The sequence below is a fragment of the Mercenaria mercenaria genome, chromosome 6, assembly GCF_021730395.1.
Source record: "Mercenaria mercenaria strain notata chromosome 6, MADL_Memer_1, whole genome shotgun sequence".
Classification (NCBI taxonomy): Eukaryota; Metazoa; Mollusca; class Bivalvia; order Venerida; family Veneridae; genus Mercenaria; species Mercenaria mercenaria.
This window is the reverse complement of record NC_069366.1, coordinates 77,592,177-77,693,800: the sequence shown is the minus strand read 5'-3', so window position 1 is coordinate 77,693,800 and position 101,624 is coordinate 77,592,177. Positions and strand designations below refer to the sequence as shown.

At 34.6% G+C, this 101,624-nt stretch overlaps 2 protein-coding genes and 1 long non-coding RNA gene across 6 annotated transcripts; all 3 read left to right on the top strand.

Moving 5' to 3' along the window:
* Positions 1-9,792: 9,792 nt before the first annotated feature.
* Positions 9,793-48,695, top strand: LOC123548466 (neurogenic locus Notch protein-like). Of its 4 annotated transcripts, XM_053546382.1 has the most exons (15): positions 9,793-9,905; positions 10,343-10,385; positions 14,254-14,336; positions 18,950-19,057; positions 19,726-19,836; positions 23,349-23,459; positions 27,835-27,948; positions 28,465-28,578; positions 28,820-28,933; positions 32,846-33,016; positions 44,520-44,636; positions 45,632-45,772; positions 47,440-47,600; positions 47,982-48,180; positions 48,585-48,695. In XM_053546382.1, the coding sequence occupies exons 1-15, from the start codon at positions 9,884-9,886 to the stop codon at positions 48,587-48,589; spliced, it is 1,614 nt and encodes a 537-aa protein (XP_053402357.1). In that variant the 5' UTR covers positions 9,793-9,883; the 3' UTR covers positions 48,590-48,695. The 4 variants fall into 4 exon arrangements, with proteins under 4 accessions (XP_053402357.1, XP_053402358.1, XP_053402359.1 ...); XM_053546383.1 differs by lacking the exon at positions 19,726-19,836; XM_053546384.1 differs by lacking the exon at positions 28,820-28,933.
* A 21,229-nt stretch (positions 48,696-69,924) lies between these two features.
* On the top strand, positions 69,925-72,380 carry LOC128557863 (uncharacterized). Its single transcript, XR_008371457.1, has 3 exons — positions 69,925-70,023; positions 70,596-70,638; positions 72,289-72,380. It is a non-coding gene; the product is annotated as an uncharacterized LOC128557863 (long non-coding RNA).
* A 1,254-nt stretch (positions 72,381-73,634) lies between these two features.
* Positions 73,635-88,101, top strand: LOC123549070 (fibropellin-3-like; the record flags this gene model as incomplete). The annotated part of the gene is made up of 10 exons (XM_053546913.1): positions 73,635-73,752; positions 74,253-74,363; positions 74,839-74,949; positions 75,561-75,674; positions 76,704-76,817; positions 80,442-80,555; positions 81,803-81,952; positions 87,118-87,231; positions 87,556-87,711; positions 87,947-88,101. Coding segments are annotated over 8 exons (846 nt in total), but the record flags the coding sequence as incomplete, so codon positions are not given.
* Positions 88,102-101,624: the final 13,523 nt, after the last annotated feature.

Here is a 101,624-nt window from a genome sequence, read left to right as displayed (position 1 = left end):
TGTCCAAAGACCAGGTGTAGGACAACTTAAAAGACTATCGAAAGATTTCATATGTGGTATACCATATTGCAAAAGTCAATATAAGAATTTGTTTAACGCCGATTCCGAGTAAAAAGAAAAAAAAATAAGACACAGAGAGGAATCCAAAAACATTTTTTACCATAAGTGTGCAAAATGAGAAAATTTTAGAGTTACTGTCTGTGGTAGAAAGTGAAAACATTGGCGACAATTTACATTATTAAATTTACGTAAGACTTCTAGACATTGTTAACTTTGATCTTTTCAGCGGAATGAAATTTCTTCACGTAGACCTACATGGATAAACGCTTAAAAGTCTATGTCACGGGAGCAATGGGGCCACCCCGTCCCACTTTGAAAATATGCTTTGACCCTAAACATTCTGCTCCAAAACATTTGCACATACAAAATAAAGACCAGACATAATAGTTTACGATACATTGCAAATATGACGTGAGGCAACATAAACCAAAACAGATCTAAGTGATGAATTCCAAATTACATCATGCAGATTCGAAACTACTCTGAAGCCACATGATCCATGCGTTTATGAGTTCAGTTTGCTTCCGTCTTAGCAGGCTTTATTTAATGGCCCCATGCTTTCCCAATGGTAAAACTTAAAATTGCGAAACAGCATCAGTTAATAAAACTTATGGGATTGTTCCTGTTGTAAGTAGAGTAATTTTTGTTTTGTCTTGTTTTACGTTAAGATATTTCGCTCGATGATGGTAACTGGCACCAGACCAGAAAGAAAACGTCACTGTTAACGTTATACCTTACCTTGAGATATACTAAAGGAACCATGGTTATGAACGGGAGAATAACCCATTTCAATATACTAACCCATTCTATCGCACATTTCCGTCCTAAGCACACAGTTCGGAAAATGGGTACAATGTGTATTGAACAAGTGGTGATTTATTTATCTTCCGTCATATGTTTATGTATAGGGCGGCTTGACACATAAAGTATGTGCTCTTCACCACTGTACCTATGAGTCGTGCAACATCAAGTTGTAATAATGAAATGAATGAACTAGCACGCAGAAAAGTGCCATTCAAATATTCCACATGAAAATGCAAACACAACTAGCCGTGTCCAACTGTATAAGAACATTTTGGTTAATTCTGACTAGATACTGAAATAGTTTAATACAATAATTTAGCACAACCATTCTAAAGCATCAAATACCACCACAATCCGATAATGTTACAATATGTAATTAATTCAGAATTAACAGTTCTATCAATTCAGTATTCAATATAATATTCAAAAATTATAAAATTATAAAGGTGGGGGTTTACCTACAGCGGTCTGCATATATTTAAAGTATTGAAATTAATATTTAAAGTAGCAGTCCTAAGGCAGTGAGTTTCATATATTTTTAAAGTATTAATTGAATAGGAAACAAAAATAAAGTAAAATAAGGTGTCATGCATCCTTAGCCAGCACTACAGACACTATCTTTCGGTTCAGCCTGTGCTGGAAAACGACCCAAGAATATATGACATTATACATTCCTTGTGAAAATGTAGTGGTGCCTTAAACATGTTTTACTCAGCTGAAACACTCGGCACTCTAATGTCCCACATTCAAAATGCAATCAGCACAACAGACATTATTGACTAAGGAGAAGACACAAACAAAGGATAATGGAATATTTAATAAAGTAAAGATTCTATTTATATTGTTTAGTTTTTTAGTGAAGAATGTGCTCATCTTTAATTTAAATTCCCAGTTGTATGGGCAATAAAAGTTGAAATTATCATCTATATTTTTTAGTTTCTCTTAACAATAAGACAGGGGGGAGTGTTGGTCTATAAAATTTAGTTTCATTTAAGTGCAGACTGTGCAGTTCTTAAAATTTAGTTCCCAGTTGTATGTGCAATAAAGTTGAAATTATTATCTTTAGTTTTTTAGTTCTCTTGAAAATAAAACAGGGTGGAGTATTGGTCTATAAAATTTAGTTTTTATGAAAATAAAACAGGGGGAGTGTTGTTTTATAAAATTTAGTTTATCTTAGTGCAGACTGTGATATTATTTAATTTTAGTTACCAGTTTTATGGGTAATAACAGTTGAAATTAATATCTATATTTTTTAGTTTCTGTAGAAAATAAGACAGGGTGGAGTGTTGTTGATTAAACCGTAACGTATAACACAATACATAAATAATAGTCCATCTATCTTTTAAAATATTTTAGCCATGTGCACAGACACTATGAAAACTTAAACACCAGTCTGCTGTACTGAAACACATGTCCGAGAAACGAATGTAACCCATGTAGCCTGTTGTATTCTTGAATCTTACAATATTTACATAAATATTTCATCCCAGCCCTAAATAAATAGTTAAAAAAATGAAATGGCACATACCTCTGAACAGTTTCCAAAGACATTTTTACTTCTAAATTTCTATATCATCACATTCAGTCCATTTCTATAATGTATCCTTTCTTGGCGGATTATATCCGAACATGACTACACTACGGCGCAGTGTTCACAGGGGCATCATGTACATTTCACAGTCTAAATAGACATTTCTAAAGAAAATTTAACTATAACAATTAGAGCAAATAGCAATGAAATTATAATAATACCATTCAATTCAATTCATAATACTTTACATAAACTTGGATCATTTCTATCGTCTGCTACGTACACTGGAAGGCACGGAGTGTAGCTTTCCTGCCGTACCACAACCGTATTTCAGTATGAGTAAACTGTATACTGACCTAGGGGTCTATATGAAAATTTTACAAATATCTTTAGGAAATGAACATTATGATAAGAAAACCGACTGATGCAAAATGTAATACAGTCTGTATTAGAAAATTAGCTGTACAAGTACCATTTAAGACATAACTGGATACTGGATCAGGTATTATAACCGTTCATTATCACTTATAAGTCACCGACTATCGAATTGTGACGATAACCAATGTATTCTGGTACAAAATTAATGAAGAATTAAAGAGAATAGTGAAATTTTTACGTTATCGGCTGATATGATACAGAGTTAGAATGAATATAGAAAAACAAAACAACCTACGTTATGAACTAACCAAAACTGTATAGGAGCTCAATACATTTATAAATTATTACGTTCAAGGGTAGAACGTTTTATACATATGTTAGTACCCGGTATTTTGGTCGATGATGGCACCAGACCAGAAAGAAAACGTCGCTGTTAACGTTATACCTTACCTTGAGATATACTAAAGGAACCATGGTTATGAACGGGAGAATAACCCATTTCAATATACTAACCCATTCAATCGCACATTTCCGTCCTAAGCACACAGTTCGGAAAATGGGTACAATGTGTATTGAACAAGTGGTGATTTATTTATCTTCCGTCATATACTAGACATGAAATATTAAGACATTGTGACTGGTGCACAATGACAGATAAATTAGTACTTGTTCAATATGTAAAGTATCAAACTGCACATTTCAGATGAGAATAAAATAGTATATTACATTTTCTCATTTGATGGTATACCAAGGCGAGGTGATAACATATACAGCGGCGTTTTCTTTCTGGTCTAGTGCAAATGGTAATAATGAAAGCCGAATGCTTTATCACTTTAGGATCAGCTTCCTGTTAGGACGGAAGTAAATATATTTAATTTTCTATAAAATAAACAACATTCTGCTGTCAACAAATCAGAGTTTGGCCCATTTTAAAATGAATTACAAAACTTATATTCGTAAATAACCTTTAAAACATAAATATCATCAAGCAAAGTAGTGGCTACGTATCTTCTAGGAGATATAGCTGAAATATTGCCATGGACGCACGTGTATTTAGCTTTGTTTATATTTCTATAAATGCAAACATAATCTCTATACTCTATAAAATACTCCACGACATCAAGAATAGGTCCACGATAAAACAAAAACAGCAGCCAGCTTATAGAAAAAAATGAAATTGCCACTTTTGTCCTTCCGCCGGTATCTGATTAGCCTGTATTTCTGACTGATTACCTATATAACAATTTATTCCTCATGGAAAAACAGTACTGGTCTAATAATTATCAAAATGTGGGGACGTTAAGCAAGTTGGGTTCTAACCCACGACCTTCAGGTTGAAACACCTTTTTGGAAAGGGTGGGGGGTAATTGTCTTTTAGCGCAAAATAACTGGACGTACAATCGTGAAACCAAACAGTGTGGAGTATATGGTAGATAATTTCAACTCTCTGGGGACAGTCGTTCAGTAATAAGATTACAATAACATTGGCATCTTTGACTATCTAAAAAAACTGAGGAAAAGTGGAAGGACAGACACTAACTCACATAAGGTCTGTACATGTCTTCATGTTTTATTGGGGTTCAGAACATGTTCACTATAATCAATAAAATTTTAAAACAAATATGTTGAAAAATGAGAGAGTTTATGGTACTCAATCTTGATATAACACTGAGTGCTGTACTGGCTAATATCTTTTTGAATATATGCAAAGGTAACCATTTCGATGTCATTTGGGCATAAAGGTTTTATAAACAGATGAATGCAAACACAGCTTTTCCTGTTTTGATCTAATTTAGAGTACTCCGAACTTGGATTCCAAACATATCCAATAGACTGTATCGTCTTTTTCTGTCAACATTATCTCTATTTAAATCCAGATAAAAGGTTTAGAGGTCATGGTCAACATTAGACATTGCAAAGGATCATATGTTAGTGCAGGCTGTACGCCGCTCTTACATATCATATTACCATCACTTTTAAAATGTTCAAATAATTTTTCTATCGTGCGTTCTCAAGCTCTGTTTCATCTTCTGTCTATATTCATCTATAAATGAAAAAGGAAAATAAGTTTAAGGGCAATTTTGTCAGAGATCCGTAGAGGCGAAAAGATAAAATACAGAAGTGTTTCGTGGTGTATGACATAGCCTTACTTACTTCGAACCAGTGTTGCTATTGATTTTCATCCTTTGATTCCATGTAGTCCATTCAAAGTTTCTTTACAACAGAGATCCGCTGAAGCCAGCCCTTCGTAGAGACACATTCTCTCAATAATAGACCCAATCAAACCGAGCAAATATATAGACTTCTATTTGCCAATTTTGACCTCGTTAATAATTTCGTACTAAAACGTATTTGTTGTTTTACAGTCAAGGTCAGTACTTAGATAAACATCCTTAGACCGATACTATAAATTTATCCGGATGGCGATCCAGTAAAAAGAAGATGTCTTCAAGACGTCTTTTTCTGTTGTTTCATGTTCATAACGTCTGCGACCAAACAACGACAGCTAAATGACGTCTTTGATCAAACTTGATATAGTACAAGGTATCGCACTAAGACAGAAGAAGTTTATTATTGACCCTTTCGCTGCCGCACTGTGAATTCAAAATATTATTACCGACAACGTTCACGAAGTATGGTGACCAGATGTGATTAATCTGTAATTAATTTGAAAATCTTTAGTTTTAGAATTTTTGAAATCCGTGAACGGAAATAAAATTTATACTTCAACTACTCTTGATTAAACGTTTTATTCTTAAGTTTGACATTTAATGACATTATCACGGGTAGGAAACGTTGCCTGCGGCACAAAATGTGCCGCACTGAAATGAAGGCATCGATCGCGCTTCCGACGGCGCAGGCATTGCGCAGGATGTTTACAAAAATAACGAGCACGGTGAGTAAAATTGAAAGTTTTTGGGTCTTGTCTTTTTACAGTAAAAACTTTTTAGAAATCGGGGTATGCAGCGGGATGTAGTTGTGTCTTGCCGACAAATCCATGCCCAGTTTGTGAAGAAATATTCAATATTGTTATTTTGCGCGTGTTTTTCATCGGATACAGTAACGTGAGAATTACAAAGCAGTGAATATTCCGAGTTATTTCACATCCTGCAGAAAAAGGAATGATGTATTTCTATAGTATATTATATAAAGACATGATATCTGATCAATTGAGATAAAATACATGTCAAAGAAAAGGCAAATGCCTCGTTCTGCCGACTTTTCAGTCCAGTGCCGCGGGCATCTCGATGGTGCCGCAGTCATTGTGAGGTGCGCAGTCATCTTGAATACTATTGTAGTCAGTAGTACGTTTAATTTCGACCTTCTAATATGTAATAAAGTACAAAAATATCAATAGCAATGTTGTTCCTCCAGTTATTGTGTAAGACAAATCTTCTCAATCCGAACTTTGTAATATTAATAGCTATTGTAAGAAGTTTGCAGTATTTTTTCCCGCTGTTTTTGGGAATGGGGCCAGTGCCCTTCCAGTTGGGAAAATCACGTCATTCTGTATCGATTTGAGATTATTTTCTCCCGTAAAATAACAATATTTAATTATCAAACATTCCCAATTTTTACAATTATTGATGTTTAGTTCAAAGCAAGGTATGAAAACCAGAATTGGAGCACAAAACCGTCATAACTTTTGTCATTTTACAACCAATTTTAATGTTTTTGTTTTCAGCATCGAGGTTTTTTTCTTTACAGTTTGGGCGTTCCTTTCTGATAAGCGATGAGCTTAATTTCGCCTCCCTCCATCCCCGCCTCCCCCACCCCACAATAAATAAATAAATAAATAAATGGTGAGAATAGCTGTTTTGGCGTTCCGAAATAAAGGAACACAAAAAGACAAAAAAAAACAAAAAAAAAAAGAAAAAAAAAAACACAACTTAAAAGCATAAAATTCCCCTTGATCCTCTCACGCAATGTTTTTCTGTAACAGTATACAATGTATCAGCACCAAATTCACTGTTAAGTCAAGATATTTAGATACGTACGAAGAATATTTAAAACGATACTGTTCCCAAGTTTTGTGTGGAAGAGAACCAATGAAGTTGAGATATTTCGAAAAAATTGTCGAAAATGGGGCTTATAATTAACTTGTTCTAATTATTTCTGAAATTCTACAAAATTAATGTATTTTCCTCACTCTAGGTCTGTGCACTGACTGTACACATAAAGTGTACGTCTGACCATAAGGAGAAATGATATTTTTTCCTTTTAATATACACTGAATGCATGTACATCCATCTGAAAATATAATATGAACAAGATACTTAACTATCGATAACTTCATTGCTTCTTTTCCACACAAAACATGGGAACAGTATCGTTTTAAGGGAAGTTTAATGTTTTTGTCTTTTTTCGTTCCTTTTCTTCGAAAAGCCAAAACAGTGATTTTTTCGCCATTTTGTTTTTAAGGGGTGGGGGCGAAATTCAGCTCATCGCTTATCAAAATAGTACGCCCAAACTGTAAAGAAAAAACAACTTGATGCTGAAACAAAAACATCAAAATTGGTTGAAAAATGACAAAAGGTATGACAGTTTTTGTGCTCCAATGCTGGTTTTCATACCTTGCTTTGAACTAAGCATCAATAATTGTTACAAATGGGGATGTTTGTTAATTGAATATTGTTATTTTAGGAGAAAAATAATCCCAATTCGATACAATATGACGTGATTTTCCCAGCTGGAAGGGACCTGGCCCCATCCCCAAAACAGTGAAAAAAAATATTGCAAACTTCTAAAAATAGCTATCAATATTACAAAGTTCGGATTTGGAGGAACAACATTGTCATTGATATTTTTTGTACTTTATTACATTTGTTTGAGCTACATTTTGATCGCCCGTTGTGTGCTGACATTGTCATCAACAGTTGCTTTTTGGATACACCTGACGCCTAATGTCTGTACCATAAAAACTTGGTCAGAATGTTTGTCGATATGAAAATGTTGAATAGTTAAAACTACCCACATGGTCACTTGATCTATTAAATCGATACCTGTAAACTCTACTCAGTACAACACAATACAATACAATATCCATTTATTTTCTCATTTCATTTGAACACATGACAGAATGAGGATACAATATGACAAATGTTTGTACGAGGCTGTTACATGTGTTTACATTACAAAATAATGAGAGAAAAACGAAGAATCAAATATTCTTCCAGCATTTTACAAAATAGTACATATGTGTAGGTACTATACTTCGAGTGAATTCTCATTTCGCAAAAAAAATGATATTTTATAAAAACGAAATATTTTTTTCGTAAAAACGAAATATTATTACGTTAAAACGAAATGTTATTCCGTGTAAACGATTTTTGTTTTGTTTATAAAACGAAATAAAACCGTATATATAAATATTATTTCTTAAAATCGAAATAAAAATGTTTCACATGCCACTTTACGGGTTCTATATATAAGAGATGACCAGCTGCTGCTTGTACACATTTTATCCCATTATGCGAAACACTTTTCTCCAAACCATTTGCCAGAGTGATCCATCAGGCTTATAGACCTGTACATTGTAACTATCCAACCTTAATACTGCATCTGAATACAACCGCACTGATTCAAAACAACCATGTCCTCGGAGCTGAATCATGCAGACCAGTAGTGTTGCTGCTCTTTTTACTTTTAAACAAACCTGATTTACATTTTAATATAAACATAAGTATTAACAGACAGTAAATTCCTTTGCAAGAATAAAATATATAAAAATTCAATCGCCAGGAAATAACAGCATTTATATTAGATATCTGAAAGGTTGCTCTGTTTTTCACTGAAAGCGCTGATAGTAAAACATATCAAAAGTGTTTTCATTCCATGTTCTGTCCGTCCAAAGTCATCTCGCAGACGTTGTTTTAAGGATTTTACAAAACAGTATTATAATGTTAATTGTAATTTAGAAATATGATCCCGCACATTTCAGTAAAATTGCTTGAAGAACACGTGAGATATGCCACCCGTATTTATATAGGGTATTTCGTTTTAAATTAATGGCATCCTAAGGCCCATTTTGTTAAAAGATGTTGTGACTAACAAGTCTTCTTTGAAACTGTTGTACGGTATGCGTTCTTGTCACTAAAATGGAAAATTGTTCCTACACAATAGCTTCAGTTTAGACCGAACTTGGATTTAGGAAGTTAGCACGGAGGCCGTGGATTTAGTTGAATTTTGGGATGCTTGGGTCATGGTCAGTATCATTGTCCTTTGTTTTCTCACAATAACTTAAGTTAGGTATGGGGTAAACAGACCAAACCTAGTAAGAGGTAGTTTTCACAGAAACCAATGCTTTTGTATTGTTTTAGGCAGCTTTCGTTAAGGTAATTACTACCGAATACACCAAAATGGTTATAATCATATAATTCAATAAAAACTAGGTAGTTTTCAAAGAGATCGAAATTTAGTGGCATTGCTAATTGTAGGCAGAGAATGCTTTAAGGTTGAAACCTTAATCCCGTTCGGCGGCGGATACATGTAATTGAATTTGTTATAAATAGATTTAAAGATTGAAACTGTACCAATATCTTTGAATAAAAAAAACACAGCCACAAGATGTACTTATCAGTATCATTACCATTCTGTTATAAACCCCCGCTTCTGGTTTATCTTTCCTATTTGAACATTCATCTTTCCTGCAACCCAAGTCTGAAGAAAACTTGCCGAAAATATGAACGTGTTTGTAAGAATCTGACAACGGAAAGTGCTGATGGTTACGTTACATGGATTATTATGATCATCATGCGTGAAGAACACTAGCTGTGTCACTACTTGTCTTTTTTGATCAAGTTCGACGACTTTTTTACAATATAAAGAAATGTATAAAATCAAATCAGATGTATACCTGTTGTTGTCGAGAATCTTCTTTCATGAAAGCCAAATTTTATGTCATATAAAAAGGTTTCGAACCCTCGACCTCCGTGTTGAGCGGTAGACACTACTAGACCACCTTTCTTCTCGTCATTACGTAAGTCAACATATAAAATGTGCATTTTTAATGGTTATAAGTATCCTTCATGCGGTGAACTTTTCTGCGTTATATACTTACGGCAGAAATTGTTATCAGTTGCACGATACAGGATATTATGAAAGGACGAAATGTTTTCTCTGGGAACAAAAAGTAAGTAATATGTTGTTTAGTTCTTCTTTGTATATTTTTGTTTGTTGATATTGATCTGGATAAAAAAAAGGTTCCGTATAGTGAGGTCTTTGTAGAACTCGTTAATAATCATTTAGAATAGTTCTGCTCTTTTAAGATGAACCTTCGTTCATGTCAGTGCTAGAGTCAGGTTGTATGTTACTGGTTGTGTTCTATATTTCTAAAGGATATTATTGTGTATCAGTATTTTACAATTACACATGTATATAAACTTCAAAACTGTTTGAGGGTACGTTTGTACTGTTTAAACTGTTTAAAATAGTTTATTGGTACTTAAGAAACTATTCAATCATATTTACCCTTGTTGTACAGATCTAGTCTAAATATGTAACTTTGAAATATTTGATATTAATATATAGTATTCTTTAAATGCTGAATACTAAATATCTATTTTTCAGAGGTCATTTCTTTTATTTCCATCGCTGCAACGTTGCTACTAAGGTAAGAAAATGCTGAGCAAAAATTTGCTTTTAATATGATTAAATTTGAAACAGCATACTTGTTTGACAATTCATACGGAAGCAATTATGCAACAGTAAAGATATCTAATCGTGTATTTGTTTGATTGATTAGTAAATGTGGTTTAAGCACCACTTCAACTGGCATGTTACCGTTATTATCATCGTTTTATAGAAGAAAGTTAAAATTATCTCATCAAATATCTCCAGATTATCACGAAATGTTAAAATTTTCCAGCTTCCCACAAGTATCGTGGGAAACTGACTTGCTCGCTGTTCGCAGACTTCAGAAATATGACCTGAAGGTCGGACCAAAACATCAGTAAATAAACAGAAGACAAAAATAAAGTTGTTACTTTTTTTGTTATAAATAAATAAATTTCTTTTTAAACACCCTGGTTATTTTTGTTGTTTTTTAAACTCTTACATATATCTTGTTTTCGAAAAAGCAATGTTTTCTTTTGTGATACTTAAGCGTTGCAGTTGTTTACTGGTGCACACTTGCTTAATTTTGGAATTCACGCTGTTGAATGCATGCTGAAGTCGATTACAAGAAAGTTTCCTGATTTTCATTAAAAGATTTTTCTGTTTTTTATTCTTCTTAAAATGTCCGATTTTAATAAATGATACCTTGTTGCAAAGGGCAAGCCAGTACCTAGAGAAAACCGGCCAAGTCAGGTTCGAACCCGGTCGGCTAGGGGTCAAGGTCATAGGACAAAGTCCGGTAATATTCTTAAAATATGAACTTTTCAGAGCTGTCAAGGCAGTCATGAAAACTCAAACACTATCTTCACTGAGTCCAGCGATACCATTGGAGGAATTCTCATGGCTCCCTGGGTCGGGCCAGCTTAGTCTTGGCCAGCGCCCTGTAGCACGACATTCAACTTTTTTTTCGAATGTCGCACACGGAACGACAATCAATTTTTGTTTGTCAAAGTTCGAGTGTCGTATGTCCCATGTCGTTTTTTTTTTGCACGACATTCATTTTTTTTTAATTTTGTATTCAAATGTCGTTTTTTGCACGACATTGAACTTTTTTACAAATGTCGTATGTCGTATGTCACGTTATAAACGACATTCAAATTTTGTGTGTCAAAGTTCGAATGTCGTATATCTAATGTGGTTTTGTAAATTTTTTTCGTATGTCGTATATCGCGCAATGAACGACATCCAAATATTTGGGTGTTAAAGTTCGAAATTCAATGTAGTATGTCCAATGTCGTTTTATGCGCGACATTCAATTTTTTTTTCGAATATCGTAGGTCGTATGTCGAGCACTGAAAGATATTCAAATTTTGTGTGTCAAAGTTTGAATGTCGTATCTCTAATGTCGTTTTTTAAAGGACATTCAAATTTTTTTCAAATGTCGTATGTCGTAAGTCGCGCACTGAACGACATTCAAGTTTTTGCTTGTCAAAGTTTGAATGTCCTACAGATCAGCTCACGCGGAAAACCCACTTTCCGTTTTTCCTCGAAGGAAAAATCTTGCATAGCGATGAATTCCTCCGAGTACTGCCTAATTCTGACTCGGAGTACCGACTGTTATAGTTTTATTACTTTAGCGGAATTTCGTCGAGTCACTCCGAGAAATTACTTGACGGAACTCCGAGTCGAAATTATACAGGTAACACTATAATGATTTCCGGTATTTTATGGCTACTCCGCGCGACTCCGAGTCTGTAATAAACAATAAATCGGTCATTTCGAGTGCCGCGAGATTATTTGACGAAACTTCGAGGCAGTATATCCTAACTTGGACGGATTGTTTTTATATAAATAGCTTGTTCTTTTAATTGGATGTATGAAACTGTTGTGAATTTTGATATTGAAATAGTTTCTGACCATGCGAATTAGATTAAGAAGTATATTTATGTATAATAAACTAAATTATTAATCATACGAAATTAAACAAGCTTTCAAATCACCGCCGTTAAAGGCAAGTGATTTGTTAAATTTTGATATTTAAATATTTTCTGTCTTTGCAAATTGAATTTAGGAAAAAAGACGTGTAATAATTTATGCACTAAATTAAGAATAATTTATAAATAGATAAACTTTAAAATAACACCCGCTAAAAGTAAATTGTTAAGTATGATATTGAAATACATGCGAATTAGATTTAGAAGTAAGTTTATGTAGAACGGACTAAATCATTAATCATATATAATTAAACAAATTTCCAAATGAGCGCCGTTAAAGGAAACTGCTTTGTTAAATTTTGATATAGAAATAATTTCTGACTTTGCGAATTGTAATTTGGAAATAAAGTCATGAAAATGCACTAAATAATGAATAATTTATAACTAGATAAACTTTAAAAATGCGCCCGCTAGAAAAGTAAGTCGTTAAGTATTAAGAATTATATAAAACAAAACAAAATTTCAAATAACTGCCATTAAAAAATAGTGATTTGTTAAATATTATATTGAAATAGTTTCTGACAGTGCAAATTAGATTTAGAAATAAACTGATGTAAAATGGACTAAATTAGAAACTATATAAAACTAGATAAACGTTAAAATAATTGCCGTGAAAGAAAAGTGACCTTTATTAATTAATGAAAATTATAGGAGAAATGATTAATTTTCATTATGAAAATGGTCTTTTTTTTAATGTATTTATTTGGAAGGAATTATAAATAGGATAAAACAATACTACTGCCGTATCCACTCAAAAGTGATGAAATATCATAAGTAAACAGAAAAATATGGTTTATTTTAAAGTAAGATAAAAAAATACTACAGTATTATTTTTATTTACAAATACTCTATTATTTCGTTTATCACTAAGTAAAATATAATCACCCTGCTCCGAGTAATCTGAAATCTGTCCTCAAAGTTACTCGAAGGCCCTTTTAAATTTGTATAGGTAATTAATTATTCGTCTCGGAGTCACTCGAAGGAATTCCTTCAAGTGACTCGGAAACAAAAGAAACCAAGACAGGTGTGTATTCCGCCAATTGGATTTCATCTCGAGTCACTTCGAGGATTTCCTTCGAGTGACTTCGCATAAATCCTCGGAGTCAGATAGCGAAATTCCTTGACGGAAAATGGCTGACACGAAGAAACTTGAGTCGGAAACTTGGTACTCGCTTTGGCCATCCTCCGAGGATCGAGTAGAATTGGCTTTCCGCGTGAGCTGATCTGTATGTCCAATGTTGTTTCTTGCACGACATTCATTTTTTTTTTCAAATATCATATGTCGTATGTCGCGCACTGAACGACATTTAAATTTTGTGTGTCAAAGTTCAAATGTCGTATGTGCTATGTCGTTTTCTGCACGACATTCAATTATTTTCGAATGTCGTTTGTTGTATGTCGCGTACTGAACGACATTCAAGTTTTGTTTGTCTAAGTTCGAATGTCGTATGTCCAATGTCGTTTTTGGACGACATTCACTTTTTTCGAACGTCGTAAGTCGCGCACTGAAGGACATTCAAATTTTCTTTGTCAATGTCGTATGTCGTATGTCCAATGTTGTTTTATGCACGACATTCAACTTGTTTCGAATGTCGTATGTCGCGTAATGAACGACATTTATGTTTTTTTTAATGTCGTTACTCGTATGTCGTTTATTTAGCCAACATCACAAAGCTGGCAATACTAACAGTGGCGCAACGATACAAATATTCATATCAAAAGGCTAGTGTAACTTTTCGGTTATTATCAATCTGTGTAGAGCCTGCCTATTTTCAAACAAAAATCAGCTTTAATTGCAAACAGCTGTCAATGATAAAGCCTGTAGTTTGAGCGAAAAATATACAGGTAAAAAAATGTACATATACTTATTTGTCATAATATTCATATAAATAAAATTTAAGAAAAAACCTGAAACAAAATCTATTACTTCAGAGTACAATTAACGGAAAGTTCACCATCGCATGAAACATCGCAGAATTTACAAGACACACAGACTAACACAACTAGTTCTGATGGTAAGTCAGTTGCACAAACGATGGTATTGCACATTATATTGTAAGGATAACGCATGCATTACGTTAGAACTTTTGCAGACTCTATAAGAATTAGATTGTGGACGAGCATGAGACACGGCATCCGCTAATAACAAACAGAAAATAAATACTAAGTATGTGATAACGCTATTCTAGACTGTACGACATTTTACAGCTGTAAACGACCTGTATTTTCGTTCAAATTTACAGTAAAAAATATTTCAAATTTACATCTTTAGATTTTTTATAACACCATCAATTTTACAGATATAGATTACAATTCACAGCTGTAAAACGACTGTACAACAGTTCGAATTATGCAAATGAGATATAGCTGTTAAAAACTTACAGCTGTTAAAATGAAAATAGTTACAGCTGTAAAAATGCCTCAACAGCTGTAGAAATATTACAGGTGTTGAAAAAAAGAGGACATTATTTCAAGGGACGAAAACACAGGTACAAAAAGTTTTAAAATAGAAAAAAGTGAAAACTTCACAGGTCGCCCAACACGACAAAAACGAAAATGTTGCAGGATCGGTTTGATTGAGCCTGTTCATGAATTGTAATTCTCTTATAAAGTGTAGCAATTACTACAAAAATGGCAAAATCAGTAATGTATATTTCTTTTTTTCAAAATTCAAGATTAGAACATAAAGTAGAAACTAGACATCAGATCGTGTTTATAAAACTGTCTTTGTTACAAAAACTTGTAAGTGTTAACCCTTTGTCGAATAAGGAGGGATATATGGATATATTGCTTTGAAGATGCCGGTCGGTCGGTATGTCGGTCGGTATGTCGGTCGGTATGCAGACCAATCGGTTTAACGGATGATAACTCAAAAACTCTTAAGCCTAGGACCATGAAAGTTAATAGAAAGGTTGGTAATGAGCAGTAGATGACCCTTTTGATTCTGAGAGTAGTGCGTTAAAGGTCAAGGTCACAGTGACCCAGAACATTTAAACCATTTCCGGACGATAACTTGAGTACGCACGAAAAATAATAGGCAGGTTGATCATGATCATCAATCGATCACTATTGATTTTGAGATCAGTAAGTCAAAGGTCATGGTCACAGTCATCCGGAACAGTTAAACAGTTTCCGGATTATAACATGAGAACGTTTGAGGCTAGGATCACGAAACTTGATATCAAGTTTGATAATGACCAGCAAATGACTTTTATTGATTTTGAAGTTATTAGTTTTAAGTTCAAGGAGCGCATTGACCTCGAACAGACAGTTAAACCACATCCGGATGATAGCTTGAGATCGCTTTGGCTTACGATCACGAAACTTATTATGCAGGTTGATTATGACCAACAAATGAACCTTATTGATTTTGAGTTCGGTATGTCAAAGGTTAAAGTCACAGTGATCCGGAACAGTTAAACCATTTCCGGACAATAACATGAGAACGTTTGAGGCTAGGATCACGAAACTTGATATCAAGGTTGATCATTACCAGCAAATGACTTCTTTTGAGTTTAAAGCTATTTGGTCAAAGTTCAAGGTCACAGTGACCTGGAAAAGTTAAACATATCCGGACGATAGCTTGAGAACGCTTTGGCCTAGAATCACGAAACTTAATAGGGAGTTTGATCATGACCAGAGTGAACCTTATTGTTTTTAAAGTCAGTAGGTCAAGGTCAAGGTCACAATGACCCGTGACATTTAAACCGTTTCCGGACGATAACCAAACATGATAGAGAGGTTGGCCATGACCAGCAGATGGCCCTGTTGATTCAGGGGTCAGTAGGTCAAAGGTCAAGGTCACACTAACCCAGATTAGTAGAATGATTTTTGCCAGATAACTAAAGAATGCTTTGGTTTAAGATCACATTTTATACAGAGGTCACTTATGACTGGTAAATGACCCATACATACTGACTTGAGGTCTGTACGCCAAACGTACAGTGCACAGTGACAAAATAATTTCTATTTTTGAATGCATTAAGGTGGATATTTCGTGTTTAACGAGTTCTTGTTTCTTCTGAACTTATCAGTTTCAAATACAGTTTAAAAATTTAATGAATGTACTTATACACGTCTTTTAACAACTATAATAGATAATTAAGCAGTTACGCTTACTCCACTAGGGTTAAAATTCCAAAATCTTAGAAGATTTGTGTGTCTCTGTAAACTTCAATTTTATACCGAAATACATTTAAAGAGAATTCCTATAGTTTTTTTCCTTTCATAGATTTTTTTTTCAAATTCATATATATGACAGGAAAATTTATCCTGAAAGCAAAGAACAAATAAAATCAGTGGGTGACCAGGCTTGTTTATGCAAAAAATTGTTTTGAACACACCCTCTGTTTCTGAAACTTCTAGAGGTTTTTCAACATCTTCAGAATTTTAAAAAATATGCATCAGGACAGCTCTTTTAACAGATTTTGTTATATACTTTTTTATATCATAGCCATGTTTGTTTTACTATACCATTACAATAATTGATAAAAGAGTTTTTGTTTCATGTTCACTTTTGTAAACTTTTTTCAATGATAATTTCTCATGGTAAAGAATATTGTTTTTAAATTTTGAAAAAATACTGTTTCATAGATTTTTTCCTGTTTTCCTTTCATATAGATAATTGTATCGTGAACATAAAAAATGCCAAAAATGTATGGGTCACCAGGATAACTTGTATGTTAAGACCGTTTCAATACAACACCTGTTCAGACGAAAAATGGCGCTAACCTGACCAATTTGATTATATCTGCTGGAAGTTAAAAAATAAGTTAAAACAGTTGAATACTAAATGATCTGAAAGGAGATACTGTTCTAACAATACAAAGTTAATTGTTAAACATATTATGAACAATACTATCTTTGCACTAAAATGCGCTGTCTAAACATAGCCACAAATGGCAAGTTGCATCATACATGTCAGGGATGATATATGCCAATACAATAAAAAAAAAAAAGAAAACAGTATCAACATTTGATTACAGATAAAACTTACTGAAAAATGTTATTTTATTCAAGATACTTCATATTTAAGATTGTCTGTCACATTTTTCAACAAATGTTGACTTCACTTCAATTTTCCGTAGATAGCGTCGGCTACGCAGAAAGATGCACTTAAAAAACTTTAGAAATTCTCTTTAAAATTACTGACAATACTGTTTCCCTTCAAAAATGTTACAGATGTAATTTTAAGACATATTACAGCTGTTACTTTCAACTGTGAATTTTACAGCTGTATTTTTGATACTTGCACGTTTTACACTGGTAATTTTCAACTGTTTTCTAGTCATTTTCCACTTACAGGTATTTTACAGCTGTAATTTCAAAATAAAGGACTTTTTCAGGCGTTTTGACAGTTTCTACTGTTGTAAATCAGTTGTTAATTTCTTAAAGGAACAGAAAGGAGTTAAAATATGTTGCTGGTAAGCATTCATTTCCTATCCGTCTTGATTTCACTATGTGTAATAGGACAACGGTTTTAAGGTAGTTCTGCACGTTTGGCTCGAAATGTTTTACAATGTAGAATTTGATAAAACTCTGATTTTTCAAAACTTCAGATTATACCTAGGAAATCTTCAGCAAATAAAAAAGAGAGGGTCGTGTGCTTGATTTTTTGCTAGAGTGATTTGAAAAAAAATGGACCTCACGCAATTTTTCATAATGGAAGCCTATGGGAAAATTGCAACTTTCATAACATTTTCGCAAATAGGAATTTTCCTACAATGTAGATTTTCATGAAACTTCTCACGGTTGTAAATAAACAAATGGCCTATAATCTGGTGAAGTAAAATGTATATATCCGTGTGCTTATTTTTGAGATATTTGACCATGATTAAAGTGAACCGACTATTCCACACTAATTCTAAGACGTTATTTTGAATTATTTAGCATCATTTATGTTTTAATATCCTATTTTGACTTTAGAAATATAGTAAAAGTGCCATTTTAATACATTTACTCACAGGTTGTCATTAATTCATAAAATGATTTTCATTTCCGTACGCCGATTCCAGGCTTTATTCTACGTTTTCCGGATAAATGACGTAACGCCATTACTTCCGGTATATCAAACGTGCAGAACTACCTTAATGTTATTTCCCTTTCAGAAGCTACCATTATACATTGTATAATCGTCGGTTCGTCTTTGATCATATGTCTTTCTAGTCATCGGTCGGTTTGACTGAAATCCCGACAAATTGAAGAAGGACAGAAAGTCATCAAAGACCTACTCAATAGGGTTACGTGGGTTCAGAAAACAACGAGTCGGTAATGATATAATATACAACATGAATTTGTTAAATAAAGCAGTCAAACAACTCCGTAATTGTTACTGTAATACAACACCTTTTGTGAAGAAAGCTGAAAGCTAAATTAAATCGCTCTTGAGCCCGCTTTCTATGACGAAACAATACTAGTTCCATAGGTAGTCATACAAGGCCGTGAAACAAATGATTTTGAACTCACATCTTCCCAGTTCGTTATCTTTCCGACATAACAATCCCACAAGACGAGGACGGATGGCTCATATATGTACAAAGATAATAAAACATGCTCATAATATAATATCTTTAGGACGTGTTTCAGATTTTTCCTTTTATATGTCTTCAAAACTATCATATTATTGTAGGGGATGCTTGCAGTTCAAATCCATGTTTACACGGGACATGTTTTGGAAATGGGACAGAATACCATTGCTTTTGTCTTTCTGGATTCACTGGGACGAATTGTGAAACAAGTTAGTAAAGTAACATTAAAATGATGCTTGATTAATGAAGGACCCATTTTATGTTTGTTTGTTTGTTTGTTTTGGGTTTAACGCCGTTTTTCAACAGTATTTCAGTCATGTAACGGCGGGCAGTTAACCTAACCAGTGTTCCTGGATTCTGTACCAGTACAAACCTGTTCTCCGCAAGTAACTGCCAACTTCCCCACATGAATTATCAGAGGTGGAGGACGAATGATTTCAGACACAATGTCTTTTATCAAATCGTCACGGAGAACATACGCCCCGCCCGGGGATCGAACTCGTGACCCCGTGATCCGTAGACCAACGCTCTCCCTACTGAGCTAAGCGGGCGGGCTAGGACCCATTTTAATTTCAGATATATTTGTATTGCTTAAAGATAACAGACGCACTAAACAATGTGTATCTCATCATAGAGATAACTTACTGCACAACCATGTATAAACGCAAAAGCGCAGAATAAGCAAACACATCTTTTTGAAATGCAAATTGTGTTCACAAATCACATCCATTGTCTGAGGGACAAACAATGATACTAACTGGCTACTGTGTGTTTTTGCTAGGCAATATTTCAAATTTGAATATTTTGTCTGACATTATTTTGTTACAAATTTGGTTAAGCTTTCTTAAAACATTTTTTGTTTTGTTTGTTATTTCAGCTCTTGATGCATGTAGCACTAATCCCTGTCTGAGGGGTATATGCCTCCATCACCGTGCAGACTATTATTGTGTTTGTCCCTCGGGGTACACTGGTAAAAACTGTGATGCAAGTAAGCACAATATACAACATCAAATAATGATTATAATGTTTCAGATGTATGTTGTTCTTTTTTACAGCAGGCTTTGGTATAAGTTTTCAATTAAGCACAAAACCTCTTTATAACAACAACAGTTTCCACATTCTGAAACTAACTTTGTACTAATCTTTCAGAATAGTGTCTAGTAACTGTCATAGAAAATACTCAATGTTTTTCTTGGGGAAGCGGAATCCATATTTTTCACGTATCCGTGACCTCAAAATGAAGAGGTCTACACTTTTTCCTCCCTCAGATTGTCTATCCAGTCTTTTTAATTACATAAACCCTATCAGCTCATTTGCCTCTTTAATATCTTTTCAGAATGCCAGCACTGCGAATAAAAAACTAAAAGACATATCGAAAATTAAAAAAGATACTTGCAACTATTTTCTGGCTATTTGCGATTTAAAGTTGACAATAATGTAGTCTGACATAAGTTATAAAAAGTAGAATAAACAAAAATATGTACCTACGTACCAGGTTACTTTATAGTATTATTTTGATATCTATAATGTTATACAGGAAGTTAACTAGTTTGAATATAAAAAAGTTAAGCAGTCGGATTTCCTTTCAATTTCACTTATTTGTTGTACACTTGTCAAGTCTTCTTTGACCGCACTGACTAGTTGTTTGATAATAACTTTTTCATTTTGAATAAGCAGTTTTGAAATACCACACACATTTAGAAAGATATACTGATCATTACATCAAAATGAAGTAATGACATATAATTCCATTGAAAAAAATAATACCTCAGCTAAACTGCAAATTGATAAATAATTTGCATCTCCTTAAGTAAATCGTTCCCAACACAAATAACTAGAGGGATCTTAATCATATCTGACAAACTGCATTTTGGAAAAGGTTAGTAAGTCAAAATATTTTTGAATGAAAGGAAACTCATCCTTAGACAATTTTGAAAAGCTAAATAAAATGAACATTTGTGTCTACTCGGAGAGTATTTCTGTAGAATTTCGCTTCGTTTGTTATTTCTGTGTTAAATTCTCGCGAACCAGTTTCTACGAAATTGGAATCTTAATCATCAAATTTATGTTGCTAACATTGTCAGTGTTTGCACTTCCTTTTAGATAATTTGATTCAGCTGTTAAAGTATAAGCATCAATTTCAGTTTTTTAAATTTTCATGTTTACTCAGATATATATCAAAAAAGTTTCTGACTAAGCAGAAATAAGAATATATTTCTTTTATCCTCTTAAGGACGTGATATCACCTGCACTCTGAAACAAATACAGTTTCCCCTCTAATTATGTCCAAACCATATGGTTGTAATTAACTTATCAGACTCGTACATTGACCTCACGGATAATGTAACAAACATAATTGATCTACAAACACTGCTGAAATCAAAGCTCTTCGAGAACATCTTTACAAAACGATTGCAATCTATTTCTTCTGGCGAATATTATAAGTTACACTGCTTGTTGATGACAGAGTGCGGGATATACGCTGTCGATGACATCTATATCAGGCAAGAGCGAAGAATACAGGTCTTTTACAGCTATAAAATTTCGTACAAGATGTGAATGATAATTATTGCACTAAATCTAAACCAATAAAATACTGCACAGAATTTGTTTTCAGTTGTAGATTTTTAGCTCGACTATTCCAAGAATAGGTAGAGCTATTGCACTCGCCCGTGCGTCGGCGTCCACGTCCCGATTTGGTTAAGTTTTTGGTTATTTAAGTTTGTATCTCAGTAACCACTTGTGGAAATGGATTGAAACTTCACACACTTTTTCACTGTGATAAACTGACTTACAATGCACAGGCTCCATAACTTTATTCCGCTCTTTTACAAAATTATGCCCCTTTTTCGACTAAACATTTTTCTGGTAAAGGTTTTGTTCGTGGGCTGGTATTTCAATACCCACACATGGGAAAAGATTGAAACTTCATACACTTAGTCTAGTTAACTGTCATAATTTGACATGCACTATAAAGGTCCCATAATTTGCAAACTTATGCCCCTTTTTCGACTTTTTTTTTTTGCAGTTTTTGGGCAGGTTTTGGTAAAGTTTTTTATGCCAATTGGTATCGCAGTATCCACTAATGAGAATAGATTGAAACTTAACACTCTTGTTGACTGATATGACCTGACATGCATTGCATAGGTTTAATAACTCTACTTTGTATTTTTACAAAATTGTGCCCCTTTTTTCAACAGTTTTCGGTTAAATGTTATATGTAAGCTTATATCTCAATACCCATTAAAGGGATTGGATTGAAACTTCACTGTCATGATATGAGATGCAATGTCACGTTCCATAACTCTACTTTGCGTTTTTACAAAATTATGCCCCTTTACTGACTTAGTAGTTTTTATGCCCCCGAAGGGAGGCATATAGTTTTTGAACCGTCTGTCTGTCGGTCTGTCCGCAATTTTCGTGTCCGGTCCATATCTTTGTCATCCATGGATGGATTTTCAAATAACTTGGCATGAATGTGTACCACAGTAAGACGACGTGTCGCGCGCAAGACCCAGGTCCATAGCTCAAAGGTCAAGGTCACACTTAGACGTTAAAGGTCATATTTTATGATAGTGCATTCATAGGCGTGTCCGGTCCATATCTTTGTCATTCGTGGATGGATTTTATAATTTTTTGGGCATGAATGTGTACCACAGTAAGACGACGTGTCGCGCGCAAGACCCAGGTCTGAGCTCAAAGGTCAAGGTCACACTTAGACGTTAAAGGTCATATTTCATGATAGTGCATTGATGGGCGTGTCCGGTCCATATCTTTGTCATTCATGCATGGATTTTAAAATTATTGGGCATGAATGTGTACCACAGTAAGACGACGTGTCGCGCGCAAGACCCAGGTCCGTAGCTCAAAAGTCAATGTCACACTTAGACGTTAAAGGTCATATTTCATGATAGTGCAATGATGGGCATGTCCGGTCCATATCTTTGTCATTCATGCATGGATTTTTACTACGCATGAATGTGTGGCACAGTAAGACGACGTGTCGCGCGCAAGACCCAGGTCCGTAGGTCAAAGGTCCTAAACTCTAACATCGGCCATAACTATTCATTCAAAGTGCCATCGGGGGCATGTGTCATCCTATGGAGACAGCTCTTGTTGGTTAAGTTTTTGTATGTAAGCTTGTACTCAGTACCCACTTATCAGAATGGATTGAAACTTCACGCACTTGTCCATTGTTATAAGCTGATAAACACTGAGTGCAGGTTCCATAAAATAGAAAATGTGGAAACTTCACATAACCCTGTTTTGCATATTACAAAATGATGCCCCTTTTTCAACTTTTGTTTTCATTCATTTAACAAGGCTGTTGAATAGTCGAGCGTTGCTGCCTCTGACAGCTCTTGTTTGTTTACCCCTTTTTGCATATGGGAAATACGCCTTAAACTCGGCCTTAGTACAGAACACAATCCGTGCTTCATCTTTATTTTCATCCGTTTCTTCTTTGTTAGAATATCATCATAGTATGTCGATACATTTCAGCTATAAACGCATGCAAGTCTAATCCATGTGAGAGAGGTGTTTGTTACCACTATCATAAACAGTTCCGTTGTGTCTGCCCTCCAGGCTACTCTGGCAAACTCTGCGAAATAGGTAAGAATTGTTTAACTTGAATAGCTTAAGAATAGCTCAAAATAACTGTCGGTATTTGTATTCAATATGCCTCTTTGTATTTATAAGATAGTCAAGAATCTCCCAATATGACTGTCGTTCTTTTAAGGTAAGAATCGGTGAGCGTTTAGGTAAAAATCGTTCAATGTGACTGTCTATATTTTGTAAGGTAAGAATCGTTCAATGTGACTGTCTGTACTGAAGTAAAATAAGACTCGTTCAATGAAACTGTCTGAACTTTGTCTGTAAGATACGGTGTTCCGTTTGGACAATCGTGACTTCTTATTTAATACTAAACCGCGATGCACGATGGTACGATGACGAAAACGCGATGGCGCGATGGCACGATGGCACGATGATGAAACAACGACGGTACGATGGTGAAAACGCGATGACACGATGATGAAATCGCGATGGTGCGATGGTACGATGGTGAAATGTCGATGTAATATCGCGTTTTCATCATCGTACCATCGGGTTTTCACCATCGCACTATCGTGCCATCGCGTTTTCATCATCGTACCATCGTGCCATCGTTTTTTCATCATCGTACCATCGCGTTTTCACCATCGTACCATCGCGTTATCATCATCGTACCATCGTGGTTTCACCATCGTACCATCGCGTTTTCACCATCGTACGTAGTAAGATGAAAATCATTCAGTAAGACTGTCTATATCAGTGAGGTAAGAATCGTTTAGTGTGACCTTCGATATTTGTAAGTCTTAGGTTAGAATTATTCAAAGTGAATGAATGAATTTGTAAGGTCGGAATTGTTCAAAAGCGACTGTCGGTATTTGAATTGTGAGAATCGTTCAATATGATTGTCGGTGTTTACAAGGTTGAAAAGTAAAGGTAGGTAGAATCGTTCAACGTGACTGTGGTTAGGTCGTCAGAAATCGTTCAATATGGCCATCGATATTTGTAAGTTAGAAATCTTTCGGCATGATTGTTTGTATTTGTAAGACAGGAATTGTTCAATGTAAATGTCTGTATTTGTAATGTAGGCATCGTTCTATTTGACTGTCTGTATTTGTAAGGTGAGGTATTTCAATATGAATGTCGGTATTTGTAAGGTTGGAATCGTTCAATGTGATGTCTGTATTTCTATGGTTAGAATTGTTCAGTATGACTGTCTATTTTTGTAAAGCGATTATATTTCAATATGATTGTCAGTACTTGTAAAATAAGAATCGTTCAATGTGTGACTGTCTGTATTTTTAATATGAAAATATTTCCATATGACTGTCAGTATTTGTAAGATGAGAATCGTTCAACGTAACTGTCGGTATTTGTGAATCGTTCAATATGAATGTCGGTATATGCTAAGAATATATCAATATGACTGCCAATATTTGTAAGATGAAAATCGTTCAATTGACTGTCTGTATTTGTAGAGTGAGAATTGTTCGATATGTCTGTCTAATGTGAGAATATTCCAATACGACTGTCGGTGTTTGTAGAATGAGAATCATTCAGTGTTAATGTAAGTATTTGTAAATAAGTTGGATACATTTCAATGTAACTGTCAATATTTGTAAGATAAGAATCGTTCAATATGACCGTCTTATGTATTTGTAAGATGTGAATTGTTCAACATGACTGTCGGTATTTGTAAGATAAGAATCGTTCAACATGATATCTGTAAAATGTGAATCGTCAAATATGACTATCGGTATTTGTAAGATGTGAATTGTTCAATATGACTGTCAGTATTTGTAAAATAAGAATCGTTCAACATGATTGTCTGTATTTGTAAGATGTGAATCGTTCAACAAGACTGTCGGTATGTAGAAGATAAGAATTGTTCAGCATGACTGTCTGTGTATTTGTAAGATGTGAATCGTTCAACATGACTGTTGGTATGTGGAAGATAAGAATTGTTCAACATGACTGTCGGTATTTGTAAGATGTGAATCGTTCAACATGACTGTTGGTATGTGGAAGATAAGAATTGTTCAACATGACTGTCGGTATTTGTAAGATAAGAATAGTTCAACATGACTGTCTGTATTTGTAAGATGTGAATCGTTCAACAAGACTGTCGGTATGTAGAAGATAAGAATTGTTCAGCATGACTGTCTGTATTTGTAAGATGTGAATCGTTCAACATGACTGTCGGTATGTGGAAGATAAGAATTGTTCAACATGACTGTCGGTATTTGTAAGATAAGAATTCGTTCAACATGACTGTCTGTATTTGTAAGATGTGAATCGTTCAACATGACTGTCGGTATGTGGAAAATAAGAATTGTCTTACATGACTGTGGATGTTAGTAAGATAAGAATCGTTCAATATGACTGTCGGTATTTGTAAGATAAGAATTGTTCAATATGACCGTCTGTATTTGTAAGATGTGAATCGTTCAACAAGACTGTCGGTATTTGTTTGGTAGGAATCGTTCAACGAGACTGACGTTATTTGAAAAATTAGAATCATTCAATATTACTGTCTGTATGTAAGATGGTAATCATTCCGCATTGGTCTGTACTTGAAAGACGAGAATCGTTCAATGGAACAGTCCGTTCTTCTACGATGAAAATCGTTCAATATGACTTCTGGTATTTGAAAGGAGAAAATAAATTTGATTGCCGGCATTTGTAATGTTGGAATCATTCAGTGCTGGGCTACTCTGGCAAATTCTGCGACATAGGTAAAAACGTTTAAATTGACTGTCGATGTGTGCAAGATAAGAAAAGTTCAATATAACTGTCGGTGTTTGTCGGTCTTTGCAATGTGAGAATCGTTTAGTGTTGCTGTCTGTTTTAGAAGATTTGATTCCTTCAGTATGATTTTCGATATTTGTAAGGTAGGAATCGTTCAGTTCGAGTGTTGGTTTTTATAAGGTGAGAATTTGTCATTGTGACTGTCAGTATTTGTAAGGTCAGAATCATCCAAATTGAATATGACTGTTGGTGTTTGTAATGTTAGTATCTTTCACTGCTATTGTCGGTATTTGTAAGGTTAGTATCACTTAGTATAACTGCCAGTGTTTGTACGGTTAGAATTGTTCATTGTGATTGTCGCAGTTTGTCAGGTGAATAGTTCAATATTCAATATAATTGACTGTAGTTGTAAGATGAGAATAGAGTAATGTGATTGTCTGTATTTTAAAGTCGAGAATCGTTCAGTATAATTGTCTATATTTGTGAGATAGGAATCGTTAAATGTGACTGTCGGTTTCCGCGAGATGAAAGTTGGTTTATATGGCTGTCTGCTTTGAAAGTCGGTTTCGTTCAATGTGGCTGTCCGTATATCTATAATGAGAATCGTTCAGTAGAAGAGTTTGTACTTGTAAAGTAGGAATTGTTCAAATTGACTGTCGGTATTATGTAGTTTTACCAAATATTAAATATTTGTAAGGTAGAAATATTTCGATATTATTACTGACATTGTAACAAATACTAATGTGTGGTTTGATCGAACCGAGCCCGCAACATTTTCGTTTTTGTCGGGTTGAGCGACCTGTGAAGTTTCCACTTTTTCTATTTTAAGTCTAATTTCAACGTAAACACGTGTACCAGTTATTCTGATACAAACAAGCTCTTCCGGTTCCTATTAGATAAAACCTAATAGCTGATTTTTCAACGTCCTCACAAATTTTCACACATTCAGTAACCGTGATACAAATATTTATTACTTAATTAGCTTTAAGAAACAACCGAACCCATTTCAATGTTCATGTGCGCACAGGTAAAAACAGTCTGAATATTTATTATTTATTCCTTAATAGTCAATATCTAGTTTGCAAAATAGTTTTGTTATTTCAGACATCTTAGATCATTATATGCATCATAGTTGGGACGAGGGCTGTGTACTCAGTGATGTACTTATTCTTGGACCTTTTAGACCATTTAGTTCGTTTCATCCTTTTTCATAACATTTTCCATTTGCCCCGGTGCAATGGTATATGGGGTAGGTATGTTGCCTGAGAGGTGGCGCATGCCATAATTCTCATAAACAATGACCTGAGAAATTCTTCATGCATGTTTTTAAATGATTCCGTGCTACTTCACCAAAGTTGTAAATAATCATAAATAATCACGACGTGAAATAACTTCAACTTTAATTAAACTAGACATTTTGGGAACCATGTTGATACACTCCAGCGAAAAATTATCAGATCGTTGTCTAGGTATGTTGCAAAGTATTGTTCATAAATGTCATAATGACGCCATTTTCACCTAAAACATGAAAGGTTAGTGTTTTGATATATGCCGTTTAAGAAAAAAAATGAACATCTATCATTTCGGTAGCCTTTCCAATCACTTTGTATGTAACTGAAAATGTGATTGTCATTTGAAGAACATCAAGCGTAGATTTATTTTTTATTTTTTTATTTATTTATTTTTTTAGATATTAACGAATGTTTCTCACAGCCGTGTTTGAACGGAGGAATTTGTAATGATGAAATAGCAGGCTTCTCGTGCAATTGCTCATCAGGATTCACCGGAGATCATTGTGGGACAGGTTATTTCGTGTTAGATTATTATGAGATAAATCTGCATATTTTATTTTCATTGAATAAGAATACAATATTTGTTTTACCAACTACTCGATAAATAAGTCGTCTGTTACATATTTATAATTACATCCACATGCTATTGTGTACAGACAATTTTGGCCACACCTTCTAGGGAAATTCAAATTCAAATTATCTCCTGACATGCTAAATCTAAATCTTTTCTATAAGTCATCTTTGCAAAATAAAACAGAACAAGATTGACTTTTGAATAATATGTTGTAAAAATCACAATGCACAAATGTGCTAATTAAAAACATCTTTCTACTGATTTAAGATAATTTAAAAGAAGGATTCTCTATGTAGTTTAGTTTACTTGATTTTGTTGATTGATGAAAAGGGGCTCGGACTTTTTGATGCAATATAATATATATAATGGCCGTTAAATTCCGAAATAGGTCAAAATAAATTCTTAAAAAAAAATGTTGCTTAATCTGTTGCTTAATATGAATCCAATATTTCAGACATAGATGAATGTTCATCCAGCCCTTGCCTCAATGGTGGAGTATGTAAAGACGGAATAAACCGATATGTCTGCCAGTGTTCGACAGGGTATGGTGGAGACATTTGTCAAAAGGGTAGGTTTCTTTACCCAAAAGTACAGCTCATACATTGTTTATCAATATATTCATAAAATATTTGAAAGCCTTTTTGGAATTGTTGTGATCTCAAAAGTAACAACTTAAAATCTGAAAACTTATGATACTGACTCCGTGTTATGAAAATTAACAGAATTTACAGATAATTTATTTTTGGATTAATGTTATGTCAGTTAATACTTAAACTATCAGATAATCTTTTTCCAACCTTACTTCGCAGTGACTAACCCATGTAAATACAACCCTTGTGTCAGAGGCACGTGCTTTGCTCACTTGTCGCAATTCATCTGCGAGTGTCCTTCAAGATATACTGGAAAACTCTGTGACACTTCCAGTAAGTCTCTCAGTTTGATATTCTAAATGAACAATCTAATTCGTTCGAACTAAAACTATTTCATTTAAAGCAATAGGTGGAATAGTGGGCGGAAAATATAGAAACAATGTATTTTTCACGTTTATTTATATTATGCTAACTTAATAAGACGGCATTTCATATTTTTCTAACCTGACTAACGTATACCAGATTAGGTAGGCACCTTAGAATTGATAAATGACTTATTCCGCATGTCGTGTTTCAATTACTCACTGTTACCAGACTTGTTAGAAAAAAGTTCATGATTGGGCGATGTGTCATATGTGTTCTCGACTCTACGTACAGGCATCAAAAGGAACAATTAGCATATCAAAACGTTATTCAATAAAAGAGCATACTTTCTCTCCTTTTGTTGAATGGGGAGAACCGTGTCAAAAGTCTTGATTATGTTTTCTAAAGAACAGCTGGATTACCCTTTTTATAGAAAAATACTTTATCCGGAACTAATCCAGAAGACAATGAAAAAATGTTGTTGTTTGATCCATTTAAGGGATTTTCAATTTGCAGAAATTTCTTTGCTTTCCAGTTACTAGTATATTAAGATACAAATGTGATTTGTACATAAATGTAAATATCTACTGGCTTGTTGTAGGACCATTTTCAGTTTTTAAAATATCAATAATGTCAATTGCATGATTGGGCATACGAATTTGAAGAAGTCAATTGTGTGACAAAAACTGTGTTTTTCCATTATAATAACCACATTTTGACAAGAACAATTCAGAAAAAAATGCATTTTTGCATGAATGTTTTTTATTATGATGACTGAGATACATAAGAATAGCTCACCTAGGTACAAACGATCAGTTGTTGTGTTCATGTGGCGTCATTCGTCCAAACAGTTTTACGTCATGACTCAGCATTTACGGTCAAACATTTCACCTAAATAATTAGTGGATGACACTCAACTAAATTTGGCTAGAGAACTACGTTTTTTTTTAAAAAACAAAATTAAGGAGGTAGGTTACCTTAATATTTGTATGTGCGCATGTGCAACTGGAAGCTAACGTGACGATTTATGACGACGTTTACGACAAACTAAATGTGTTTGTATATCCATTTTACTGAAAACAAATCATGAACCTGTCTACGATCTGATGCTTTATGGTTTAATAATGCAGAAATAATGAATAAATTGCCGCAGAAACGCTTCAAAACAATGTTGCCTAAAAATGACGTTATTGACGTCATGACGTTACGTGTCAGCTACCGCGCAAAATAAATAGCTTTTATTTTGAAAGTACGTAATTCTGTGCATTTTCTTCATTTGAACTATTTACAAACAGCCATTATTTGCTGAAATATTTTTATGAGTCTTTTTCTCTGAATTGAAATCAATATTTTGCTTCTTCCATGTAGTTATATTGAAATGTTATGCGGAATGTAAGAAAATGGATGATGGTAACCAATGTAATTTTGAATATAGCTGGGTGAAAGGTTACTTGTTACGGCAATTTTCAAATAAAAATCTTTCAGTTTGATTTGAAATACCTATATTTCACTTTCCGTGATAGTTTGTTACATATATACTAAAACTAAGCTCTAAAATTGTTCAAATTTCAGTAGTAAAGTGTGGTTTCTTGAATTGAATTGATGTTACCATGGAAACGAAGCCCGTGACCTATATATCTAAATGTAAAATTCAAAAGCGTTGACATTGGTCTATTGAAGGAACACAGCTTCGGCTTTTTATTTTCATTACAACAATTGCAGCATGCTGAACGATTTTTTCCATGAAAAATGCCAGACGAAGGGTACTACTGTTAGTATTTTAAGCTGTGAAAATTATTTTAGTAAATGCAAATAACACGAAAATATAACTTACGTTAGGAATAATATGTTTTAAAGCCACATTAACAGGAAAAATAATTTTATTCAATATTTTTATAAGAAATTACGACAAAGAGCATGATATAAGCTATTTTAAACATCTCTGTTGCCTTGGTTACTTTAAACTTTAAGAAAAATATGGTACCATGTAAAGTGCTTGGTAGTTTGCTAATAATATTACCCAAATATTCCATGTTGGTCTTTACCAGAATTGCACTGAAGCCGTCGAAAACCCCGTTTTTTATACATAGTTGTTTAAAAATGAGAGAAAATGCGTTACCATGGAAACACGAGCCCCGCGACATATACATTTTAAGCTTATAATAGAAAGCTAACACGCATACAAGTAAAATTATCAATTATGCAGACTTCTATGGATATCAATGAAACTAAAATACACTGAAAAGTGTTAAATATCCGTATTTTCCTTCTTCTTTCAATATAAAATACCCTTGGAGGGTCCTGTTCTTCAAACCTGGATAAAAACTGAACTTGAAGGAACAGAGGTAAACCGAATTAAGATTGTAGCAGTTAAAACATCATATTACACGGAATACAAAAATTTGCTGCGGTTCAACTAATTTGAATTACCCTGGTAACAAGGTAACCTACCTCCTTAATAGAGATTTCCTTAAACTATTGCCGTTTGTTAAAACGACATCTTTGTCAGCATCACAGGACTGAATTTACCCAAATGAGCTGAAAGTTTCCACCAGTGACCTTTTAAGAAAGAAATAAATTTTCCACGTTAACTGTACTTTTGAATAACAAAAAGGCTGAATTATTTTTGGTCAGCGTTAAACACATATCATAAATTTGAAGCGATACAGACGACCCTCTGGTACTTGTTTAGCCTATCAGAAGACAAAGTGTTCAAGATGGGCTATAACGACCTCACACAGTACCACCATCGAACATCATATTGTTGTTTGATGAAACGTGGATGATTCTTGTATCTCACAGGAAAACAGTACCAGTAGCGGACAGTTATTCCGATTTGTAAAAAACAAGGCCACCAATGGGGTATATTGTATAAATAGAGAACTTTAAAGAAAATGTCTTTTCCGAAACTGCTGGCTTTATTTTTTTTTAGATAATATGACACAAATGATCTTTGGGCGGCCCGCTTCCAACAAAAATTCAAATTATTCTGATATGTTAAAAGCATGGCAGCCAGATGACATCGTCACTTTTCATGATTATAGCAGAAATTTCAAATCTGCCTTTCAAAACTGCTGACCGTCGTTTCAAATGATTTCGCAAACTCATTCTTGGATGACACTCCAACATTGTTCAAATCATTTTGATTTCGCCGCCAGAGTGGTGGTGGGGTTATGGGGGGGAGGGGGAGGGGGATGATCACTTTTTGCATATATGCGAAATAGTTCAAAATCGCCTTGACTGACCCACTGACAAGAATGTTTGACTTTGTCAAAATGCATGGCCATCAGAGCTTAAATGAGTAAAATGAGAAAAATATTCTCAGTCGAAATAAAGTATTAGTCCAATATTAAAAGCATTTCACAAAAAAGGGTTGAGTGACTCTCTTCCAAGAATAATCACATTATTTCATTTTCTAGTCGCCAGGGCAGATCACTTTTTCTATATGTATATGCACAAAAGATTCTTGGGTGACCTACTACCATAAATGTTAAAATTATTTCTGTTCTTTCGGAAACGTGACGATAGAGGGTTTAATTACTTTTATATCTTATATATCTTTCGCAAAATTTAAATTTTATTGTCAGTCCGATTTTAGAATTCAGTTAGATAAATGTTGTTCAGTTATAAGTAAGAGTGTTTAAATTATTCTGATTCGTCAAAAAACGAAACAGCAGACCACCAGCGTATAAAATAGAAATGATATCTTGGAGCGCTTAGTAAATGTAGTGGAAGATTTAAAAATCTTTTGTCAAAAACTTCTGGCTCAATTCTAAAATGAGGTTTCACTAACGTACATTTGGTGACCACTTATTTATGTTTTACATTTACATCTAAAATATTATATAAGTAAATATTCATCTTTTTACATTAACCTTTCAGTACAACTGATGCTCAACGGACCTAAGGAGATGTTTATCACGTTACAGGCTGGGAACATGTTAAACTTACAATGTAGTGTGTCTATGCCTGATAACAGGTACTATTCCTACCGTGCCTCTTTTGAATGGTCAAAGAGAAGACACTGTGGTGGATCCTTCAGCTCACATAGTCGTTTGTATTATATATTCATTTTTAACTTCATCAAATTTGTTTTAAAAGTAAAACAATAATTTATTACGTAAGGAATTACTAGTACGTAAGAAAATGCCCCATCTCCCATCCCCTGAAACAAAGTTTTGGAAAATTCAAAAGGTTGAATCAGTTGAAATACATTGATGCCTACTCTAATGAAACAGGTCATATGAAACAAACAAATTTTAATTAGATTTACCTAAACTGTTTTCGATTAACAATTTCGATTATACAAGAATTATAATCTTTTGCTGTAAAAAATTAAAAAAAAAACATAATAGGAAATCTTCTTTGGATTTTAATTACTTTTAACCCACTGTGCGAAAATTGCCTTTGCTTTCCAAGAATCATTTAATAGTGTTATCAACTTCTGACTGTGGGTTTCGTATTTTGTGATGCATGGCTCTTTTAGATTAAATTTTGGTGATGAAAGTCCAATTCTAGGTGTTTTTGTTTCTATAGTCATTCGGAAATGTTTTTTATGACTGTAATTAACATGTGTTTGCTTTCTGCCACCTGTTAAAAATAGCTTAGACAATAGTATATAAATGGTCAGACATTCAGAATGCTGCCATTGCTTTTGCAATTTCCTAATATCGTTTCTTCTTGTAAATCCTACATACCCATTTTTAAGATAAGAACTTCTGTTTGTATATATATTCATGTTTACATTGGCGCTTATGTGTTATAGGGTTTTCTACTTGCTTTAACTTCTGCAATGCACTATATATGCTCATCATTAGATGTTAGTAGTATAAGAATTTCTTTGGGGTCAGAAGTGCGCATGAGCCAGAATGACCTCACAGCAGGTATGCGGTGGCCATTTTACATTCCATTTTTAGAACGACATCACAGTTTTGTTTCAGGAATGAGCTCACTATGATATATATGAGAGAAACGATCCTTAGGCATCTATTTTTAGAAGTTGACTCATATACCCTATCTCGGGCTTGTTCGCTGACATTGATGGTCAGGTCCTCGGCCCGAGACGGGGAAATGTAAAACATATCTATAAGACCTCATAAGGCTATTTGTATTATAAAGGATCATAGATTGATTTCATAAATGACAAATTGTGTTTCCTTTAGAAGTAAACTATATACATAATGATACAATATTTTTAATATGAAAAGATAAATGTACATGTATAAAATAAGTAAAATTTTAGATGAAATCATCATCTATTTACAGTATTTCGTTTTGAACTTGGTGAATGCTAAATGCAATGTTTATGAAGATTGTTCAATATTGTGATTCGTCGAAGAGTTTAGACTATTTCAAGCTATCAATTCTAAACTTTATGGAGTGAATTTTTGTTGTTTTCACAGTGGTAAAGAGGTCATAACTGGTATTAAAATTCACACTCAAATAAATGATGTAGTCTACCCAGTCTTGGTTGAACTGGAACTATATTTGAAAAAAATGAGAGAGAAGAAGTCATTAGACAAACATGAATCAGTCTCAAGTGTACCGTAAACTCAACTTTCTTCTCCAAATGAAAGATGCTACTATAACAATCAGTAAAACATGATCACCAATATGACCTCAGGTAATTTATATGTTATAGCTGAAAGAGTGGTCAATGGAGCAATAAATTCAGCAAGAAGACATGTTAAGCTACTTGAAAGGAAAAGATTCTGCTACGGTCTCTTGATTCTAAAAATGTGTTATTGACTAGAAAGAAAACATTATTAAGATCTTCCCATCTTTTTGACACTATGCTATATGAACTCCTGACGACCGACGGGCAAGGAAGATGCCAAATATCAGACAAATCTTAGCAGTAAGGACTTGCAAATCATACGTAAGAGCAACAGTCCCTCAAATTTTTGCATTCAGTTTCCGAAGTCTTGTTATGTTGTTATTTCGAGAGTCTTGCGTTAGAGACGCTTTGTTACCCGTAATAAGAAACATACTAGTAGAAAAAGAAACGAGATACAAGAAACTTCAATTCATAATATATAGCCCTGTAGCCAGTAATATGGCACAGTTAAAAACAAGGAAGAATATCCAACATGTAAAGCCACGTTCCAAAAAGCATCCTCCCAAAAGACACACACGAACAACACTCGCACACCACACACAAAATAAACACACAAGGACAAAACAAACAAATACAAGAACACGGTGTGGCACCGCCTTGAAACGGTCAGTGGCAAAATTTTTGATTTGCTAGAAATATTAAAAGGCCTATTTTTACACCAAAATGTGAACTAATTATAAAAACAAACAACACGAGTTATATCATACTGATTTTCACGTAAATATAATATTGATCATTATTTGTTTTCACGTCAATAACAACACAACCCTTCTCCGCATTCTCTGTTTACACTACCGGAAAAATTGCGCACAATGACGTAGCCGTGTGCAATGTGTATTTTAAGTCATATCAACAGTTTTTAGCTACTGCACGTAAATGTTGTTTTTTTTTTCAAGTGTTTTTATAATTCTGGTAGGGATCGGTAGTACAGGAGTGATCTCATATGATGAAAATATTAAAATAGTCTAAAATAATGCAACATGGTGTCTAAATTACACAATAAAACAACATGACAATAACATCTAAACATTAGCTCGCATGCTTAAATTTGCAGAATCAAGTTTTACATCAGGTGTAAATTTTTTGCCTGAAAACATAGATCATATAAAAGGTATTCAACGTTCAAATTATAATCATTCTAATCTATCCAAGCCCATTTGCGCCGTATAATACAGTGGTATGCATGTTTTAGTTGTAATGGAAAAATATATTCGATGTCGTTCCAAAGTTTAAAGATGCTCTTAGTGTAAAATGAACACTTACTTCAAATTTCTATGGCCGACCATTCATGTACTTCGCTGTGTTGTACCTCCCTAGACGTGATTTTATTCAGCAAATTTGCCACAACACGTATTTTACATGCATTTTTAATGGCGACGTTGTTTGCGCAATATTACCGGACTTGCCATATTACCGGCTTTTGTAATAGTCACCCTGTGTACCTGCCAGTGACTGTGAATTACTTTTAACTCTGTGAACTCAGTCAGTCTCCATTTGAAGGACGAATGTTACAATCTGTGGAATTTAAAGCAAACGGTCTTCACTTCGTGTTGCATTTTAACGGGTACGGGCTCCATAGAGGCTTACGAGCATTAACATCTAAAATGCGTAACGCATCTCACGTACCACGTTTCAAAGACTTGAGAAATGGATACCTAAGCCCTGATCGTACTGGTCGTTACTGTGTAGGTACTGATGTTCATCTAAGGAAATTGGATTAAAAGAAACAACCGGTATCTCCCATAGCACAAACTTTATTTTTAGCTCACCTGAGCACTTCGTGCTCAAAGGTGAGCTTTTGTGATCACCCTGTGTCAATCGTCCGTCGTCGTCCGTCCGTCCGTCCGTCGTCCGTAGTCAACAATTTGACTGTTAACATTCTAAAGGTCACATTTTTGACCCAATCTTAATGAAACTTGGTCAGAATGTTACCCTCAATAAAATCTTGGATGAGTTTGATATTGGATTATCTGGGGTCAAAAAGTAGGTCACCAGGTCAAATCAAAGGAAAAGCTTGTTAACACTCTAGAGGTCACAATTTTGGCCCAGTCAAAATGAAACTTGGACAGAATGTTACCCTCAATAAAATCATGAATGAGTTTAATATTGGATTATCTGGGGTCAAAAAGTAGGTCACAAGGTCTAATCAAAGGAAAAGCTTGTTAACACTCTAAACGTCACAATTTTGACCTAATCTTAATGAAACTTGGTCAGAATGTTATACTCAATAAAATCTTGGACGAGTTCGATATTGGGTCATCTGGATTCAAAAACTAGGTCACCAGGTCAAATCAAAGGAAAAGCTTATTAACACTGTAGAGGCCACATTTATGACTGTATCTTCATGAAACTTGGTCAGAATGTTAATATTGGTGATCTTTAGGACTAGTTTGAATCTGGGTCATGTCGGGTCAAAAACTAGGTCACCGGGTCAAATCAAAGGAAAAGCTAGTTAACACTCTAGAGGCCACATTTATGACCATATCTTAATGAAACTTGGTCAAAATGTTAATCTTGATAGTTTTTAGGTCAACTTTAAATCTGGGTGAGGTGGGGACAAAAACTAGGTCACTAGGTCAAATCAAAGGAAAAGCTTGTTAACACCTAGAGGCCACATTTATGGCTATATCTTCATGAAACTTAGTCAGAATTTTAAACTTGATGATCTTTAGGTTAGGTTTAAATCTGGGTCATGTCGATCAAAACTAGGTCACTAGGTCAAATCAAAGGAGAAGCTTGTTAACACTCTAGAGGCCACATTTATGACTGTATCTATATGAAACTTAGTGAGAATTTTAAACATGATGATCTTTAGGTCAAGTTCAAATCTGGTTCATGTCGGGTCAGAAACTAGGTCACGGGGTCAAATCAAATGAATAGCTAGTTAACACTTTAGAGGCCACATTTATGACTATGTCTTAATGAAACTTGGTCAGAATGTTAATCTTGATGATCTTTAGGTCAATAGGTCAGGTGAGCGATACAGGGCCTTCATGGCCCTCTTGTTTTCTTTCACTCAGCCATGTTAAACAAATCCTCACTCATAGAATTATGTCCATAATATTTAGCCTCAGGGTAGGATCTTACATAATTTTAATTTTCATTTGTATTAAAGTAATAAGGAAACCAAACTTTTTTCAACTCATCCAAGAGCCTCCGGTAACGCAGATAATTTCATGGGTAAAATATTAAGACTTTCAATCACTTTGATATGCAAATCTTGTTCCAACCTCATATCCATAATCTTGCATTCGGTTTAAATGATTTTGTCGGGCCTAAGGGATTAGTCTAAAAGAAAATAACCGTCGTAACCTTTTATGTTGTAGGCAACAGCTTTAAAATTTTGATGTTGATCAGAAAACAACCATTCGCCAAATTTTTTCGCGGTATCCGTTTCTTCGAAAGTGACATCTCTAGACCCGCAAGTTCTCCGTTCTCTACATTTTCGTTATTAACGAAACCTGAGTTGTTACATTTTCGCAACGGTTACCGCAATTCTTAAAGTATAAAGTATACGAAAGCTCTGGTAAACACTTATTTTGGTCGATTAAAAATTCTGGCGAAATCCTGGATAAGTTTAAAATTAATAATTACAAGGTATCTACAGTCAGAACATACGAATTTCCTACTTTGTATACCACTTTACCACATAACTTAATAAATGACAAACTAACTGCCCTAATTCAAAAGACTTTTGCCAGAGAGAATGCTACATTTCTCACTTGCAATTTTGATAATTTTTTTTTTACTAGCAATATTATCAAACATTATACAATGTGGACCTGACGAAGTTTGTAAAGCCCTTTCCTTTTTTATTAGCTCACCTGAGCAATATTCAGGTGAGATTTTGTGATCGCTCGATGACCGGCGTCAGTCATCTGTCTGTCTGCCGCCATTTAGCTTGCGTATGCGATAGAGGCTGTATTTTTCAACTTATCTTCATGAAATTTTGTCAAAATGGTAAACTTAATGAAATCTAGGCCGAGTTTGAAAATGGGTCATCTTTGGTCAAACACTAGGTCACTAGGTCAAATCAAAGAAAAACATTGTGCTTGCGATAGAAGCTATATTTTTCAACTGATCTTCAGGAATTTTGGTCGGAATGATTACCTTGATAAAATCAAGGCCAAGTTCGAAAATGGGTCGTCTGGGGTCAAAAAGTAGGTCAGTAGATCACTATGTCAAATCAAAGAAAAACCTTTTGTATGCGATAGAGGCTTTTTTTCCATTGAGCTTCATGAATTTTAATAAGAATGATTGCCTTTATAAAATCTAGGTCAAGTTCGAATATTGGTCATGTGGGGTAAAAAGCTAGGTCACTAGATCAAATCAAATCAAAATTTTGTGTATGCGATAGAGGCTGTATTTTTCAACTGATCTTCATGAATTTTTGTCAGAATGATTACCTTAATGAAATCTAGGCCGAGTTCGAAAATAAGTCATCTGGGTCAAAAACTAGGTCACAAGGTCAAATCAAAGACAAACCTTGTGTATGCGATAGAGGCTGTATTTTTCAAATGATCTTTATGAATTTTGGTTAGAATGATCGCCTTGATAAAATCTAGGTCAAGTTTGAATATGGGTAATTTGGGATAAAAAACTAGGTCAGTAGGTCAAATCAAAGAAAAACCTTGTGTATACAATAGGGGCTGCATTTTATACCGGACTTTCATGAAATTTGATCAGAATCTTCCTGAAACCTAGGATGATTTTGAATATGGGTCATCTAGGGTCAAAAACTAGGTCACCCGGTCAAATTAAAAAACAACCTTGTGTACGCAATAGGGGCTGTATTTTACACTGGATATTCATGAAATTTAGTCAGAATAATTGCCTTGATGAATTCTTGGTCAAATTAGAATATGGGTCATCTAAGTTCAAAAACTAGGCCACTATGTCAAATCAAGGGAAAACCTTGTATATGCGGTAGAGACTAATAATCTTGATCAGAATAATAGCCTTGATCAAATTAAGGTCAAGTTTGAATATTGGTCATTTGGGGTCAAAAACTAGGTCGCTAGGTCAAATAAAAGAAAAAATGTTTTGTATGTAATAGAGGTTGTATTGTTCAATTGAGGTTCATGAAAAATGGTCAGAATGATTGTCTTGATCAAATCTAGGTCAAGTTTGAATGTAGGTCATGTTTGCTCAAAACTAGGTCACTAGGTCAAATGGAAGGAAATACTTGTTTATACTTAAGAGACCACATGTTTACACTGTTATGGTGTGTTTCTCAGATGAGCGACCTAGGGCCATCTTTGCCCTCTTGTTGAACAACATTTACATCAGGTTTGGGAATGCAGTTTTAAGACAAGTAATTGGTATTCCCATGGAAACAAATTGTGAACCCCTTGTCGCAGATTTGTTTTTATATTGCTATGAATAAGACTTTATGCAGGCAGATATTATAACTGCATTTAATAGTACATCACGCTATCTGGATTATATTCTTAATATGGATAATCCGTTTTTTTGGTCAATTGATAAGTACCATTTATCTTAATTAAAACTAACAATTCGGATACTGATGCTTCATTTTTAGATTTACATCTCTCTATTTATGACAATATTATACATACGAAAATTTATGACAAGAGAGATGATTTTAATTTTAGTATTGTAAATTTTCCCCTTTTGGATGGGGATGTACGTCAGGCTACATCTTATAGGGTATATATTTCTTAATTAATTTGGTTTGCCAGAGAGTGTAGTCATGTGAAGCATTTCAATGAACGTAATCAATATAATACAAGTAAACTTCTTCAGCAAGGCTACCGTTATTACAAATTGCGTAAATATTTTGCTAAATTTTACTATCGTAATTCTGATTTAGTTTTAAAATTCAACAGTAATTTAAAGATACTTCTGCGAGAAGGTATTTCTAAACCCGTTTTTATGAGGATGTGGTTTACAGTTTCGTAAGATCTTGGGTCATGGTAATTTTCCAAATGTATTTGGTAAAATTATAAAACGTTTTATCAAAAGAGGTTACGACCCAACTGTTTTGAGACATACCGCATGTTTAGTGTTCAACCCGTTTACAGTTGGACACTACGCTTCCCTCTTTGATTGTGTCTGACGGAAGAGGGGGAGGATTCTATGATAAGCAGTTTTTAAATCCTACCAGGACTGAACTGTTTTGATATCTGTCCTCTGGCCTGTTTCGTCGGGCCCTTAAGGGTGTTCCTCTTGTTGCTCTATCTTCTGAAAAGGCATTGAGTACATACGTTTTTGATTCTTAAGGTTTGCTTTTTTTATATATTTATACACGAGCATTTTTGTGTTTTACAAGCCTACATGCCATGCCTTTTTGTTTCCATTACGTGTGTTAGAGATTCACCTGGATGGGATTACTTTTATTGACACTGTCCAGCGTCTTTGGAACATGGTGGGGGTAAGAGTAGGTTTGGGTGCGAAAGCTCCCCAGTGGTGTTTTTCCCACTGACCGTTCCAAGGCGGTGCCCCACTGTGTTCCTTTGTTTTGTTTGTTTGTCCTCATGTGTTGGCTTTGTGTGTGCGCGCGCGTGTGTCTGTGTACGTGTGCTTGTGGTGTGCACGTCTGCGTGCTGTGGGTTTCTTTTTGGGGAAACTGCGTTTTTGGTACTTGGCATTTCCTGATTGATTTTTGTCTTTGTTTTTTTTTTACATATAGACGCGCGTTTACTCTTTATCAATACATTCTGGACACACAGTATGGGCCACTACACAATGCGAAGTGTTACCATAGAATGACAATTTACAATTTTGACATTTTGAGCAAGATTTAGATACTTGTTGCAATTAGCAGTTTTACAATTATTTTTTTATCTTTTGGGTACATTTTCACACACAGATGATGATACAATGTATCGCTTGAGTGCAATTACATGCACCATGTTTAAATGCAATAAACGTACAAACAATGACTGTTCCATTTGGGTCGTTAGAAAGTCAATGTGTGCGTTAGATAACGCTTGAGTGCAATTACTATGTCTAAATACAATTCCCATATAAAAATGACTTATCCATAAGGTCATTTATAACCTTGCATTTAGGGCTCACGATGTGCAAAATGAAATACAAGGAAATAAAATAGATAGTTAATGATCTCATCCTTAAAATAGACCCACTCATGCGCACGAAAAATACGCTGACCATTAGAATCGTTTATTTGCGTGAACATATATGAAAAGTAAGTTCTAGATTACTTCATTCATGTATTCTACTAAAAATTAAAACTCTGTTGCATGAATAAAAATTGTGTTAGTATAAACTACTTCTATATAGATCTATCAATATAAAGAAGTAGAATACCTAGATAAATTACCGTTGTAGCTATGACTAGATATTTGTCTTATTCTAAAAGGAGAAAATATCTTTATCAATAATTGAAAACTCTATATCATAAGTTATTACAATTGTATTGTTTAATCTGATTTCCAATGTATATTTTGTCTTACACTTCAGGTTATCTTCCCCTCCAAGGATGAGCACCTGAAACTCAGGGTGCGCGATCGCGCCTTAAATTGATTATACAAGTCAGCTCTGTTTACATCCGGGAGATATTTTCTATTAATAGAACATTCTAACATCTGATGTCATTTTGAAATTGAACGTTTGATATAATTCTTACATAGAATTCAAAATGGCCGTAGCTTAAATGCAAATGAGTTACTATAAATAGTTATTAGGTCATCCAAGATGATACCCATTTGTTTACAAAAAAATCGTCGACTGTACAAATGATGTTGATTTCAGTCTAATATTAAAGTCTAGAGAAGCATCTTAATTGGTGTAACTATAAGGAGTAAATGTATAATATTAAACTATCTCTATATCAGAAGGTGCAATCAAAATTCAATATCATGTAAAATCTTTCAAAAAACTGGTACTTCATTTCACATATTTATACTGTGTCTACTTATTGATATATTTGTTTGTATGTTTGTAGTACTTTGATATCAACATATAGTACTATTTATACACAAAACATGCCTATTTTATATCTAAATGGATACTCGGTAAATATTTTTCATATTTTCTATTTCAAATTTTGACTAAATATCTATAGATAAAAAATCGGAAAAATAATATAGGAGATAGTTTTTAGCTCACCTGTCACATAGTGACAAGGTGAGCTTTTGTGATCACCCTTCGTCCGTCGTCCGTGCGTCCGTCCGTCCGTGCGTCCGTGCGTCAACAATTCCTTGTCTGCACGATAGTGGTTTCATTTATGATTTTATTTTAACCAAACTTGCACACAACTTGTATCACCATAAGGTCACGGTTCCTTTCTTGAACTGGCCAGATCCCAGTATGGGTTCCAGAGTTATGGCCCCTGAAAGGGCCAAAATAAGCTATTTTGACCTTGTCTGCACAATAGCAGCTTTATTTATGATTTGATTTTTACCAAACTTGCACACAACTTGTATCACCATAAGGTCACGGTTCCTTTCTTGAACTGGCCAGATCCCAGTATGGGTTCCAGAGTTATGGCCCCTGAAAGGGCCAAAATAAGCTATTTTGACCTTGTCTGCACAATAGCAGCTTTATTTATGATTTGATTTTTACCAAACTGGCACACGACTTGTATCACCACGAGATCTTGGTTCCTTTCTTGAACTGGCCAGATTCCATTATGGGTTCCAGAGTTATGGCCCCTTAAAGGGCCAGAATTAGCTATTTTGACCTTGTCTGCGCAATAGCAGCTTCATTTATGATTTGAATTTAACCAAACTTGCACACAACTTGTATCACCATAAGATATCGGTTCCTATCTTGAATTGGCCAGATTCCATTATGGGTTCCAGAGTGATGGCCCCTGAAAGGGCCAAAATTAGCTATTTTGACCTTGTCTGCACAATAGCAGCTTCATTTATGATTTGAATTTAATCAAACTTGCACAAAACTTGTGTCACCATAAGATCTCTGTTCTTTTCTTGATTTGGCCAGATCCCACAATGGGTTTCAGAGTTATGGCCCCTGAAAGGGCCAAAATTAGCTATTTTGACCTTGTTTGCACAATAGCAGCTTCATTTATGATTTGATTTTAACCAAACTTGCACACAACTTGTATCACCACAAGATCTTGCTTCCTTTCTTCAACTGGCCAGATTCCATCATGGGTTCCAGAGTTATGGCCCCTTAAAGGTCCAAAATTGGCTATTTTGGCTTTTGCAGCCATATAGAGACTTCATTTATGGTTTTATTTGATACAAACTTCCAAAATATCTTCAACAACAATAAATCTTGGATTCCATGACAAATCAGATCCAATCGTAGGTTCCAGAGTTATTTTATATCTGATTACCTCCCCTAATTGTAATCAAAATGGATTTATATCAGTAAGTACTTATAGGACTTATTTGAAATTTCATTATTGTTATTAGTTGGACAGAGACAATCCGGGTAGATAACTATGGACTGGTTTTATGTCAAATTACCTCCCTTTATTTCAAATTAAAATGGGTATATCTCCATAACTAATGAAGATACTGATCTGAAATTTCATTTATGTCAACAGATTTATTTGGCAGATCCTTCTTTTGTTCACTTACAATATTTATTTTTTTAATTACTTCCCTTTTACGTTACTATAAATAGCTTATTTTTAGTAACTTTTTTATTATTGGCCATAGGGAAAAACCGAGACCACTTTTCTGTGGTACAACATGGATGGTACCTCCAATTTTTAGGTGTATTTTGACATGTCTATACTTTGTAAGAATTTTTTTTTCTTTTTGGTTAAATTTCTTCCCTTTATTGTTCCTGTCCTTTGGACTTCGATATTTTACTGAGGACCTTCTTGTCCTCAAGTGCAATGATAACAGGTGAGCGATATAGGGCCATCATGGCCCTCTTGTTGTCATATTGTTATCATGATTTTGTTTAACTTCAATCAACATGAATACCAGGTAAATGTGTTTATGTTATTTTTGTGCAGTTAGAATGTTCTTTCAGGATCGTCTTCATATCAGAAATCAGATGCACATATTGGGGATGCAGGAACATACATGTGCATAGCTTCCTATCGGTATGAACCTTCTGTGATGAAAGTCTTCCACGTAGATATACCATGTGCGTAATATTTACTTTTGTTATTATTGTATTTTGTGCGAACTTACAAGTTATACACATTACCGAATTCATTTGTACATTAGTACTTATTATTACGTTATTAGAAATATCAAATAATGCAGCAGATTGACTCATTTTGATTTTATAAACATTAAGCTTGAAATTTGACCGATTAAAGTATTAATGTAACCCTCTTGAAATATTTGGAGTATTCTAACATGTCTTTAGTGCCACTACTATTAGCATTTAATGTAGGAATTATGTGCTTAGAAGAAAATCATGTAAATCACAGACAAAACATGTTGCTTCTGGTCAAACTTAAACATACAATAAATGATTATATACGGCCTTGATAACGATACAAGTTACTATGGACACGCTTGTAACTTGGATGAAAAACGAACTGTGCAAATGTATTTTAACGATTATATGCTAACATTAATATACATGATCTATATGGTGGCATATTTCTGCATACGATAACCAGATAAGTTTCGCAAAAATGTATCGAGTTTTCACGAAAGACAGATTTTTTTATCGCGAAAACATAAAAGCTTTTCACGAAAAGAACTGCATATATTAAATGGAAAAAGACTGCGTTAGTGCCCACTACTGCGTAGGAAAACTAGATAAGTTTCGCGAAAATGGACTAAACTTTAAAGTGTTCGTGAAAATAAAATGTTTTCGCGAAAATATTCTTTTATTTTCACGAAAACTTTGTTTTTCATGAAAATTTGGCAAAACTTATCTGGTTTTCTTATGCAGAAGTGGGCACTAACACAAATTTATCCACTTAATATTTGCAGTTCCTTTCGAGAAACGCTTTTATGTTTTCGCGAAAAGCTTATATGTTTTCGAGAAATTATTTATGTTTTTCTTGAAAACTCGATACATTTTCGCGAAACTTATCTGGTTATCGTATGCAGAAATATGCCACCATAATGATCAATTCATTCTACACCAACATAGTTTTAAATATTATTGTAACATTAAAGGGCAGTCGGAGACATGTAATTTCGACGATGGCTCGTTGTGTGGATGGACAGATTATGGGTCTAGTATTTCCTGGAGTCTACAATATGGTAGAACACAATCGATTGATAGAGAACAGAGGAACGATCATACACTTGGAACGTGTAAATATTTACAGATAAAATACCGGTTACATGTCTAACTCACCTGATCACGAAGTGCTCAATGTGAGCTTTTGTGAGAGCCCTGTGTCCGTCGTCCGTCGTGGTCGTCCGCCTTGTCAACAATTTGACTCTTAATACTATAGAGGTCACAATTTTGGTCCAATCTTAATGAAACTTGGTCAGAGTGTTACCCTTAATAAAACCTTGGACGTGTTGATATTGGGTCGTCAGGGGTTAAAAACTAGGTCACAAGATCAGATCAAAAGAAAAGCTTGTTAACACTCTAGAAGCCGCATTTATGACTGTATCTTCATGAAACTTAGAGGGAATGTTAATCTGGATGATTTTAGGTCAAGGTTGAATCTGGGTCACATGGGATCAAAAACTAACTCACTGGATCAAATCAAAGGAAAAGCTTGTTAACACTATAGAGGCCACATATATGACTGTGTCTTAATAAAATTTACCAAAATGTTAACCATGATGATATTAGGATGAAGTTTTATTCTGGATTATGTGGGGTCAAAAACTAGGTTACCAGGTCAAATCAAAGAAAAAGCTAGTTAACACATTAGAGGCCACATTCATGACCATGTCTAAATGAGACTTTGTCAGAATGTTAATCTAAATGATCTTTAGGTCAAGTTCAAATCTTGGGTAAAAAACCAGGCCATCGGGTCAAATCAAAGGGAAAGCTTGTTAACACTCTAGATATCACACTTTTGACTATATTTTTATGAAACTTGGTCGGAATGTTAACCTTGATGATCTTTCAGTCCAGTTCTTAATTTGGTCATGTGGAATGTGACCTATTGACCTACGTTTTTGTTTTTTAAGATACAGCTATGAAATTTGGATGACATGTACAGTTTTGCACATCGATCTTATATTTGACTTCAGTGACCATGAATGTGACCTTCTGACCTTCTTGCCTGTTTTTAAAGATTCAGCCTGGAAATTTGGGTGACATTTACAGTTAAGCACACCGATCTTAAAACCGACTTTCAGTGACCATGAATGTGACCTACTGACCTACCTTCTTGTTTAAGATACTGCCTTGAAATTTAAATGACATGTACAGTTTTGCAGACTGATTTTAAAACTGAATTTCAGTGATCTACTGACCTACTTTCTTGGTTTTTTTTCAGGTACAGGCTTGAAATTTGGATGGCATTTACAGTTTTGTACACTGATCCTAAAAATTACTTTTAGGGACCATAAGCCTGACCTGCTGACCTACTTTTTAATATTTTAGCAACAGTTTGCAATTTGAGACATGTAGCTCATATTACTCGGATGAGCGATCCAGGGTCATCATGACCGTCTTATTTTTAAACTTATCTCACAAATTAACAACTATTAAAAAGGTGTTTTAATACTATTGCACTTCATCATCGTAGGTCTGTTACATGTAATTCGCGTTTGTTTAAAGTCCAACGCTGTTTTCCGTTCTACATTCTTTTAATGTCGTATTTCATTTTTCTGTCAAAGCTCCAATGTCGTTTTCTACTCGACATGCATTTTTTCTGGATATCGTATGTCATATGCCGCCTGCTGAACGGCATTATAATTTACTTTGAATGTCGTATGTTTAGCCAACTTCAGACAGCTTTTAGACAATGTCGACATACTTCATTTACCTAAGACGTTCTTCTAAACTTCTACAGCAGACGGCGGGTATATGCAGGTTGATGCAACTTCGCAAAGAGATGATGATAGAACAGCTCTTCTCACGTCACATGATTTTCCCGCTGGTCGTACGGTTTGCTTTGAATTTTGGTATCGGATATCTGGAGAAGGACAAGGAAGGTTATCTGTGAATTTGAAGGTATTTGTCAGTTTGTATTGAATACTGTTTTCGGTCTCCTAAATATTTCACAGTATATCTATATTTACGGAACCACTATTATTTGTCATGTTTGTTTTATAAAGCATAGAATCAATCTAATAAACCAAGTTAAAAGTATGTATAAAATGACATTTGTTTAATATATTTCAATTGAATCGTGTTGTTTCTCCTGGACTCATGTTAAAACATGCGGTAACCAATTATATGAAGAAAAGTCTTGTTGGTTTCCCATAACTGTGTACGTTCAGTATTAAATAATCATGTACTAAAATAATTGTGGTAAGCATAACCGTGCAATACTGTGATCTTAATGACTGTTTTGATCGGATCATATATGATTGTTTTCTGTGTTTCTTTTAGGACAAGTGTTTGAGTAAGGAAACGGAATTGTTAAAATTCACTGAGGACCAGGGTCGAAAGTGGAACAAGGCAACTGTCACTGTATTACAAACTTTTGTTCCAAATGACTACAACATAATCCTAAAAGCTGACATTCGACGCTCATTCAATGGTACCATGGCTATAGATGATGTAAAAATCAGTAAGGGAAACTGTCTAGGTATAACCTCATGTATTGCATTAACTTCAAACACGTTTTGCCTTGTAAACAATGATAATAAACATGTGTGTACATTAAAATGATATATAAATAGACAAGAGTATAAACAGATTATGTTGTGGTAAATACTAATACTAATAAATGTTTTGTAGAACTTGTAGTATTTCAGATATCAGCTAAAAGCTTGATCACAGTCTTTAATGCATAACATATATAAACCCTTACGTTTTATGAAAGGTTTAAACAGATAGAAACAAACTAATTGCGAAGGCTTACTATACCTTACTCTCTTACATGTACAGGTTTAAAAAGGTCATGATATTGAAACAAATATTGTCTTTATAAAACTGTGTTCTACTTCTGTATAAACCCGCTTTGAACTTATATTTATTCTTATATTTCAGATTGAGAAAAAACACTGTTCAAACAAAATCATGCATTCAAGAAAATAGACTCTTCAAATTGCCTTTCAAGACGACTGATTACATTTCAGTAAATGACTTTATGCCGTACAATTAGTTCGTTGTTTTTAAACGTTCACTAGCAAATAGTTTTAATCAAAATATGCCTCCATCGAAAATACAAATTTTGAATTCGATTATTGGAAATACCTCGGCTGAAATGCATTTCCTTCAATGTAGTACGTGTTACAGGTTTGGAAAAGTCACCTAGGCTGTACAGTTAGTTACATTGTAAGCAAAAGTTACAAAAATAGTGTTCCATAGAACCTGAATTGCTTTGATTATAGTTGGAATATATTCAGAATATTTTGAGGGATTAAGGAGAGTCTGATAGCCTAGTTTTGCGCTGAGCCATCGATATGACGTCTTGAAACAAGTGCTTAGACACTTGAAGCATCTATCTGTTCGACTCTAGCTTGAACTTGTTGAAAGTTGTTTTAACTATTGGCATGTTGTCTTTTTTTTTCCTTGCTGGGATACACAAACATGTTGCATACGAATACCAGAGTTATATGCTTATGGTAATAGGTAATTTTTCAAGAAGTAGTTAATCTCTACAATCTGTATTAAGCACAGAACTTTCCAGAAGTAACCACCATTTGTATGTTACCAAGTTCAATGAGTTTCTCTTGATACGTTGAAAAGTGTTTGAAATATGTCGATTTTTAATGATCAAAATATTACACTTATCAAGCGATTACGATAACTGAAAACCTAAATGTTTATGATAAGAGTACGACTTTTTCTCTGTCGTTGATTCAGATAAAAATGATGTAACGACACGCCTGCTATAAACATTTTGAAAGGTTGAATTCCGCCAATAAGTAGAACTTTCGTGACAACGCGTGGCAGTGGCGTTTAATAAACATAGAGCATTTATAATTGTAGAAGGCGTAAACAGGCGTTTCATTTCGACAGACAATTTTTAATAAATTTAATATATCAAATATAGTATTATATTTTGCAATACTGTACGTGAAATTTATACTATCCCTTACAGAAAAGTGGCACTTTTAAAATAAATAATGTTATTTTCGCTCGATGTATTTTGCATTGATATTCAGTTATATTCGTAAATGAAACAGAGCAAACAAAACAGCAATAATCGGGAAGATCATAGTGATATAAACAACAGCAACAACAAAAACTGCACATTCATCATCATCATTATCAATATTGATAATAATAATAATAATAACAACAACAACAACAACAAAACAAAAGGATATGAAAACTAAAATTTGATACGTTTGTTTATCATCTATGATCATATATCATCGCATACTAAAGGTCTGCCATGGTTCCCTTGATGATTTTGACGAACCTCTAGTTGATGATCTAAGATAGACCGTGCGAATATCCATGTAAAGTATAATTCATGTTAGAATCATAAGAAAATTCAGTGCGCATACTGGGCACGCTAATCAAAACTAAAAACATAGTTAAATCGCACGAAATATGTTCATGCAGGCAGGTTAAATGTATCGGAGAAAAAGGGTGTGTTATTTGGGTGTGTAGGCATTCCGATCCAGCCTGAAGTCGCGGGTTCGAACACAGATTCTAGTAAACCTCTGAAGTTTCGTTTAGAACCAGTATTTTCAGTTTTGAAAATGTGGACTCACATGTAAGCAGCAACGTAATTAAGTTATATTTCACTCAGTATTTTGTATGTAGTCTTGCTACACGCTCGTTTTGTTTATTTGTTTTGTTTGTTTGTTTTTCAACAGTATTTCAGTCGTGTAACGGCGTGCAGTTAACCTAACCAGTGTTCCTGGATTCTGTACCAGTACAAACCTGTTCTCCGCAAGTAACTGCCAACTTCCCCACACGAATCAGAGGTGGATGACGAATGATTTCAGACACAATGAGAAAATGCGTTACCATAGAAACATGTGTCCGGTGACATAGACATTAAGGAAGCCAATGCATACACTAATAAAATAATCAGCAATGTTGTCTCCTGTGGATAAGACTTTTAAAAACCAAAATAACATGGAAGGTGTTAAATATTGATTTTGTCCTTTTTTTAATATGAATTACGTCCAGCTCGTCTCCTGTTTTATCAGGCGTCTTAGGTCTTTTCCTATTTTTGCTTTAGCTAAAATAGAAAACTCAGCTGCAAAAGGACCTTGACAGTTTATCATTATGGGAACATTTCAAGACAGTTGCAAGATCTGAAACAACAATTACAGCAAAACCCTGGGTACAGTCTCGAATATCATAAATCAAAGTCTTAAATTGGAACACATTGTCATTTTAAGAGATATTAGGCTGTACCGTACTTTCCGGACAATAGGCCGCAGCCTGTAAGTTAAAAAAAATGAAATTTTCAGGGGTGCGGCCTATGCGTCGAACCGGCCTATACGTCGTTTTATTTTTCTAAATGGGCCTTCCATGCGGCCTATGCAACAGTTTTAATTTTTCACTTGCATTTTGAAAGCTGATCGAATCAATTAAAATTTACATAATGGACAATTTTGCCGACAGGGCCTTTGAAAACAGCTCACGAAAACGTACATTCGGACTTAACAGTTCACTGCATTCGACGTGAGATTAACTGTAAATACAACCGATTTCAATGACTATTTATCGGGGGCAGTCTTTATACGACATGGTCATGTTTGCCGCATTGTGGGGAATAGGCCGCGGCCAATATGCCGGAGCGGCCTATACGTTATTTTTTATTTCTGATATAGTTAAGATATACGGCTGCGGCCAATACGATGCAGCGGCCTATTGTTTGGAAAATACGGTAAAGTACTAAATCTTAAACTATATCTTTTATATAAAAATACCAAACTTCTGATAGCTATAATACATAAAGCCAGGCACATTTAGGAAAATAATTACTAGCCTTATGTTTTTAATGACCTATAAACCACAAAACAAACACACACAAGAATGTAGGGGACATGTCTCTCCTAAGAGAGATTTCTTGCCTGACAGGTCAGCACTATGGAATATCTTCCAAAATGACATTTAAAATGTGGGTATGAACACCTGAGTAACTAGGTTTGTTTACATTTCATTAAATGCAAAAATAGCTTTGAAAATGCTATCAAAATGTCAAGTATAGGTCCACAATGAAAGAAAAACAGGAATTGCCTTACATAAACATGAAAATGCCGTTTCAACTGGGGAAAATGGGAATTCTTTTTTCTTTCCGCCATTATCCGACTAGCCCGAAAGTGCTGCTTGATAACCTATTTAGTACTATTGTTCCTAACATAGCAGACTAACACATTCATTTGGTTTGATCTCATGTAGATAATGAGCCTAAGCAATACATTACACCTTACACAAAACAGTACAATATTTTTGCATTTCAGAAACAATCTCCTATTATAGCTGATTTTTAAATAATTTCATTTTTCCCTAGAACAGTTGTTCAGCGTCCTGGAACACATTACCATCTCATGTTGCCAGTGCTGGATTAAAATCAGCACTGGCTACGTTCATGTTTACACTATAATTCCAGTATAAATCGTTTTGCTTTTATTCTGTTTTAACCCTAATAACATCTTCATTCTGTCCAACATAGTTTTGTAGTTAAGGGATTTAATGTTAAGGTACCTTTTTATCACAGCTGTTAAGAAGCACTGGGTGGACTGACTATCCCCTAGAAAACCTGAAAGTCGTACTTTCTTTAACATCCCACGCATGACCATAATGTATCAATATTGAACGTTTGTCATCATTATAAGACAAACAAACATGTGATATTAGCAGTTAAAACAGTTAATTTCACGGAGTTTTATGAATTGCCGCAGTTTAATCGCCTCAATAGCCGAGTATCCGCTTTGCGTACGAAAGGTCTGGATTCGATACCCCCCCCCCCCCCCCCCCCCCCCCCCCCGCGTCATACCAAAGACAAGAAAAATGATACTGGTAGCTCCCTTGCCTGAAACTCAGCATTGAAAGAGTTCCAGGAGGTAAAATAAGCACAGACCTGTAAGTATCTGTTACTGGATACCTAGTTTGTCGCACAAGAGCTTTAATTGTAGCTCGCGTTGTTTGTTGGATTATATGCGACGTTCACTAAAGCTTACCATACCTTACCATTTACCTTAATAACTTATTAATATGTGTCTTTTCTGGGTACAATGTATTTTTCATTCTTAACTACCAAATTGCTTCAATATTCACACCCTCTCTTAACTTGCATGGGAAATTTCTTAGTACTTAGTTGAAATGTTTCACATCACTGATTTCATGTTAAGCACCCCTGTCCATAATCTATTTGAATGAGAGGTGTGCCAGTACCAGAAGGTGGTTGGTAGGTATATTATATAGGCTGACAGACTGGCACAATCCGTAAAGTATTTACGTTGGAAAAAAAAATCGAGTTATATTTCATTTAGGCCGGAATCGGTTCCCTAGAGCGAACATTAGGTATTTACTATTTAACATACAAAGTGTTTTCGTATTCAGTGCTGTTATATTTCTGGTCCTTTGGGATCATAGAGTCCATTCAACATATGGGTAATAGAGTTCCGCTTAGGCCGGTGCTACGGGGCGTGAGATGTGTTGCACATTTCATTACCTCTCATGAACAGACTCGATCACACCGAGTCTGCTATTATTCTTCTTGGTTGCATTCTTTGCTTCCAAAGGATCTTTTTACAGATTTTATTACTTATATTTTTCATTACATTATTGCATCAGATTTCACTCTTGTGTTATTATTTCACAATGTGTTTTGTGTCCGAGAGATAACAACGGCTTACCGCAATCAGATTTATTATAGGCAGTGGCTAGAGAACCGGAATCGATTCTCTAGACAGCGAACGTATTTGTCCGGAACCGGTTCTCTAGCCCAGTTACCGTGGTTATGCTAGGGAACCGGAATTATATTTCTATGCATAATGCTGCCGATATTCACTTTGCTTCTTGGTAAGTATCATGCATATTATTATCTTAAATAATTTAACATGCCCTTGCATTTATCTGTGTTTAATGTCTCTCCAAAGTGTACTCGCCGCATACCGTGTCCGCTATATTGGAATGTTATAAACTAGTAGTAATGAATGCCTGAAAACTACTTCAGGTACAAAATACAAGAAGCTTTATTCACGGTGCCTATACCACGTGACTTTTATGGCTATGTGTGGGTATAAAAAACATAAACAGCCGTCGATTCAGGTAACATTTTTCATGATAACTTTCTTAATCCTGCACCAATTTTATTCAAATAAAGACGAGGGCCCGTTCATAAGAAAGATACAATCACGGCCCATCAGTTTGAGAAGAATAAATTCGTATTTTTGTCGAAAAGTGCAACCGCGCATTTTTCAGTCAGATTGCCGACGTGCTATGTGTGGGTGCATTCTGTTAAAATCGTTTATAAAACTCTTAAAAATGCGTTCAGCGACAGGGCAAATGGAACCGAGAATGTAATTTCACCTTGTTTGACAGTTGCAAAATGATCGTTAAGAAATATAGCGTATTCCTCTCGTTTTTTAAATAAATAAAAACATGCTATGTGTGGGCGCCGCTAAATTTATGCTATGTGTGGGAGTAAACTCATAAAAATGATACCGTTGCTTGAGATACTTGCACTAAGTGAGTTTTAAGTTACTCGTGTTACATTCATAGAAGAAATGAGTATCCATCTAGCATAAGTAGTATAGGGGTCTCTTTGGCATCAAGAGTGCGCATGCGTGAATGACGTCATGCGCAGCGGCCATTTTGAATTTTATTTTTAGAATGACATCATCTTCCTATTTTAAGAATGACCTCACTCTGTTATTTATATCTCCCAGAAGTATATAGAGCTGACTTATATACCTATCTAGGGCGTGTTCGCGCACATTGAGGGTCAGGTGCTCAGCCCTAGACAGGGAGATATCATGAAAACAAAATATTTCAAGAAAAACAAATAAATATTAATTATATTTGAACATATAGATTTATCTATAACCTGAATGAATAAATACATTGTATGGTAAACAAAGAGCTTATTAAAAATAAGCAAAATATTTATTATATTTTTTAATTAAAACCATTAATCTTTATTTAAAATAGCTACGTTAGAAGTAACGTTAACTGAAAATAAAGTATTACATTTCTGTCAATGATGTTTGCTCCTTGGCGTCTACTGACAAAATGACTCCAATCATAAGCGTATTATCCCTAAATGCGCATGCTCGGACCTTTTTTTCATAATGATTCATAAGCTATATTTATTTTAAGATATGAGTAAATCAAACGTGATCATTGTCAGAATGTCTAGCGTGTGTTGATTTAAGACCGGATAGATGGACAATAAAAAGTAAACATGTCAAAGTTAATCCCTTTAAAGTCACCACAAAGTCTGGCGTGTATTTATTTAAGAGCAGATGCGTTAACAATGGCCTATTCAACTGTCAAAGTTAATCCCTTTAAAGTCGCCACAATGTCTGGCTTATGTTGATATAAGGCCGGACGAAGTATAATGGATATTGATTTTATCAATAGAAGTATTGACATAAAGATTTAATCCTCTAAAAAAAGGTACTTTTTTAAAATTTATCCATTCTTTGATGGTTCAAGTTTGGACTATTTTTAAACCAGTATTACTATTTTTAATGGGCCCAATCAAAATTAATAGAAATGGTCCACTGTTACTAAATACCTCGAATGAAAAGTATAAAATAGGCATTAAACAGACAAAATCATTCTGCCTCAGAACTGAAATCATGGAAAATTTAGCTCGGGAGTATTCGAGAATATGTTTTATCCCTTCGCTGCTGACAAAAAGGAAGGGGTTTAAATAAATAACAAAATGCATATTGTTCTTTCAATTTTTTTATTCCCAAAGCTTGTATCACTAATACAGGTAACATGTATCAACTAAAATAAGACAAAATAAAGTCATATTCAACTTCTTGCAATACACATCAAACCGGTTTTTTAAAAGGGTCCTTCATTTTTCGTCCGATAAATCGGTTCATAATGTAATATACGCAATACAGCCCGCATATGTTTAAATTCTGTATCCTGTATTGACTGAAATTCGCCAATACCGTTCTTTAACACTTGTCAAAATGAACTTTGAAAGTGTTGGTCTATTACCTAGTGAATCGAAAATTCGTCGTGTCCCTTTTTGGAAAATAAAAGGCCACCCAATGTTTTCCTGATCCCGGCTCGGGGTCTGTATTTGAGAGGGACGTATTGTCCTCTACGTATTGAAGTTGATCCGCAGCAACATATTGTCACAGGGTACTCTTTTAACATTTCTCGAGTTATAGTTATTCATTTTAAAATGTATAGGTGTTCCAATCCATAGTATTTTGGGGGTCATATTTTGGCGATATTTCTTACGTCGTGCGCTTCTAAATCACGACTCATAGGGTGTCCAATGTATTCCTATGTCGCTTTAGATCACTATGCTTTCGTCACCGTCTTATTTCCGACCTAGCAATATAAACCCGCTTGGGCTCGGGTGTCACAAGTTTTACTACGGGAGATTTTTCCCCTTTTTGTTCTTGTGTTCTCTTTCTTGTTTCTCTTTTAGTTCAGCCTTTTTTCTAAGATGAGCACCGTCCCCACGTTTGTAACGGCCCCATATGTCAGGATAACATATCCGTCCCTCAAGTCTTTGAAGTTTTGTATCCATTTTTGGGTCCGGTTTATCCGGTCCCCATTTTCTTGTTTATAATGTATACTTATGGTACCCATTTTGATGATGAAAAGTTAAAGCACGCCAATCCTTCTTACAACGTTCATTATCATCACCCGATTCTTCATCGTCATCACTTTTTTTTTTTATCCCATTAAATATTCTTCTTTGCTTTTATGATCGGGCCACAACTCTTTCAAAAAAGTCTTTTCAAAGGGCAATGGCTTGCCGAACAGATTCTTTGACAGTCATGCCGTGCTGACTTCTTAGTTTCTTAGCCCGACTGTAGAATCTGCTGCTGAGTAGGGTCGTTTGTAGCTCATAAAAGTCAATTAGAAATCGGGCATAATTTTGTCTCAGTCTCTTTCTTAATTGAGGCAATTCATCATTAGCAGTGCGACGGTACGCTTCTTTTAAAGAGAGCCCTTGTTCTGTATAGTTGTTAACTTTAGCTTTAATTGTTCTTTAATAGATTGTCTGAGAGGACCCGGGAAAAACGCTTATCCCATATCTCACGGCGTGATCGCTTTTTTAAATAATCTCAACTTTTTACGTTTACTGGAGGTCCTTGATCAAAGATCGTTTCTTTACAAAAGTATTATTATTTCTATTTTCTGTTTCATCACCCAACTATCATCATCATCTGGTCATCAGAATCTTCCTCCTCTCTTAAACCCTTGTCATCATTTTTATCAAAGTATCCTTCACCATTGAATAGTCTTCTTGTTTATATTCATCATCTGTTCGTTTTCTCTTTTCTGGAGTGTTGCCTCGAAAATGTTTTCACGTAAACGGTGTTGTTCTTGGGTGCTGGATTTTAAGTCTATTACCAAATAAACCGTGAGGTCTTGATGTCGCTCGTTAAAACCGTTTCATAAAGATGTTACTAGACAAAGGATATATTCTTCTTGCCAATGTAGCCACTTGCTGTTATAAATAGGATTATTAAATAGCACCAGATACTGCGTATTCAAAGCGATATCTCTGCAGGCTTTCCCTTTGAGGAAACAAATTTTGGGTGAGATAAACGATCGATATGTTCCTGTGGTGACTGCCTTCGTAAAGAGATCAGCAATTCTTTGGTCGCATTTAGCTTCAGTCATCAGGTCGTCAAAGCCCAGCAGGTTTCCCTTTTGGGACTAACAGTTATATATTGGGAATCATTCAAGTAGTCGGGAAATTTACCGTGTACAAATTCGACACCGGGGATTTCACGCTGAAGTTCATATACAAGGGCTGCCATTGTCCAAAACACCATATGATACGCTGAGGCTGAGGTCTTACAAGATTTGATGATAGCAGTTTTCTTGTCCATTCAGTTTTTTCCACTCCCACTTGGTCCTGAAACGACCATAGAAAATGGATGTTTGAAACGCCTTTTTCTCTTGAGATGTCCCAATTTTGTAATGGCGGTGAAAAACTGTCAGTTGCTTCGTCATTTCCTTTGGACATACGTTGATGTCTCCGCATGTTGTCAATCGGGAGTAAGATGATGGCAAACAGGACACTGATGCATTTGTGAAACCGATGTAAGTATCTTTTATCAAAAAGACACGCTTTATTCTGTTTGCCATTCTTTACGCTTTTTTGTGGCGAGGAGAAGGAGGGGGAGGAGGAGGAGGGGAGGAGGAGGGGAGGAGGAGGTGGTGGAGGAGGAGGAGGAGGTGGAGGAGGAGGAGGAGTGGAGGAGGTGGAGGAGGAGGAGGAGGGGAGGAGGAGGAGGAGTGGAGGAGGTGGAGGAGGAGTGGAGGAGGAGGGGGGAGGAAGAGGAGGAGTGGAGGAGGAGGAGGAGGTGGAGGAGGGGGGAGGAGTGGAGGAGGAGGAGGAGGAGGTGGAGGAGGAGTTTTTGGGATATCAGTAACTCGTAAAACCTTCAATCATGGTTAAAATTTTCTTTACGGCTTTATATGACGTGTGATCCCTGAGTGATCAATCAGAATGCGTCATATCATCAGCCAATCAGGCATTGCTATAAGTTATACGACTATCAGACGTTTTCTTTGGCTCTTTTTTTTTTTACTTTACCCGTGAATTCGTTCACTGTCATTTTTGATTTCAAAGTTGTAAAGATCAGGTAAGCTTACTTTGACGCATTTTACGCGTGAGTGACCCTATTCTTTTAGTGCAAACAATGGAATAGTACTAGTCAAAACCTTTTGTAGGATACCAAACACGGGTATAGTCGGTTGAGTAATAAAGGAGAAAATCGTATTTTTACGCATGAGTGATTTCATTTCCGGTTGTTTGCTACCAACACTTAGGTCTCGTCAAGCGTTTTGGTTTGACACCAAGATATTAAAATCGGTCCAAAATAGAGGAGAAATTACATTTTGAACATTTTGGTTGCGAAATTTGAATTTACCGCTTTAAAAGGTGACGTCACTTCAATCTTTTAAACGCCAATATCTTGAGAACGGATCTAGTAGAGGTAAATATCTATACATTTTCTGAACCTATGCGACGAGATCTTTCCAATGCTATCTGGGTTTCAAAAAGTTTATTGCAAAGTGTAAGAAAGAAGGTTTAAAAATCGCTGTTACGTCATAACGCATAAACGGTTGAAAATCGAATCGAGAATGGGGGTGTAATAAAAGATTTTTATGAATTCTATCCCCATGAAATTAACATCTCAGAATTGATGAATAGAAAGTGTGTCACGAAATGGGAAAACTGATTGTTCAATGTTTTCTGTATTTTGTTCATTGAAATCTTGACGATTTCCCAGAATTTGGGCGAAAAGGCTTTCTAGAACTATCTGTACTTAAGACAGTATCCAACGGACTATAAAACTTTTAACACAAAATATCGTTTCTATAAGTTTCTCCTAAAAGTCATTAAAATTGACCGAAATTTAATCCGCTTTTACAGTTTTCAAGTAATTAGTGTCAACATTGGCCAGTTCTCTTTCATACATTATCTTAAGCCCATCTCAAGTCAAAAATATTGACTTATAAATGGTTTCAGGACCCTAAAAAAGGTTGAATTCATGCATAGACTTGTACGATTATATTGGAAATGTATATTCTGTTAAATTCAAAATTCTGGATGTTCTAATTATATATATGAAAAAATTGTGTGATGTGTTGGAGTATCTACACGTAGTGGAACTGGCATGTTCAATTTTGGAGACTATGATGTTGTTGAAATAACTAAAGATGACAAATGTAAACTCAAAGGAATATATGATTGTGATACTGTTAATGAAGTTGCAGGGCACAATCTGTGTACTTGGGGTAACAGGCACGAAAGTTTTGATAATTTTGAATATTTTGATGATGTTACATATATTTTTAATGGGGTGTACGTGTGTGCGTGCGTGCATGTATGCGCGTGTGCGTGTGGGTTGTGTGTGTGTGTGTTTGCGCGTGTGCGTGTGTGTGTGTCTGTGTGCGTGTGTGTGTGTCTGTCTGTGTGTGTATGTGCGTGTGCTTGTGTGTGTGTGTTTGCGCGTGTGCGTGTTTGTGTGTGTGCGTGCGTGTGTGTGTGTGTACTTGTGTGTCGAATCATTTGTAAAGACCTTTCCAATGGTACCTTACTTGACCAGGTTCGAGTCTAGGGACGCTCGGAAAATGGTGAAATTTTACGGTGATTGAAATTTTACTTTCGGTTTGAGGTGTACCAACTTATAGTACTAGTCGAGACCTTCGGTTAGATACCCAAAATGCCCAGGTTATCTTTAATAATAAAAGTATGAAGCCGGGTGTTTCCGGATGAATGGGTTCTGGTTTAAACCTCAATATCTGGAAAACGGATAGAGAAGACCGTAATTGTACATATTTTCTGAACCTACTCGAAAAGGAATTTTTTAACGGTACCGGTCCCGAGTCTATACGATGAAATTTTAATGACTTCATTTTTCCGGTTGGCAACTAGTTTTGGTAAAGTACCCTTTGGGTTTTCAAAATGTCCCGATACCCAAAAATGTAAAAAATGGACCCCAAAACGTCTTATTTTGATGATTTTTACAACCCTTTTAAAAAAACCCTTTACTGGTTCTAAAATCTGGATGGTCATTAAAAAAGTTGGCAATTGTTTAAGAAAAAATGTTCTTTAACATCATATCATTGATGGTATGAAAGAGGCATTCGGTCCCTATGCGGGACCCAGACCTGATGACAACCTCCCTTCCCGTACTCAAATACACGGATTAATTTGGGCAGATCAATAGGGCCCTTTTTTAATGATCCGTCCATAAATCAAATAAGCCAGACATGCGGGACCCTTTAAAGGGATTAACTTTGCAGTTGGGAAAACGCTATTGTTAACGCATCCGCTCTTAAATAAATACACGCCAGACATTGTGGCGACTTTAAAGGATTAACTTTGACATGTTTACTTTTTATTGTCCCTCTATCCGGCCTTAAATCAACACACGCTAGACATTCTGACCATGATCACGTTTGATGCACACATGACCTTATCTAAATATAGTTTATGAAGTCATTGTGGAAAATAGGTCCGAACATGCGCATTTAGGGATAATGCGCTTATGATTGGAGTCATTTTGTCAGTGGACGCCAAGGAGGAAACATCGTAAGCAAAAAGTAGTCTTTAATTTTCAGTTAACCTTATTTCTAACGTAGCTATCTTAAATAAAGGTTTTAATTAAAAATATAATAAATATTTTGCTTTAAATTATTTTTAATAAGTTCTTTGATTACCATACAATGTATATTACGTTATAGATAAATCTATATGATTATTAATTCAAACATTATTGATATATAGGTTTTGTTTTTATCTCCCCGTCTAGGGCTGAGCACCCGACCCCCCAATGGCGCGGAACACGCCCTAGATAGGTATATAAGTCAGTCTATATACTTCTGGGAGATATAAATAGTAGAGTGAAGTCATTCTTAAAATAGGAAGATGATGTCATTCTAAAAATTCAAAATGGCCGCTGCGCATGTGCAGTGAATTCGTTTCTTATATGCAAATGAGTTACTATATATATAACTAGGTCATCCAAGATGGCGCCGTTGTTTACCCAAAAAGAGCCCTATACTACTAGCATAACTGATCTTTTTTTATTTTATTTAGAAAGTCGCTGTGTTATGAGAATAGCGCCGTCAGATTCATTGTTGTTTTGATTACGAGCGCGTGTTATCAACATCTTTGTAGGGATAACGCATGTTTTTTGTGTTATAAAATCTGCAGAATGCCGAGGGTACCAACGATTTTCCCCCGGGATTCGAAGATGTTATAACACGAAAAGAATAGCGCTAACGCTATTCTAGCATTAAAAAGCGTTAAAATGAATATTTGTTCCTCAACGTCATTGAATTTCCATGAAATGCGCGATAAAATCTACGTTGTTTTGTCACGCTGACGTCATTTCATTTTGAATTATCCGTTTGGGGCTTACGTTTACGCTCTGCCATGGAACGTGCATATATAAAAAGGTGTTATAACAGCACGTGAGCGCGAGAATCTCTCTGTTAACACACGTTTTCTCTCTTGTTAAAACACCCACGAAAAGTGACAATAACAGCAGTTTTATGCTAGAATAAACGATAAAACTCTGATATATGTTTGAAGTAATATTTATGAAAAAGTTATTTCCAATCTCCTTTAGTTGTGTTGAAGTGTTTTTTTTATCTTGATGCATAAACAACGTTTTTCATAAACACGCAATTGAATCAGTGTCCCTAAGGTAGTTTTAAAGGGCAAGTATGTGTGACAATATAGTGTAGAGCATAGATCGTAGCCTTGGATGCTGCTCCATTGTAAATTCCACTGCTTACAAAACCAATCTGTAGCGCGTCTATCGCTAAAAGTACAGCCAAATAATTTTAAAGAAACACTCAATCAATTACCTTTCTTGGTAATTAAAGTTTCAGTTTGTGATTTTAGAAGAGTTCATCCCAGGTCTGTTGTGAGATAATATCTATCATAGCTTTTGTTTTTTGTGTTGGTTTTGTAAGCGCCTACATTCATTCTAACAAGACCATTGCAGAAAATAAGGCTCCAAAGAAATTATCAAACAAATTAAGAATAAAATTGTTTGTTATGAAGGGGGTGAACTGTCCAAGGAACTCTTAAAATGATCTAACAGACATAATTTTACCAATATTTTGATTGTCTTCTACTTTGTTAGTGATAAAGGACACTCCATTATACTTATCTACTGTGACCTGCCTCCGTGGTCGAGTGGTTAAGGTCGCTGACTTCAAACCACTGTAACCTCTCATTGATAGAGGACCGTAGGTTCGAGCCCCAGCTACCGACTATGTCTCTTTATGTGAGAAAGTATGCAGTTGCTTACGGAGGATGGGAGTCTAGTATAATGGTACTTTCCAGGAACGATGGTTAGGTGAGCTGCCCGCCTCATATGACTCCGACTGTTGAAAAGGGCGTTGAAATCAAACGAACAAACAAACAAACTTACTGCATCACAACATACATGTCAATCCTAATATTAGTTATATTCACAGACGATATTTTGAACATTGTTTATATACAAAATATTTTCAATAGTAAAATGGGTAAGTCAGGCAAGTAAACTCTCCATGCAATATGATTCACCTTGTTGTTTGGCACGGAAGAGTTCACAATATTGTCTTACCTTTTTACTGTTTCTGTATATAAACTTTTGTCAAAATATCATTTCTTAACTTCTTCTTCTTCTTCTTGTCGTTCGCATCTACACTTTCAGACCAGTAGCCTCGATGAAACTTGTGGTTTGCCTAAGATCCTCAATGCCTCTATACAGTTTTCTGGTGGATTGAGGTATCTATCGGCCAAGTCGCAGCTCGCTCCTGGTCGTGCCTTTTACATCTCTGAAGTAATGCTCCGCAGTCTGATCTTCTTCACCACATGGACAAGTTGACGATGATGTCAGTCTGTATTTCTTGTACATGTGAGCATTGCGCTTGTTGTGCCCTGAGCGGAGCTGACCATCATCACTTGTTCAGACCGATCAAGGAGATGAAAAGCATCTTCCTCCATCCTTGGTCTCGTTAGTGCCTTGATAATGGTGACTTTCTCCTTGTAACTCACTGGTCCTGTTGGTTGTTCTGACTGAGCTCCTAGCTTAGCCAGTTTGTCTGCCTCTTCATTGCCTGCAAGTCCACAATGGGATGGAATCCACTGAAGTGCTACTTTGCAGGTTATACTCAGGCTCTGCATTCTTCTGGCTAACTGCGGAGCTTTATTGTTGATCAGAGCTTCCATGACAGACAGTGTATCTGTGAAAAAGACGATTGAGAGCTTTCTTCTGCCGAGTCTTCAACCATTGAGACGGCCTTCATGAGTGCTTCAGTCTCCGCCTCGTAGTTGCTGCAGTGTTTTTCCTGTGGCTGCATGTAGTGTTTCTCTCTTGCCAGATGGGTATTGAATGAAAACTCCTGCTCCTCCATCTTTGCGGCGCATGTGGCTGATCCGTCTGTATAGACATGAGTCCATAATTCCGGAGGATAGTCTTCAATGATCATAGCAATGTGAGGCTCTTCCGAATGCCTTCATCCTCTTGCTTCCCGCGGTCAAGACGGTCAATTTCTTAACTATGTGTTTATATTTTCGTTTGAACAGTTAAGACGCAATACTGACGTACAGTGATTTAAACATGAATAACGACTCTGATGAAATGACTCCATGCGTTATGTGTGTGGTATGAATTTAATAGCAATGTTTTACATGCACTATCGCAGGTACTTTACTTTCGTTGGAGGGATTGAAGCCCTTTCTTTATGCTTGAAAAGTGGTTTGAACTACAACCCTGTAATAGTAGTAATTTGTGTTGTTTCAAACGTATAGCGCAAAGCTACAATAAATACCATTTTAGCTGCAACTAACCACGAACTAGTGAGCAGTGGAATTTACAATGGAGCAGCATCCAAGGCTACGATCTATGCTCTACACTATATTGTCACACATACTGCCCTTTAAAACTACCTTAGGGACACTGATTCAATTGCATGTTTATGAAAAACGTTGTTTATGAATCAAGATAAAAAACAACACATTAATACAACTGAAGGAGATTGGAAATAACGTTTTCATAAATTTTACTTCAAACACATATCCGAGTTTCAACGTTTAAATAATTATGCTTGATAACACGCGCTCGTAATCAATAACAACAATGAATCTGACGCGCTATTCTCCATAACACAGCGACTTTCTAAAAAAAAAATAAAAAAGATCAGTTATGCTAGATGGATACTCATTTCTATGAACGTAACACGAGTAAGTTAAAACTCACTTAGTGCAAGTATCTCAAGCAACAGTATCATTTTTATGAGTTTACTCCCACACATAGCATAAATTTAGCGGCACCCACACATAGCATGTTTTTATTTATTTAAAAAACGAGAGGAATACTCTATATTTCTTAACGATCATTTTGCAATTGTCAAACAAGGTAAAATTACATTCTCGGTTCCATTTGCCCTGTCGCTGAACGCATTTTTAAGAGTTTTATAAACGATTTTAACAGAATGCACCCACACATAGCACGTCGGCAATCTGACTGAAAAATGCGCGGTTGCACTTTTCGACAAAAATACGAATTTATTCTTCTCAAACTGATGGGCCGTGATTGTATCTTTCTTATGACCGGGCCCTCGTCTTTATTTGAATAAAATTGGTGCAGGATTAAGAAAGTTATCATGAAAAATGTTACCTGAATCGACGGCTGTTTATGTTTTTTATACCCACACATAGCCATAAAAGTCACGTGGTATAGGCACCGTGTTATTTTACGTCGGATACAATATAACAAGTTATCATTAGCCCAGGACCGACGTCCGACAAACGTTTAACAATAATAAAGCAGCAAAAAGGAATATATAATGACGTGTTAAGTCATACAAACAGCGGGAAAAAAATATAAAGCAAAAGCGGCTATAAAGGGAAAAAAACAGTTAAAGCAAGGCATAAAGGGTATGGGAATTAACCCTGTTACAGAAGGTATATAATACTGACATTGTTACTCCCCCGTTAAGCAGATAATAGGGAATAAATACATAATACATGCATAAAAAGAGACAGGATTAAAATCAGAGAAATATATATAAACAAAAAAAAGAATAGTAGTTGACAGTCGGGTAATGTGACACGTGTATGACAAAACGTAGTTCCCTAAGTTCCCTTAGTAAAGAACTTATCCCAGCCTACCGAAAGAAAGGTGTAGAATGGAAAAAAAGGGGCTTGAGAGGGTCATACACTGTACCACACCCGTATCTGCCATCTCCCATATTATCACAATTATCTCGTTATTAATTATGAAGACCAAAAAAGTTTAAATTTGGCTTCCCCTGGTTTGGCCAGCTGTACTGCCAGTCTACACGAGCTGAAACTCAGCCAGCAGCATGGTGATACATGAAAAAGAATAATCATATAGAAAAGTTAGGCACATATACTGGGTAAACACAAAAAGCACGGAAGCACAGAAAAGCAAAATATTGACTGGTAAAGGCGAAGATATAGCTAATTCGCACCTAAAAAGCACATACATGAATAAAGCAACATAAAAAGCCAAGCAGCGATGAAAAATGATAAAAGCAGCTATGTGCACATAGCGCATTTACATTTGGGACCTGTCCAGGTGCGGAGAAAATATCAATTATTTCCTTGTTGTTTTTAATTGATATTTAAAGGGTAAACATTTAAACATTTGCTAGTTTTTGCTTGTGAACACGAAAGAGACCACATTTTGCAACTGAGCTAAGTATATATTGCTTAGCTTTATTTCCATATATCAAATGCCGACCATTAAACTTAGCTCAGTAGGAAGAGTGCAGGTTATTAGTTCTTATTGATGTTCGTCTGACGAGATTTAGTTAACAGTCATTTGTTTATCACCCTTGCTTCGAGAGAAGAAGTTGGCAGTTATTTGTAGAGTATAGGTTAGTCCTGGTATAGAATCCATGAACATTGGCCTGTTTAGCTATCTGCGATTAGGTAACTGAAATTCTGTTGAAAAAACTGCTTTAACACGTTACAACTGATCTTTGTGCAGATGGCTGTTAAATAGATATCAAGTAAAATTAAGATCTTAATTTTTTGTTGTTGTTGGATTTAACGTCGCACTGACACATGATAGGTCATATAGCGAGTTTCCAGCTTTAATGGTGGAGGAAGACCCCAGGTGCCCCTCCGTGCATTATTTCATCACGAGCGGGCACCTGGGTAGAAGATCTTGATTAAGTTGGATTAGTAAATTCAGTTATGTTAAGGCAGACAGTAAACATTACCAGTGTTAATGGATTCTGTACTTGTACAAATCTGTTCTCCGCAAGTACTGTCAACTTACCCGCATGAATCAGAGGTGGAGGACGAATGATTTTAGACACAATGTCTTTTAACAAATCGTCATGGAGAACATAGGACCCGCCCAAGGACTGAACTCTCAATCCCGCGATCCGTAGATCGGCGCTCTCCCTACTGAGTTACGCGGGCGGGTTAAGCGGGATTATTGTCTGCCTCATTTAGTCAGAGGAGATGTAGAGAAATCTAACATTTTGCCTAATTTATTGCAAAAAATAAAGAAGTATGGTATAGATGTGCTGATAGAATTGTTGACAAAAGTGTTGTGACACCCTTGAAAGAGGGTATTCTGTTTTGCTCATGTGTATTAGTAGGTCTGAATATAGGAACTTGTTTCGTATCAATAACTAGATAATACTTTAGTTTTGAGTGCTCAAAAGTAGTTGACAGACAATCATTAAACAACACTTGGGCATATAGTGGTCAGATGTGACTCGGATAATTGCCAGTGGTCAATAGATGACCACTATTTGTTTGGTCAGTTGACTTTGGTTACAGTGATATCCTGCCACCATCTGGAGCATTTTTAAACCTAAGATTATTAGTGGTAGTCAAGTTGAATGTCACAGTGACTTTGAAACTAAAAGTAGTTTCTACTGAATAGCAGGAACACTCTATAGGATGATTATCTGTCGTTGGCAGATTACCCCTCCTGTTTTTGACGGTGGGCTGGTCATTTGTACTTTTAACTAATTCAAACATAATATTTTTGGTGTTAATTTAGTAGTATGCAAGGAAAGGAAACACACAAAAAAGTCCTCAAAATATTACAATTTTGAGATACTGCACCTGGAATTCTGAATTCCTAATACCCGTTAATGTGTTCCATATGCTGTATTGTTGTACTAGTACTGGTATTTTAGTATTACAGCATAATTATTTGCATGATTATCAGAAAAAAAATATTTTAGATTTATAGCAAGTACTGATAGACAACGTATAGCATTTTACCATCTTCATCAAAAAGCATCTGGATGTAGAATTCATAACACAGGTGTCATTATTCAGAACACAGAATTTCTAAACAAATTTATTAGAAACATAATCAAAAAGTTTGTCTTTGTGAAGCTTGTGTCAATTTTAAAACTCTTTCATCTTTGGGAAAAATCTAGAATACCGGGGCGATAGTAGAAAATCTTTCTGAACAGTAGACGCCACATTTTCTATCAGATCTACATGAAACAGCGTGAAATTATATATCTTACGACATATGTTAGTTTTGAAACTGGATCATCTAGGATAGAACATTGAAAACATTCTAGGGGTCATATTTGTTCCACTCATATCTCAAAGAAGTTCTAGTCATTTATATTAACAATTAAAAGACTGAAAAAGATACATGTCTCAGAAAATATTTGGCCTTGTCAATTGAAACTATACAAGAATGACGTTTTGCACCTTGGGTTTTATCTGGAATTTCACAGGGTAGGATCAGATTTATATCCCTTGATCAGACATGGTCATTATCTTTAAAATAAAGGCCATCTCAATTAATTTTACAAATTACGGCACTTAGCGCCTTTTACAGGCTACTGGAGCTTAAAATAAAAATATCTTGAACGGACACTTGGGCTAAAAATAGAAATACCTTGAAACAACTTCTCATGGCTCTTCGTCAAGCTTAGTCTGTAGCATTATTGTAAGGTCATTTCCAGTGCTTTTACAAATAGAGGAATTCGACTGAAACTAAAAATACAAGTACTTTTAAACAACTTCTTCTCATGAGCTGCTTGACAGATCTTCATCAAACTATGTCCGTAGGATCATTGAAAGGTCCTCTCCAATTATTTTAAGCTCACCCGAGAACGAAGTGCTCATGTTTAGCTTTTGTGATCGCCCTGTGTCCGTCGTCCATCGTCCGTCGTTGTCGACAATTTGACTGTTTACAGAGGTCACAGAGGTCATAAGTTTGGCCCAATCTTAATGAAACTTGGTCAGAATGTAACTCTCAATAACATCTTGGATAAGCTTGATATTGGGTCATCTAGAATCAAAAAGTAGATCACCAGGTCAAATTAAATGAATAGCTTGTTATTACTCTAGAGGCCACATATTTGACAATATCTATATGAAGCTTGGTCAAAATGTTAACCTTTAGGTTTTTAGGTTATGTTCAAATCAGTGTCAGTTGGGGTCAGATCAAAGGAAAAGCTTGTTAACACTCTAGAGAACAGATTTATGACTGTATCGTCATGAAACTTGGTCAGAATATTAATCTTGATAATCTATAGGTCCAATTCGAATCTTGGTCATCTGGGATAAAAAAAACTAGGTCACCAGATTATTGAATTCTGGAAAATAGAAGAAGGCAAAAAGTGAAATTTGCAGACTCGGCTTGATTGATTCTGTTCATGAGCAGTAATGGAAAATGCAAATGAGTTTAAATCAAAGGAAAAGGTAGTTAACACTAGCGGCTACATTTATGTTTTATCTTCATGAAACTTGGTCAGAATGTTAATATTGATGATTTTCTTTCAAGTTCAAATTCAGATTTGGGTCAGATAGGGTCAAAAACTAGGTCAACAGGTCAAATCAAACGAAAAGCTTGTTAACAATCTAGAGGCCACATTTTTGACAATATTTATAATATGAAACTTGGTCAGAATGTTAACCTTGATATCTTTAGGTCAAGGTCAAATCTGGGTCAAGTACCAGGGTCAGAAATAAGGTCACAAGGTCAAATCAACGGAAAAGCTTGTTAACACTCTAGAGGCAACATTTATGACTGTATCTTCATGAAACTTTCCGAAAGTTAATCTTGATGATCTTTAGGTCAAGTTAGAGTCTTGGTCATCTTGGGTCAAAAACTAGGTCTGTAGCAACATTATAAGGTCCTCACCAAATTTTATTCAAATGGGGTCACTTGGCCCCTTTTACGGGCTTCTAGAACTAAAACTAGAAATGCCTTGAAAAAACTTATTATGAACCACGTTAAGGATCTTCATCAAACTTGATATGTAGCATCAATATAATATCTTCTCCAAAATTTGTTCAAATGGGGGCATTTTGCCCCTTTTAAGGTCAACTTGAGCCAAAATTAGAAATACTTTTAAACAACTATCACTAGAAGGATCTTCATTAAAGTTTGTTTGTAGCATCATTTTAAGGTCCTCTCTCAATTTTGTTCAAATGGTGTTACGTGGGCCCTTCTATGGGCCACTAGAAACTAAAAATAAAAAATGCATTCTACATAGAAACGCATGATGGATCTTCATTAAACTTGGTCTGTAGGATCATTATAAGGTCCTCTCCTAAATTTATACATCGGTTGGTGGTAGTCTGTTTCTTTTAGGGGCCACTAGAACTAAAAATGGGACCTCCGTGGCCGAGTGGTTAAAGTCGCTGACTTCAAATCAGTTTGATAAAACTTTATTTCGAACTTCAACTTGGTCGCATATTATATCTGTGGCCTACGTAATAGTTGTATTCATGCCAAAACTCGTTATCAGTTACATGATATCTGGCACATTTAACTGGTTGTTTAATAAGAAATGTTTTCCCAAGGAACAAAAAGTAAGTGAATTTATGTTTAGAACTCTTCGTGTATAATAATTTCCATCACGTTTTCTTATTTCTATAAAATCTAAACGAAGCAAAAGATAATAATTAAAATATATGAACAAAACTTACTTTTATCTTTATTGTTTTTAAAGATAAGCTGTTTTCAGTTTTATATACACGTATAAAAGTGCAAGTCTATAAATATAAATATCAATTACATTCTACCGTTAAAAAGAAGTTTGTCTGAAAAGATTCCCCCAAAAAGTTATTAGTTTATCAAGTTCACACTATTGTGTACATGACAAACTATGTACTCGTGTAGACACGTTCCTTTTTTTTTTTATCAAAGCTTAAAGCCTGAAACTAAGGCTTATATATGAATGGCATTAACTTAGTTCATTGTGAATGTATAATGATGACTACTTTAATTTACTGATCTGAATGCTACTTAAGAATGAGCATTCGTACAAGATTTCATTCATCATCAGTTTCTGACCTGAAACGTAAATGTTCGAAAGAAGATTTTTTTTAATCAAGTGTTAACATTTTGTCAACCCTGAATATACGTCTCTCTCTTTTTTCAGAGTTCACTTCTTCCATATTCATCGCTACTACTTTCTTACTTAGGTAAGAAATTAATTAAGACAACCATTTGCTTATGACTGAATTTTACCTAGCAAAGCTGCTTATCATTACTACATGTATATAGACTTATTATGTCTATATCTACTAATCACGATATCGAATTGTGCATACCATGTTTAATTGATTAATAAATGTAGTTCGAAGATCATTTCAACATGCATATGACCGATACCGTTATCTTCCGTTTATCATCCCATGCTCTCTTGACGTATTATAAAATAAGGTATAGGATTTTTATCAAGCGTATCAGGTTATCAAACAATGTTAGACATTCAAGCTTATCGCAATCACCATAGAAAAAAATCAGGAAGTATGGAACGCAACAAAGCAAAGCAATAGCAGACTGGGTTTGAGTTTTTTTCGCAAGTGCATATGAAGTAATGAAACGTTCAACAATTTCATCCTCCCCCACTACCCCACCCTTAACAACATTGGCTGTCAAAGCGGAATTGATTTATACATGTGTGTGTGTGTGTGTGTGTGCGTGCGTGCGTGCGTGCGTGCATGTGTTCAGGTTTAACGTCTTTTTAACAATGTTTCAGTCATATAAACGACGGGGTCTACTTGTAGCAGTGAGCACAATGCCCAGCTTTATAGTGCTGCCTCACTGGAATATCATGCCGTAGACACGTGATATGATACCCCACCCAGTCACATAATACTGACACCGGGCTGACCAGTAATAGAACTACCCTCTTAATGCTAAGCGCCAAGCCAGGAAGCTGCTAGTACCATTTTTACGTCATTTGTTTGACGCGGCCGGGGATCAAACCATGACCTCCGGCACTCGAAGCGGACGCTCTACCACTAGGCTACCGAGGCGGTGATTTATACATGTACTTGAGTCGATTCTGTAATTCCAGAGCGAGAAAATGTAATAACAAAGAGTCCTAATATGGTGGGACATTTCACAGCTGTCACACGGTTACTACTGTGATAGTGTCGAAATATTATTGGCGTAAGTCTAGAAAGACATAGTATCTTCTTTATTAAATAAAAAAGGTATACATCTGTACAAATTTTCAGAAAATGTCTGTTATCTCTCTGAACAAATAAAACAATTGATTATTAAGCTCGTAACTACACAAATATATAGGCCATTAAAGAGAATTTAAATGTTTTGGTCGTCTTTAACATGACTTACAGCTAGCTCTGGCCAAAAGTATTACTGCGTTCTATACAGTGTTCCCTGCTTAATGGTACTGTGTCACAGATGTATGAAATAAAAGTTCATTTCAGTTTTATGGTTTATATATTATTGTAACCCTCTGTCATTCCACATAAAGAACAACAGACAACAAATCATGGCACATTTTGTTGGAATACGATCGATCGTGTTTCAAAGGCGCTGGATGATTCAGCGAAAACAAAAGCTATTACCACCTCAAACCCCTTATAGCCATGATTTTACTTATCAGATATACTTTTAAGATTTAACTATATATTAGAAAGAGAAATGAAGACCATCATTCTCTCGTATAATTAAGAAATGATTTAATTCTGTGTATTTCTTCTGAAACTTGCATCAATAAAATTAAGACGATATTAAAATTTGAAAAAAAAGATATATATTATAGGTATTAGTCATGATACGTAACGTTAAAGATTTTCTCTGCATATATGTAACTTCAGCGTACAACTTGCGGAAAGTGTTCAACCTTATTGGACAAGGCAGTTTTCACAAGAAACACTAATCAAAACAAACAATTCTGATGGTAAGTAATAATACGCAATCAAAATATAATTGCTTTCCGCTAAAATAAAACTTCAATGTCGCATAGAAGAATAATAACTGTGTTTTACATATTACTGAAAGACTCGAAATAAACTACCTTGTTTAAGAAATAATGTTCCAAAAACTGTGATTTGTCGTTAATTGTAATAATCAGTTCAGACTTGAAGGAAATATATCACGAGAGTGCTACACGGGTGACATAATAATACGCATCTGAATGACAATGATCTTATTCAAGAGCAATTCACTGTTAGAGATACATTATTTCAGTTCTAACACGCCATTGCAATTGCATTGAAAATATTCCCCATTTCCAGCGCGGCGCTATGACATTTGACGCTTATAACTTAATAAGTGTGACGTACAAAGAATGCATGTGTTGCATAATTATAAACTGTTTCAGTTTGCTTTTTATTTAAATCGGGTCGTGTTAGGAAATATCACTTTTGATATTTGAATGCCCGTAACTATCAGTTCTATAAGAAGGCTTGATCGTTTCAGCTTATATTTAACACAATCACACGTAAAACATGTTTGAAGAAATGGTAATAAACTATCAAGTAAACAAAATCATTGAAAAGTATGTTATGAAAATCGACAACCAGAGAATCTTTTCCATTTTAAATTATTTCCGGTACTCATAAAAAACGAAGTTTGCTGGGAAAGAGCTTTGTCAAATAATTCCCGTTGATTTACAGTACTGCTATCTGCATCAGCAGCTATTGAAAGGAAAGTTTTTTGTCGCTAATGTATCAGCGAAGTTTTACCCTGGCTGCTATGATTAGTAGTACGATTAAGGCTGTGCAACACGAGCTGTCTGTAATGCTTGCGTTTTCTAGATGTTTTACTTTACTCTGTACTGTGACTGTCACAATTATGGTAAGACTGTTAAAATTGGAGGTCGCTGACATAGTTTAAGAAAACATCTGTTTTCGGTGTGATGTAAACAGTTGATCTGTTTAATTCCTTTATGCCGAGGATCTGAATTACAGAATCCATAATTACTAACAAATATAGTTAATGCCTTACGATACCAACATGAGAGACCGTTCTAGAAAAAGGCAACATGATACGCATATAAATTATCGTAAGTATCCGAAATGTGTTACAGTTTTGCCTTCAGATATAACGCTTAGCTTTCAGAACCATCCGTTAAGAATAAGTTATGCCCTTAAAAGCGTATAGCACAATAATGCCTCTAAAACGTTTTTATAAGACAATTGAAACTTTCAAAATAATCTAATTTGCTGTAGGGAATATATGCAGCTCCAGTCCATGTTTAAGAGGGACCTGCTTTGGAAATGGGACAGAATATCATTGCTTTTGTCCTTCTGGATTCACTGGGAAAACTTGTGAAACTAGTAAGTAGTCATGAGTATTAAATATGTAACATGTATTTACAAACAATTAATGTGACTGTCTTAATTCTGTAAAGTCCAAAGACGGACAAGACTACATGTATCATATCTTATGTATTGTGCTGCATATATAAAAGACATGTATGAAATAAAAATCTTTTCACATCTCACTAGGTCGTCAGTGTCAAGTACGCACGATACTATATCTTATCAAATATCAACTGCAAAGTAATATGTAAAAACTAATTAAAAGGCATTGAATAAGCAATTATTTCTTTAAAGAATGTAAATTCTGTTCACAAACCACAACCATCATCTGCGGGACATACATAATGATATCAACAGCTGGTCGAGGCAGTATTGTTTGCTTGCTAGACAGGATTTTTGTTGGAATCAATTTTTCTTTAATTCTTACTAATGCTACAAAAAATATTTCCGCACTATATTTCGAACAAAACAGTAATTTTTCTTCAAAAGGTTAGTTTTGCTTTTTGTTATTTCAGCTCTTGATGCATGTAGTACTAATCCCTGTCTGAGGGGTATATGCCTCCATCATCACGCAGACTATTATTGTGTTTGTCCCTCGGGGTACTCTGGTAAAAACTGTGATTCAAGTAAGCACAATATACCTAATTAAGTTACGTATAAATAATTTTCTTTCTGATAAAATCAATTCCAGAATTACTTTAGATGAGATGAAATTACTGATTTTATTCTACAGCAGGCTTTCATAGTTTCACATTTTAAAGTCACAGTATCGTTTGAATTAATAAAAGCAACTATCGATGTCCTTATTGTTTGCAAACTTTATACGACCTTGCTTACATCCCATCTTTGTCAGTTGTTGGGAGACGCAGACCTCGCCTTCCCTCAGAATTAAGAGGCCGGCAACTTCGATATTCTATCAAACTTTCTACAGTACAGTGGATCATTGCATGAAACATGTTTCAACTCCTCAACCGTCGTCTTTAATATTTCTTTAAATCTATGAGAATTTCAATTATTATAAGCTCATCCTTAGTACAGAAGGCTAAAGTGTTTTATAAAATATATCTTTTCAGAAAAAAAAAGTTCTTTGATACATTTCAGTAATAAATGCATGTAAATCTAATCCGTGTGTGAGAGGCGTTTGCTACCACCATCAGACACAGTTCCATTGTGTCTGTCCTCCAGGGTACTATGGAAAAAGTTGTGAAACAGGTAGGAATCATCCAGTATTACTGTCGGTATTTGTAAATAAAAGATCTGATCAATTTCATATCAATTTCGTTTTCCTTATGCCGACAACAGTATTAAACATACACGTCGTATGATTCAAAACTACATTTTGACATTTTTTGATACATATACTTACTAATATGTTTATTTCGGTTGTCTAAATGGGGTTCAAACAGAGATTCCAAACAGAAGAAAACACACAAAAAACGGCTGCAAACTGTCGCATTTTATTTTCATATGAAATGTTTTAAAATATGTTAATCCATGCATGAATTGTTTGAACATGTAATAAAGTGACACTTTTTTCTGCTTTACGACCAAGTTGACTTCATTTTACTTAGATGTGAAATATTTTCTACTTTAATTAAGTTGGATACTTCGTGATTGTGAATTAAAATAATTAAATAATTGCATAGGTGTTTTTTATGAAAAGTATCGTTCATTTTTGTTTCAATCAAAATAATTGTTTTTATTTATTTTTTGAAAATCGTTGCAGAAATAGATACTATGTATCAAAAACGTATAGCTTGTGTACATATTAATATTTCATAACTAGTACACTTTGAAATATAGTGAGGTACTATCTTTTTCAGATAACAACGAATGTTTCTCACAGCCATGTTTAAACGGGGGAATATGTCTTGATCAGATAGGGAAGTTCGCATGCAAGTGTTTATCGGGATTTACCGGAGACCGTTGTCAGACAGGTAAATGGTATAAGCAAAGTACTATACATGTGTGTACACCTGGCAAGAAAAAACCGTCTATATATACTACGTCCTTTGAGTTCACAATACACATGAATTGTATCAAATACATGCGTTTTGGAGAATCAATCCTAATAGTATAAAATATGTATTTGTTTGCTTTGTTACTAGTATCTCCCTACGAGTAATAATGACTAAAGTTTTAAAGTCGAATTATGCGCCTTTTCATGTAAAATCCGGCTGAAATATATGTGTGTCTAAAAAGGTTGGAGGAAATTATAGCCGTTACCAGTACGAATTATCAACTTTCCAAATATCATATTTTTAGTTTGACTGGGGCAGTCTTTTTAAGAAAAGTCGAACTGCACGCAGGTGTTGCTTCCCTTCAACTTCAGAAAATCTCTAAATGTGGATATGGGAGATCACTGCGTAGAACCTACTATATTATTAGTCCAATTTCTTTATTTCTAAATCATCAACTTGAAATACTTATGCGGCATTGTCGTTAATTTAACACATTTAAGTGCACAGCAACCGAAACATGCTTTTATAAAACATTTACCAAAACAAACTATGTGCAGTAAGATGCGCATAATGCCACTTCAAAAAACGTAACATAGAACAAGCCACTAGATTATAACAATTGGTTGATAAAATCTGGCATATCCAAAAGCAAAAGAGATTCAAACATCTTTGAAATTTGTGAAGTTAGATATACATCCTCTTAAACTAGATTTTTTGTCTCTAGTAATCACCAATATTTTCTCAATAAAAAGGTTGCGAGCTTTTCAAAATAGGACTGTTTAATCTTGAAATAAAAGAAAAAAAGTGATGCAGAAAGTGTATTTCGGTCTTGGTTCCTACGAGTAAGAAGTTACTACAAAGTACTGTAACATATATATACACTTTCAACCTCTGACTTGCTAGTAAAAGTGGAGCTGAAATTACAATTTAATTTAAATTGGCTAAACTCTAAATTAACGATTGAATATTAATGTAAATAACTCATGGAATAATTGTAACTTTCAGACATCGATGAATGTTCATCAAACCCTTGCCTCAATGGTGGGGTATGTAAAGACGGAATAAACCGATATGTCTGTCAGTGTCGAACAGGGTTTGGTGGTGACAGGTGTCAAAATGGTTTGTATCCTATTCCTTTTTTTCTCCTTTTAGCTTGACTTACGAAGTGAAGATCTATTCCAATAGCATTTGACCCGGCGCCGACGTCAGCGTTCATAGTTTTACGAACACTCGACCCTTTTATCTACCCATACTTCCCCTTTTCCCTGTATTTGTAAACAATTAAAATGTACTTGTTGGATTTTTACCCTTACCTTTTATCTTTTATTAACTTTAATTATTTTTTTTTTTTTTTTGCTCTTTGGCTAGATCTTTATCATTTCTTGATGAATTTGCTTCAAATTTGTAATAGTTGTTCCTTATCACCGCTTACATTATATGCAAATGAGGCATTATTACACTGGTACTAATGTTTTATGTATTATACTTCTTTCTAAAATTTTATGGACTTTCACTCCATATCTGTTATCACAAAATAAATTTGATTCAAACTTTAAATAGTTATTCCGCAACGTCACCTACACCAAATATGACAAGTCCCACAAAGTGTAGATGCTACTATAGGAATGCGCTTTTCCGTCCGTCCGTCATTCCGTCCGTCCATCCTTCCGTCCGCAATTTCGTATCCGGTCCCATAACTCTGTCATCCATAAAGGGATTTTAATATTACATGGCACAAATGTTTTCCATGATGAGACGACGTGTCATGCGCAAAATCCGGATGCCTAGCTCAAAGGTCAAGATCACAGATGAAGGTCAAATGTCAATAGGGGTTTTTTCTCGTCTATTCCATAACTCTGCCATCTATGATGGGATTTTAATATTACTTGGCACAAATGTACCCCATGATAAGACATGTATTATGTTTACTTTTTAGAACCCAAGCTCAAAGGTCAAGGTCACACATGGCAGTCATTTGTTGACATGGCATGAATAGGGTCCGGTCCATAACTATGTCATTTATTAAGGGATTTTAATATCTCTTGGCACAAATGTTACCCATGATGAGACAACTGTCATGCGCAAAATCCGGACCCTAGCTTAAAGGTCAAGGCCACCATTTGAGTTTAGATATCAATAGTTTTTTTACTGCCGGCCCATAACTCTACCATCCGTGAAGGGATTTTAATATAACTTAGCACAAATGTTCCCCATGATGAGACGACATGCCAAGCGCAAAACCCGGACCCTTAGCTCAAAGGTCAAGGTCACAGTTGGAGGTCAAAAGTCAAAAGTTTTTTCCTGTCCAGTGCAGAACTTTGTCATCCATCAAGGGATTACAATATTTCTTGGCATAAATGTTCTCCATTATAAGATGACGTGCCATGCGCAACACCCAAAATGTAGCTTAAAGGTCAAGGTCACACAAATGTCAATGTGATTTTTTTCCTGTCCGGTCTATAACTTTGTCGCGCAAAACATGATTTATATATCAGTTTGCACAAATATTGCCCTGGATGAGGCAATGCGTCTTTCGCAAAACCCGGTCCCTGAGCTGTAAGGTAAATGTTACACTTGGATTTCAAAGGCCAAAGGGGCTTTTTCCCTGTCCAGTCTGTAACTCGACAATCCTTAAAGGGATTTTAATACTACTTAGCACAAATGTTCACCACCATAAGATGGAGTCTCAAGCGACAGGACCAGGTCCATAGGTCTAAGGTCAAGGTCACACTTAGAGGCCAAAGGTCAGATTTCTTTTTCATGGAGGGATTTTGATGTTACTTGGCATAAATGTTCACCATCATGGCAACAAAAATGATAGTCCAAGTGTTTTCAATTTGTTGTAACATATTGTATAAAATATATGGTTCAATATTGTTTATACACCATTGACAGATACCAGTTCATTATGTTATACTGTAGCAGAGAAAATAGATGCCTTCCAGTAGGGGACTTTGTATAACATGGCAATATTCATTCGCTTGTTTTCTTCTCGTATGGACGGAAATTGGAGGCAGCCATACTCCCTAGTTTTCATTTGGTATTTTGAACTAGAAATTTCACATATCTTTGTTGGTGTATTTATGACTCCAGCGATAGGTGTAGTTTCCTCAGGTATGCCCCGTTTTGTATCCAGTATCAAAATAGTCGAGCGCGCGATCTTGTCTGATATTTGCATAGCGCCCGTAAACGATTTAAATAACGCATCGCTCGTTTTCGCCTACTGTACCCAGTGTGGCATTTTCCAACAAAGGTATATCTAGTCTTTACTCGATATGCCTGTGTGGAGAGAATCGGACCACAACGCTACATACATACATACTAAATTAAAGAAGTCTGGATATTTTAAAGTTTTGTCACTGTGATTTGCAAGCTGAAATGAAATGTAATAATTTATTTTATATAAAAATGGCTTTAATTTTATCCTAATTTATTGATTATTACTATGAAACTGTTGTCTGGAAGCGCCGAGTGTGACACGACCTTGCAAAACCTACGAGATCCGAATACAAAATGTTAGATCTAGCTACTGTTATAATGCCCCTTTTATTATATACATCCGCTTTTTGTTTGCTGTTTTGTTATCGAAAGAAATGTTCAATGTTTATCGACTGATTAAAAATTTTATGTGCGCTATTTAAGGAACTGTTTCAGGTCATGCATATTAACATACAATACAAAAGGTACAATACTGATTTCTTTTCTGCCTGTTCGTATTTACAAAACATGCCGTGTTTTTGACAGAATTTATATAGGTATATAATAAAACCTTAATTTATACAGTGTCTTTTTTTTTGTCCGCATTCCCTTTTTAAATGACGTTGAGTATCATACTTAACTGTAGCGACCGCCTTTATAAACGATAGACATACGTTATAGTTACATGTATGACAGATCGTTTTATATAAAGCCACATGCTTGAATTAAACCATTAAAATCCATCCAACATCCAACTGTCTTGATTAAATTACTATATAAGATTTCATTTTTTATCTAAGTAACATTTTTGTGTGGGGTCTCCGTGGCAGGGTGGTTAAGGTCGCTGATTTTGAATCACTTTTCCCGCACAGCTGTGAGTTCGAAACTCGCTTGGGGTGTAGAATCCTTTAATGTGAGACAGCCATCCAGCTGGCTAATGGAAGGCTGGAAGCTCTAGCAAAGTGTCCACCCACCCCAGTGCCTGAAATAATGCAAGAAGGGGCACCTTAATTCTTCCACCACTGTCAAAAGCTGGAAAATTATCATATACATATGTTTATGTTTTTAGCTTTTACCTTATATATGTACAAATGGCGTAGTTATCTATTTATATATGTACAAATGGCGTAGTTATCTATTTATATATGTACAAATGGCGTAGTTATCTATTTATATATGTATAATATTGGCAATAAAATATGTTTAAACTATATTTTGACGGTGCGACGTTAAACCCAACAGATTGTTTAGTGTACTTCTTACTTTTATTTATTATCGCGTTTAACGTAAAACCCGAATCAATTATTGGTCATTTTGCGACTAATGTTAGAAGACCTCAGGTGCCTCTCCAGGTATGATAGGAACGAAGATAGAACTATCTAACGAACGTAAGCCAGCTCGACGGCTGTTCCATATAAGGGATTCTATACCCGAAGCGGATTTTCGAAACGGTTTGAAACAGTGACCTTAAGACCCTTGCAATGCTTTGAAATTAAATTGTTTTGCTATAAGTATATGATCAAATTTCAAATCTTTATTTTACAGTGACTGACCCATGTAGATATAACCCTTGCATTCGGGGCACGTGCTTTGCTCATTTGTTTAAATTCATCTGCGAGTGTCCTTCGGGATATACCGGAAAACTCTGTGAAGATACTAGTAAGTTTATCTGGAAATAGACATATTATAAGAAATTAAGTATAAATGCTACAGTTGCCTATATGTATATAGGGCAAAAAAATCCTACGAGAAGAATTTCTTTAAACTTTGTGTACTGACTGAGAATCAAGTTTAAAACGGAAATATATATCAAAAAATATAGGAACCCAGGCTTGATAATTCATGACCAAGGCTGTGTTCCTATGGTTTGTTTTATTTCATGTTTCTGTTTTTAATTTGATTCTGTCAGTAAAAAAGATTTAAAGAAGAAATTCTTTCTGTAAGAAAATGTTTGCCCCATGTCAATAGAGAGACTGTTGCAAATGTCCTATGAACATGACAAAATGATACTGCAAAGTCCTGGGGCCGTATTTTATAACGCATCTTAAGTATAAGTATAAGAAATTGATTATTTACTTAAGTATTACTTAGGTAAGAAATTTATTTTACTTAAGTATATTTGTTATTCATAAAACAACTTAAAAAGTAATTCTTGGCTTTTATTGTGGAGGAAAAACTGAAAAACAACACTTTAATCGTACTCACGACGCCATTTTGTTTTCTGATTTATTTCTTACGTATCTTAAGTTTAAGCTGTTTTATGAATAGGACTTAAGTTTTTTACTTAGACTTAAGCTGAAATCACCACAAACTTAAGTAAAATCTTCAACTTAAGTCAAAACTTATACTTAAGATGCTTTATGAATACGGCCCCTGTCTTTCCCATGAACCGAATTTCTTTAAACTTTGTATATTGACAGCAAATGAAGTCTGAAACAGAAATAGAAATTAAAATGCACAGTTCTCTTGCCTTGATCTTGAATTATCTGCCCTTGAAATTGGAGTTTTAGTATTTTCTAATTTTCATGGGCGGATAATTCAAGTACCTATGATTTTTAATACATTTTTCCATTTTAAACTTGATTCTCAGTCAGTACACAAAGTTTAAAGAAATTCTGCCTGTAGGAAAATATTTGCCCTATATACATAACGGCAACTATGGCATTTACCTTTAAAGATGCGTTAGACCTAAAATATGAGCAATTACTTCATGGTATCTATATAGACATAGAATAAACGTTATACAGTGTTCGGTTTAAACAGTAGCTTAAATATGTGTGTTCAAACAATATCAAACGAATTGTAAGTAATATTTGAGTAAATTGTATCCTAACAACAAATTAATTACTTTACAAAAACCTTTACACTGACATAAAATATTTTTTCATCAAATGTTCATTTTTCAGTGCAATTGACGCTTTACGGTCCAAAAGAGGTGTTTATTACGTTACCGGCTGGTAATCAGATGAACTTAAACTGTAGTGTCTCCATGAGGTATTCTTCTTTAAGGTGGAGGAAAATACGGGGCTGCGGTGGACCCTACAGCGGATATAGTAGTTTGTATCACAGATCATATCTTGCATTTTATTCGAGTATTAACTGTTGAAACGTATATTTAGTATCATTATGTTTATATATTTTTAATGAAAAATATACTCAACGGCTTTTCTAACTCCACACAGTGTTTCGTTTTTGTTTTCAATTCTGACAAATGTAAACAGATTTGAATCCAAATTGGATATATTGTTTTAAGATTAATTCAGTTGAATAAAACATAAAAACAACAACAAAAATTGCAATGATAAAAAGTCATAAAATGAATGCATTTTAGTTATTAAAGAGAATTCCTATAGTTTTTTTCCTTTCATAGAATTTTTTTTAATTCACATATATGATAGGAAAATTTGTGCTGAAAACAATGAACAAATAAAAACAATAGGTCACCAGGCTTGTTTTTGTGAAAAATTGTTTTCAACACACCCACTGTTGCTGAAACTGCTAGCGATTTTTCAACATTTTCATAATTTTCTGCTTTTTTGTAAATACCAACCAAAATATACATCAAGACAGCACAATAAGTTTTTTTCTTTTTACAGATTTTATTATATATTTATTTGATATCATAGTCATATTTGTAATACTCTATCCTTACAATAATGGGTACAAATGAAAAAAAAAATATTGTTTCATATTTACTTTTGTGAACTTTTTTCAGTTAAAAATGCCCATAGTGAAGAATATTTTTTTAAATTTTGAAAAAACTCTTTCATAGAATTTTTTCCTGTTTTTCTTATGTATAGATAATTGTATTGTGAGCATAAAAATGGCTAAAAATGTATGGGTCACCAGGCTAATTTTTTTGTTAAGACCGCTAGAATACAACACCTGTTCGACGGAAAATGGCGCTAAACTGGCCAAACTGATTACATGTATATGTCTGCTAGAAGTCAAAAAAAGTTTTGAAAATTCTTAATTCTTTCTATAATTGAATACTAAATAATCTGAAAGGTGATAATGTCTTATCAGTACTAAGTCAATTATCTTACATTATATGAACAACACTGTCTTTGTACTAAAATGCGATATGAAAACACAACCAAAAAAATAGCAAGATACCTGTCAGGCATGATACTCAATGTCAATACAACATAAACCAGTATCAACATTTGATTACTGATAAAACTTACCAAAAATGGTATTTCATTCAAGATTCCTCATATTTAAGGCTGTCTGTAACATGTTTCAACAAATTTTGACTTCAGTTCGGTTTTCCATAGAAAGTGTCGGCTGCGCAGAAAGATGCGCATAAAAAACTATCGGAATTCCCTTTAAAACAGAACACCACGCAGTACAAAACCAGAGGTTACTCAACAACCATAGCAGCGGGCTAGAGAGGCCCAGTCGATATTTTGACGTTATTAAATGTATAAACATTAATAACAGCAATAACTACATAACTGTTTGCAAAACAAAATGACTTCAACATCGTGAATATATTTTTATATTTAAGTGACGTCTTCTTTAGATTTAGATTTAGTTGTCGCTCCTTAGAGTTTAAAACAAACAATGTTTTGTATAGGGTAGTCATGTATGGTCTTCGCAATACATTAAACAGTACTAAATCTTGGAAAACACCGACAAAAACTTTTGAACTGAAGAAATCCAATATGTTCATGCATAATTTGAATGCATGTTTTACATAATCTTGAAGAGCGATATCTGGTTGAAAATGAATATTCGATACGCAGACTTTAAACCACAAAGATTATTCAATATAATTTCAAAAGATTATAAACATAAATACATTTATCACTAAAATTTCTGTTAAGGATGTAGGAGCGAATTTGTTCTAACATAAAGAATTTTTTCATACTCTGTGAGCTTGAAGAACATTTGTTTCCAAGACAAACAAGAGAAGAAAAGACATAGGTCACCGAACTCGTTTAAATTTTATAGGGCATTTTCTTCACCCACTGCTTAAGCATTTCTGAAATTTTGCAAAATTAGAAAAATGGTGGTACTTTATAAAACATATAATATCCCACTTAATGTTATAGGGATTTCGGGTGTTACAGGTTAATATGAATACAAGGTGATGCCAGTATTGTATAAGCATAAATGTCACTAACAATTCTCTTTCATTTTCACATATTGACATAATTACCCCACCCACTTTATTGTCAATGGAAAAACCGTATTTAGATTTACAAAAAAATTTTGACGTTAAGATTTTCAAAATATTTTGCAGCTTTATTGACCCACAAAAATGCTTCAAAATGGAAAGAAACAAAGTTGGGGTCACCGTGCATCTAAGAGATTTATTAAGAAAAAACTGTTAAAAATTGGTGAATTTTTGATATTTTTTTGTTCTTTTTGAAAAAATTTTCAGGAAAATTTCAAAGCCAAACCTAATCTACTTTAATAGATATTTGACATTACCTACCCCTACCCCATTGTAAATCTTACGTCAATTTTAGACAAATTCCAGCCAAAAATAAGGTTGAACATTTTTTTTTTTCGCAAAAAGTAGAATCTGTTTGCTTAAATGGTACATTATTAGCCATATTTTAATTATCTATCATTAATTTTTGGCAAAACATTTTTCAAAATGGCGGATATCCTGAAAAAAAACGCTCGTACAACCTTAAACAAAGTTGACGTTACGTCCGTGTTCACGCTGCTGTGGTTTGTGGTGTAGGGAGACGTTTTTGGAGCATGGCTTTCCCTGTTGAAAACTAATCCTTCCTTTTTTCCACTGCCTGCAATACCCATTTCCCAGTCTCTTCCCCTTATCCATTTTTGTATATTGCATAAAATTAAAATGTACTTGTTGCTGGATTTTTGAAGCAACGTGTGTGCTATATCTTTCCACTGCAGTTTCTTTTTGTTGCGGACCCACTTTGCGAGGCATGACTCTCTGGCTGTATGTTGAGTCCTCTGTGCTTCCGGGAAATCTACTTTACCTTTTATTAGCTTACATTTTTCAGGGTGAGCAAGTAGTTTACTAGGTGGATTGTCCGGCGTCTGTCGTCCGTCGTCTTTACTTTTTTATTTTTATCTTCTCCTCTGAAACTACTTGTCAGAATTACATCAAACATGGTCAGAAACATCCTGGCATGGCCCTCTATCAAGGTTGTTAAAATGATTTACCTTGGCCCTTTTAGGCGCTGCTGAAGTTAAAGATAGAAAGGCCTTTAAAGAACTTTTTCTCATGAACCGCTTTATCGATCTTCATTAAATTTGGTCGGTAGCATTATCTGAAAGGTCCTCTACGATTCATAAATATTGGGGCACTTGGCCCCTTTTAGGGGCTGCTAGAGCTAAAGTCAGAAATACCTTTGTACGACCTCTCCTCTTGAACTGCTGGATAGATCTTCACCAAACATGGTTTGTAGCATCATTATAAGGCCCTCTCCCAATTCTGGTTATGTTGGGACGATTAGCCCTTTTTAGTGGCTACCAGAGCTAAAAATTAGAAATGCCGTTATAAATGACTTTTTCTTATGAATCCCTAGATAGATCATCAAACCTGGTCTAGAATAAAGTCTTTCATCAAATTTGTTCAAATGCGGGCACTTGGCCACTTTTAGGGACCACTAGAGCTAAAGGTAGAAATACCTCTTAATCAAACTTGACTTGTAGCATCATTAGGAGGTCTTCTTCTAATTTTTTTAATTGGTCAAAAGGGGTTGGTGGCCTGTTGTAGGGACCGCTGTGACTAAAAATAAAATACATTTTAACGACTACTTCTCACGAGCAGCTTAATGGATGTTCATCAAAGTTGGTCCGTACCATGATTATAGGGTCCGCTTTACGATTTGTTCAATGAGTTGCGATGAGCCCTTTTAGGGGCCACTAGAGTTAAAACTAGAAATATCCTTAGACGACCTCTTCTCATAAACGGCTTGATCGATCTTTATCAAACCTGGTCTAGAGGAACATTATTAGGTCCTTTCTAAAATTAGTTCGATTGGGAGCACTCGGTCCCTTTAAGAGGCCACTAAAGCTAAAAATAATGAACAGCTTAAAGAATTTTCACCAAACCTAGTTACACGGAAAGTCTTGGTTAAGGTTTTCTTCAGTTGAGCGACTTAGAACCATTTGGGCCTCTTGTTTATGAAGACGTCGCTGACGTGGATCGCACAGTATATCTCTCACTTAAACAAATGATCATAGCACAAACAAAATGCATTATAACAATTTCAGATCTGGAACATATATAGCAGAAATATTATTAGTTTAGAAATTATTGCATCTGTTTACGTATTTTTGGAACGACCCTCGTGCAATAAGAAACAAATACAAACTATGAAATGAGAAGTGAGAAATGTGAATTTCACAGCTCACACTTCTTGTTTTCGATACACAAATTGAGAAGTATTAGTTCACATTTCTCACTCCTCATTTCATAGTTTCTATATGTTTCATAGTTTATAATGATATGAGAAATGGGAAATTGACATTTCTCATTTACACTTCTCAAGTTTTGTATCGAAAACGAAAAATGAGAACTGCGAAATTAGTATTTCACGCTTTTCATTTCATAATTTCTTTATACTCCGTAGCATATAATAAGAAATGAGAAATAGGAAATGGGAATAGTGAAACGTGGTCACCAGCGGACTTTCGTACAATCGTGATTTGAAATGTACACGTTGATATAGGAATCATCGACGGATGTTCCACAGCTGAAAAAAAAAACAACAGTATATGATAATTTGAATTTCTCCAATTTGACAGGTTCAGACTGTACTGTTGTCGTTTGGGATTTACAGATAATGTGACTTCTGAATTTAGGGTTACCTAATTGTAACCGTTAAGGCTATCGTTGTTATATTTTCTTAAAATAAAGTGATAATTAAATATATTGTGCACAATTTTTACTCAAATGTAAAAATGTAACCGAGGTAAAAAAACAACAACAAAAATAATAACAAACAAACAGGTGTGAGTCAGAAAAGCCGTTGAGTATACTTGTCCAACTGATAATCCATATGTATGGTATAAAATCTTGTATTTCGTACTTGAGCATATGAAGTAAAATGTCCGATACATGCATAATCTTTTTACGGATTGGAATTTCTAGGTCAGGTTTCCTTCGATTGCACCTTATTCCAAACTTCAAGAACGCTTCCTCCCATTTGATTTTATACTCTAACCAACAGAATATCCTATATAAAATGTGTAAATGAACATGTTTACAATTAAAGTTTTCTTTCAGACTCGGTTTATTGAAAGTCAAGTACAAATATTGGAGATGCTGGAACATACGTTTGCGATGCTTCATACAGTCGAGACCAGTCAGTTCTGAAAGTGTTCCATGTAGATATAACATGTAGATACCTAATATATATCTAGTGCCACTAAAATTTACGTTAAGTTTCGACTTTTTCGCTTTACTTTGTTGAATTTCTGGAGAAATGCCTCTACATAAATCACAAACTATCCATCTATTTTTATAAACAATTCAAAAATGCATTAAATCAATCAGTGATTTACTTTGTGAACCGAACCATTATTTCCTTTGAAAATGCTTGTCGTTTATCATAGATAAATATCCGAATCTATTTCATTCATTATGTTATAAAAGCAAACGTTATCCTTAACTTCAAAGCTTTTCCAATCATTTTAAGATATAATAATAAACGATACATTCAAGGGCAAACGGAGACATGTAATTTTGACGATAGATCATTATGTGGATGGAGCACTCAACCGAATAATCATTATAGTTCAAGTTTATCCTGGAGCCAACAGCATGGCAAGTCACAAACCAGTGGCAAAGAACAATACAACGACCATACTCTCGGAACAAGTAATTATCGACAGTTGAGATTGAGAACTGGTTATTGGATTTGTCTAGCAACACAAAAAATCAAATTGTATTTCAAATACTACTTGTATCTATCTTTCATGCTTACAACTTGTAATTCTCTTTTATTTAGTGCGATATAATGTATTTTATGTAATGAGTTGATAAGTTTTTATTTCGAGGACAAGGTAGATATAGTTTATCTCTTTATTTAACGCGCTCTTTAAAACTTTTTCAGTGAGCGGTTGGTATATGCAGGTAGATGCAACTTCGCAAAGAGATTACACTAGAACTGCTCTTCTCACGTCACATGATTTTCCTGCTAATCGTACGATTTGCTTTGAATTTTGGTACTGGATATCTGGAGACGGAAATGGAATGTTATCAATGATTTTGAAGGTATTTGCTTTACTACAAAGCACATATTTTGCCAAATTCTCTTAAACTATGAATATTACAATTATGAATTTTACATGCGTAATATCGATATTTAAACCCTGTCATTACATGAGCTTTCTGGATGACTATACGAAGTATATGGAGAGCTACCATAGGCGTCGACGCCCTTCCGCGTCCACACCTCAGCTAAAGTTTGATGTACTTTTTAAATTCTCTATTTTCTTTTTATCTCTGTAATAACATGAAGGATTTGTTTCATATTAAAAAATAGGTATTCCTCATGGTTACCCAAATCAGATGGCACTAGGCCCACAACTCTTGCACCTTCACCAATATTTCATGAATTGTTCCCCTTTTTACTTAGAATTTCAGAATAATGTTGATGCGTTTTCACTCTTTCTCAGTTATTACTGAAATGGATTTGATTAAAACGAAAAATAAATGTTCCACATCATCACCCCCATTACCTGACACAACGTTCGTAACTCTGGCTTCAAATTTTATGAAGTATGCCCCTTTTTACTTAATAATTTAGGTTCACTTTATCTCTATAATTACAGAAGTGTTTTGATTCGAACAATTGTTCCACACCATCATTTTACGCACTGACCATAGCTCTGGCACAGATATTTCATGAATTATGCCCCTTTATACGTAAATTGTTAGGTTTAAGTTTGTTCTGATGCACTTTCACCCCATATTATTAAAACAGATTTGATTCAAACTTAAATTTGTTGTTCCACATCATTACCAACATAACTTGTCACAATGGCCATAACTCTGGTATAATATCTTACAAAGTATCCCCCTTTTTACTTAAAATTTCAGGTTACAGCCTTTTATGCACTGTCACTCTGTATCTGTCATTACCAAACAGATTTTATTCAAATTTGATTTAGTTGTTCACATTATATGACACAAGGGTTATAACTCTTGCACCAGTATTTTACGAATTATGTGCCTTCTTACATGTTATTAGAATTTAAGGTTTATGCTGGTGCATTTTAGCTATGTCTTTGTTATTACTTCATGAATTCGATTAAAACATAAAATAGTTCGTCCACATCATCGTCCTCCTCATATGACTATAAATCTGGCACAAATATTTCGTAATTTGTGTCCCCTTTTTACTTAGAAGTTTTAGGCTTTTTTCACCATAATTATCTGTTGTTAATAAATGGATTCGATTGGTTATTCCAGGTCGTCCTCCACATCATATGACACAAGGGTCATATTACTGGCACCAAAACCCCAACATTACTAGAATTTCAGGTTCAAGTTCAGATGCACTTTTACTCTATCTCAGTAATTATTGAATAGATTTGATTTTAACTAAAAATAATTGTTCCACATTATTAGCCAGTGATCCATCTCTTTTATACTTATTTAAGGGGACGCATACTTTGAAATTAGAAAAAAGTGGGTGGGGTATGATAAAATTTACCTGCAAAAAAGTACAAGGTCTTGGTACATGAAATGGATACTGTTTCAACTGTTATAAGTACACAAAGGATTGCTCACTAAAATAAAAATGAGAAAAACTGAAACAAGAAAGTTATTGTTGAATTACATAAGACTTATTGTGTACATTCAAAGTCAACAATTAATACCTTTTTGTGCAAAAATAATAGTGCTTCACCTTGTCCAAACATTTATCAATCTCCTACAGATTCTAATTTAAAGAAAAAAAGTGAAATAAGTTCACTTTCTTGCTTTTCATTTTGCATATGTAAGCTAAAACACATTATTTCGTTTGTTTACAAAGTAGTGCATAAGAAAAGATACGGTGGTCAAGGAATCCCACATTCCAAAACTAAAAGAGTAAGTTCCCCTTAATACATTAAACATTTATCGTTACAGAAGTCGAGTGGCGTACAATAAGGGCCTAGAAATTTTGCCTTTATTAATTTTCAACTTGGTATTCATGAATTACAATGCACTTAAATATCAAAACACACTCAACAAACTTTTGAAAATGTATTGTCTTAAAAATCCCTAAAATAAGGTATGAAATTTGGTTGAGAGGTCCAATCAATGTGCATATGTGCAAAAGTAACATTCTAATATTGTTCACAAAACTTACTAATACACAGCAGGAATGTCAATGATCAAAACTGGACGAATATACAGTTATCCTCAATTTAAAGTCATTTATAATTTGTCCTTGAATTCTCCACCATACTTTTCATAACTCTGTTTGCACGAGTTGCACGAGAATGCTGTCATTCACGTAAAACAGCGGGGTCAGATAAGTTGTAAATGCAATATCATCTAAACGTAATTAATGGATTATGCAGTGCAAGATAAACTTTATCTCATAAAGTAATGAACAAGTATAATGTTGTAACAACAACTATACTTACACTGATGTAAGTAGCAGTCGGTTTATAAATGACTTTGTTGATTCATTTTGTGTTTTGTTATTGTTGTCAAAAAGTATAACGGAAGTGCCTCACAACTGAAGTGGAAACCAGTTTGATGCGCAAAGTAGTCCACTGTAAGTAATATTTTTTGATAAATGTCCACAGAAATTAATAATTTTCTAATATTAAAGACGAATATCTGAATAGGATACAATATTTGATAAGAAATTATAATCATCGACATGTTGTTTTTTTTTAAAATCATACACGTGCTGACACCTAAGTTGTCTCCCGTAGTTTATTAGAGTTACCTTTCGTCCGGCGCAGTAATACATTTGCTGTGAATCGCCGAGAAGTCGTGGGAAAATTAAAAACCATGTAAATAAACTAAAATTAACCACCTTTTCAATATGAATTTCAAGTGATCGACATTATGCATTTAACCCGCCTGACCTGTGTAGCATCTTAGATATCTGTTCTAAGGTATTCATTGTGTAGAATGTCATGTTATGCCCTTGCAATGCTAATCCCACTCTGATTTTTTTGTTTACATTTTTTATCAATGAGAAATATGGCGTCCATCCAGAGCTGAAATGACGTGGCGTTAAATTTTTACATGTTTAAGCAAACCTGGTGTGTTAGAAAGAAAATTTCATCCCTTCAACATTATTTGTAACACTGTTATTGTAAAAAACCAGTTTTTTCCTTATACAAAAGCTTAATATTTTGTGTTGAATGTACTTTCACAAAGACCTCTGTTTTTCTATTACATTCATAGTACCACATCCTTATCCACAAAGTACTGAATATTACAGGTGTCCATCAGTATTTTATCAGTTTAGGAATATGTTTATTATCTTCCCACCATCGATTTCTTGAATATGCACCCCTTCCTCATTTCTGTATGAACTGTGAATATAGCAATATGCGTCCCCTTAATGGTGTGATATCTCAATCTCTATTATAATTACTAAATACATTTGAAGCAGACTTATGCTATTGTCTTATATCTTCATCCACATTGGAGTCATTTACCACTCCAGTGATAGCCCCAGCTTTCTCAGAATGTGCCCAGTTTCACTAACAAGCACCGCACAAGTCGAGCGCGCTGTCTCTTGTGAAGTTCTTGTTTATGTTATGTTTTTCTTTCATAATGAAATTTGCTTCTTTCTAAATTCCGTACATTTATGAGCATTTTGTAAAATGTCCAAAATCATAATATCGCATTATTTAACTTTATTATAATTTTATAATGTTACATCGCCATCACAGTTTTGAATTAAAGTCTACATTAACCCTTCCAAAAATCAATGTACATTAGCTTTTCAAGATGGTATATAGGACGATTTTCTGAGTCTCAGAGATAAATCAAATGTAACTGACAAAATTTAACTTCATTAATGTGATGAATTCTTTGATGTTTGAGGCATTCCAGTGGAACTACATCTTCACTGTACTGTTTTGTTAGAAATCTTGTGACGGCAAGTAGCTGAAAAAACATTGTAGATTAATCATATCGTAGAATTGCTGTAATACACAAATATTATGGCCATAATGTATATTATTCGTTCATTGAATCTGTTATCTTTGGTGTACAATGTGTTTTGAAATAATATTACAAATGACCCCCTAAATGTGACAATATATGTGACTTCTGGAAATAAGTTTTAGATGTTATCTGACACAAGAAGTTGATAATCTGATGCAGCACTAGTCTACAAAATCATGCAGTAATATATATTTACAACTAAAAACTGTTTGGTTGTCTTTATTAAATATATATTACATGACAAAGAAATAAGAACGCGCATGTACTTTTGGCTTTCAAAATCATACATCCAAATTATTATACTCGCACTAAATTTTGTTTGGGTGGCGTGAGGTGTGGGGTCTGTATAAAAATCTTTTTTTTTTTTTTGTCCCGCCCTTCCATGTGCCATCCCGTCCTATCTAGTGAACAAGTACAGATATTACGTTAATATATTTGTCAGATCATAATACAAGATCACAAACCAGGTCCCATTTCTCTGACTTGTTTTGACAAAATTATCTGCCCTTTTGATTCCACAAATGTCCACAAATTTACATTTCTTTCTGTATTTCTTAAACCAGATCATGCATTTGATAAAATTTTCGCACAAATATTTCAGATCATGATGCATGTATACACACTAATTTCTATAAGTCTGCCTGTTATTTTGGCAAAATTTTGCCCCTTGTTGAAAATGTGGAACAAAAATCTTTGGGTACCACTAAAATATATCGAAGTATTGCATCAGCACGTCAAAACAGATTGCAAGGATAATATCTCAAGTTCGCATATGCTGTCCAGTAACTCTGACTTTTGTTTTGACAAAATTACTCATTTTTTTCATTTTGAAAATGGCCAAACTTTGATGTCATGCATTCGAAGGAAACGTTACACAAACCTTTGAGGTCATACATTAGTATTAGTTAATTTATCAAATTTCATAACTCTGCCATATATTTTGGCAAAATTATTTTCACCTTTTTACTTAAAGATATCTAAATTGTTGATTTCCATAAAAAACAACCTGAAACGAATAAAGTTATTGCATTGAACTGAATAGGCAAGTTCATGTACAAAGACCCATAATTCTGACTTATATTTCAACAAAATTCTTCTCTGAAATCGCTTTGAAAGCATCAGTTTTGTTCTTGTTTATCGCAACTATTGTCTTTTCTATGTTTAACGTCTTAATATTGTTCTCCTGTGTCATGTATATGATATTACTAGATAGTTGCAGAATATTTACGGATTTTGCTGCCATCATAATTTTAAACAGCCTTTTAAAAATGCTTTACGCTATTTTGAATGAACATAGTTTTGATAGTTTCAATTTACTCTGAAACAATTTGATATTTCCTGCATTCATTCTGTAAGCAATTGCATAAATGAATTAATATGATAATGAATTTTGAGAGCAAACATTACCATGCAATTTCATGACTGTTAACCGGATCATGTACGATTGTTTCCTGTGTTTCTTTTAGGACACTTGTTTGAATAAGGAAACGGAATTGTTGAAGTTTATAGGAGATCATGGTCAAAAGTGGAACAAGGCAATTGCCACTGTATTACACAGTTTCGTTCCAAATGACTACAACATAGTCCTTAAAGCTGACATTCGACGCTCATTCCACGGTACCGTGGCTGTAGATGATTTAAAAATCAGTGAGGGACACTGTCAAGGTACAGCCTTTTATCCATTGTAAATATACAACTACATTATTAACTGTTCTTTCTGTACTATGTAAACATAAACAAAATTCTATTCTTCGCTACGTACATGTATTTTCAAAAACAACTGTGTGTAAAAGGTGTACATATATATTACTTTACATTTTGCCATTGTTTCAAATAATTCCGTTTTATTTTTTACTTCCACGTATGGCTATATGAAGATGAACTGTTGACAACTGCACTTTAAAGTAGGCATAATAACTCTGTCTGATTATATGTAAAAGATAAATATTGTTTAGTGAATATAGACATGTGAAATGGTATCACATATTAGGAGACATCCAGTACTCAATGTTTTTCGGAGGGCAGAGCGACCACGGAAACACCAGGTCCGGTTAAAAGTGCTTTTTTTCGTAATTTGGGATGTGCACAGTTAAAATGTTTTCTTTATCCAACATTTTTCTTACTTTTGGAAAGTTTTTTCAGATTTAAAAATAAAATTTCTTTATATAGATATGTTGTTTCAGGGAGCCAAGGTCTGTCTTTAGTTGGTAAGTTTTCCATATTGTTTCCAATATATTAGAATATATTGTATAAGTTATGCAGATGCAGTTATGTGTTACCTGAGCGGGGCGCACAAATATTATCATCGAGTGACGCTAACATTTTTCTTTAAAGTGATATTAAATTTTTGAAATTTCTTAATTATGTGTCAAAGACATTATTTTCTAGCATAAATGATCAATATTATACGTCTTGATATCTCAGTTAAGAGAGTCGCTTGGTATCCATACAAATTCGGTAGGACTAATGAAATGTTCTGTTATCTTCCAGCTGTTTCTAAAGCTGTATTTACAGATCTTGATAAATAAGTTTGTAATCATTATATAATTGTTATTTCAGGCTGAGAAAAAGTAAATGTGCACATCAAAGGATGTTTCTGGAAACAAAAATAACAGAATATAAAATGTATTTGGTGACTACTGATTAAATTTCAGAAAAAAACGTGCAATATATGTATATTTATAATAGGTTATTTGTTTTTAATGTCGTTAATCAGAATCGGTCAAGTAACAGATTTATTCGAAACTTTAATATCTGCCCATTTACAGATATAAACAGAGATATAATTTTAATTTGAATGTTTACCCAAAAAAGATAGAGATATATTAGCATATAAGTATGAATACAATATTAATAACTTTGCCTAAACAGTGATTTAAATATAATATAAGACATATTGAAATATATTTGTTTTATTATTACCTCCATTCGCATTGTTGAGCAACCACGATAGATTTGTAATAAATGAATTTAGTATATTTGTGGTAACTGTTAATAGTTGTATTACATAATAAGTTTTTTACTAGCAAAGATACTGGTCATAAATAAACTAACTTTCTGTTGACAAATAAACAGAAATACTAAAAGCCAAACAAGAATGCTTCCGAGTATGCCGGTGTTAATACGTGACACTAACGAACGTATTACAGTCATGTGGCTGTTGAAAGTGTATAGATAAAAATCATCGGCCGCTAGAGCAACTAAATACTTAACTCATTTTCTTTAAATGTGCTCCAACAAGTCAAAGACAGTCGTATGGCTCGACCGTGTAGATGAACAAAAAATGATTAAAAATATGAAATGAAAAGACTAGGGTAACGGTAACTAAAAAAAAGTTGCATCTTCTATATTATCATTTTGAAAGTACTCAAACAACTCGAGGACGTTTGTCAGAAGTACATAGATAAAAAGCTGTTCTTTATTACTTTTAACAGTAATGTACTCGCGAAACTCGCGTCGCGGAAGAGATACCTGTAAACATATTTGTGGCAAATAAAACTTATCACTTTTCTTTACTTATCAGTTGGAATTGAAGTTTTCATCAGCCGGCTTTACGTTGATAATTTTCTTGTTTCAGAGTTCTAAAACTTCAGAAATATGCAACAGTAGCTAATTTATTACAACACGAAAGAAAGTGTAAATATAAGATTCTAAATTTCATTTGGGAATGTGTGTAAAGTATGTGTAGAAGCATTCTGTCTCTACACACTTTGAACACGTTGCAATATATCTTATACCCAGCATGAACTACTTAACGGGCTCAGAAACAACCAGTCAAATCATAAAGTGTTGAGAGTTGTCCCAAATTTTACATCTGTACCCCCCACCTCGACCCATAACAATCTTTATGATAACCACTCTGTTTCTTATATGATATATGAATACATTTGATAAAAAGATTAATATATTTACCTGAAAATTATTTTGGCCAGTCTGTTTGCAAAAATGCAAAGCCATATTTTAGGATATACATTCTACATTACATTAGAGATAAAATTAAAAGTAGAAGCATTCCTTAACTACTTTTTGCAACAGTTGTTTGCCGCCTTTAAAGCGTTTTAACTTGTCTTGACTTGTGTGTTTTAGAAAACCATATGCCTAACAAAATAATTATATATGATAGGTCCTTTGCCTTTCTTATCATTTATATTTATGTTAAAATGTTTAACACTTCTAAACAAGAGTCTAGCATTCCACCTGCATTTCTACCAAATGTTTGTCGAAGAATGGTTTTGAAGGAATAAACGCCCATCCAATGTTTATTCACCAATTTCCGTCGAAAAATATTCAAATGGAAAATTTCTTTTTATTGTAAATTGTAAATAGAAAGTAAACTTAAATCATGTAAATCAAATATTCAATCAATCAATTAAGACATGTAAGGAAATTCAATTGTCAGCAGTAGTCCATTTCTTCATAATTGCCGTTTGTCATTTTATAGATAAAATGAACTTTTTAACGCGCAAAGACTTGTGTCTGTACAATGCAAGGATGCGTCATTTTTCTAAACGATAGTTGATTTAAATTTATAATAATATTGTCCTGACTACCAGAAAACCTGTCAACCTGTATTAAAATGATAGTTTTCGCCAGAATGAATGTACAAATATTACATTCTAAAAAAAAGTCTCGATCAAAAAAGCAATACCCTTTTTCACTTGAAGCGACTCTAAGCCTGATCGCAGACATCCTAAGAGCATGTTCGAAAATAAATCCTGCTGTTAAAATTTAAAGAAAGTAATCGACAAAATTTTATACTACGTTTTGCTCTTTTTCTGAAATACTGAGTAGAGCAATTAATATAGTAAATCTTCACTGACGGCTTCTTTGAATATAGCGTCTTATCGGGTACAGGGTAGACTGGCCTTCAAAACTAATGAGCCGTGCCATGAGAAAACCAACATGGAGGCTTTGCGACCAGCATGGATCCATGCTGGTCGCAAAGCCACTATGTTGGATTTCTAATGGCGCGGCTCAAATATTTGTGCTATAAAATCCTCTTTGATAGCACTTTCTTGAAAAATTAACAACATTTCTTATTTCTGAACTCGAACTTGTTGATATGAGCCTTGAGAGAAAATGCTTTTCTGAGAAAATATCAATGTCAGTATGAAGAAAGAAATTAACATTATTACAAATTATTTGATCTCAACAGATTGTGTAAGTCTAGGTACTGGGATGAATCATTTGTTGAACCTCGATGTGACAACGTCAATTGCTGAATACCGAATTATCTCACTTTTGTTTTGTTTTTGAATTTGATAGTAGCCACCAGTAACCTATAAGGGTATTCAGCTGGAAATGACAACAGTGAGAAATTGGTTACAATCAACAACAACAAAAACGGTCAGAAGCCTGCCAAGTCAATGACAAATCATTAAAAAATTAGTAATGAATTGCGCTACATCCTAACCCTAATTTAGTTTAACCCTTACCCTGCTAAATATCTAAAATGGACTGGCCCATCATTCAATTTGGGCCATACCACTTATTATTCAAAGGGGTGTTCACTGAAAAATTACTGACTGAATAGCGAACAGTGCAGACCATGATCAGACTGCACGGATGTGCAGGCTGATCTTGGTCTGCACTGGTCGCGAAGGCAGAATCACTTGCCGCCAGCAGGCTAAGAGTTAATCATATATGATTGCTCATTATTTACATTTATGATATGATAAATCATAAAAATTGCGATAAAGATAAGAGGTTGGAATGGGTGCAAGTATATGTGTACAATGAATAGTATAAGGAATATTTCCAATTAATGCACACTGATATTACCGTTTTATATAAATTATATCATATTACTGTTCCGCATGTTGAAGTAACGCCGCGTTGTAGATAAAATAGTGAAGTGAAGTAGTTACTATTTTTCTAACATTGTTGATACTAGTAAGTCGTGTTAGAATCGAAATAATAAGTTCCCAAGTGTGATTTATCGTAAATAACCCGAGTTTTTCGTTCTTATGCGAAACAATATATTACTCAGGCCTACGGCCTTCGTGATATATTCTTGCGCATAAGAACTTAAAACTCGGGTTATTCTACGAAAAACCACGTTTGGGAACTTATTATTTCTTAAATAATCTCCTTCTCTGTACTGAGTTGCTCCTATTCCAGAGAAATGCCCCTCTGCTTAAAACAATAAAATAGCGCTGGTCTACAGATCGCGGGGTCCCGAGTCCGGCAATTTGTTCTTCATGACATTTTGATAAAAGTCATTGTACCCTAAATCTTTCGTCTTTTATATTTGATCCATGTTTATATTTCGCAGTAGGATAGAACCGGTACAGAATCCGGGAACACTGAAATTTGCGGTGCATACATGAAGGCGTTTCAACTTCTAAATCAGTATCTATAATCCTGATATTTATGTTCGGTACCTGCCGTAGACGGGTTAAACGGAAAATGCTGAAGCATATCGTATGCGCTCTTCGCAAAATATCCGATATTGGTCTGTCTCCTGAGTTAGACGGTGGAAAGGAGATAACTGTGTTAGCGTTGATGTTAATAAACAAGGGAAGATAATAGAATCGATTTTTATCCAATTCTTTAGTATGTATCTTCCTTCAGATATATTAGTGTTTTTCCTTAAAAAAAGATTTCAACGACAATAATTCGAGCTGGTGTGCCCCAAGGATCGATCCTCGGTCCTCTTCATTTCTTAATATTCATAAATGACATTGTCATCGATATAAATGCTAATATTCGCCTTTTTGCCGACGACACAAGTCTGTATTTGATTATTGACGATCCAGCGACAGCTGCAGAAATTATAAACTCTGACCTCATTAAAATATCAAATTGGGCAGCACGCTGGCTCGTTAATTTCAATCCAAGGAAAACCGAATCACTTATTTTTTCTCGAAAAGTCAATCCAGGTCTTCATCCCAGTCTATATATGGCCAATGAAGAAATCAAAGAAGTGACCAACCACAAGCACTTAGGGCTGATCTTCACGAAAGACCTAAAGTGGCATGCACATATAGACTATACCTTAACAAAGGCTTATAAACGTATTAATATCATGAGAAAACTTAAATTTATTCTCGAACGCAAATCGCTTGAAACCATATACATCTCATTCATTCGTCCAATTCTAGAGTATGGTGACATTATTTTTGACAATTGTACGGTCCAAGAGAAGGAATTGCTTGAAAAGGTCCAATACGAGGCTGGTAGGATAGTAACAGGTGCTACCAAACTTGTTTCTTCGCATAAACTTATGAACGAGGTTGGATGGGAATCACTTGAAAGTAGGAGGCAGAAGCATAAAGTTATTTTATATTTCAAGATGTTGCATGGCCTCACTCCATCTTACCTTACGGCATTGTGTCCACCCACCGTTTCAAATGATACGTATAATCTTCGTAACTAAGCTGACTCCCAGGTACCAAGAGCTAGAACGTCTCTCTATTTTGATTCTTTCCTTCCGTCAACTGTAAGAGCGTTTAACGCTCTGCCTCTGTCTATTAGAAATTCTACTTCAGTTTCATCTTTCAAAAGACAACTTTTTCTAGCAAATAATCAAGTTCCTGTTTATTTCTATAGCGGACGGCGAAAAAATCAGATTCTTCAAACTCGCCTTCGATCCAACTGCAGCTCACTCGCTGATGATCTGTTCTCCAAAAATATTACTACATCACCCCTCTGCTCATGCGGACGGCCTGAAACAACTTACCATTATTTCTTCCAATGCACACATTACGACAACATACGTACAATACTTACAAATGAAATTAGCAGATATTGTCCTTTTACTCTTTATCTGGAAATGTGGCATTAAAGGATGAAGACAATGAAAGAATATTTCTTGCTGTTCATCACTACATTGAAAAATCCAAACGGTTTGATTGAGGCGAAAGAAAAGCGATCACGCATCCATCTCCAAGTCGCTCCCTACCGCTTTCCTCTACATGTCTGAACTATACCTTTAACTTCCGATCAATGAAAAATATTTCTTGGTTCACCATTACCTCTACATTGTAAAAATGAAACGGTTTGACTGAGGCGAAAGTAAGTATCCAAAAGTAACGATTAGACATCCATCCCCAAGTCGCTCCCTACCGCTTTCTTCTATATGTACTAAACCTACATCTCCTGAACATTATTACTACATCAGTTCTTTAATCTCCATTTCCATTACTTTAAATTTAAAGTTATATAAGAGCAAACTAATTTCATCATACAGTCTTATTTTGTCCAATTATCCTTCTAGATCGCCATATCTTGTACCAATACTAAGTATGCAGTGGAGAGAATTTCTATAAGCTTAAGCTTTCAATTCAATCCACTTGTCTATACTATGTGCAAAACTGTATAATTGTAATTACTGTGAGATACAATATAGATGAATAAATATGTTTAAACCAACGACAATAACCAAGATAAGAGATGGCTCAAAAATAAGGGTCACAAAAAAAGTCATTTTTGTGCTCCCATTTGAAAAACAATGGGTAAACTGTCTCTCAGTAGGCAATGTTGATACCAATCAATTACTAGAGAGAGCTTTGACCTCAATTTGTTCCTCTTCATAGGATATTTGCTCGCAGGGAATTTGACCATTTACAAAAAATGTATACTCTAGGGATCCGTTGGGGAATTGTGCAAAGAAATGGCACAAAAATGACTTTCTACTATTGGTTTCTCAACATTATTAAATCAATTTAATTGGTAAAAAAAGAGTCAATTAAATATGTAACATGAACCAAAAATGTAAAGGCATAATTGATTGTACACTAATTAAATGATGTAACTGTGGAATGGAGGCCATAGGTATAAAACATTTGTATGTGAGCTGTTCGCGATGGAAATGATTAGACGTGCGTATTATGCTCCGCTTCTGTTGCTCTTGTGAATGTCATAGTTTTCTACATGGTCAGTGTCGCACAGATTATACGTAAGCTATTCCTTTCAAAGAATAACGTGTCATATTTCGGTATACTTAACCAAATTTTCTTTCATTTGACACGTATTTTAGTTCCAAAGGTCAGTGTCATTTGAACATCATTGAGCCGTGATCTTGCACTTGTCGGTACTTCCATCTTGTCTAAAGATATTTTCAAATAGTTTTCCTTTTAACGCATGTTTTGGACTATGCATAGCAAAACTTGTTTTCTTTTCTTCTTTCTAGCTTAAGTCATTTAAACACGTCATCTAAATATGCTTTGCTGTTTAACACTTATATCATAAGAACTTGTAAGAGTTGTAGCTTATTTGCAAACTCTGGACTTTTATCCGCGGTTTCTCTATAATTTAATATGTTCATTTCCCGAATCACAATTTTTATCCTCTTGTGTGGGTCAGTTTTGCCTGACATGTTCACGTACAAACCTAGTGTCGCATTATTTAAAATGACTCTTTAATATTTTGTGTTCCTGTTTTGTCTTGCATTGTCATTGTAAAATCAATACCCAATTATGTAAAGGGACTGTGAATCTGATCTGTTTTAGTTTTATCTGGATTTGTACTTACAAACTTAATGTTGTATCATTTAAAAGGACTATAAAATTTCGATCTGTTTCAGTTAGCCTGGCATTTTCTCTTACAAATTCAATGCCCTTTTATATAAATGGGCTAATAAATCTATGTTGTTTTTCAGTTTT

Coding starts and splice junctions, on each gene's coding strand:
- LOC123548466 (XM_053546382.1), top strand. CDS start 9,884: ATGTTTTCTCTGGGAACAAAAA. Junction 33,017..44,519: donor ATCCTTCAGCTCACATAGTC/GTTTGTATTATA, acceptor ATGTTCTTTCAG/GATCGTCTTCATATCAGAAA. Junction 44,637..45,631: donor CTTCCACGTAGATATACCAT/GTGCGTAATATT, acceptor GTAACATTAAAG/GGCAGTCGGAGACATGTAAT.